The sequence below is a fragment of the Pleurodeles waltl genome, chromosome 2_2, assembly GCF_031143425.1.
Source record: "Pleurodeles waltl isolate 20211129_DDA chromosome 2_2, aPleWal1.hap1.20221129, whole genome shotgun sequence".
NCBI classification, from domain to species: domain Eukaryota; kingdom Metazoa; phylum Chordata; class Amphibia; order Caudata; family Salamandridae; genus Pleurodeles; species Pleurodeles waltl.
This window is the reverse complement of record NC_090439.1, coordinates 1,184,202,492-1,184,346,670: the sequence shown is the minus strand read 5'-3', so window position 1 is coordinate 1,184,346,670 and position 144,179 is coordinate 1,184,202,492.

Here is a 144,179-nt window from a genome sequence, read left to right as displayed (position 1 = left end):
CATTTTCTTTGCATCTGGCATATTAACCATCTGCACTACCTCCAATGAGTCAAATCTGCCAATAGACAAACTCCCATCTCTCCAGCAGGTACATTAATCTCCAGAGTTGACACTTTTATTTTTGTCCGAAAGCTTACACTGAACTTTGCAGTGCTTTTAAAGCTGTCGCACAAATGAATAACCAGATAAAAAAGCACGCACATTTTTCTGCAGAGGGCCCAGCTGGAGAAGTGCCTTTATGCCGGTCCAGGCCCGCGGACCCCCTGGGAATGTGTCACGGACCCCTGGGGGTCCGCGGACCACAGGTTGGGAAATGCTGGCTTAGAATGTTGTGCTGCGCGTCCTGGCGGCGCGGTCAGGTAGCGGCGGGGGCCTTGGTCCATTTTGTGTGCCATGGGGCCCACCGCGCCCCCTTTTTCCGGCCTCAGATCGTCCTTGCCACTGCAGCGGGGACAGGAGCCCGGAATTGGGCTTCTGTTCTCACCGCGCATTTTGCGCAGTATGGGGAAGATAGATGAGGCCCTTGGGCGCCCCCCCCCTCAGCCTCTCACTTACCTGGGGTATCTTCTTGGGCTTCCTTTTTTCTTTCTTCTTCACTTCTTGTGGGAAGCCATCTTGCAGCTATCCCATCATACCTTTCTCTTCTCTGGTTCCCTGCATGCTCGGCCAGAACCAGAACTGCAAGAACCGAGGTAGCACCCCATCTCCCTCTGGTCTGGACGATAAGCCAAAGCCAAAGCTTGACATAGAAGGCATTTCGTGTAGAAATTTTAATCTCACTGACAACGCTAACTATTGAGTGGCCCTGAAGGAATATCATAGACATATTATGGCTACCCACCATGATTTCTACCCTGGTAAAATTGAGGAGGCTCAAACTGTTTTCAGTTGTGTAATCTTTATCTTCCCTCGATCGAGTTTCAGCCTCCACTCTGCTGTCTGAGGAACACTGCAACATTATCACTCAGTTTTTTTTCTGATAAAGTCTCTTCCTCTTATTCAACCTTCCCTGAGACAATGAGAGACACTCTGGGGGTCATTATGACCCTTGCGGGTGGCGATGTGGCCGGTAGTACCGCCACATTATGACTGTGGCGGACCCGTGATGGTAATACCGCCAGGCTACCAACAGCCTGCAGCCTGGCTGTCCCGGTGGTTGTAATCCGCCAGGAATACGAGTCCCCATCTGCCAGCCTGTCTACGAGCAGTGCTCATAAGTATGTGCCCTGTATGTTTTCCCTGTGTGATGCCTAACTGTCTCACTGAGGCTCTGCTAACCAGAACCTCAGTGGTTATGCTCTATCTGCTTTCCAAATTTGTCACTAACAGGCTAGTGACTAAATTTACCAATTCACAGTGACATACTGGTACACCCATATAATTCCCTAGTATATGGTACTGAGGTACTGTAGGAAAGTACCATCTTGCCTGGCATGTTACCCCCATATTTCACTGTATATATGTTGTTTTAGTTGTATGTGTCACTGGGACCCTGCCAGCCAGGGCCCCAGTGCTCATAAGTGTGCCCTGTATGTGTTACCTGTGTGATGACTAACTGTCTCACTGAGGCTCTGCTAACCAGAACCTCAGTGGTTATGCTCTCTCATTTCTTTCCAAATTGTCAGTAACAGGCTAGTGACCAATTTCACCAATTTACATTGGCATACTGGAACACCCTTATAATTCCCTAGTATATGGTACTAAGGTACCCAGGGTATTAGGGTTCCAGCAGATCCCTATGGGCTGCAGCATTTCTTTTGCCACCCATAGGTAGCTCTGACAATTCTTACACAGGCCTGCCACTGCAGCCTGAGTGAAATAACGTCCACGTTATTTCACAGCCATTTACCACTGCACTTAAGTAACTTATAAGTCACCTATATGTCTAACCTTTACCTGGTAAAGTTTGGGTGCTAAGTTACTTAGTGTGTGGGCACCCTGGCACTAGCCAAGGTGCTCCCACATTGTTCAGGGAAAATTCCCCGGACTTTGTGAGTGCGCGGACACCATTACACGCGTGCACTATACATATGTCACGACATATGTATAGCGTCACAATGGTAACTCCGAACATGGCCATGTAACATGTCTAAGATCATGGAATTGTCACCCCAATGCCATTCTGGCATTGGGGAGACAATTCCATGATCCCCGGAGTCTCTAGCACAGACCCGGGTACTGCCAAACTACCTTTCCCGGGGTTTCACTGCAGCTGCTGCTGCTGCCAACCCCTCAGACAGGTTTCTGCCCTCCTGGGGTCCAGCCAGGCTTGGCCCAGGAAGGCCGAACAAAGGACTTCCTCAGAGAGAGGGTGTTACACCCTCTCCCTTTGGAAAAAGGTGTCAGGGCTGGGGAGGAGTAGCCTCCCCCAGCCTCTGGAAATGCTTTGATGGGCACAGATGGTGCCCATCTCTGCATAAGCCAGTCTACACCGGTTCAGGGATCCCCCAGCCCTGCTCTGGCGTGAAACTGGACAAAGGAAAGGGGAGTGACCACTCCCCTGACCTGCACCTCCCCTGGGAGGTGCCCAGAGCTCCTCCAGTGTGCTCCAGACCTCTGCCATCTTGGAAACAGAGGTGCTGCTGGCACACTGGACTGCTCTGAGTGGCCAGTGCCGGCAGGTGACGTCAGAGACTCCTTCTGATAGGCTCCTCCAGGTGTTGCTAGCCTATCCTCCCTACCACCCCCACCAGAGTGTTTTTGTGGGCCTGATGAAGACTCATTTTTAGATTTGTCCCCACCCTGGTCAGAAGACTTACCATCCTTCTTCTTGCCATCCTTGTCACCCCCTGTATGAACATTTCTGTTCACCCTTGTTCTGACCCATTTGTCTGCCTTCTTTCCCAATTCTTGGGGAGAGGTCAGATCAGAGTCTACCAGTTACTGGGGTAACAAATCAGACACACAATTATTAAGACTATGCTCTCTCAGGATTAAGTTATACAGGCTTTCATAGTCAGAAACTTTACTGCCATGTAACCACCCCTCCAAGGCCTTCACTGAATGGTCAACAAATTCTACCCAGTCTTGTGAAGACTCCTTTTTGGTTTCTCTGAACTTGATCCTGTACTGTTCAGTGGTTAAGCCATAACCATCAAGGAGTGCCTTCTTAAGAACTGTAAAATCATTGGCATCACTTTCCTTAACAGTAAGGAGCCTATCCCTACCCTTTCCACTGAAAGATAGCCATAGGATAGCAGCCCACTGCCTTTGAGGGACCCCCTGTACATTACAGGCCCTCTCAAGTGCAGCAAACCACTTGTTAATGTCATCCCCCTCCTTGTAAGGGGGAACTATCTTGTGCAGATTCCTAGAATCATGCTCTTTTACAAGATTACTATCTGTAATACTGCTGCTGCCACCATGGGGTCCAAACCCCAACCTCTGTCTTTCTTTTTCTAAGTCAAATGCTTGTCTATCTAAATCCAGCTGTTGCTTTTTAAGCTTCAGCCTGGACTCTTCCACTCTCAATCTATTGAGTTCCCTTTCTAACACTCTGTCTTCAGGGAGGGTGGGTTGGGCATGCCTTGACACAGAAGAATGGTGAGAATGAACAGAGGGAGACCTGTCTCTAACAGATGGCACTCTAACAACCTGGCCTACAGAAGTCACACTCCTACTGTGATGAGAAGTAACACTCTTACTGTGATGAGAAGTCACATTAGCACCAGCTATGCTAGGTGGCCTGCTAAGGGTCAGGTTGGGAAGGTTCCCTTCTAAATCCTTTACTGGGGGTGCCCCAGAATCAGAGTGGGAACCATCAGCTAATCTCCCACCAGAAGTGCCAACTAAGGTCTTATCTTGTTCAATGAGCATGTTAACTAATAGTTCTCTTGAGGGATTCTTCCCTACCCCTAAACCTCTTTCAACGCAGAGACTCCTTGCTGCTTTCCAGCTAAGGTGGTCATAAGCAGTCTTGGACAGATCCAGAGTTTGACCTGTACCAGACAAAATAAAAAAGGTTTTAAGGGACAGAAAAAGAAAAAATAAGTTTTCAGAACTTTTTAAAGGACAGAAAAAATAAACTTTTTAAACTTTTTAAGAACTTTTTGAAAGTTTTAGAGGCACTTTTCAGCACTTACCAAAGGAGTAAGAGAAGAAAAGCAAACTTTTTGGTCAGGTGTACATACACTGAACTTATTTTGTATATTTTTCTCTTATGAAAAGTACAAAATGACAAAGTGGTAAGTAGTTGAAAGTACTTATCCCACCGCTGCACAACCAATGTAGGAGGCTGGCCTGGCTTGTAGTGGGTACCAAGAGGTACTTACACCTTGCACCAGGTCCAGGTATCCCTTATTAGTGTAGAGGGGTGTCTAGCAGCTTAGGCTGATAGAAAAGGTAGCTTAGCAGAGCAGCTTAGGCTGAACTAGGAGACGAGTGAAGCTCCTACAGTACCACTAGTGTCAAATGCACAATATCATAAGAAAACACAATACACAGATATACTAAAAATAAAGGTACTTTATTTTTATGACAATATGCCAAAAGTATCTCAGTGAGTACCCTCAGTATGAGGATAGCAAATATACACAAGATATATGTACACAATACCAAAATATGCAGTAATAGCAATAGAAAACAGTGCAAACAATGTATAGTCACAATAAAATGCAATGGGGCACATAGGGATAGGGGCAAAACAAACCATATACTCTAGAAGTGGGATGCGAACCACAAATGGACCCCAAACCTATGTGACCTTGTAGAGGGTCGCTGGGACTGTAAGAAAACAGTGAGGGTTAGAAAAATAGCCCACCCCAAGACCCTGAAAAGTGGGGACAAATCTAAAAATGAGTCTTCATCAGGCCCACAAAAACACTCTGGTGGGGGTGGTGGGCCCAAATCCTCTTCAAATCAAAACAAAGAAAAGAAACCATGGTGCTATTTATGTAAAATAAAAGGCCATTGGACAACTGACCCCAGTTGCCCAAAGAAAAGCACCAAGCCTCCTACCACTACAACCCCTGCTGCTACACCTAGTGCCCCTATTAATAGCAGTGGTGGTGGGAGCAAACCTACTAATAGCCAATCCAAGGGAGTAGCTGGGCTCACTTTTGGTAATTTAGTTGGGGTTGGTCTTGTTAGGGAGAGCACAGAGGCTGTGTTAGTCTCTGAGGGGGCCATTGATTTGGCCACCTTGGTTGCTTGTCCCCTTAATATGGATAAGTACAAGCAACTTCCCCTAATAAATGGTGTTGAGGTTCAGGCCTACAGGGACACAGGTGCCAGTGTTACCATGGTAATAGAGAAACTGGTCTACCCTGAACAACACCTACTTGGTCACCAGTACCAAGTGACTGATGCTCATAACAACACTCTTAGCCACCCCATGGCTGTTGTGAATCTCAACTGGGGGGGGTTACTGGTACAAAGAAAGTTGTGGTTGCCTCAGATTTACCTGTAGACTGTCTACTAGGGAACGATTTAGAGACATCAGCTTGGGCAGAAGTGGAGTTGGAGGCTCATGCAGCAATGCTGGGCATTCCAGGGCATATTGTTGCTTTAACCAGGGCTCAGGCTAAAAAGCAAAAAGGACAGGGTGACTTGGATCCTGGAAGAATGGACCAAGTGCTCCCTAAAGCTAGGGTTAGTAAAGGTAAAACACCACCTACTATTCCTCCCTCTACAGTGGATTCTACTTCTGAGGAAGAAGAATGTCGACCCTGTGCAGAACCTACACCAGAGGAGCTAGAAGCAGACACTGCTGAGCTTTCGGGTGAAAGGGAGCCTGCCAGGGAGGAACTGAGTGTGGCATAGCATACCTGTCCCACACTAGAGGGTCTAAGGCAGCAAGCTGTCAAACAAGCAAATGGGGATGTCAGTGACTCTCACAGAGTTTACTGGGAGGACAACCTCTTGTACACTGAGGCAAGGGATCCAAAACCTGGAGCTGCCAGGAGATTGGTGATTCCTCAGCAATACAGAAAGTTCCTCCTAACTCTAGCCCACGACATTCCCTTAGCTGGACATTTAGGGCAAATGAAAACTTGGGACAGGCTTGTCCCCTTGTTTCATTGGCCTAGAATGTCAGAGGACACAAAGGAATTTTGTAAGTCCTGTGAAACCTGTCAAGCCAGTGGCACCACAAAGGCACCCCTTATTCCACTGCCTGTGGTTGGGGTTCCCTTTGAAAGGGTAGGGGTTGACATAGTTGGCCCCCTTGATCCTCCTACTGCTTCAGGCAATAGGTTTATCTTGGTGGTAGTGGACCATGCCACCAGATATCCTGAAGCACTTCCTCTAAGGACCACTACAGCTCCTGCAGTGGCAAAGGCCCTCCTGGGAATCTTTTCCAGGGTGGGCTTCCCAAAAGAGGTGGTATCAGACAGGGGAAGCAATTTCATGTCTGCTTACTTAAAGGCCATGTGGAAGGAATGTGGTGTTACATACAAGTTCACCACACCCTATCACCCACAAACAAATGGACTGGTTGAGATGTTTAACAAAACTCTCAAAGGAATGATAATGGTACTCCCTGAAAAACTCCGCAGGAGATGGGATGTCCTGTTACCGTGCCTCCTTTTTGCTTACAGGGAGGTACCCCAGAAAGGAGTGGGCTTCAGCCCCTTTGAACTCCTATTTGGACACCCTGTAAGAGGTCCTCTAACACTTGTGAAGGAGGGTTGGGAACAACCTTTAAAAGCTCCAAAGCAAGACATAGTGGGCTATGTACTTGGCCTAAGATCTAGGATGGATGACTACATGAAAAAGGCCAGTAAAAACCTTCAGGCCAGCCAAGAGCTCCAAAAGCAATGGCATGACCAGAAGGCTGTTTTGATTCAGTACCAACCAGGGCAGAAAGTGTGTGTCTTGGAGCCTGTGGCCCCAAGAGCACTCCAAGACAAATGGAGTGGACCCCACATTATTGTTGAGAAAAAGGGAGAAATCACCTACTTGGTTAACTTAGGCATTGCCAGGAGTCCCCTTAGGGTGCTCAATGTCAATCGCCTGAAACCCTGCTATGACAGGGATGATCTCACCCTGCTCATAGCAACAGATGAAGGACAGGAAGAAGAGAGTGACCCTCTCCCTGATCTCTTCTCTTCCACAGAACAAGATGCTCTAGTGGAAGGTGTAGTACTGGCAGATTGTCTTACTGCTGAGCAGAAATACCACTGCATAAATCTCCGGGGTCAGCAGGCACCACTTCTTGGTGTGAGCACATTATAGATACTGGAGACAGCTTGCCTGTCTAAAGTAAGATCTATAGGCAGCCTGACCATGTCAGAGACTGCATAAAACAAGAGGTGCAGAAAATGCTTGAACTAGGAGTGGTTGAGCACTCTGAAAGTCCATGGGCCTCTCCTGTGGTACATGTACCAAAACCTCATTCCAAAGATGGTAAAAGGGAAATTAGATTTTGTGTTGACTACAGAGGTCTCAACCAGGTCACTAAAACTGATGCTCACCCTATACCCAGGGCATATGAGCTAATAGATACACTGGCATCTGCCAAGTATCTAAGCACCTTTGATTTGACTGCAGGGTATTGGCAGATCAAGTTATCAGAGGATGCACAAGCAAAAACTGCATTTTCAACCATTGGAGGGCACTACCAATTCACAGTAATGCCTTTTGGATTGAAAAATGCACCTGCCACTTTTCAGAGGTTGGTGAATACAGTCCTGCAAGGGCTGGAAGCTTTTAGTGCAGCATATCTAGATGATATAGCTGTCTTTAGCTCCAGCTGGGATGATCACCTGGTCCACCTATGGAAAGTTTTGGAGGCCCTGCAAAAGGCAGGCCTCACTATTAAGGCTTCAAAGTGCCAGATAGGACAGGGGAAAGTTGTTTATCTAGGACACCTGGTGGGTGGAGAACAGATTGTACCACTTCAGGGGAAAATCCAGACAATTATAGATTGGGTTCCCCCTACAACTCAGACTCAGGTGAGAGCCTTTTTAGGCCTCACTGGGTACTACAGGAGGTTCATAAAGAACTATGGCTCCATTGCAGCCACACTTAATGACCTCAAATCTAAGAAAATGCCTAAAAAGGTATTATGGACAGCAAACTGTCAGAAAGCTTTTGAGGAGCTGAAGCAGGCCATGTGCTCTGCACCTGTCCTGAAAAGCCCCTGTTACTCCAAAAAATTAATTGTCCAAACTGATGCATCTGAATTAGGGGTAGGGGCAGTCTTATCACAACTTAATTCTGAGGGCCAGGATCAACCTGTTGCTTTTATCAGCAGGAGGTTGACCCCTAGAGAAAAGCGTTGGTCTGCCATAGAGAGGGAGGCCTTTGCTGTGGTCTGGGCACTGAAGAAGTTGAGGCCATACCTGTCTGGCACTCACTTCATTGTTCAGACAGACCACAAACCTCTACTTTGGCTAAAACAAATGAAAGGTGAAAACCCTAACTTGTTGAGGTGGTCCATATCTCTACAGGAAATGGACTATACAGTGGAACATAGACCTGGGAGTACCCACTCCAATGCAGATGGACTCTCCAGATATTTCCACTTAGACAATGAAGACTCATCAGGTCATGGCTAGTCTTATTGTCCTACGTTTGGGGGGGGGGGTTGTGTAGGAAAGTACCATCTTGCCTGGCATGTTACCCCCATATTTCACTGTATATATGTTGTTTTAGTTGTATGTGTCACTGGGACCCTGCCAGCCAGGGCCCCAGTGCCCATAAGTGTGCCCTGTATGTGTTACCTGTGTGATGACTAACTGTCTCACTGAGGCTCTGCTAACCAGAACCTCAGTGGTTATGCTCTCTCATTTCTTTCCAAATTGTCACTAACAGGCTAGTGACCAATTTAACCAATTTACATTTGCATACTGGAACACCCTTATATTTCCCTAGTATATGGTACTAAGGTACCTAGGGTATTAGGGTTCCAGGAGATCCCTATGGGCTGCAGCATTTCTTTTGCCACCCATAGGGAGCTCTGACAATTCTTACACAGGCCTGCCACTGCAGCCTGAGTGAAATAACGTCCACGTTATTTCACAGCCATTTACCACTGCACTTAAGTAACTTATAAGTCACCTATATGTCTAACCTTTACCTGGTAAAGGTTGGGTGCTAAGTTACTTAGTGTGTTGGGGAGACAATTGCATGATCCCCTGAGTCTCTAGCACAGACCCGGGTACTGCCAAACTACCTTTCCTGGGGTTTCACTGCAGCTGCTGCTGCTGCTGCCAACCCCTCAGACCGGCTTCTTCCCTCCTGGGGTCTAGCCAGGCTTGGCCCAGGAAGGCAGAACAAAGGACTTCCTCAGAGAGAGGGTGTTACACCCTCTCCCTTTGGAAAAAGGTGTCAGGGCTGGGGAGGAGTAGCCTCCCCCAGCATCTGAAAATGCTTTGATGGGCACAGATGGTGCCTATCTCTGCATAAGCCAGTCTGCACCGGTTCAGGGATCCCCCAGCCCTGCTCTGGCGTGAAACTGGACAAAGGAAAGGGGAGTGACCACTCCCCTGACCTGCACCTCCCCTGGGAGGTGCCCAGAGCTCCTCCAGTGTGCTCCAGACCTCTGCCATCTTGGAAACAGAGGTGCTGCTGGCACACTGGACTGCTCTGAGTGGCCAGTGCCAGCAGGTGACGTCAGAGACTCCTTCTGATAGGCTCTTACCTGTGTTGTTAGCCTATCCTCCTTCCTAAGTAGCCAAACCTCCTTTTCTGGCTATTTAGGGTCTCTGCTTTGGGGAATTCTTTAGATAACGAATGCAAGAGCTCATCAGAGTTCCTCTGCATCTCTCTCTTCACCTTCTGCCAAGGAATCGACCGCTGACTGCTCTGGATGCCTGCAAACCTGCAACAAAGTAGCAAAGACGACTACTGCAACCTTGTATCGCTGATCCGGCCGCCTTCTCGACTGTTTTCCTGGTGGTGCATGCTGTGGGGGTAGTCTGCCTCCTCTCTACACTAGAAGCTCCGAAAAAATCTCCAGTGGGTCGACGGAATCTTCCCCCTGCAACCGCAGGCACCAAAAGACTGCATCACCGGTCCTCTGGGTCTCCTCTCAGCATGACGAGCGTGGTCCCTGGAACTCAGCAACTCTGTCCAAGTGACTCCCACAGTCCAGTGACTCTTCAGTCCAAGTTTGGTGGAGGTAAGTCCTTGCCTCCCCACACTAGACTGCACTGCTGGGTACCGCGTGATTTGCAGCTGCTCCGGCTCCTGTGCACTCTTCCAGGATTTCCTTTGTGCACAGCCAAGCCTGGGTCCCCGACACCCTAACCTGCAGTGCACAACCTCCTGAGTTGTCCTCCGGCGTCGTGGGATCTTCTTTTGTGACTTCGGGTGAGCTCCGGTTCACTCTTCTTCGTAGTGCCTTTTCTGGCACTTCTGCGGGTGCTGCCTGCTTCTGAGAGGGCTCCTTGTCTTGCTGGGCGCCCCCTCTGTCTCCTCACGCAATTGGCGACATCCTGGTCCCTCCTGGGCCACAGCAGCATCCAAAAACCTTAACCGCAACCCTTGCAGCTAGCAAGGCTTGTTTGTGGTCTTTCTGCGTGGGAACACCTCTGCAAGCTTCTTCACGACGTGGGACATCCATCCTCCAAAGGGGAAGTTCCTAGTCCTCTTCGTTCTTGCAGAATCCACAGCTTCTACCATCCGGTGGCAGCTTTTTTACATCCTCAGTTTGCATTTCCTGTGCATCTGCCCACTCTCGACTTTGTCGTGACTCTTGGACTTGGTCCCCTTGTTCCACAGGTACTCTTGTCCGGAAATCCATCGTTGTTGCATTGCTGGTGTTGGTCTTCCTTGCATAATTCCCCTATCACGACTTCTGTGCTCTCTGGGGAACTTAGGTGCAATTTACACCTACTTTTCAGGGTCTTGGGGTGGGCTATTTTTCTAACCCTCACTGTTTTCTACAGTCCCAGCGACCCTTTACAAGCTCACATAGGTTTGGGGTCCATTCGTGGTTCGCATTCCACTTCTAGAGTATATGGTTTGTGTTGCCCCTATACCTATGTGCTCTCATTGCAATCTATTGTGACTGTACATTGCTTGCATTGCTTTCTATTGCTATTACTGCATATTTTTGGTATTGTGTATATATATCTTGTGTATATTTGCTATCCTTATACTGAGGGTACTCACTGAGATACTTTTGGCATATTGTCATAAAAATAAAGTACCTTTATTTTTAGTATACCTGTGTATTGTGTTTTCTTATGATATTGTGCATATGACACTAGTGGTATAGTGGGAGGTTTGCCTGTCTCCTAGTTCAGCCTAAGCTGCTCTGCTAAGCTACCCTTTTCTATCAGCCAAAGCTGCTAGACACCTCTCTTACACTAATAAGGGATACCTGGACCTGGAGCAGAGTGTACGTACCCCTTGGTACTCACTACAAACCAGGCCAGCCTCCGACATTGGTTGTGCAGCGGTGGGATAAGTACTTGCAACTACTTACCACTTTGTCATTTTGTACTTTTCATAAGAGAAAAATATACAAAACAAGTTCAGTGTATGTACACCTAACCAAAAATTTTGCTTTTCTTCTCTTACTCTATTGCTAAGTGCTGAAAAGTACCTCTAAAACTTTCAAAAAGTTCTTAAAAAGTTGAAAAAGTTTTTTCTGTTCCTTAAAAAGTTCAGAAACTTTGTTTTTCTTTCTTTTTCTGTCCCTTAAACCTTTTTCTATCATATGTGGTACAGGTCCTACTCTTGATCTGACCACCACTGCTTATGACAACCTTAGCTGGAAAGGTGCAATGAGTCTCTACATTGATAGAGGTTTAGGCTTAGGGAAGAATCCATCTAGAGAATTGTTGATTAATATGCTCATTGAAAATGATAAGGCCTTAGTGGCACATCAGGTGAGAGATTTACAGATGGTTCACACTCTGATTCTGGGGTAGCCCCAGCAAGAGTGTTAGATGATAACCTTCCCAACCTGCCCCTTAGCAGGCCACCTAGCATCCCTGGTACTAATGTGAGCTCTCATCACAGTAGGGGTTTCACTCCTGCAGGCCAGGTTGTTAGAGTGACAACTATTAGGGGCAGGTCTCCCTCTGTTCATTCTCATCATTCTTCTATGTGAAAGCATTCCCAACCCACCCACCCTGATGACAGAATGTTAGAAAGGGAGCTCAATAGATTGAGAGTGGAAGAGACCAGGCTGAAGCTTAAACAGCAACAGCTGGCTCTAGACAGAGAAACTTTAGACTTAGAAAAAGAAAGGCAGAGGTTGGGGTTAGGACCCCATGGTGGCAGCAGCAGTATTACAGATAGTAATCCTGTAAAAGAGCATGATTCTAGGAATCTGCATAAGATAGTTCCCCCTTATAACGAGGGGGATGACATTAACAAGTGGTTTGCTGCACTTGAGAGGGCCTGTGTTGTACAGGGGGTCCCTCAAAGGCAGTGGGCTGCTATCCTATGGCTATCTTTCATTGGAAAGGGTAGGGATAGGCTCCTTACGGTGAAGGAAAGTGATGCCAATAATTTTACAGTTTTAAAGAATGCACTCCTAGATGGTTATGGCTTAACCACTGAACAGTACAGGATCAAGTTCAGAGAAACCAAAAAGGAGTCTTCACAAGACTGAGTAGACTTTGTTGACCATTCAGTGAAGGCCTTGGAGGGGTGGTTACATGGCAGTAAAGTTTCTGACTATGAAAGCGTGTATAACTTAATCCTGAGAGAGCATATTCTGAATAACTGTGTTTCTGATTTGTTACACCAATATCTAGTGGACTCAGATCTGACCTCTCCCCAAGAATTGGGAAATAAGGCAGACAAATGGGTCAGAACAAGAGTGAACAGAAAAGTTCATACAGGGGTTGACAAGGATGGCAAGAAGAATGGATGGTAAGTCTTCAGACAAGGGTGGGGACAAATCTAAAAATGAGTCTTCATCAGGCCCACAAAAACACTCTGGTGGGGGTGGTGGGTCCAAATCCTCTTCTAATCAAGTAAAGAAACAATGGTGCTATTTATGTAAAGTAAAAGGCCATTGGACAACTGATGCCAGTTGTCCAAAGAAAAGCAACAAGCCTCCCACTACCACAACCCCTACTGCTACACCTAGTGCCCCTAGTAATAGCAGTGGTGGTGGAAGCAAACCTACTAACAGCAAAACCAAGGGAGTAGCTGGTCTCACTTTTGGTAATTTAGTTGGGGTTGGTTTTGTTAGGGAGACCACAGAGGCTGTGTTAGTCTCTGAAGGTGCCATTGATTTGGCCACTTTGGCTGCATGTCCCCTTAATATGGATAAGCACAAGCAAATTCCCCTAATAAATGGTGTTGAGGTTGAGGCCTACAGGGACACAGGTGCCAGTGTTACCATGGTAATAGAGAAACTGGTCCACCCTGAACAACACCTAATTGGTCGCCAGTACCAAGTGACTGATGCTCATAACAACATTCTTAGCCACCCCATGGCTGTTGTGAATCTCAACTGGAGAGGGGGTTACTGGTCCAAAGAAAGTTGTGGTTGCCTCAGATTTACCTGTAGACTGTCTACTAGGGAATGATTTAGAGACATCAGCTTGGGCAGAAGTGGAGTTGGAGGCTCATGCAGCAATGCTGGGCATTCCTGGGCATAGTTTTGCTTTGACCAGGGCTCAGGCCAAAAAGCAAAAAGGACAAGGTGACTTGGATCCTGGAACAATGGACCAAGTGCTCCCTAAAGCTAGGGTTAGTAAAGGTAAATCACTACCTACTATCCCTCCCTCTACAGATGATTCTACTTCTGAGGAAGAAGAATTTCCCCCCTGTGCAGAACCTTCGCCAGAGGATCTGGAAGCAGACACTGCTGAGCTTTTGGGTGGAGGGGGGCCTGCCAGGGAGGAGCTGAGTGTGGCACAGCAGACCTGTCCCACACTAGAGGGTCTAAGACAGCAAGCTGTCAAACAGCAAAATGGGGATGTCAGTGACTCTCACATAGAGTTTACTGGGAGGACAACCTCTTGTATACAGAAGCAAGGGACCCAAAACCTGGAGCTGCCAGGAGATTGGTTATTCCCCTGCAATACAGAGAGTTCCTCCTAACTCTAGCCCACGACATTCCCTTGGCTAGACATTTGGGGCAGATGAAAACATGGGACAGGCTTGTCCCCTTGTTTCATTGGCCTAGAATGTCAGAGGACACAAAGGAATTTTGTAAGTCCTGTGTCACCTGTCAAGCCAGTGGCAAAACATGTGGCACCCCAAAGGCACCCCTTATCCCACTGCCTGTGGTTGGGGGTTCCCTTTGAAAGGGTAGGGGTTGACATAGTTGGCCCCCTTGACCCTCCTACTGCTTCAGGCAATAGGTTTATTTTGGTGGTAGTGGACCATGCCACCAGATATCCTGAAGCGATTCCTCTAAGGACCACTACAGCTCCTGCAGTGGCAAAGGCCCTCCTGGGAATCTTTTCCAGGGTGGGCTTCCCAAAAGAGGTGGTATCAGACAGGGGTAGCAACTTTATGTCTGCTTACTTAAAGGCCATGTGGAAGGAATGTGGTGTTACATACAAATTCACCCCACCCTATCATCCACAAACAAATGGACTGGTTGAGAGGTTTAACAAAACTCTCAAAGGAATGATAATGGGACTCCCTGAAAAACTCAGGAGGAGATGGGATGTCCTATTACCTTGCCTCCTTTTTGCTTACAGGGAGGTACCCCAAAAAGGAGTGGGCTTCAGCCCCTTTGAACTCTTATTTGGGCACCCTGTAAGAGGTCCTCTAACACTTGTAAAGGAGGGTTGGGAACAACCTTTAAAAGCACCTAAGCAAGACATAGTGGACTATGTACTTGGCCTAAGATCCAGAATGGCTGAGTATATGAAAAAGCCCAGCAAAAACATTCAGGCCAGCCAAGAGCTCCAAAAGCAATGGCATGAGCAGAAGGCTGTTCTGATTCAGTACCAACCAGGACAGAAGGTGTGGGTATTGGAGCCTGTGGCCCCAAGAGCACGCCAGGACAAATGGAGTGGTCCCCATCTAATTGTTGAGAAAAAGGATGAGGTTACCTATCTGGTAGACCTGGGTACTGCCAGGAGTCCCCTTAGGGTGATTCATGTCAATCGCCTAAAACCCTACTATGACAGGGCTGATCTCACCCTGCTCATAGCAACAGATGAAGGACAGGAAGAAGAGAGTGACCCTCTCCCTGATCTCTTCTCCTCCACTGAATAGGGTGCTTTAGTGGAAGGAGTAGTTTTAGCAGACTGTCTGACTGCAGAACAGAAAGACAACTGCATAAATGTCCTTGGACAATTTTCTGAACTTTTTTCAACTGTACCAGGCACCACATCTTGGTGTGAACACACAATTGATACTGGAGACAGCTTGCCTGTCAAAAGTAAAATCTATAGGCAGCCTGACCATGTCAAGGACTGTATAAAACAAGATGTTCAGAAAATGCTTGATCTAGGAGTATTTGAACCTTCTGAAAGCACATGGGCGAGTCCTGTGGTGCTTGTACCAAAGCCTTACTCAAAAGATGGAAAAAGTGAGATGAGGTTTTGTGTAGATTACAGAGGTCTCAACCAGGTAACAAAAACTGATGCTCACCCTATACCCAGGGCAGATGAGCTCATAGATACACTGGCATCTGGCAAGTATCTAAGCACCTTTGATTTGACTGCAGGGTACTGGCAGATCAAATTGGCTGAGGATGTTAAACCTAAAACTGCATTTTCAACTATAGGAGGGCACTACCAATTTACAGTAATGCCTTTTGGTTTGAGGAATGCACCTGCCACTTTTCAGAGACTGGTGAACACAGTCCTGCCAGGGTTGGAGGCTTTTAGTGCAGCATATCTAGATGATATAGATGTCTTTAGCTCCACCTGGGATGAGCACCTGGTCCAGATTCGGAAAGTTTTGGAGGCCCTGCAAAAGGCAGGCCTCACTATCAAGGCCTCCAAGTGCCAGATAGGGCAGGGAAAGGTGGTTTATCTTGGACACCTGGTAGGTGGAGAACAGATTGCACCACTTCAGTGGAAAATCCAGACAATCATGGATTGGGTTCCCCCTACAACTCAGACCCAGGTGAGAGCCTTCCAAGGCCTCACTGGGTATTACAGGAGATTCATTAAAAACTATGGCTCCATAGCAGCCCCACTTAATGATCTCACCAGTAAAAAGATGCCTAAAAAGGTATTGTGGACAGCTAGCTGTCAGAAAGCTTTTGAGGAGCTCAAACAGGCCATGTGCACTGCACCTGTCCTAAAAAGCCCCTGTTACTCCTAAAAATTCATTGTCCAAACTGATGCATCTGAATTAGGGGTAGGGGCAGTCTTATCACAACTCAATTCTGAGGGCCAGGATCAACCTGTTGCTTTTATCAGCAGGAGGTTGACCCCTAGAGAAAAGCGTTGGTCTGCCATAGAGAGGGAGGCCTTTGCTGTGGTCTGGGCACTGAAGAAGTTGAGGCCATACCTGTTTGGCACTCACTTCATTGTTCAGACAGACCACAAACCTCTACTTTGGCTAAAACAAATGAAAGGTGAAAACCCTAAATAACGTCCACGTTATTTCACAGCCATTTACCACTGCACATAAGTAACTTAAAAGTCACCTATATGTCTAACCTTCACCTGGTGAAGGTTGGGTGCAAAGTTACTTAGTGTGTGGGCACCCTGGCACTAGCCAAGGTGCCCCCACATCGTTCAGAGCAAATTCCCTGAACTTTGTGAGTGCGGGGACACCATTACACACGTGCACTATACATAGGTCACTACCTATGTATAGGTTCACAATAGTAACTCCGAACATGGCCATTTAACATGTCTAAGATCATGGAATTGTCCCGCCAATACCATTCTGGTATTGGGGGGACAATTCCATGATCTCCCGGGTCTCTAACACAGAACCCGGGTACTGCCAAACTGCCTTTCCGAGGTTTCCACTGCTGCTGCTGCCAACCTCTCAGACAGGTTTCTGCCCTCCTGGGGTCCAGTCAGCCCTGGCCCAAGAAGGCAGAACAAAGGATTTCCTCTGAGAGAGGGTGTTACACCCTCTCCCTTTGGAAATAGGTGTGAAGGGCTGGGGAGGAGTAGCCTCCCCAAGCATCTGGAAATGTTTTGGTGGGCACAGATAGTGCCCATCTCTGCATAAGCCAGTTTACACCGATTCAGGGATCCCCCAGCCCTGCTCTGGCGCGAAACTGGAGAAAGGAAAGGGGAGTTGCCAATCTCCTGACCAGTACCTCCCAGGGGAGGTGCCCAGAGCTCCTCCATTGTGTCCCAGACCTCTGCCATCTTGGAAACAGAGATGTTGGGGGCACACTGGACTGCTCTAAGTGGCCAGTGCCAGCAGGTGACGTCAGAGGCTCCTTCTGATAGGCTCTTACCTCTCTTGGAAGCCAATCCTCCTTCCTTGGTAGCCAAACCTCAGTTTCTGGCTATTTAGGGTCTCTGCTTTGGGGAATTCTTCAGATAACGAATGCAAGAGCTCACCAGAGTTCCTCTGCATCTCCCTCTTCACCTTCTACCAAGGATCGACTGCTGACTGCTCCAGGACGGCTGCAAAACAGCAACAAAGTAGCAAGACGACTACCAGCAACATTATAGCGCCTAATCCTGCCGGCTTTCTCGACTGTTTCCAGGTGGTGCATGCTCTGGGGTAGCCTGCCTTCCCCCTGCACCAGAAACTCCAAAGAAATCTCCTGTGGGTCGACGGAATCTTTCCCCTGCTAACGCAGGCACCAAAAGACTGCATCACTGGTCCTCTGGGTCCCCTCTCATCCCGACGAGCGTGGTCCCTGGAACACAGTAACTCTGTCCAAGTAACTCCCACAGTCCAGTGACTCTTCAGTCCAAGTTTGGTGGAGGTAAGTCTTTGCCTCCCCACGCTAGACTGCAAAGCTGTGTACCGTGTGATTTGCAGCTGCTCCGGCTCCCTGCACTCTTCCAGGATTTTCTTTGTGCACAGCCTAGCCTGGGTCCCCAGCACTCTGTCCTGCAGTGCACAACCCTCTGAGTTGGCCTCCGACGTCGTGGGACCCCTTTTGTAACTTCGCATGGATTCTGGTTCACTATTCTTCTAAGTGCCTGTTGGGGTACTTCTGCGGGTGCTGCCTGCTTCTGTGAGGGCTCTCTGAGTTGCTGAGAGCCCACTCTGTCTCCTCCTCCAAAAGACGACATCCTGGTCCTTCCTGGTCCTCAGAAGCTCCCAAAAACCTCTACTGCGACCCTTGCAGCTAGCAAGGCTTGTTTACGGTATTTCTGTGTGGGAAGACATCTGCAAGCTTCAACGCGACGTGCGACATCTATCTTCCAAAGGAGAAGTTCCTACTCCTCTTCTTTCTTGCAGAATTCCAAGCTTCTTCCAACCAGCGGCAGCTTCCTTGGACCTTCATCCGGGGTTTCCTGGGCTCCTGCCCCCCCTGGACACTGTCGCGACTATTGGACTTGGTCCCCTTGCCTTGCAGGTCCTCAGGTCCGGAAACCCGTTGTCAGTGCACTGCTGGTGTTTGTTGTTCTTGCAGAATCCCCCTATCATGACTATTGTGCTCTCTGGGGGTAGTAGGTGCACTTTACTCCTACTTTTCAGGGTCTTGGGGTGGGGTATCTTGGACACCCTGACTGTTTTCTTACAGTCCCAGCGACCCTCTACAAGCTCACATAGGTCTGGGGTCCAATCGTGATTCGCATTCCACTTTTGGAGTATATGGTTTGTGTCGCCCCTATACCTATGCTTGCCTATTGCAACCTATTGTAATTTACCTAATTTTGGTTTGTGTACATATAACTTGCGTATAGTACTTACCTTCTTACTGAGGGTACTCACTGAGATACTTTTGGCATATTGTCAGTTCCTTTATTTTTAGTAACTCTGTGTATTGTGTTTGCTTATGATATTGTGCATATGATATAAGTGGTATAGTAGGAGCTTTGCATGTCTCCTAGTTCAGCCTAAGCTGCTTTTCCATAGCTACCTTCTATCAGCCTAAGCTGCTAGAAACACCTCTTCTCTACTAATAAGGGATAACTGGACCTGGCACAAGGTGTAAGTACCTCTGGTACCCACTACAAGCCAGGCCAGCCTCCTACAGTCATCTATTACCTTGCATCCCAAGCTCTGGTTATGAATAACTGGCCCGATAGTGGGTGGTTGGATCCAGTCTATAGGTTGGAACTGTCCTCCCTGAGATTTGAGGGGGTGCTGGGGATGCCGTATGGTACCCAGCACCCGCTGGCCTCCCAGAAGTGACCTGAGTAGTCTTTCTGAGCTGGCGTGCCACACTTTGACATACAGTCTGGGACTCCAAGATTACCCAGCAACCTCCATTATGGGAGGGGAGGTGGTTGCACAAGACAGCTGGCCTTGATGGGTTTCAGCAATGGCATACAATAGGTATCTTCCTGTTGGGGGACATCTGGTGTGGTTCCAGGATGCGTTCCTTTCAGGAACTTCAGGCTACATATGCTCTGCATACACACTGTTTGATAAGTACTTCCAGCAGAGGCAGACACGGAATACTGACATTCCACTGGACACAATACTTCCACAATTCCACCCCCTAGAAGATAAACTTCTGATGGGCACATCATTGAAAGGTGGAGTCTCCCAAATTTACTGAACACTGATACATAATACCCCTGATACATTGCTACACCTGCAGGCTTAGTGGGAGGAGTGGGTGGAACGCTGAGGATTGGGGAGTCGCTTTGATAGCCCACAGCACTATTGTGAATTCTTCCAGACTGTGGCTTGTACAGGTATATTATATACATGGTGCTTATTTAGCCCCCAAATTCTTACATAGGGCACACCTACTTCCCACTCCAGTGTGCTTCCGATCGCTGAGTACTCCAGCCGATTTCTATCATATGATCTGGACATGTCCAGTTCTTGTGATGTGCTGGAATGCCATTGCTGTAGAACTGACGGAGGTGATGGGATGGGCAGTGGAGCTGAATTTCTTTCTGCTGGGCATCTTTGAGGTATGGGAGTGTTAGAAATGGGGTTTCTGGTTGACTAGAGTATGAACCGAAGCAAGGCAGAATCCACCAACACTAGTCAGGACGAGGGGATCACACAGCCAGGATAAATCCTGCTCACCCCCTGGGTAGCTTGGCACAACCAGTCAGGCCTAACCCGGTGTTCTGCCTTCCTTCTTATCTCGTATCAGAGCTTACAGAACATCTCTGGAATGCACTTCTGAGTTCAAAGAAGACCTTTATTGTTGTTAATTCTTCCCCACCCACAAGTTCTTGAGAGACGAATTAATAGATTTCAAGCACACGTTCAAATGAGTAAAAGTATTGCAGCAATGAAAAAAAAATATATCACAGTACTTCTCAGTTGCAATGTACACAGCAGGTTATATTTATAAGATATTGAATGCAAAGCGTATAAAATCAAATACTTCACCGTGTGAGAACTTTTTACAGCTTCATCTTTCTGGGGTCTGCAAGTTGATGACTCCGGTCAACTGCGAGAAAGAGATTATCTACCCACACGGGAGACTGGCAACTGGCACCAAGTTCCAGCCCGAAGTCAAGCAGATTCGAATCTAAATCTCTGAAGCCCCGAGTCATCCTTACAAAAGCGTGCCCCCTCCTCTCAGACTTGGGAAAACTACGCAAGCCTTTCGAGACTGGCCAGATCTCCTAGACTCCTCCTCTTCCCAAGCCTGAGCAGAAAGGAAAACACCAAATGTACTCTCTCTTATCAGGTCTAGTCTAGTGTGAAGAAAACATCTTGGTTCATCTTGTGGAAAAACATAGCTTGGAAAAATACAGACATCTGCGATGTTTCAACTGCAGTGTCTAACTCCACGTTAAAGGAAATAGGCAGCTAACCTAAATATCGAATGTAATGTCTAATGTCATGTCAAAGCCAATAGGCAGCTGAGCTGAATACAAAATGTAAGGTCTAATATCATGTCAAAGCCAATAGGCAGCTAAGCTGAATACAGCATGTCAAAGCCAAAAGGCAGAATACAGAATGTAATGGCTAATGCCATGTCAAAGCCAATAGGCAGCTAAACTGAATACAGCATGTCAAAGCCAATAGGCAGAATACAGAATGTAATGGCTAATGCCATGTCAAAGCCAATAGGCGGCTAGGCTGAACAAAACATATTGGCGGTCATTCCAACCGCGGCGGTCAATGACCGCCGGGTTGGAGGACCGCGGGAGCACCGCCGACAGGCCGGCGGTGCTCCCAAAGGCATTCCGACCGCGGCGGTAAAGCCGCGGTCGGACCGGCAACACTGGCGGTCTCCCGCCAGTGTACCGCCACCCATAGGAATCCTTCAAGGCGGCGCAGCTAGCTGCGCCGCCGAGGGGATTCCGACCCCCCCTACCGCCATCCAGTTCCCGGCGGTTCGCCCGCCGGGAACCGGATGGCGGTAGGGGGGGTCGCGGGGCCCCCGTAAGAGGGCCCCTACAAGTATTTCACTGTCTGCTTTGCAGACAGTGAAATACGCGACGGGTGCAACTGCACCCGTCGCACAGCTTCCACTCCGCCGGCTCGATTCCGAGCCTGCTTCATCGTGGAAGCCTCTTTCCCGCTGGGCTGGCGGGCGGCCTGAAGGCGGCCGCCCGCCAGCCCAGCGGGAAAGTCAGAATTACCGCCGCGGTCTTTCGACCGCGGAACGGTATTCTGGCGGCTCCCGCCGGCCGCGCGGTGACCGCGGCGGGCGGGAGTCGGAATGACCCCCATAATGTGCTACTGGTGAACATTGAGCAACTAATATGCGCAGTGGTGAAACACAAAGTCATTGGTCAAACACAATGAATAGCATCACACCCGGAAGCAATGTGTTAAGCGATTGCACAACACACACAAGACATGTGATGCAATAAGTACACCACAAAGGAACCACAACACCAAATTGTATAAAAATAAACTGTATTGTCCACAACATCGTTAGACCAAATACCACATGTCAGTAATACCCTGCTACCCAATCATTTGTCAGAACATTACACAGTAAAAAACCAGCAGTCACATATAACACACAGGTTACTTATTATTCTGCAACATAAGCAGTAGTCAGGAGAGAATTACTAATGTAATGCACGTCATACTACACATAAATTCCCATAGAAGGAACATTAGAACATAATAGCAATCATAAAAAGGAATATGTCATCATAATTGTGCATGGTGCATTGATCACAACTACCCCGGTCACGCTGACCGTCCTACCCTGAATGCTTAGGCAACATTATGAAAGCTCCACGAGAGGAAACATCCATCTGTAGACCTAGTGAAGGAATGCACTTATCATAATGGTGATTACAGAATCAAAACGGCCCCTGCGCTTACTTCCTACGTGGGCCTGTAATTCCAGATTCAGGTGAGGACCCTAGGAGCGATCGATCTCGGGGCAGCTGCATGCGTCCTCACGGCAGTGCTCCGATCGGAAGATATCACCTCCAACCCGTTGCAGCAGATCCAGAGTCTTTCCGGACTGCTGGGTGCAAGGACCAGCCTCTGCTAGCCTCCAGGCGGGTGTCCGGCCTTGCGGAGCAAAGGCTCCTCTTCTGGAGTGGCCCCGGCACATGGGGCTCTTGGGGAGCACTGGGAGAGTTGTTTCCGAGTGGCAGGCTCCTGTGTTTGCCACGCCAGACAAGGGGCCTGGCGGCACGAAGTCCCGGGCAGCTGCGGTAAGGGTCCTGATAAGCAATTCCTGTTGGTGCCCTGGGGGCTCTTCTCAACACACTCCTCTGCCCCGCGGGCCTCGATCAGGGGGCACGCTTTCTCCGGGTGGAAACAAACAAACAAACGAAGTGCGTTTCACGTGCCAATCCTGAACTTTCCCCAGCCCTCAGGGTTTAACGGAAATCACATCCTCTAACGCCAAATCGAAGCGCTCTCCCTGGCGCTTACCTGACTTGAGGGCCACTCGTCCAGTTGTTGAGGACCGAGTAGGAGTAGGAGGGCAGGGGCACAGCACCCAGCCCCTGGAAAGAGAAAGGGGGAGCCCAGGGCTGCAATGCTCAACTACAGGCCAGCACAAGAGTTGCAGATAGTGGAAGATACTCCTAGTGACCCAGCAGGTCACAGTTCAGCACAACAGCAGCAGTCCAAGGCGGTTCCTGGTGAGTCCATTCAGCAGCGTTCTGTGTCCAGTTCAGTGGTCCATCAGTGTCTCAAAATTGTGGGGGAAAGCCTCCTGTACTTATACTCAGTTTTGCAAAGCAATTTCAATGAGGGGGAGAAGAGGTTCCAACCAGTTACACCTGGTTCCAGGAGTGTCCCCGCTCTCCTCCAGCACAGGCCGCAGACATCAGTTTGGGGTAAACAAGATGTTTGTGTGAGGTCAGGGCACAGCCTTTACAAATGCAGGTGTGCCCCACCTCCCCTTGTCTCAGCCCAGGAAGGCCACTCAATATGTAGATGCACCTCTGTGACACCTCCTCCCTTCCTGTGTCCAGGCTGTCTGGAAAGTATGCACAAAGCCCAGCTGTCACTCTGCCCTTACGTGGATTGGAGTCATACTCCCAGAGACATTCTCACTTTCTAGAAGTGGCATTTCTATAAAGGTAATAACAACTCCACCTACAGCATGTCTCACTACCATTACAACCATACCAAACATGCCTATGCTACCCCTCATAGATCAGACAATACCACCCAGATATAAAGTAGGGCATTTCTAATTTAATCCTATGAGAAGGCAGCACTCACAGCTGTGAGTCACCAAGTTAGGCTGTTTGTCACTACCAGGACAGGCCACACAACTAGGCACATGTCCTGCCTTCTACATACGTAGAACCTTGACCATAGGGCTAGCTAGGGCCTACCTTAGGTGTGACTTACATGTAGTAAAAGGGTAGTTCCAGGCCTGGCAAGCAAATGTAGATGCCAGGTCCTAGTGGCATAAAACTGCACCCACATGCCCTGCGCTAGCAGTCCTGAGACAGGTTTGAAATGCATCTTCTGTGGGTGGCGCAAGCAGCGCTGCAGGCCCACCAGTAGCATTTAATTTACAGGCCCTGGGTATAGGGATATCACTGTACAAGTGACTTACAGGTAAATGAAATGTGCCAATCAAGTGTAAGCCAATCATACGAAGTTTACAAGGGAGAGCACATGCATTTTAGCACTGATTAACGGTGATAAAGTGACCAGAATCATAACGTCAGCCAAAAATGGTCAGAACAATTAGGAGGAGAAGGCAAAAAGTTTGGGGAATGTCCCTGTAGAAAAGGCCAGGTCCAACAGGGGGCATGAGGGCTGATTAAGCGCTAATGGGTGTGCCCACCCTGGTGGCAAAAAGGGACTTAGCTGGTAAGTAGAAAATCCTCAAGTCCACCGTCGCTGACTCAGTGACATAAGGGGGGTGGACTGGTTCGGACATGAACACAAACTGCTAAGACCTGGGGCAAGTGGTGGAATTGGCTTGGGTTGGTCACCCTGTAGTGTCTGTAATAATACTGTCCTATTGTTTAGTATCAAAGAGCGATAGCTGGATTTGGTGGATATTGTATTACTATGAAACAATAAAGTTGGTTATAAACAATAAAAAGAAATCTTGAATGCCAAATTACATACCATATCCTTACTGGGCAAACGTGACTATCTAGCAGCTTTACAGGTAAAATATCAAGTTAAACAGGGTCCAAAAACATCTTTCTCCACGATCAACATTCCATGCTTAATGTGATTGTGGCTTTCTCGGGATGGCCAGATTCAATATCACCTTAAATTAGGATTGTTTCCCACAGTAATCAAAATCTAGACAAAAGCTTAGGTTAAAAGAAGTATGCTTAATAAAAGCTTTTAACCTGTGCAGAGATCAGGAGTATAAAAGCTCCTCATTTAAATCAAGCGTACTTAAAGCATAACTAAATATTCTGTAAAATAAAGATTTCTCTTTTCTTAGCTCAAAGATATGTTCACGCATAAGGTTCCTGAGAGAGATCACTTCACTTCTTATTAGCTGATGACCCCATAGAATAACTGCTGCAAGGCATTGTACAAAACCATTCTCCAGTCCAAACTCCAATCTGATTGCAGAAATTGTTGGATGAGTATTAAAACCACAGTTTCCTCAAAGTCCCATTTCCTCACTTCAGTGATTGCAATTGCATAGTAGGGTTGTAGGTATTTTTGCCCTGTATCCGGACAGTAGGTGCACACCCCCGTTTGTAAAAAGCCTTTAGACCATTCACCTGCACTTTGGCCTTACTAATGCTATGTGAAATGTAATCAGCATTGATCAAGATGCTCGACATAATATTTCCCAAAAATATCACTTCACAACTTCAGCCTTATCTTCACAGAGGTGCCAAATATAGTTTGGATATTTCCGAGACTTTGGGCCTTTAAATATCACCACCTTACTTTTGGAAACACTAAGGTGGTCATTCCAACCTTGGCGGTAAAAGCTGCTTACCGCCAGACAAAAGACCGCCATAACACCGCCGTGGTCGCGGTTAACCGCCGCGGTCATTCTGACCCGCAACAGGCAAACCGCCAAAAACCCGACACCAACAAAAGTCCGCCACACCAACGGCCAGCGGGAAAGTGGCGATGACCAAACCTCCACCGTCACGCCAACAGAAATACGCCCATGCCATTACGACCCACGAATCCACGCGGCGGTCTTTCAACCGCAGTATTCCATTGGCGTACACACCGCCGCGCTCAAAATACACACACACTTACAAAACACAACCACATTGGACGATTCGAAATACACACACCTGATACACATACACACACCACACCCACACACCCAACACAATATAAAACACACACCCACATCACCCACAAACCCCTACGACAAAAAGAGAGAAGGCCAGAGAGAGATCACAGAATAGACAACCTCATCACACAGAGGCACACAACACCATCACCCACACAATCTCCAAGCACAAAACAACACACACCACCACACTCATCAACACATACTCCACCCCACACCTCATCCACACCACTCTATGGCACCCCAAAGACACCCCCGGTTCTCAGACGAAGAACTCAGGGTCATGGTGGAGGAAATAGTTCGGGTAGAGCCCCAGCTCTTCAGGACACAGGTGCAGCACACCAGCATTGCCAGGAAGATGGAGCTATGGCAAAGGATAGTCGACAGGGTCAAAGCTATGGGACAGCATCCACGAAATAGGGACGACATCAGGAAGCGCTGGAACGACCTACGGGGGAAGGTGCGTTCCATGGTATCAAGGCACAACATCGCCGTGCAGAAGTCTGGCGGCGGACCCCCACCTCAACCCCCAGAATTGACAGCATGGGAGGAGGAAGTCTTGCACATCCTGCATCCTGACGGCCTCGCAGGAGTTGGCGGAGGAATGGATTCTGGTAAGTCTCATCTTCAATACGTCTTCCCCCCCACCCCACCTGCATGCCAACTCATACCCCCACCCTCATCCTTACCCCATCACAACTACCCCTTGCAAATGTTTCACCATCACAACCCACCCATCCCAACACCTAGCCCAGCATGCGGCCCCAAAGCATGGACACCCATCACCAAGGCATGCCCAATGCACATACCCATCACCCCCACAAGCCACCCTCACAAAAGCCCCCACACAGGAATGCCAGCCCTGGGGTACACGGTAACCCACCCATTGACCGATATGGCACACACTGAAGCAATAACCATACTTCTATACCCCTGTGTGAGAAGGTAGCCTCTTTCTAGCCTTGTTACCCCCACTTTTGGCCTGTTTGTGAGTGTATGTCAGGGTGTTTGTCACTGTTTTCACTGTCTCACTGGGATCCTGATAGCCAGGCCTCAGTGCTCATAGTGAAAACACTATGTTTTCAGTATGGTTGTTATGTGTCACTGGGATCCTGCTGGTCAGGACCCCAGTGCACATAGGTTTGTGGCCTATATGTATGTGTCACTGGGACCCTGTCACACAGGGCCCCAGTGCTCATAGGTGTGCATGTATATGTTCCCTGTGTGGTGCCTAACTGTCTCACTGAGGCTCTGCTAACCAGAACCTCAGTGGTTATGCTCTCTCATTACTTTCAAATTGTCACTAACAGGCTAGTGACCAATTTTACCAATTTACATTGGCTTACTGGAACACCCTTATAATTCCCTAGTATATGGTACTGAGGTACCCAGGGTATTGGGGTTCCAGGAGATCCCTATGGGCTGCAGCATTTCTTTTGCCACCCATAGGGAGCTCTGACAATTCTTACACAGGCCTGCCACTGCAGCCTGAGTGAAATAACGTCCACGTTATTTCACAGCCATTTTACACTGCACTTAAGTAACTTATAAGTCACCTATATGTCTAACCTTTACCTGGTAAAGGTTAGGTGCAAAGTTACTTAGTGTGAGGGCACCCTGGCACTAGCCAAGGTGCCCCCACATTGTTCAGAGCCAATTCACTGAACTTTGTGAGTGCGGGGACACCATTACACGCGTGCACTACATATAGGTCACTACCTATATGTAGCTTCACCATGGTAACTCCGAATATGGCCATGTAACATGTCTATGATCATGGAATTGCCCCCTCTATGCCATCCTGGCATTGTTGGTACAATTCCATGATCCCAGTGGTCTGTAGCACAGATCCTGGTACTGCCAGACTGCCCTTCCTGGGGTTTCTCTGCAGCTGCTGCTGCTGCCAACCCCTCAGACAGGCAGCTGCCCTCCTGGGGTCCAGCCAGGCCTGGCCCAGGATGGCAGAACAAAGAACTTCCTCTGAGAGAGGGTGTGACACCCTCTCCCTTTGGAAAATGGTGTGAAGGCAGGGGAGGAGTAGCCTCCCCCAGCCTCTGGAAATGCTTTGTTGGGCACAGATGTGCCCAATTCTGCATAAGCCAGTCTACACCGGTTCAGGGACCCCTTAGCCCCTGCTCTGGCGCGAAACTGGACAAAGGAAAGGGGAGTGACCACTCCCCTGACCTGCACCTCCCCTGGGAGGTGTCCAGAGCTCCTCCAGTGTGCTCCAGACCTCTGCCATCTTGGAAACAGAGGTGCTGCTGGCACACTGGACTGCTCTGAGTGGCCAGTGCCACCAGGTGACGTCAGAGACTCCTTGTGATAGGCTCCTTCAGGTGTTAGTAGCCTTTCCTCTCTCCTAGGTAGCCAAACCCTCTTTTCTGGCTATTTAGGGTCTCTGTCTCTGGGGAAACTTCAGATAACGAATGCATGAGCTCAGCCGAGTTCCTCTGCATCTCCCTCTTCACCTTCTGATAAGGAATCGACCGCTGACCGCGCTGGAAGCCTGCAAACCTGCAACATAGTAGCAAAGACGACTACTGCAACTCTGTAACGCTGATCCTGCCGCCTTCTCGACTGTTTTCCTGCTTGTGCATGCTGTGGGGGTAGCCTGCCTCCTCTCTGCACCAGAAGCTCCGAAGAAATCTCCCGTGGGTCGACGGAATCTTCCCCCTGCAACCGCAGGCACCAAAAAGCTGCATCTCCGGTCCCTTGGGTCTCCTCTCAGCACGACGAGCGAAGTCCCTCGAATCCAGCGACACCGTCCAAGTGACCCCCACAGTCCAGTGACTCTTCAGCCCAAGTTTGGTGGAGGTAAGTCCTTGCCTCACCTCGCTGGGCTGCATTGCTGGGAACCGCGACTTTGCAAGCTTCTCCGGCCCCTGTGCACTTCCGGCGGAAATCCTTCGTGCACAGCCAAGCCTGGGTCCACGGCACTCTAACCTGCATTGCACGACTTTCTAAGTTGGTCTCCGGCGACGTGGGACTCCTTTGTGCAACTTCGGCGAGCACCGTTTCACGCATCCTCGTAGTGCCTGTTTCTGGCACTTCTCCGGGTGCTACCTGCTTCAGTGAGGGCTCCTTGTCTTGCTCGACGTCCCCTCTCTCTGCAGGTCCAATTTGCGACCTCCTGGTCCCTCCTGGGCCCCAGCAGCGTCCAAAAACGCCAAACGCACGATTTGCGTGTAGCAAGGCTTGTTGGCGTCCATCCGGCGGGAAAACACTTCTGCACGACTCTCCAAGGCGTGGGGGATCCATCCTCCAAAGGGGAAGTCTCTAGCCCTTGTCGTTCCTGCAGTATTCACAGTTCTTCAGCCTAGTAAGAGCTTCTTTGCACCAACCGCTGGCATTTCTTGGGCATCTGCCCATCTCCGAGCTGCTTGTGACTTTTGGACTTGGTCCCCTTGTTCCACAGGTACCTTCAGACAGGAATCCATCGTTGTTGCATTGCTGATTTGTGTTTTCCTTGCATTCTCCCTCTAACACGACTATTTTGTCCTTAGGGGAACTTTGGTGCACTTTGCACTCACTTTTCAGGGTCTTGGGGAGGGTTATTTTTCTAACTCTCACTATTTTCTAATAGTCCCAGCGACCCTCTACAAGGTCACATAGGTTTGGGGTCCATTCGTGGTTCACATTCCACTTTTGGAGTATATGGTTTGTGTTGCCCCTATCCCTATGTTTCCCCATTGCATCCTATTGTAATTATACATTGTTTGCACTGTTTTCTAAGACTATACTGCATATTTTTGCTATTGTGTATATATATCTTGTGTATATTTCCTATCCTCTTACTGAGGGTACATTCTAAGATACTTTGGCATATTGTCATAAAAATAAAGTACCTTTATTTTTAGTATAACTGTGTATTGTGTTTTCTTATGATATTGTGCATATGACACTAAGTGGTACTGTAGTAGCTTCACACGTCTCCTAGTTCAGCCTGAGCTGCTTTGCTAAGCTACCATTATCTATCAGCCTAAGCTGCTAGACACCCTATACACTAATAAGGGATAACTGGGCCTGGTGCAAGGTGCAAGTACCCCTTGGTACTCACTACAAACCAGTCCAGCCTCCTACATTGGTTGTGCAGTGGTGGGATAAGTGCTTTGAGACTACTTACCACTCTTGTCATTGTACTTTTCATAAGAGAAAAATATACAAAACAAGGTCAGTGTATATACACATAGCCAAAAAGTTTTGCATTTCCTCTTTTCACTCTTTTCTAAGTGCTGAAAAGTACTTCTAAACTTTCAAAAAGTTCTTAAAAGTTTAAAAAGTTTTTTCTGTCTTTCCAAAAAGTTCTGAAAACTTTTTTCTCTTTGTCTATCACTTTAACTCTCTCTAAAAATGTCTGGCACAGGCCAAAAAGTTGAACTGTCCAAACTTGCATATGATCACCTTAGCTGGAAAGGAGCAAGGAGTCTCTGCATAGAGAGAGGTTTGAGTGTAGGGAAGAATCCTTCTTTAGAACTGTTAATTAATATGCTTAGAGTACAGGATAAGGCCATAAGTGCCCAATCTGTAGAAAAAGTAGCTAATGGTTCTCAATCTGATCCAGGGACTCCCCCAGGAAAAGGTTCAGGAAAGAAACTTCTCAGCCTGCCCATTACTAGACAGTCTAGCATAGTTGGTACAGAGGTTGAATCACATCATACTGATGATGTGATCTCACATTATGGTGGTAGCCAAGCTGTTAGGGTGCCCTCTGTAAGGGACAGGTCTCCTTCTGTTCATTCCCATCATACCTCTGTATCTAGAAATGTCCCTCCCACCCACCCTGATGACAGATTGTTAGAAAGGGAGCTCAATAGATTGAGAGTGGAACAAACCAGACTGAAGCTCAAGAAGCAACAGCTGGATTTGGATAGACAGTCTTTAGAATTAGAGAAGGAAAGACAGAAGTTGGGTTTAGATACCCATGGTGGCAGCAGCAGTATTCCCCATAGTCATCCTGCAAAAGAGCATGATTCCAGGAATCTGCACAAGATAGTTCCCCCTTATAAGGAGGGGGATGACATTAACAAGTGGTTTGCTGCACTTGAGAGGGCCTGTGTTGTACAGGATGTCCCTCAAAGGCAGTGGGCTGCTATCCTATGGCTATCATTTAGTGGAAAGGGTAGGGATAGACTCCTTACTGTGAAAGAAAGTGATGCCAATAATTTTACAGTTCTTAAGAATGCACTCCTGGATGGTTATGGCTTAACCACTGAACAGTACAGGATAAAGTTCAGAGAGACCAAAAAGGAGTCTTCACAAGACTGGGTTGATTTCATTGACCATTCAGTGAAGTCCTTGGAGGGGTGGTTACATGGCAGTAAAGTTACTGATTATGAAAGCCTGTATAACACAATCCTGAGAGAGCATATACTTAATAATTGTGTGTCTGATTTGTTGCACCAGTACCTGGTAGACTCTGATCTGACCTCTCCCCAAGAATTGGGAAAGAAGGCAGACAAATGGGTCAGAACAAGGGTGAACAGAAAAGTTCATACAGGGGGTGACAAAGATGGCAATAAGAAGAAAGATGGTGAAAAATCTCAAGATAAGCATGGGGATAAGGGTAAAACCAAAGATCCCACTTCAAATCTTAAACACTCTTCAGAGGGTGGGGATAAAACAAATTCTTCCTCTTCTTCCCAACCTGCACACATTAAAAAGCCTTGGTGCTTTGTGTGTAAAAACAGAGGCCATAGGCCAGGGGATAAGTCCTGTCCAGGTAAACCCCCTGAGCCTACCACCACTAATACATCAAGCTCTAGTGCCCCTAGCAGTAGTGGTACTAGTGGTGGGACTGCTGGCAACAGTCAAGCAAAGGGTGTAGTTGGGTTCACTTATGGGTCCATAGTGGAAACTGATGTAATCAGTCCCAAGACAGTTTCTGTCACACCTAGTGGCATTGGCCTTGCCACACTGGCTGCTTGTCCCCTTACAATGGATAAGTACAGGCAGACAGTTTCAATAAATGGTGTTGAGGCCTTGGCCTACAGGGACACAGGTGCCAGTTTCACTTTGGTGACTGAAAACCTAGTGCACCCTGAACAACACATCATTGGACAACAGTATAAGATTATTGATGTCCATAACTCCACTAAGTTTCTTCCCTTAGCTATAATTCAGTTTAGTTGGGGTGGAGTTACTGGCCCTAAGCAGGTGGTGGTATCACCTAGCTTACCTGTAGACTGTCTCTTAGGTAATGACCTAGAGGCCTCAGGTTGGGCTGATGTAGAGTTTTATGCCCATGCAGCCATGCTGGGCATCCCTGAGGAATTGTTCCCTCTCATTTCAAGTGAAATGAAAAAGCAAAGGAGAGAAGGCCTGAAAACTCAGGATTCCTCTCCATCAACAGGTAAAAAGGGTATCACAGTATCCCCTAACCACCCTACCATTCAGGATACCATTCCTGTGGTGGGAGAAACCTCTCCTGGGGTGGCACCTGTTCCAAGGGAATCATCAGCTGGCAAAGCTGGACTCCCTGAGGTGGAAGTACCTCTCTGTGGGATAACTAACATTGGTGAGAAAAACAGCACCATTTTAGTTAACATGGAGCATCCCTCCAACCCTCCCAGAGAAACTTTAGTGCATAAACCCTGCACTACCTCACAACACTTAGGACAGCATCCCTGCCCTAGTGTGGAGCTCATAGGACAGCATCCCTGCCCTGCTCCAACTCAAGAGAAACAGCATCCCTGTTCTCTCTTCCAGCCAAATGGACAAAGTTTTTGCCCAGCTATGGCTTTACTGAGACAGCATCCCTGTCTGGCATTTCCATCATTACAAATAGGTTCAGTGGATAATTCCCACTGCTCTAAACTAAAACTTACTGATAGAAACTCTGAAAATACATCTTCACATTGTTGGTTAGCTAAAAAACTTCAAACAGGGTGGTTTACATCCCCACAGGGAAGTAACCATATAGTGGATGATAAAGGGAGTAACCAGTCTATTGCAGAGCTACTCTCTACTTATCACCACTTAGACAATAAAGTCTCAACTGGCCAAGGTTAGCCTTATTGTCCTTCGTTTGGGGGGGGGTTGTGTGAGAAGGTAGCCTCTTTCTAGCCTTGTTACCCCCACTTTTGGCCTGTTTGTGAGTGTATGTCAGGGTGTTTGTCACTGTTTTCACTGTCTCACTGGGATCCTGATAGCCAGGCCTCAGTGCTCATAGTGAAAACACTATGTTTTCAGTATGGTTGTTATGTGTCACTGGGATCCTGCTGGTCAGGACCCCAGTGCACATAGGTTTGTGGCCTATATGTATGTGTCACTGGGACCCTGTCACACAGGGCCCCAGTGCTCATAGGTGTGCATGTATATGTTCCCTGTGTGGTGCCTAACTGTCTCACTGAGGCTCTGCTAACCAGAACCTCAGTGGTTATGCTCTCTCATTACTTTCAAATTGTCACTAACAGGCTAGTGACCAATTTTACCAATTTACATTGGCTTACTGGAACACCCTTATAATTCCCTAGTATATGGTACTGAGGTACCCAGGGTATTGGGGTTCCAGGAGATCCCTATGGGCTGCAGCATTTCTTTTGCCACCCATAGGGAGCTCTGACAATTCTTACACAGGCCTGCCACTGCAGCCTGAGTGAAATAACGTCCACGTTATTTCACAGCCATTTTACACTGCACTTAAGTAACTTATAAGTCACCTATATGTCTAACCTTTACCTGGTAAAGGTTAGGTGCAAAGTTACTTAGTGTGAGGGCACCCTGGCACTAGCCAAGGTGCCCCCACATTGTTCAGAGCCAATTCACTGAACTTTGTGAGTGCGGGGACACCATTACACGCGTGCACTACATATAGGTCACTACCTATATGTAGCTTCACCATGGTAACTCCGAATATGGCCATGTAACATGTCTATGATCATGGAATTGCCCCCTCTATGCCATCCTGGCATTGTTGGTACAATTCCATGATCCCAGTGGTCTGTAGCACAGATCCTGGTACTGCCAGACTGCCCTTCCTGGGGTTTCTCTGCAGCTGCTGCTGCTGCCAACCCCTCAGACAGGCAGCTGCCCTCCTGGGGTCCAGCCAGGCCTGGCCCAGGATGGCAGAACAAAGAACTTCCTCTGAGAGAGGGTGTGACACCCTCTCCCTTTGGAAAATGGTGTGAAGGCAGGGGAGGAGTAGCCTCCCCCAGCCTCTGGAAATGCTTTGTTGGGCACAGATGTGCCCAATTCTGCATAAGCCAGTCTACACCGGTTCAGGGACCCCTTAGCCCCTGCTCTGGCGCGAAACTGGACAAAGGAAAGGGGAGTGACCACTCCCCTGACCTGCACCTCCCCTGGGAGGTGTCCAGAGCTCCTCCAGTGTGCTCCAGACCTCTGCCATCTTGGAAACAGAGGTGCTGCTGGCACACTGGACTGCTCTGAGTGGCCAGTGCCACCAGGTGACGTCAGAGACTCCTTGTGATAGGCTCCTTCAGGTGTTAGTAGCCTTTCCTCTCTCCTAGGTAGCCAAACCCTCTTTTCTGGCTATTTAGGGTCTCTGTCTCTGGGGAAACTTCAGATAACGAATGCATGAGCTCAGCCGAGTTCCTCTGCATCTCCCTCTTCACCTTCTGATAAGGAATCGACCGCTGACCGCGCTGGAAGCCTGCAAACCTGCAACATAGTAGCAAAGACGACTACTGCAACTCTGTAACGCTGATCCTGCCGCCTTCTCGACTGTTTTCCTGCTTGTGCATGCTGTGGGGGTAGCCTGCCTCCTCTCTGCACCAGAAGCTCCGAAGAAATCTCCCGTGGGTCGACGGAATCTTCCCCCTGCAACCGCAGGCACCAAAAAGCTGCATCTCCGGTCCCTTGGGTCTCCTCTCAGCACGACGAGCGAAGTCCCTCGAATCCAGCGACACCGTCCAAGTGACCCCCACAGTCCAGTGACTCTTCAGCCCAAGTTTGGTGGAGGTAAGTCCTTGCCTCACCTCGCTGGGCTGCATTGCTGGGAACCGCGACTTTGCAAGCTTCTCCGGCCCCTGTGCACTTCCGGCGGAAATCCTTCGTGCACAGCCAAGCCTGGGTCCACGGCACTCTAACCTGCATTGCACGACTTTCTAAGTTGGTCTCCGGCGACGTGGGACTCCTTTGTGCAACTTCGGCGAGCACCGTTTCACGCATCCTCGTAGTGCCTGTTTCTGGCACTTCTCCGGGTGCTACCTGCTTCAGTCAGGGCTCCTTGTCTTGCTCGACGTCCCCTCTCTCTGCAGGTCCAATTTGCGACCTCCTGGTCCCTCCTGGGCCCCAGCAGCGTCCAAAAACGCCAAACGCACGATTTGCGTGTAGCAAGGCTTGTTGGCGTCCATCCGGCGGGAAAACACTTCTGCACGACTCTCCAAGGCGTGGGGGATCCATCCTCCAAAGGGGAAGTCTCTAGCCCTTGTCGTTCCTGCAGTATTCACAGTTCTTCAGCCTAGTAAGAGCTTCTTTGCACCAACCGCTGGCATTTCTTGGGCATCTGCCCATCTCCGAGCTGCTTGTGACTTTTGGACTTGGTCCCCTTGTTCCACAGGTACCTTCAGACAGGAATCCATCGTTGTTGCATTGCTGATTTGTGTTTTCCTTGCATTCTCCCTCTAACACGACTATTTTGTCCTTAGGGGAACTTTGGTGCACTTTGCACTCACTTTTCAGGGTCTTGGGGAGGGTTATTTTTCTAACTCTCACTATTTTCTAATAGTCCCAGCGACCCTCTACAAGGTCACATAGGTTTGGGGTCCATTCGTGGTTCACATTCCACTTTTGGAGTATATGGTTTGTGTTGCCCCTATCCCTATGTTTCCCCATTGCATCCTATTGTAATTATACATTGTTTGCACTGTTTTCTAAGACTATACTGCATATTTTTGCTATTGTGTATATATATCTTGTGTATATTTCCTATCCTCTTACTGAGGGTACATTCTAAGATACTTTGGCATATTGTCATAAAAATAAAGTACCTTTATTTTTAGTATAACTGTGTATTGTGTTTTCTTATGATATTGTGCATATGACACTAAGTGGTACTGTAGTAGCTTCACACGTCTCCTAGTTCAGCCTGAGCTGCTTTGCTAAGCTACCATTATCTATCAGCCTAAGCTGCTAGACACCCTATACACTAATAAGGGATAACTGGGCCTGGTGCAAGGTGCAAGTACCCCTTGGTACTCACTACAAACCAGTCCAGCCTCCTACACCCTGCAGGACCCGAACGCCACCACACCGCCCAGGAGGGTTCAGAAATGTCCATCCCACCCCCCGAAGAGGCCACCAGTGATGACAGCAGCTCTGTCTCCCTGGACCCAGATGACCAGCCCGGACCATCGGGGACCTCGGGACAGTCGGTTCCCCTCACACAGCCACACCAGACCCAACCCCCTCTGGGAACACCAGCACAGCTCCCACCCAGCGGGCCCATGCCTCTGTCTCCAGGACACGTCAATCAGAGGTGTGTCCACCACTACAGGGCACCCAGATTAACCCACCACCCCAACAACAACAACAGGGACCTGGGGGCAGTGGTAGTGGGCACACAGTCCAGGGGACGGAGGCCCAGGGAAACAGGGGAACTGGGAGGGCTGCTGTGCGACAGGGGGGGGGACAGGCCAAGGGAACCCACTCTCCACGAGGCCCTCTCCTCCATCATGGGAGCATACCACCGCTCCCAGGAGACGATGGCCACAGTACTGGCCAGGTTCCAGGAGATCCAGGTACTGCAGGAGGAACAGTTTAGGGGCTTCAGGGAAGAACTCAGAAACATCAGTTCCGCAATGGGCACCATCGTCGTGGCTCTCAACCTGATTGTCACCACATTGCGGGACCATGTGGCACCACAAAGGGCCCCTGTCACTAGCATGGACCAAGAACAGGCAACCACCTCCGCCGGCGCTAGTGGACAGGAGGCCCCCACACAACAACAGGTCACCAGAACCCCACCTCCTGCAGAAGAAGAACCACCCCGCAAGCGGGCCCTGAGATCTCGTAAGAAGACAGAGTAGGATGTCAAGACCCCCGCCAGAAAAGGATACCCCCTGATGTCATCCCACTGTCCCACATTGTCACCCTGTCCAACCTTAAACTGCCCCAGCTCCATCTTTCCACAGGCATATGGACAATGCACCTGTGTGACTGAAAACCTGAACTCTGCCATGGACATTCCTCCACCATCACCCATCACCCATTTTCAAAGATGTCCCAAAATCTAGCACTTTATTAAAAACACTTATTGCACAAAAAAAACCTGGAGTCTGCCTGTATTGTGAACAAATGTATTAAAGCTAATGCAGCAAAATTGTCCAGTTACACAGTGATGAGAACATACCACTGTCACACAGCTGTAGTCCATGGGTAAACAAAGCAGAGGTCACGCAGTGGGGGCCACATCTCTGTAATTGGAAGGTAAAAGCCACAAGTCAGTTAACATACACTGGGGGAATAGGACAGACAGTAGAGAGGCAGGAGAGTATAAGTAATTGTAAAAAGCCGGTGTTGAATTTTACCTGTGTGTCATTGAAAATACTGTTGTATCACTCTGTCCCTGTTGTCTGTGTCGTCCCCGTCGTCTTCCTCCTCTTCACTCTCCACAGGTTCCACCGCTGCCACCACACCACCATCTGAACCATACTCCTGCAGGAAAGGCACCTGGCGTCGCAAAGCCAGGTTGTGAAGCATACAGCAGGCCACGATGATATGACACACCTTCTTTGGTGAGTACATTAGGGATCCACCTGTCATATGCAGGCACCTAAACCTGGCCTTCAGAAGGCCGAAGGTCTGCTCGATCACCCTCCTAGTACGCCCATGGGCCTCATTGTACCGTTCCTCTGCCCTGGTCCTGGGATTCCTTACTGGGGTCAATAGCCACGACAGGTTGGGGTAACCAGAGTCACCTATTAGCCACACACGGTGTCTCTGAAGTAGTTCCATCACGTAAGGGATGCTGCTATTCCACATGATGTACGCGTCATGCACTGACCCAGGGAACTTGGCATTTACATGGGAGATGTACTGGTCCGTCAAACAGACCACCTGGACATTCATCGAATGATAACTTTTCCTGTTCCTGTACACCTGTTCACTTCCTCTGGGGGGAACCAAAGCCACATGGGTCCCATCAATGGCACCAATGATGTTGGGAATATGTCCAAGGGCATAGAAATCACCCTTCACTGTAGCCAAATCGCCCATCTCAGGGAAAACAATGTAGCTCCTCATGTGTTTCAGCAGGGCAGACAACACTCTGGACAACACCTTGGAAAACATAGGCTGAGACATCCCAGATGAAATGGCCACTGTTGTTTGGAAAGAGCCACTTGTCAAAAAATGGAGTACTGACAGAACTTGCACTAGAGGGGGAATCCCTGTGGGTTGGCGGATGGGTGACATCAGGTCTGCCTCCAGCTGGGCACACAGTTCCTGTATGGTGACTCGGTCAAGCCGGTATGTTAAAATGACATGTCTTTCTTCCATTGTCGACAGGTCCACCAGCGGTCTGTACACAGGAACATTCCTCCATCTCCTCGCAAGACCCAGCGGACGGTGCCTAGGAAGGACAACATGGAGCTCACAGTCAAGCAACCCACAGGTACGTTCCCACATCATGCACTGTACACGAATCTCTATGCAGTGAATGGCTTGTATGAGTGGCTATGCAAGGCCTAGGCCTGTGTGACGCAGTAGAAAATAAGCCATGTGGGCCCTCGAAATGGCGGCTGCCTGACCTGTGAAGTGTGACAATGGGATGTGAGGTAAATGCGCTGGCGTGGCACACGGCGGCGGTCGGCGGTCGAAGACCGCGGCGCAAAGCCGCATTGGTTAACATTGAAGCCTATGGGTTTCAGGAGCCAATGACGAAGTGCGCCGGCGGTCGCAGTACGCACCGCCGCAGTACGCACCGCCGCGGTACGCACCGCCGCGGGCGTGACCGACATTTTCTATCTGCTTAATCACTCGAGACCTGATCATCCACAGGAGAGGACCTATACTGCAAGTGCTGCTGTGACCTCGGTCTGGAAGAGACAATGGCTGCTGCGACTGGGGAAAGGGCCCCTGCCTTCACTTCAGAAGAGTTGGACAAACTCGTGGATGGGGTCCTCCCCCAGTATGCGCTACTCTACGGTCCTCCAGACCAACAAGTAAGTACAATTTGAACATGATTTGTGCCCAATGCCTGGGTTGAGTGGGGTGAATGAACGAAAGTGCGGAGGGGAGCGAATGAGGCATGCAACGCACGACAGATGAGAGCATGGGCCACATGGCAGGGGTGGGGATGGGGGGCCACTCGCTTCGAAAATGCAGACAATATTGAACTTTCTTTTTTCTCTCCCTGTACGTGTCACATAGGTCAGCGCCCATCAGAAAATCAGGATTTGGCGTGCCATCGCCAAGGACGTCCGGACCCTGGGGGTCCACCATAGACGGGGCACCCACTGCCGCAAGAGGTGGGAGGACATCCGCCGCGGGAGAAGAAAGACCGCGGAGGCTCTGCTGGGGATGGCCTCCCAACGTAGGCGGGGTGCCAGCCGTCAATTGACCCCCCTGATGTCTCGGATCCTGGAGGTGGCCTACCCAGAATTGGATGGGCGCGTGAGGACATCACAGCAGACACAAGGGGGTGAGTACAAGCACATTCTGCTACCGTAGCGCGCAGTGGAGGTGTCTGGGTGGGGGAGGAGGGCTGTGGGTCCCCCTAGGCCAGGGCGATATCTGTAGGCTAGGCCCCTCCGTAAGGCAAGGCCCTGTGCCCCCGCCCCCCACCTCTGTAGGGTGCCAAGTACAGCTATCCATGGCCCTGTGTCACCTATGTGGGCAGTTGTCGTCTCTAGGCTTGTAGGCCATGTCCCACGGATTGCGTAGTGGACCCCAAGTGTGCGGCGTAGTGCAGGGGGCTTCTGTGTCTGTCTTGTCCGCCAACGGTATCGGTAATCCATGCACTCAACATGTCTTTATTTCTCTCCCCCCACCATTTTTTGTGGTCTTCCTGTTCATGTGTGCCTCAGCATCATCAGGCGGAGGAGAAGTGGCATCGGGGCACGAGGGAGCTGCATCTCACATGGCCCCGGAGGACCATGCCACAGAGTCGGAATGGACCAGTGAGACGGAGGGCGAGGGGGGCTCCACAACGGGGACATGTGGAGACGCCAGCGACACGGACACGTCCTCGGAAGGGAGCTCCCTTGTGGTGGCGGTAACATCCGTGCCCACCGCACCTACAGGTACAGCCGCCACCCAGCGCACCAGCTCCACCCTCCAAGCAGCCCCTCAGCGTGCGCCCCGTGCCCGCTCACACAACAAGGCGGGCATCTCCTTCGCCCCAGGCACCTCAGGCCCTGCCCCAGTTACCCCAGCTGCCCTCAGTGAGGAGGTCATTGACCTCATCCGAACGCTCATTGTTGGGCAGTCTACCCTTTTGAATGCCATCCAGGGTGTGGAGAGGGAGGTGCATCGGAGCAATGCATACCTGGAGGGCATTCATTCGGGTCAGGCTGCCCATCAGCGATCGTTCAACGCTCTGGCCTCAGCACTGACGGCAGCCATTGTCCCTGTCTCCAGCCTCCCTCCTCCAACACCCTCCACCCAGTCCCACTCCCCTGTTCCTCTGCCTATCCCAGCCACACCTACAGACCAGCCTACACACACCTCAACACCCAAGGTCAGCTCATCCAGACATAAGCACCACACATCCCACAAGCATTCACACAAGCAACATCCAGATGCAGACACGCCAACAGCCACTGCCTCCTCTGTGTCCCCCTCCTCCTCGTCTCCCTCCTCCCTCCTGTGACGTCTCCACTCACACATGCATGCACAACATCATCAGCCACAACGTCCATCACAAGCACACCCACCAGAACACTCCGCACACGTGCAGTCACCACCCCCACTACCATTTACACGTCCCCTGTGTCCTCTCCCACTGTGTCTGTCACTCCCTCTTCCAAACCACACAAACGCAGGCAGCCACACACCCAACAGCCATCCACCTCACGACAGCCTCCGTCACAAGCACCTGCACCCAAAGTCAGCACACTTGACTCTCCTACAACCACATCCTCTTCCTCCACTCCCATTACCACTGCACCTACCCGTCACTCTCTTTCTAAACTGCTTTTCCTTTCCAACCTTAACCTCTTTCCAACAACTCCCCCACCCCGTCCAATTTCAAAGACTGCAATCAGCACCGCAGCCACCACCAAACCAGGGCCTACCCGGACTGTTCAGGGACTGTGGAGTCCCCCACCCTCAAGGGCAACTAGTTCGTGTAGGAGCCAAGGGACGGCCAGCCCACCGCCGGGGAAGCACCCCAAAATCACCAGTGCCCGGCGCAAGAGGCCACGGACACCAGGGACCAAAATCACTACCCTGGCACCGTCTGTAAGTGGTGTGCCACCTGGCACACCGCCAAAGGTTTCAAAGGGCCACAGACGACCAGGGAAGGGTGGGAAGGGCAGCACGCCAGACAAGTCCGGCAGCAGGCTAGCTGCCCAGGAGGGCCCCACCAGCCCCATCCCAGCTGCCCAGGAGGGCCCCGCCAGCCACAGCCCAGATGGGCAATGAAGGAGCCCCATCCCAGCTGCCCAGGAGGGCCCCGCCAGCCACAGCCCAGATGGGCAATGAAGGAGCCCCATCCCAGCTGCCCAGGAGGGCCCCACCAGCCACAGCCCAGATGGGGAAAGATGGAGCGCCAAGGCAAGCACCGCTGAACAGGGCAAGGACCGCTGAACTTGGCAGGGCCCGCCAAGGCAAGCACCGCTGAACTTGGCAAGCACCGCTGAACTTGGCAGGGACCGCCAAGGCAAGCACCGCTGAACAGGGCAAGGACCGATGAACTTGGCAGGGACCGCCAAGGCAAGCACCGCTGAACTTGGCAGGGACCGCCAAGGCAAGCACCGCTGAACAGGGCACCGCCGTCTCCAGCACCGCTCCTCTGGGGACCGCCGTCTCAAGAACCGCTGAACAGGGCCCTTCAAGACCAGCACCGCTGAACAGGGCACCGCCGTCTCCAGCACCGCTCCGCTGGGGACCGCCATCTCAAGAACCGCTGAACAGGGCCCTTCAAGACCAGCACCGCTGAACAGGGCACCGCCGTCTCCAGCACCGCTCCGCTGGGGACCGCCGTCTCAAGAACCGCTGAACAGGGCCCTTCAAGACCAGCACCGCTGAACAGGGCACCGCCGTCTCCAGCCCCGCTCCGCTGGGGACCGCCGTCTCAAGCACCTCTCCGCTGGGGCCTCCTTCACAAGCAACTCTCAGCTGGGCACCGCCGTCTCTGCACCACTCTGCTGGGCCCTTCATCTCAAGCACCTCTCCGCTGGGGCCTCCTTCACAAGCAACTCTCAGCTGGGCACTGCCGTCTCCAGCCCCGCTCCGCTGGGGACCGCCGTCTCAAGCACCTCTCCGCTGGGGCCTCCTTCACAAGCAACTCTCAGCTGGGCACTACCGTCTCTGCACCGCTCCGCTGGGCCCTTCATCTCAAGCACCTCTCCGCTGGGGCCTCCTTCACAAGCAACTCTCAGCTGGGCACCGCCGTCTCTGCACCGCTCCGCTGGGCCCTTCATCTCAAGCAACTCTCCGCTGGGGCCTCCTTCACAAGCAATTCTCAGCTGGGCACCGCCATCTCTGCACCGCTCTGCTGGGCCCTTCATCTCAAGCACCTCTCTGCTGGGCTCCGCCGTCTCTGCACCGCTGAACAGGGCCCTTCAAGTCAAGCACAGCTGGCCCATTGGCAGAAGGGGCAGGCCCGGATCTGTATCGGGCAGGGCTGCAGGTTGCACTCTGGCCACCATGCCTCCTCCAGTACCAGTGGAGTCTGTAATCCACTTGTGAGACTGTGGCTTTGCACTCCCCAGGATGGCCCAGTGGGCAGGCCACCCACTGTAGAGACTTGAGAGACTGTGGCTTTGCACTCACCAGGATGGCCCAGTGGGCAGGCCACCCACTGTAGAGACTTGATAGACTGTGGCTTTGCACTCACCAGGATGGGACAGTGGCCATGGAGGCCCCTCGTGGATCTGGCGTCGTGTACTTATGTGGCTGAAGTGCCCCCCCCTCCCTTCCCCCTGAGGTGCCTGTAGTTTTTCGATCTGATGCCCCTGCAGTGTTCTCTCCGTTTTGATCGGGTTTCGAGTGTGGGCCTTGCCCATGTGAATTGGGCCCAGTGGTCCACGGACAATAGCTGGACTACTAAACGAACTTGTAAAAATTTTGTATATACTATTTAAATTATGTGAGATTTTTATTTTCAACTTTCTACAATATATTCGACTGTTTGTGATCTATTCCTTTTGTCTTTGCTTTCTTTCGGGGGGGTTTGGGGGTTGTAACAGTGATGTATTGCTATGCATTGATGTGTGTGTTGTAGTGGGTGGGGGTGGGTGTGTGGCGTATGTGTGTGCCCGTAATTTTTTTCCTCCCCTGTGTCGTAGGTGCAGTACTCACCGGTGTCTTCTGCGCCGGTCGTGCTCCTGGTAGAGGAGCAGGAAGACAATTGCTGGGAGAACGTGGAGTTCTGGTTCCATGCTGTCCAGATTCCACGTGGAGTGTGTTGAGGTGAGCGTTTTCCCGTCTGTGGTCTGTTTCTGCCGTGTTTTTATCGGCGGGGCTACCGCCCCGGAAAAGGTGGCGGATTGGTGGGTTGTGATAGGGTGGGCGGTACATTGTCTGCCACCTGTCTGTTGGCGGTGACCGCCGCGCTGTTTGTTTGTACCGCCGTGGCGGTCGGAGTGTTCGTGTGGCGGTCTCTGTTGGCAGTTACCGCCAGAGTCGGAATTCCATTTTTTTAACCGCCTGCCTGTTGGTGGGTTGGCCGCCGCTTTAACACCGACTGCCAGGGTTAGAATGAGGGCCTAATACTCGAAAAAAGTACTCGCAGATTTCTGAAGAGGCAATAAACGATCATTCAAGCCCTTTGGTGTTAAATCCAAGACCACAATATCATCTGCACATAACAGGCAAAACACTGACTGCTCTACAAATTTTAGGGGAGTCGGTCAAACTATCACCTTTTTTTGTGGGGATTATGGACGATAATCCATTGTCACCCTCCATCAACACTTGACACCGGGTTGTAAAGTGTAATTGAATAATTAGACGTAGCAGAGTCCACAGCAACCCACACATGAAAGATCTTTCTTCAGAACGTGGGATGATGGAGGAATCTATAACAGCGCCTCTGATTTTCATATATTTGTCAGTTAGAAGTTGGAGAGCAGAGATATTATAGGGATACCGTGTGGACTGTGGAGCGCTCTCCATGATCACCTATTCACAATAATTCACTAGGACCTTTGGATTACATGTTGCACATATAAATGTGGCCCTGAGGAAGTCTGTGATGATACCTGTCTAAGAGTCAAAACATGTGTTGGCTTTCTACGAGGATGCTGCTCGTTATTTAGACCTGTGGAAAAATCAAGTGAAATAAATAAGAAACTTACCTGCGTGTAGGATTTACTTTGGTACTTTACCACGACACTAGAGTGGAGTTCTTGAAACTATCTCTTCATGTTTGGCGAGTTTTCCGGCTCCAGAGGAACAACCTTGTTGTCGGCATCTAGGAGAGCAATTTGTCTGTACATACCTATACATATCTGTTAAATTAGAACTCCCCTTTCAATGCAATGGGATTATCACACTCCCCAGCCATGATGGGGGAGACAGCAGTAGAGCGACAATATTCAAAAATAGGAGCCAAAAAGTTTGCCTTAAGTTGAGTCTCTCTTGTTATAACAGAGATGGGGACTTCATCGAGGTTCAATGCTCCCCAGTTTCTCGTTGATTCAATGAGGGCCTCAGTTTGCAGAACTGACAGAGGGCGTTAAGATGCTTTTTCCAAATTTGAGCAAGAAACAGCCTCTTGAATATTTGCAGCCTTCCCCTTGTTAACAGCATATAACTCAGAAATATATCTACTCACTGGCCTTCTTTTATAGGAAGGGGTTGAGGCCTCACGCATTCCACAGTAATTTGAGATAATTTGCGAGTATGTTCTCATATCTTTACGAAAGGCTGCCTCCCCGAATTCTACTCATTTGCCACCATACTCATTTTTTTCATTCTTTTCTTTAATCATTTCGTTCTTCTATTTAGAAATGTATTATAATGTAGCACTGCGGGGAGTGCTAGTTCAAGAAGAAGGATGAGCTACAGCTCTGGAACAGGAACAAGGGGCCACATGTATGAAATTGCAGGTTTGCAATTCCCTAGTAGCGAATTTTAGTAATTCGCTATTAGGAATTAACAAAATGTGATGTACAGTGCAGTGTTTAACACTGTTAGCGATTCGCAGTGGGTCATAAATGAACCTGTGTCATTAATATTCATGAGGCAGGACACAATTTGTGACCCACTGTAAATGGCTACGATCACTGGGATGGGGGCCTGCTGGGGTCAGCAGACCACCATGTCAGTGAGTGCTTTTTCGATAAAACAGCATGTAATGCAGCATCTTTTTCTCAAAAGATAATGGGCTGAAATACAAAAAGAAAACTTTTACTTTTTTTAAAAGCAGGCAGTAGTCCATGGGGCCACTGCCTGCTCTTAAAAAATGTTTTCACCCCCATTCCCAAAGAGAAAGGGGTCCCTTGGGGACTCCTTCCCATTTGTGAATGGATTACCACCAACTCGAAGTTGGTGGTAACTGTAGGAGGCTAGACTGGCTTGTAGTGAGTACCAAGGGGTACTTGCACCTTGCACCAGGCCGAGTTATCCCTTATTAGTGTATAGGGTGTCTAGCAGCTTAGGCTGATAGATAATGGTAGCTTAGCAGAGCAGCTTAGGCTGAACTAGGAGACGTGTGAAGCTACTACAGTACCACCTAGTGTCATATGCACAATATCATAAGAAAACACAATACGCAGTTATACTAAAAATAAAGGTACTTTATTTTTATGACAATATGCCAAAGTATCTTAGAGTGTACCCTCAGGGAGAGGATAGGAAATATACACAAGATATATATACACAATAGCAAAAATATGCAGTATAGTCTTAGAAAACAGTGCAAACAATGTATAGTTACAATAGGATGCAATGGGGAAACATAGGGATAGGGGCAACACAAACCATATACTCCAAAAGTGGAATGCGAACCACGAATGGACCCCAAACCTATGTGACCTTGTAGAGGGTCGCTGGGACTATTAGAAAATAGTGAGAGTTAGAAAAATAACCCTCCCCAAGACCCTGAAAAGTGAGTGCAAAGTGCACTAAAGTTCCCCTAAGGACAAAATAGTCGTGTTAGCAGCAATGCAACAACTGTGGATTTCCAATCTAGGGTACCTGTGGAACAAGGGGACCAAGTCCAAAAGTCACAAGCAAGTCGGAGATGGGCAGATGCCCAGGAAATGCCAGCTGCGGGTGCAAAGAAGCTTCGACTGGACAGAAGAAGCTGAAGTTTCTGCAGGAACGAAAAGGGCTAGAGACTTCCCCTTTGGTGGACAGATCCCACTCGCCTTGGAGAGTCGTGCAGAAGTGTTTTGCTGCCGGAAGGACGCCAACAAGCCTTGCTACACGCAAATTGTGCGTTTGGCGTTTTTGGACGCTGCTGGGGCCCAGGAGGGACCAGGAGGTCGCAAATTGGACCTGCAGAGAGAGGGGACGTCGTGCAAGACAAAGAGCCCTCGCTGAAGCAGGTAGCACCCGGAGAAGTGCCAGAAACAGGCACTACGAGGATGCGTGAAACGATGCTTGCCGAAGTTGCACAAAGGAGTCCCACGTCGCCGGAGACCAACTTAGAAAGTCGTGCAATGCAGGTTAGAGTGCCGTGGACCCAGGCTTGGCTGTGCACAAAGGATTTCCGCCGGAAGTGCACCGGGGCCGGAGTAGCTGCAAAGTCGCGGTTCCCAGCAATGCAGCCCAGCGAGGTGAGGCAAGGACTTACCTCCACCAAACTTGGGCTGAAGAGTCACTGGACTGTGGGGGTCACTTGGACAGCGTCGCTGGATTCGAGGGACCTCGCTCGTCGTGCTGAGAGGAGACCCAAGGGACCGGTAATGCAGCTTTTTGGTGCCTGCGGTTGCAGGGGGACGATTCCGTCGACCCACAGGAGATTTCTTCGGAGCTTCTGGTGCAGAGAGGAGGCAGGCTACCCCCACAGCATGCACAAGCAGGAAAACAGTCGAGAAGGCGGCAGGATCAGCGTTACAGAGTTGCAGTAGTCGTCTTTGCTACTATGTTGCAGGTTTGCAGGCTTCCAGCGCGGTCAGCGGTCGTTTCCTTATCAGAAGGTGAAGAGGGAGATGCAGAGGAACTCGGCTGAGCTCATGCATTCGTTATCTACAGTTTCCCCAGAGACAGAGACCCTAAATAGCCAGAAAAGAGGGTTTGGCTACCTAGGAGAGAGGAAAGGCTACTAACACCTGAAGGAGCCTATCAGCAGGAGTCTCTGACGTCACCTGGTGGCACTGGCCACTCAGAGCAGTCCAGTGTGCCAGCAGCACCTCTGTTTCCAAGATGGCAGAGGTCTGGAGCACACTGGAGGAGCTCTGGACACCTCCCAGGGGAGGTGCAGGTCAGGGGAGTGGTCACTCCCCTTTCCTTTGTCCAGTTTCGCGCCAGAGGGGCTAAGGGGTCCCTGAACCGGTGTAGACTGGCTTATGCAGAATTGGGCACATCTGTGCCCAACAAAGCATTTCCAGAGGCTGGGGGAGGCTACTCCTCCCCTGCCTTCACACCATTTTCCAAAGGGAGAGGGTGTCACACCCTCTCTCAGAGGAAGTTCTTTGTTCTGCCATCCTGGGCCAGGCCTGGCTGGACCCCAGGAGGGCAGCTGCCTGTCTGAGGGGTTGGCAGCAGCAGCAGCTGCAGTGAAACCCCAGGAAGGGCAGTTAGGCAGTACCAGGGTCTGTGCTACAGACCACTGGGATCATGGGATTGTGCCAACTATGCCAGGATGGTATAGAGGGGGCAATTCCATGATCATAGACATGTTACATGGCCATATTCGGAGTTACCATGGTGAAGCTACATATAGGTAGTGACCTATATGTAGTGCACGCGTGTAATGGTGTCCCCGCACTCACAAAGTTCAGGGAATTGGCTCTGAACAATGTGGGGGCACCTTGGCTAGTGCCAGGGTGCCCTCACACTAAGTAACTTTGCACCTAACCTTTACCAGGTAAAGGTTAGACATATAGGTGACTTATAAGTTACTTAAGTGCAGTGTAAAATGGCTGTGAAATAACGTGGACGTTATTTCACTCAGGCTGCAGTGGCAGGCCTGTGTAAGAATTGTCAGAGTTCCCTATGGGTGGCAAAAGAAATGCTGCAGCCCATAGGGATCTCCTGGAACCCCAATACCCTGGGTACCTCAGTACCATATACTAGGGAATTATAAGGGTGTTCCAGTAAGCCAATGTAAATTGGTAAAAATGGTCACTAGCCTGTTAGTGACAATTTGGAAAGAAATGAGAGAGCATAACCACTGAGGTTCTGATTAGCAGAGCCTCAGTGAGACAGTTAGTCACTACACAGGTAACACATTCAGGCACACTTATGAGCACTGGGGCCCTGGGTTACCAGGGTCCCAGTGACACATACAACTAAAACAACATATATACAGTGAAAAATGGGGGTAACATGCCAGGCAAGATGGTACTTTCCTACAGTAACTGCAAATGTTTTGCAACTGCATTCCTGGTCGCAAAACATTCCTACATCCCCCGCTATTAGGAAGGGACGTCCGTGACACACCCCTTCCTAATATCGACTCGGAACCTATTTTGCGATTCAGTAATGGATTACTGAATCGCAAAATAGCATTTGTACATTCCAAAATGCTTTTTTCTATGCGCAAACTGCCTGATTCTGTGAATCGAGCAGTTTGCGCACATAAAATAGCTTAGTACATTTGGCCCAAGGATAGCTACAGCTCAGGAACAAGGAACAAGGAATTACTATGGCTCAGAAGTTTCAGGAAACAAGGGTTGGTCTCACCAGAAAACAACTACAATGACCAATACTAGGTTGAAGGGAGCTGAGGCTTAAAACGGCTCACAGTACTCACATGCATCAGGTGTGAGCAGCCGAGCGTCAGCCAGCCACAAGGTGTGCTGAATTCCTCCACCCATCCTTGGCCTGCAGGGGTGGAAACGAAGCAGCGAGCAGGAATTTCTAGGTAATGGAGTTACAAGCATGAGCAGATTGGCTTCTTCAAGCCCCGGCATGGATTGGGAATGGATGGTAATTTGCACATAGCTTCCAAATGGCTGGAATAGCCCCTTGGCCATATCGCAGTGTGCAAATAGTGACACAGAATTATATACTTTACAATTTAAATCCCTGACTGAAAAAAATTGTTTCTCAACTACCTAGTCTGTCACCTTATGTATGAACAAGAACAGGGCCAGGAGAAAAGGCTGAGAGAAATATATGCATTTACCAATAAAATAGACTCTTCCTCGCTTTTATGCTGTCCTGGGAAAGGTTTTACTGCCTGGAACAAATTTGAGGGATCCGAGAAACTACAATACTTCCAGACAGGATTATTACTCAGAAGAGTAACTACCCCATTGCTAGCATGGCCCCTTCAGGAGGGGCAGCCTTGCAAATGAGCACAAAGTAATCACCCAACACAACATTGGTCACATACCATCTTTCCTGGATGAAGATCACATCAGCCTTTATTATATTTAGGAAATTAATTTTATCACGATAGTTCAGCAAGCCCACAGCATTCTAGGGAACAACTTTTAAGCAATTGTTAACTGAGAATACATCTTACATCCCAACACACAATTACTATTGAGGGTACCAGCCAACCAACTCCATCTTCTCAACTCGTCTTCTTTTTCTGCTGGGGACCACCTTCCGCTAGGGATACTAAAAGGTGGTCAAAATGTTCCAAAAACCACTCCTTCTCCATCATGGGGGATGCCTCTACCAAGGAGAGGATTTACTTTTCATAGGAGGTCCCACTACTACTATTTTCACAAAATACTGGAATTATATCAATCCCTCTACAGTGAAAATAGTTGCTATTTTGCAAAATCAGATTTGACTCCAACCTAGACTGAAATGTCACTCTTGATTTGTTAACCAGGTCAGAATGCATAATATTCACTGAAGATATATCACTGCTTTGCACCATCTTCGAATCCCTAAAACAAGATAGTAAAAAAGACCAATTCATAATTATAAACAAAGCAGTGAAGTCTCATGTGGATGTTAGATTTGGGCCAAATTGCGATAAAGCTTTTCCAATTATCGAATTTCTTTTAATAGTTGTCGTGCCTGCAGTTTCCTTAACTTCAGCTTCTGGGTCACCGGACGCTACGTTTGGGGACTTCGGCAGTTCTTCGTCAGCCTTCTCCTTTGCTTCTTGGCATCCTCGGTATCATGTGTGGCCGTTCCTGCTCAGCTTCCAATATATTCCTGCAGAGACAAAGAAGGAAAACCAGGACATTTACAGAATCCCAAACCTATTGGTAATGCGTGCTGTGCTTACAGATAAATTTACTGCATGAAACTATACTTATCTGATCACAGCACGCAGCCTCAGGAGTCTGCCATTCTGACACATGGGGAGAGAAACCTACGGACAAAAGTGATAGATATAAATATTTGTTTGTGAATGCTAAAGAAATAAGTACAAAGAACTCTTAGCGAGGCTCTATGGGGGCCATTATGACCCCGGTGGTGAGTGGAAATGTGGTAGTAGTACCACCAACACACGGGCAGTACATACTGCCACATTATGAAAATGACGGGTTGGCTGCAGCCAACCCGGCACTTCTCCACTCAAACCGCCATGGCAGTATCAGCCGCCGGGTCGGAGATGTTAAATCTCCAGCCCAGCAGCCAACATAGTACCGCCAGCGGCATTATGAGCCTGCCTACCGCCAGGATTTTCACGACATGAAAACCATAGGAAGGATTCCCTTCCCTGTCACCGGTAGATGGCTCCCCCACCCCTCAAAACACACCTGACGCCTCCCTCCATCCAAACTCCCCTGCCCCCTCTGATCCTCATACTCACCCCCTACGATCATCACACTCACCCCCACCCCCTCCGATCCTCACACTCACCCCTTCCACCACCCTCTCTGATCCTCACACCCCCCACACCCTCCTAACCTCACACAACCCCTACCCCCTCCGATCCTCACACTCACCCCCTCCAATCCTCACACACACACACCCACCCCCTCTGATCCTCAAACCCCCCCACCCCCATACACGCACACACCTGCAGACATGCACCACACATACACACAATCACTCACACTGGCATACAGGCATTCATACACACACTGGCATACATGCATTCATGCAGGCATACACCCACACACACAACACTACACACACAGACGCACACATTCATCCACACAACCAGACACACAGACACACACACAACACCCCCCACCCCACTCCCCTGTTGGAAGCCCAACTTACCTTTGTTGAGGAGGTCTTCTGGCAGTGAACAGGAAGGGGCGCTGCTACCGCCAGCAGCACCTGCCAGAAGAACACTGCCAGGCCATATCACAGGTCATGATACGGCTGGCGGCGTTCAGCTGGCGTGGCGGTGCTGGTGGTAGCAGCACCAGCTTACCACCATCCGCCAGTATGATCACTGGCGAAATTCCGCCCTATTTGTGGCGGAAGTCCGGCAGTGCTCATAATCTGGCAGAAGGATGGTAGCGGTGGTGACATTATTTTGGCGCCCGTTACCACGGCGGTAGGAGATTTTTACCGTCAATGTTATAATGAGGGCCTATATATTTCTGTAGTTTTGTGCCTTCTATTGTCACCCAGAACAGATTACAACGTATGCTTAACCCTTACCCAAGTATTTAGGGTCTGTTGTGTTCTTAATTCCTGTTACCACATGCATTTTTACTATTAATTATATTTCCTTACATTGCATAATACGTCATTATACGCAGCCATTTGCTTACACAATGGAAGAGGGGATTCACTCAGGTATTCTTACACTAGTAATAATCAATATCTACACACGCTGTACAGTTCCTATCTTCCTAGCAGATTCACTGATCCCCAATATCTTTTCTATTTTACTCAGGAAGGCGTACAGAAAAGACCTGTAAATACGTACATCTCTGCCCTGACTACGTGGGACTTATGTTTCATACTCTTCCGTCCCCTCTTCCCCCATTTAACCTAGATCAGCTTTGACTAATATTGGTCTGTCTTGGTGGTGGGGAACTTACCTTGTGCAGAAACTAAGGTGAGATCTGACAGAAGGACAAGCCCATGTCAAACTTCTGCCCGAGCGATATGGAAGTAGGCAATGCCACTTTAGCTGATCTAGCAAACATGATAGGCAATTTACAAAAAGAGACACACGCACTTACCACTAGGGTAGACAAATTACTGTTAGACCAGTCAGCCTTATTGTGGTTGTAGGAAGTTGGCTCTGTATGTGCTATTTCAAAGTAAGGAATAGCATGCACAGAGTCCAAGGGTTCCCCTTAGAGGTAAAATAGTGGTAAAAATAGATAATACTAATGCTCTATTTTGTGGTAGTGTGGTCGAGCAATAGGCTTATCCAAGGAGTAGTGTTAAGCATTTGTTGTACATACACATAGACAATAAATGAGGTACACACACTCAGAGACAAATCCAGCCAATAGGTTTTTGTATAGAAAAATATCTTTTCTTAGTTTATTTTAAGAACCACAGGTTCAAATTCTACATGTAATATCTCATTCGAAAGGTATTGCAGGTAAGTACTTTAGGAACTTCAAATCATCAAAATTGCATGTATACTTTTCAAGTTATTCACAAATAGCTGTTTCAAAAGTGGACACTTAGTGCAATTTTCACAGTTCCTAGGGGAGGTAAGTATTTGTTAGGTTAACCAGGTAAGTAAGACACTTACAGGGCTTAGTTCTGGGTCCAAGGTAGCCCACCGTTGGGGGTTCAGAGCAACCCCAAAGTCACCACACCAGCAGCTCAGGGCCGGTCAGGTGCAGAGTTCAAAGTGGTGCCCAAAACACATAGGCTAGAATGGAGAGAAGGGGGTGCCCCGGTTCCGGTCTGCTTGCAGGTAAGTACCGGCGTCTTCGGAGGGCAGACCAGGGGGGTTTTGTAGGGCACCGGGGGGGACACAAGTCCACACAGAAATTTCACCCTCAGCGGCGCGGGGGCGGCCGGGTGCAGTGTAGAAACAAGCGTCGGGTTCGCAGTGTTAGTCTATGAGAGATCTCGGGATCTCTTCAGCGCTGCAGGCAGGCAAGGGGGGGGTTCCTCGGGGAAACCTCCACTTGATCAAGGGAGAGGGACTCCTGGGGGTCACTCCTCCAGTGAAAGTCCGGTCCTTCAGGTCCTGGGGGCTGCGGGTGCAGGGTCTCTCCCAGGTGTCGGGACTTTAGGTTCAAAGAGTCGCGGTCAGGGGAAGCCTCGGGATTCCCTCTGCAGGCGGCGCTGTGGGGGCTCAGGGGGGACAGGTTTTTGTACTCACAGTCTTAGAGTAGTCCTGGGGTCCCTCCTGAGGTGTTGGATCGCCACCAGCCGAGTCGGGGTCGCCGGGTGCAGTGTTGCAAGTCTCACGCTTCTTGCGGGGAGCTTGCAGGGTTCTTTGGAGCTGCTGGAAACAAAGTTGCAGCTTTTCTTGGAGCAGGTCCGCTGTCCTCGGGAGTTTCTTGTCTTTTCGAAGCAGGGGCAGTCCTCAGAGGATGTCGAGGTCGCTGGTCCCTTTGGAAGGCGTCGCTGGAGCAGGATCTTTGGAAGGCAGGAGACAGGCCGGTGAGTTTCTGGAGCCAAGGCAGTTGTCGTCTTCTGGTCTTCCGCTGCAGGGGTTTTCAGCTAGGCAGTCCTTCTTCTTGTAGTTGCAGGAATCTAATTTTCTAGGGTTCAGGGTAGCCCTTAAATACTAAATTTAAGGGCGTGTTTAGGTCTGGGGGGTTAGTAGCCAATGGCTACTAGCCCTGAGGGTGGGTACACCCTCTTTGTGCCTCCTCCCAAGGGGAGGGGGTCACAATCCTAACCCTATTGGGGGAATCCTCCATCTGCAAGATGGAGGATTTCTAAAAGTTAGAGTCACTTCAGCTCAGGACACCTTAGGGGCTGTCCTGACTGGCCAGTGACTCCTCCTTGTTTTTCTCATTATTTTCTCCGGCCTTGCCGCCAAAAGTGGGGCCTGGCCGGAGGGGGCGGGCAACTCCACTAGCTGGAGTGTCCTGCTGGGTTGGCACAAAGGAGGTGAGCCTTTGAGGCTCACCGCCAGGTGTGACAATTCCTGCCTGGGGGAGGTGTTAGCATCTCCACCCAGTGCAGGCTTTGTTACTGGCCTCAGAGTGACAAAGGCACTCTCCCCATGGGGCCAGCAACATGTCTCGGTTTGTGGCAGGCTGCTAAAACTAGTCAGCCTACACAGATAGTCGGTTAAGTTTCAGGGGGCACCTCTAAGGTGCCCTCTGTGGTGTATTTTACAATAAAATGTACACTGGCATCAGTGTGCATTTATTGTGCTGAGAAGTTTGATACCAAACTTCCCAGTTTTCAGTGTAGCCATTATGGTGCTGTGGAGTTCGTGTAAAACAGACTCCCAGACCATATACTCTTATGGCTACCCTGCACTTACAATGTCTAAGGTTTTGTTTAGACACTGTAGGGGTACCATGCTCATGCACTGGTACCCTCACCTATGGTATAGTGCACCCTGCCTTAGGGCTGTAAGGCCTGCTAGAGGGGTGTCTTACCTATACTGCATAGGCAGTGAGAGGCTGGCATGGCACCCTGAAGGGAGTGCCATGTCGACTTACTCATTTTGTTCTCACTAGCACCCACAGGCTTGTAAGCAGTGTGTCTGTGCTGAGTGAGGGGTCTCTAGGGTGGCATAAGACATGCTGCAGCCCTTAGAGACCTTCCTTGGCATCAGGGCCCTTGGTACTAGAAGTACCAGTTACAAGGGACTTATCTGAATGCCAGGGTGTGCCAATTGTGGATACAATGGTACATTTTAGGTGAAGGAACACTGGTGCTGGGGCCTGGTTAGCAGGGTCCCAGCACTCTTCTCAGTCAAGTCAGCATCAGTATCAGGCAAAAAGTGGGGGGTAACTGCAACAGGGAGCCATTTCTTTACAGTGGTCATCCCTTAACCTTTTGCCTGCCTCCCTCCATCTTTCTGACACTGTTTTTGCGCACCAGAGCTAAAGTGCATATGCTTTCCCCCTTAAATATGGTAGGATTTGTTCATCCCCAGTCAGCATATTTGATTTATTTATAAGTTCCTAGCAAAGTGCACTACATGTGCCCAGGGACTGTAAATTAAATGCTACTAGTGGGCCTGCAGCACTGATTGTGCCACCCACACAAATACCCACTTAACCATGTCTCAGGCTTGCCATTGCAAAGCCTGGGTGTGCAGTTTCACTGCTACTTCGACTTGACATCTAAAATTACTTGCCAAGCCTTAAACCCCCCTTCTTCTACATATAAGTCACACCTAAAGGTAGGCCCTAGGTAAACCATAGGACAGGGTGCTATGTAGGTAAAAGGCAGGACATGTACATATGTGTTTTATATGTCCTGGTAGTGGAAAGCTCCTAAATCAGTTTTTAACTGCTGTGAGGCCTGCACCTTTCATAGACTTGCATTAGGATTGCTCTCATACACTTTTTGAATGGTAGATTCTGATCTGAATGGGATAACCAGGTCATATTTAGTATGGCCAGAATAGTAATAGAAAATCTTGCTTATTGGTGAGGTTGGATTTTATATTACTATTTTAGAAATGCCACTTTTAGAAAGTGAGCATTTCTGTGCACTTAAAACCATCTATGCCTTACAGCCTGTCTCCAATCAACGTCTGGTGTGTGCTGGTTGACAGCTCCATTGTGCATTTCACCCAGACAACCACCATCACAGGAAACTCCATCATATCTGCATTCATCTGCATACTGAATGGGTTTTCCTGGGCTGGAAGGGTGGAGAGACTGACACTTACATTCCAAAGGCCAGTGGCCTACCCTCACACAATAGACTGATAAACCCCACTAGGACCCTGACAGAGAGGACTGGGGTGAAAGGGGAACTTGTGCACTTCAAAACCACCATTTGAAGTCTCCCCCACTTCAAAGGCATTTTTGGGTATATAAACTGGGTCTCTGACCCCACCAACTCAGACACTTCTGGACCTACACATGAACCCTGTCAGAAGAGCTGCCTGGCTGCACAAAGGACTCATCGCACTGCTTTGCTGAGAAGGACTGCTGCCCTGCTGCCATCCTGGCCTCTGACGTTGCTGGAAGGACTCTGCCTTCCCTCAAAAGTGCTCTCCTAGGGCTCAGATTGAAATTGCCTTCTGATTCTGAAGTGTCAGGGTCCACAAAGACTTCACCTCTTCAAGAAATTCCTTGTACGTTGAAAATCGACGCAACACCTGGGGAAATCGACGCAAAGCCTCCATTGCGACCGAGATATCGCCGCACAGATGACCGGAACGATGCAGCCTGACTTCCCAACTGGAAATTCAAAGCAACGCCTACGTGGGACGGAAAAACCAACCGGACAGACAAAGCACCTGTGCCTTCCTCCAGTGCATCAATGGTTTTCACGCATTGTCCCTGGGTGTCAAAATATCCCCACATCACAGTGAGGAACAAAGACTCAGCGCTGAAAAACAATGCAAACCCCTTGCAGCGTATAAAGAAACTACGCATTGTCTGTGCTGTGTCTGAAAATCCGACACAACACCTTATTTTTCCACGCATCCCCTTCTCTGCGGTCTCCGTGCGTCGTTATTTTTGACGCATACCAGTTATTGTGTGTAACAAAGAGATAACTGTTTATTTCTAATAGTTGAGACTCTTTTACATTTTTTAAGAGATAGTTCAACTTGTGCTTATTGGATCTTTGACGTTTTGACCTTATTTTATTCAGATAAGTATTATCTATTTTTCTAAACCTGTGTGGTGTATTCTTTTGGTGTTTTCACTGTGATTCTGTTTGATTTTTGCACAAATACTTTACACATTGCCTTCTAAGTTAAGCCTGACTGCTCAGTGCCAAGCTACCAGAGGGTGGGCATAGGATAATTTGGATTGTGTTGTGACTTACCCTGACTAGGATTGTTGTCCCTACTTGGACGAATGTGTATATCTCTGCCAACTAGGGACCCCATTTCTAACATTGGTGATCAGTGTTGAGTATAGGACTTGTGTTTGTGCAGTGCCATACAATAGCTACATGAACACTACTCACCCACAGTCAAAGATCATTTTCTGAATTGTTTCTTTTTTTGCACATTTTTCTACTGGACATTTTTTAATCTAATCCTATACAACATCTCTGGCTGGGTCCCACGGAGTAGCTGGAGAGTTTGGCCTAACCAAGCTGGAGGCATACACTGTCATCCAGCTGAAAGGGGATGGAAGTACCTACCCACGGAGTCTCCAAGAAGGAGTAGTACCAAAAGGCACTGAGGACCTGGGCATAAGCGCATTCAAAAGAGAATGTTGAGGTGGGAGAGCATGTGGATGACTCTTCCTAGGATTTGCCAGTAGTGGGGGGGTGTGAAACCCTTGAATTTGTGCCCCTGAGAAAGCAGGGAGCAGTGTATCAAATCACAGCCTGACCGCAAAGGAAATGAGAGAGGAGAGAGAATTCAGGCTACAGTTGGCCAGGTTGCAAATGGAGGCAGAGGAAAGGAAGGCTGAGAAGGCGTTGGCAGAAAATAAACTATTGCTAGCTCATGAACTGAGGTTTAAAGAGCTGGACTTTAAGGCTAGGCAGTCTCAGTCCAGCAGTGATGGTGGCAGCATCCATACAGGACCTGCTGGAGACAAGAACATTTGTATACCTGTTGGGAATGGCCTTTCTGCAGGGTCACCCCAAAACTTTTTACCTTCCTCCTTCTATTTGTCTGACCTCATTTTGCTGGCTTTAGGACTCTGCGCACTTGGTGACTTTGGCTCATACCTAATTGGCTTATTTAATTTACTTATAAGTCCCTAGTTAAGAGCACTACATATGCCCTGGGCCTGTAAATGAAATGCTACTAGTGGGCTGCAGCACTGGTTGTGCCACCCACATAAGTAGCCCCCTAACCATGCCTCAGGCCTGCCTCTGCAGTGCCTGTGTGTGCAGTTTCACTGCCACTTCGGCTAGGCATTTAAAAGTACTTGCCAAGCCTTAAACTCCCCTTTTTCTACTTATAGGTCACCCCTAATGTAGGCCCTAGGTAGTCCATAGGGCAGGGTGCTATGTAGGTAAAAGGCAGGACATGAACATGTGTGTTCTATGTGTCCTGGTAGTGTAAAACTCCTAAATTTGTTTATACACTGCTGTGAAGCCTGCTCCTTTCATAGGATAGCATTAGGGCTACCCTCATATACTGTTTGAGTGGTACATCCTGATCTGAAAGGAGTAGCCAGGTCATATTTAGTATGGCCAGAAAGGTGATACAAAATCCTGCTTAATGGGGAAGTTGTATTTTATATTACTATTTTAGAAATGCTACTTTTAGAAAGTGAGCATTTCTCTACACTCAAATCTTTCTGTGCCTTCCAATTCACGCCTGGCTAGGTTTAGTTGACAGCTCCCTTGTGCATTCACTCAGACAACCCCAAACACAGAATGCTCAGTCACACTTGCATACATCTGCATATTGAATGGGTCTTCCTGGGCTGGAAAGGTGGAGGGCTTCACACTTACATGTCAAAGGACAGTGGCCCTGCCCTCAAACAAAGGACTGCCACACCCCCTACTGGGACCCTGGCAGACAGGATGGAACTGAAAGGGGACCTTGTGCACTTCTAAGCCACTCTTTGAAGTCTCCCCCACTTCAAAGGCACATTTGGGTATTTAAACAGGGCCTCTGACCCTACTAACTTAGACACTTCTTGACAAGACACTCTTGTCAAAGACACTTCCTGGAGAAGAGAACCTGAGCCAGAACCTGCAACCTGCCAAGAAGAACTGCCTGGCTGCCCAAAGGACTCACCTGACTGCTTTCTGTGAAGGACTGCTGCCTTGCTGTTGCCCTGCTGCCTTGCTGCTCTCTGGCTGTGCTGAGAAGTGCTCTCCATGGGCTTGGATAGAGCTTGCCTCCCGTTCCCTGAAGTCTCAGGACCAAAAAGACTTGTGTGGCGAAAATCGAGGCACAGCCTGCCAGAAACAACGCACAGCCTGCATCGCAGTGAAAAATTCACTGCACACCAAACCGGAATGACGCAGCCCGACTTTGCAATGAGAAGATCGATGCAGCGCCAGCGTAGCGACCGGAAAGTCAACGCACGGCCCACTGGATCGACGCACAGCCGAGCCGGAGCAACGTAGTGTGACACCCTGAGAGGAATCGACGCAGCGCCTGCCGTGCAGTAGAAACTTCCACGCATCACCCACCGGATCAACGCAGACCCTGTGACTTCGTCCCATCAAAGCCAGATTTCAACGCATCGTCCTACGGCCGTCCGAAAACCCAGCAACCCGAAGAGGATCCAAGACCGAGCACCGGAAATCGACACAAAGCCTTCTCTGTGTGAAAAATAAATGACGCATCGCCGTGTGCGGCCCGAGAAATCGACGCATATCTCCCTGTTTTCCACGCATCTCCTCCTCTGCAGTTCTTTGTGGAGATTTTGAACGCAAACCGGGTACTTTGTGCTTGCAAGAGACATTTATTGCTTTTAAGAGACTAAAAACACTTTATATCATTTTGACAGTGATATTCCAAAAATTTTCCTTTTTGCATTTTAATCGTTTTGACCTGCATCTTATCAGATAAATATTATAAATTTTTCTAAACATTGTGTGGTGTATGTTTGTGGTGTCCTACTGTGTTATTGCATGATTTATTGCACAAATACTTTACACATTGCCTTCTAAGTTAAGCCTGACTGCTCAGTGCCAAGCTACCAGAGGGTGGGCACAGGATAATTTGGATTGTGTGTGAATTACCCTGACTAGAGTGAGGGTCCTTGCTTGGACAGGGGGTAACCTAACTTTCAACTGAAGACCCCATTTCTAACATTGGTGATCAGCGGTGAGGATAGGACTTGTATTTGTGCAGTGACATACAGTAGCTAAGTGTTCATTACCTACCCACAGTTAAAGGTCATTACGAGTTGCTTTTTTCTGCTCCTTTTTTCTCTCCATTTGCCTGTGATACCTTCGTACAGCTTGGAAATGGATTCCAGCTTCACAGAAGACTACGACGTGTCACATATAGTCCCCATTGAATCCCTCACCAAGGCTGAGCTGGGGGAGCTCTGCAGAGAGAGGGGCCTGACTGTGTCAAAGAGATCCACCAAGCAGGAACTGCAGGATTCCTTTGTAGACTTTGAGGAAGCACGCTGGAAAGAGGAACAGGCAGCCAAGGGCCAAAGGTGTGATGGCCCTGAGAAGGATGTTGAGGAGGGGGAGAAAAATTACTTAGCAGTGGCTCCAGAGGAGAAAAGGGAACCCCAGAGAGTGAGTCCCCTTTAGGATCATATGCGGGAAGCAATGTCTGCTCATGTGACCTGCCCCCTGAGGAGCTTAGGGACAGACAGGCTGAGAGGGATCTAAGACTGCAGCTAGCTCAACTGGCTGCAGAGGAGAGAAGAGCTGAGGCTGAGAGGGCTTTAGCAGAAAGAAAAATGTCTCACGAACTGAGTCTGAAGGAACTGGACTTAAAAGCACAGCAAGTGTAGTCCAGTGGTGGCAGCAAAACGACAATGTCCAGTGCTGAGAAAGAGATCAACCTACCCAGAGATTTGGTACCTGACTCCAAAGAGGGTAGGGCATAGCAAGTATTTGGTGCCAAGTTATGTGGCGGGAGATGGCATTGATAAGTGGTTTTCTGCTAATGAAGTTGCAATGAGGGTACATGGGGTTCCTGAAGAGCACTGGGGGAGGGGGGGCGGCCTTGTGGAAACACGTGCCAATACTTGGGAGGGACACATTAGAGGTTGGGGCCCAGAACAAGTACACTCCCATTAAAACCATTTTGATTGCCAAATTTGGTCTGACGCCTGAACAGTATTGCCAAAGATTCTGGGACAGTAGCAAGCTCCCAAACCAAACCTGGGTAGACTCTATTTATTTTTCTAGTAAAGCACTGAATGGCTGGGTGCAGGGCAGTAAAGTCAGTGATTATGTTGAGTTGTACAATTTGATCCTGAGAGAACATATGCTCAGTATTTGCTTAACAGAGTTGCGCCAGCACTTCGTTGGCTAGTGTAGCGCTAGGAGAGGAGGTAGTCACAGCTAGTTTTGAGCAACAGGCAGAGGTAACCCTAGTGTCCCTGAGGGATGCAGAAATGGTGCCAAAAACCCACATGCCTGCCAATACTTCCAAGCATAGGCAGTGGGTCACCGTTAATGGACAACAGGTGGAAGCTCTGCGTGACACTGGAACCAGCGTGAATATCAAGGGTCAGCTGGTGTCAGCAGAGCAAGTCCTACCGAACAGATTCCAACAATTCATAGTCGCTGACAATCGTGAGAGCCTCCTGCCGGTAGCCCTGGTTCCCTTTGAGTTGGGGCGGTCTGAAAGGAGCTGTGAGTCCTGCTATGCCTGTAGATTGTCTGTCAGGCAAGGACCTTGAGCACACTACCTGGAGGGAGGTAGAGCTCAGGTCTCACTTGGAGATGTTTGGATTACCTGAGGGGGTCCGCATGGCCACAAGGTCAAGGGCGTCTGGAGCCTGGAAGAATGGCCCAGACAGCTGCCAAGGAAGTGGGCAAGGGGTGTGGAAAACCAGTCCCAGAAGGTCCCACAGTGGTTGACGGGGTCCCTGAGGAGGAGGCCCCTGAGCCAACCAGGAAGGACATTGCTGCCCTGGGTGACCTACCTGAGCTTGCTGGCTGGCAAGTTGAGGGTGGGCCAAATAGGGAAGAATTCTGCAAGACACAGAAAGAGTGTCCCACTCTTGTGGGCTTGAGGTACCGGGTCTCAGCCCATGCAGCAGGTAAAGCCTATTGGTATCACCTTATATATTGGGAGAATGATCTCCTTTACAGTGAGCCTAAGATACCTGAGGTTGGGGAAGCATGTGTGCTGGTGGCCCCCCAGTGTTATCAAGCCTTCCTACTGGGCATAGCTCACGACATTCCCCAGGCAGGACATTTAGGGCAAGACAAGACCTTTGCCAGGTTTGTCACCCACTTCTATTGGCCTCAAATGCAAACAGTCTCAGATGCATTCTGTAGGTCCTGTCCTACCTCCCAGGCCAGTGGGAAGACAGGGAAAAGGCTCAAGGCCTCCCTGATCCCACTCCTCGTCGTTGGCACCCCCTTTGAAAGGGTTGGTGTCGACATCATTGTTCCATTGGACCCCAAAACTGCCCTAGGCAACGGATATATCCAGGTCATTGATTAGTACATCTCGTTAACATTGGTGGCCATTCTTCATAATCACATTTTCAAATGCGTTCATTATTTTTCTATGTTATTTTATTTTCTACACAAACTTATTTTTCAAAATACATAAACACTCATTAATAATTTGTATTAAAACACATGCGCTAGCAAAGTTCGTGATGACAAACTCCCAGCCCATGTACTCAATATGGCCACACTGCACTTACAATGTCTAAGAATGGATTTAGACACTTTAGGGGCATATTGCTCATGCAGCTATGCCTTCACCTATGGTATAGTGCACCCTGCTTTAGTGCTGTAAGGCGTGCTAGAGGGGTGACTTACCTATGCCATGGACTCAGAGGAAACACCTACCAGTGAAGGAGTGACCAGCAGGCGGCCCTCATCCTAGCCCAGTTGGTGGCTGGCCCGAGAAGCCCCCCTGTGCCTTGCCTGCATTGCCTAAGTGACCCCTGGGACTCCCCATTGCTTTCTATAGCAAACCCAATGCCTACTTTGCCTACTGCACCTGGCTGCCCCTGTGTCGCTGAGGGTGTGTTTTGTGGGCGTATGTGTGCCCCCCCAGTGCTCTACAAACCCCCCTGGCCTGCTCCCAGAGGACGCAGGTACTTACCTGTAAGCAGACTAGGACCGCAGCACCCCTGTTCTTCATAGGCGCCTACTTGTTTTGGGCCCTCCTTTGACCTCTGCACCTGACTGGCCCTGTGTTGCTGGTGCTGTGGCTTTGGGGTTGCCTTGAACCCCAACAGTGGGCTGCCTATGCCCAGGAGACTGACTGTGTAAGTGCTTTACTTACCTGAGAAACCTAATCAAACTTACCTCCCCCAGAAACTGTTGATTTTTGCACTGTGTCCACTTTTAAAATAGCTTATTGCCATTTTAACCAAAACTGTGTGTATTACTGTTTTAAATCAAAGTTTTATACTTACCTGTGTGAAGTAACTTGCATTTTATTTATTTACCTCAAATCTTGAATCTTGTGGTTCTAAAATGAATTAAGAAAATATATTTTTCTATATAAAACCTATTGCCCTGGAGTTACGTCTTTGAGTGTGTGTCCCTCATTTATTGCCAGTGTGTGTACAACAAATGCTTAACACTACCCTCTGATAAGCCTACTGCTCGACCACACTACCACAAAATAGAGCATTAGTATTATCTAATTTTGCCACTATCAACCTCTAAGGGGAACCCTTGGACTTTGTGCACATTTTCTCTCACTTTGAGAAAGTATAGACAGAACCAACTTCCTACAATGGTGGATCAGCGGTGGGGTCTAAGACTTTGCATTTGCTGGACTACTCAGCCAATACCTGATCACACGACTATAATTCCAAAAATTTTCATTAGAAATTGATTTTTGCAACTTGACTAGTTTTCAACATTTTTAAGTCCTGCTAGGGCCTTGTGTAAGTCCCTGTTAGCATTTACTTTAGAGATTAAAAGTTTGTAAAAGTTTGGATTTAAGTTCTAGAAGTAGTTTTTAGATTCTTAAATAGTAATCCCAACTTTTAGAGTCATAAAGAGTCAGACAGATGAGATGTGATGGAACTCAACCTCACCCCTTACCTGCATCTAGAGATGTCAGAGTTAAGGTCTCTCTGTAAAATAAAAAAGCAAAAGACTTAACCCTACCAAGGAAAAGCTCCAGGACCTCTTGGCAGAGTTCACAAGGGACTACCCCTCTGAGCTGGAGGATACTCCTTCAGATGGGGAAATTAGTGAACAGGAGGAAGAACTCACCCCTCCTGTCCTAATTAGGGAGAACAGGGTTCACAGAACCCTTACTCCACAAATCATAGTCAGAGAACCTGGTTCTTCCACAGGGGAGACCAGTGCCTCTGTAAGCATTGAGGACAGCCTCAACGAAGAGGACATCCTGTTAGCCAGGATGGCGAATGCTTGGCTTTGGAGAAGCAGCTCCTAGCCATAGAAAGGGAAAGACAAGAGATGGGTTTAAGACCCATCAATGGTGGCAACATAAAAAGGGTCAGAGAGAATACTGACATCCTAAAACCCCCAAAGGGATTGTAACTAAATATGAAGATGGTGATGACATCACAAAGTGGTTCAAAGCTTTTGAGAGGGCTTGTGCAACCAGAAAAGTAAGCAGATCTCACTGGGGAGCTCTCCTTTGGGAAATGTGCACTTGAAAGTGTAGGGATAGACTCCTCACACTCTCTGGAAAAGATGCAGAAACTTATGACCTCATGAAAGCTACCCTGATTGAGGGATTTGGATTCTCAACTGAGGAGTACAGTATTAGGTTCAGGGGGGCTCAAAAATCCTCGAGCCAGATCTGGCGTGATTTTGTTGACTTCTCAGTCAAAACACTAGATAGTTGCATAACTGGCAATGGTGTAAGTGATTATGATGGGCTGTATAACTTGTTTATGAAAGAACATATGTTAAGTAATTGCTTCAGTGGCAAACTGCATCAACATCTGGCAGACCTAGGTCCAATTTCTCCCCAAGAATTGGGAAGGAAGGCTTACCACTGGGTCAACACTAGGGTGACCAAATCTTCCAGAGGGGGTGACCAAAAGAAAGAGGTCACAAAGACTCCCCAGGGGAAGGGTGGTGAGACATCCAAGGGCAAAAGTAAAAACGTGTTCAAGAGGGTGGGCCCGAGCCTCTTCACAGTCCACAAATGGGTATCAGGGTAAAACTTTGATCCCAAGAAGGCCTGGTGTCAAAACTGTAGACAGCATGGACACCAAACTGGAGATAAGGTCTTTCCAAAGAAAAGTCCCACAACAAATACTACTCCAGTTAGTACTGGGATAGCCAGTCTCCTGGTGGGATCAACAGTGAGCCCAGAGCAGATCAGGGTCCACAATGAAGCTACATTAGTCTCTGAGGGTGGGTTGGATTTAGCCACTCTTGCTGCCTGGCCGCCTAACATGCAAAAATACAGGCAGCAGCTCTTAATCAACGGGACAAGAGTAGAAGCCCCGAGGGATAAAGGTGCCAGTGTCACAATGGTGACAGACAAAATGGTTTCCCCAGGACAGTACCTGGCTGGACAGACATATCCAGTCACTAATGCTGACAATCAAACTAAAGTCCATCGCATGGCAATGGTAACTTTAGAATGGGGAGGGTTCACTGACCTGAAACAGGTGGTAGTCTCCTATGCAATTCCAGTAGAATGTCTGCTAGGGATTGATCTGGAGTCCTCGGCATGGGCTGAGGTAGACCTCAAGACCCATGCAGCCATGCTGGGTATCCCTGAAATGGTGACAGACAAAATGGTTTCCCCAGGACAGTACCTGGCTGGACAGACATATCCAGTCACTAATGCTGACAATCAAACTAAAGTCCATCGCATGGCAATGGTAACTTTAGAATGGGGAGGGTTCACTGACCTGAAACTGGTGGTAGTCTCCTATGCAATTCCAGTAGAATGTCTGCTAGGGATTGATCTGGAGTCCTCGGCATGGGCTGAGGTAGACCTCAAGACCCATGCAGCCATGCTGGGTATCCCTGAACTGGCGTGTGTCAAGACAAGGGCACAGAGCAGGGCTCAGGGTAAAAAAGAAGTGTTGGAGTCTGGAATAATGGCCCAACCTTCCAAGAGAAAAGGAAAGAAGACTGGGGAACCAGCTTCTACGCAGCAACAGAAACAGAACCTCTCTTCCCAGGAAGATGTTCTATCTCCTGATGAAAATGAGTCCATGGAGTTGGAGCCTTATCAGGTTGAGCTCTTGGGCCCAGGGGAACCCTCAAGGGAACGGCTGTGTAAGGGACAAAAGAGTTGTCCCTCTCTTGAAGGCAGCAAGCAGCTCAGCAAGAAAAAGGAACTGTCAGTGGAACCCACTGGGGCTATTGGGAAGATGGGCTCCTTTACACTGAGGAAAGAGATCCAAAAGCAGGTGCCACTAGGAGAGTGATAGTGCCTCAGGACTTTAGCGAGTTCATTCTGACCTTAGCCCATGGCATTCCCCTTGCTGGGCATTTGGGACAAACCAATACTTGGGAGAGACTAGTCAACCATGTCTATTGGCCAAATATGTCCCAGAAGGTTAAGGGGTTTTGCACCTTCTGTGTCACCTGTCAAGCCAGTGGTAAGACATGTGGCCATCCAATTGCCCCCCTCATTCCACTTCCAGTGGTGGGGGTCCCATTTGAGAGAGTGGGAGTGGACATAGTGGGTCCACTTGAACCTCCCACAGCATCGGGAACCAATCAATCAAACAAATTTCTTAAGCGCCCTGCTCATCCGGTAGGGTCTCAAGGCGCTGGGGGCCATGTTTTGAGGTGCTTTCTGAAGGTTAGGAGGTCCTGGGTCTTGCGTAGGTTGGTGGGGAGGGAGTTCCAGGTTTTGGCAGTGTCGCCAGAGGTGGTGCGTTGGATGCAGGGGACTGTAGCGAGGGCGAGGTCGGCGGAGCTGTCGAGTTCGTTTGTGGAAGTTGATTCGTTCGTTGAGGTAGGCCGGTCCGGTGTCATGGAGGGCTTTGTGAGCGTGGACAAGGATTTTGAAAATGATCCTTTTGTTGATGGGCAGCCAGTGTAGGGATCTGAGGTGGGCAGAGATGTGTTCGTGGTGAGGGAGGTTGAGGATGAGAAGTGCGGCTGCGTTCTGGATGCGCTGGAGTTTTCTCTGAATCTTGGCTGTGTAGGAGGCTGGCCTGGCTTGTAGTGGGTACCAGAGGTACTTACACCTTGTGCCAGGTCCAGTTAACCCTTATTAGTGTATAGGGTGTCTAGCAGCTTAGGCTGATAGAAGGTAGCTAAGGCAAAGCAGCTTAGGCTGAACTAGGAGACATGCAAAGCTCCTACTATACCACTGGTGTCATATGCACAATATCATAAGAAAACACTATACAAAGATATACTAAAAATAAAGGTACTTTATTTTTATGACAATATGCCAAAAGTATCTCAGTGAGTACCCTCAGTATGAGGATAAGTTATATAAACAAGTTGTATGTACACAAACCAAAATTAGGTAAGTAATAGCGAGAAAAGTAATGCAAACAGTGTAGAATCACAATAGATTGAAATAGGAGCACATCAGTATAGGGGCAACACAAACCATATACTCCAAAAGTGGAATGTGAACCATGAATGGACCCCAAACCTATGTGAGCTTGTAGAGGGTCGCTGGGACTGTAAGAAAACAGTGAAGGTTAGAAAAATAGCCCACCCCAAGACCCTGTAAGATAGGAGTAAAGTGCACCTACAAACCCCAGAGAGCACAGAAGTCGTGATAGGGGGATTCTGCAAGGAAAACAAACACCAGCAATGCAACAACCATGGATTTCCGGACCTGAGTACCTGTAAGACAATGGGACCAAGTCCAAGAGTCGCGACAGTGTCGAGAGTGGGCAGGAGCCCAGGAAATGCCAGCTGAGAATGCAAGGAAGCTGCCACCCGGAGGAAGAAGCTTGGTGTTCTGCAAGAACGAAGAGAACTAGGCACTTCCACTATGGTGGATGGATGTCCCACATCGTGAAGAAGCTTGCAGAAGTGTTCCCATGCAGAAATACCGCAAACAAGCCTTGCTATCTGCAAGGGTCGCGGTTAGGGTTTTTGGATGCTGCTGTGGCCCAGGAGGGATCAGGATGTCTCCACTTGGATGAGGAGACAGAGGGGGCGCCCAGCAAAGCAGGGAGCCCTCACAGAAGCAGGCCGCACCCGCAGAAGTACCTGAACAGGAACTTGGAAGAAAAGTGAACCGGAGTCCACCCGAAGTCACAAAAGGGAGTCCCACAATGCAGGAGGACAACTCAGAAGGTTGTGCACTGCAGGTTAGAGTGTCGGGGACCCAGGCTTGGCTGTGCACAAAGGAAATCCTGGAAGAGTGCACAGGAGCCGGAGCAGCTGCAAATCACGCGGTACCCAGCAATGCAGTCTAGCGTGGGGAGGCAAGGACTTACCTCCACCAAACTTGGACTGAAGAGTCACTGGACTGTGGGAGTCATTTGGACAGAGTTGCTGAGTTCAAGGGACCTCGCTCGTCGTGCTGAGAGGAGACCCAGAGGACAGGTGAAGCAGTTCTTTGGTGCCTGCGGTTGCAGGGGGAAGATTCCGTCGACCCACGGGAGATTTCTTTGGAGCTTCTAGTGCAGAGAGGAGGCAGACTACCCCCACAGCATGCACCACCAGGAAAACAGTCGAGAAGGCGGCAGGATCAGCGTTACAGAGTTGCAGTAGTCGTCTTTGCTACTTTGTTGCAGTTTTGCAGGCTTCCAGCGCGGTCAGCAGTCGATTCCTTGGCAGAAGGTGAAGAGAGAGATGCAGAGGAACTCTGATGAGCTCTCTCATTCGTTATCTGAGGAATTCCCCAAAGCAGAGACCCTAAATAGCCAGAAAAGAGGGTTTGGCTACTTAGGAGAGAGGATAGGCTAGCAACACCTGAAGGAGGTCTATGTTCCACTGTATAGTTGTGAGAAGGTAGCCTCTTTCTAGCCTTGTTACCCCCACTTTTGGCCTGTTTGTGAGTGTATGTCAGGGTGTTTGTCACTGTTTTCACTGTCTCACTGGGATCCTGATAGCCAGGCCTCAGTGCTCATAGTGAAAACACTATGGTTTCAGTATGTTTGTTATGTGTCACTGGGATCCTGCTGGTCAGGACCCCAGTGCTCATAGGTTTGTGGCCTATATGTATGTGTCACTGGGACCCTGTCACACAGGGCCCCAGTGCTCATAGGTGTGCATGTATATGTTCCCTGTGTGGTGCCTAACTGTCTCACTGAGGCTCTGCTAACCAGAACCTCAGTGGTTATGCTCTCTCATTACTTTCAAATTGTCACTAACAGGCTAGTGACCAATTTTACCAATTTACATTGGCTTACTGGAACACCCTTATAATTCCCTAGTATATGGTACTGAGGTCCCAGGGTATTGGGGTTCCAGGAGATCCCTATGGGCTGCAGCATTTCTTTTGCCACCCATAGGGAGCTCTGACAATTCTTACACAGGTCTGCCACTGCAGCCTGAGTGAAATAACGTCCACGTTATTTCACAGCCATTTTACACTGCACTTAAGTAACTTATAAGTCACCTATATGTCTAACCTTTACCTGGTAAAGGTTAGGTGCAAAGTTACTTAGTGTGAGGGCACCCTGGCACTAGCCAAGGTGCCCCCACATTGTTCAGAGCCAATTCACTGAACTTTGTGAGTGCGGGGAGACCATTACACGCGTGCACTACATATAGGTCACTACCTATATGTGGCTTCACCATGGTAACTCCGAATATGGCCATGTAACATGTCTATGATCATGGAATTGCCCCCTCTATGCCATCCTGGCATTGTTGGTACAATTCCATGATCCCAGTGGTCTGTAGCACAGACCCTGGTACTGCCAGACTGCCCTTCCTGGGGTTTCACTGCAGCTGCTGCTGCTGCCAACCCCTCAGACAGGCAGCTGCCCTCCTGGGGTCCAGCCAGGCCTGGCCCAGGATGGCAGAACAAAGAACTTCCTCTGAGAGAGGGTGTGACACCCTCTCCCTTTGGAAAATGGTGTGAAGGCAGGGGAGGAGTAGCCTCCCCCAGCCTCTGGAAATGCTTTGTTGGGCACAGAGGTGCCCAATTCTGCATAAGCCAGTCTACACCGGTTCAGGGACCCCTTAGCCCCTGCTCTGGCGCGAAACTGGACAAAGGAAAGGGGAGTGACCACTCCCCTGACCTGCACCTCCCCTGGGAGGTGTCCAGAGCTCCTCCAGTGTGCTCCAGACCTCTGCCATCTTGGAAACAGAGGTGCTGCTGGCACACTGGACTGCTCTGAGTGGCCAGTGCCACCAGGTGACGTCAGAGACTCCTTGTGATAGGCTCCTTCAGGTGTTAGTAGCCTTTCCTCTCTCCTAGGTAGCCAAACCCTCTTTTCTGGCTATTTAGGGTCTCTGTCTCTGGGGAAACTTTAGATAACGAATGCATGAGCTCAGCCGAGTTCCTCTGCATCTCCCTCTTCACCTTCTGATAAGGAATCGACCGCTGACCGCGCTGGAAGCCTGCAAACCTGCAACATAGTAGCAAAGACGACTACTGCAACTCTGTAACGCTGATCCTGCCGCCTTCTCGACTGTTTTCCTGCTTGTGCATGCTGTGGGGGTAGTCTGCCTCCTCTCTGCACCAGAAGATCCGAAGAAATCTCCCGTGGGTCGACGGAATCTTCCCCCTGCAACCGCAGGCACCAAAAAGCTGCATCTCCGGTCCCTTGGGTCTCCTCTCAGCACGACGAGCGAGGTCCCTCGAATCCAGCGACACCGTCCAAGTGACCCCCACAGTCCAGTGACTCTTCAGCCCAAGTTTGGTGGAGGTAAGTCCTTGCCTCACCTCGCTGGGCTGCATTGCTGGGAACCGCGACTTTGCAAGCTTCTCCGGCCCCTGTGCACTTCCGGCGGAAATCCTTCGTGCACAGCCAAGCCTGGGTCCACGGCACTCTAACCTGCATTGCACGACTTTCTAAGTTGGTCTCCGGCGACGTGGGACTCCTTTGTGCAACTTCGGCGAGCACCGTTTCACGCATCCTCGTAGTGCCTGTTTCTGGCACTTCTCCGGGTGCTACCTGCTTCAGTGAGGGCTCTTTGTCTTGCTCGACGTCCCCTCTCTCTGCAGGTCCAATTTGCGACCTCCTGGTCCCTCCTGGGCCCCAGCAGCGTCCAAAAACGCCAAACGCACGATTTGCGTGTAGCAAGGCTTGTTGGCGTCCATCCGGCGGAAAAACACTTCTGCACGACTCTCCAAGGCGTGGGGGATCCATCCTCCAAAGGGGAAGTCTCTAGCCCTTGTCGTTCCTGCAGTATTCACAGTTCTTCAGCCTAGTAAGAGCTTCTTTGCACCAACCGCTGGCATTTCTTGGGCATCTGCCCATCTCCGAGCTGCTTGTGACTTTTGGACTTGGTCCCCTTGTTCCACAGGTACCTTCAGACAGGAATCCATCGTTGTTGCATTGCTGATTTGTGTTTTCCTTGCATTCTCCCTCTAACACGACTATTTTGTCCTTAGGGGAACTTTGGTGCACTTTGCACTCACTTTTCAGGGTCTTGGGGTGGGTTATTTTGCTAACTCTCACTATTTTCTAATAGTCCCAGCGACCCTCTACAAGGTCACATAGGTTTGGGGTCCATTCGTGGTTCGCATTCCACTTCTGGAGTATATGGTTTGTGTTGCCCCTATCCCTATGTTTCCCCATTGCATCCTATTGTAACTATTCATTGTTTGCACTGTTTTCTAAGACTATACTGCATATTTTTGCTATTGTGTATATATATCTTGTGTATATTTCCTATCCTCTCACTGAGGGTACACTCTAAGATACTTTGGCATATTGTCATAAAAATAAAGTACCTTTATTTTTAGTATAACTGTGTATTGTGTTTTCTTATGATATTGTGCATATGACACTAAGTGGTACTGTAGTAGCTTCACACGTCTCCTAGTTCAGCCTAAGCTGCTCTGCTAAGCTACCATTATCTATCAGCCTAAGCTGCTAGACACCCTATACACTAATAAGGGATAACTGGGCCTGGTGCAAGGTGCAAGTACCCCTTGGTACTCACTACAAGCCAGTCCAGCCTCCTACATTGGTTGTGCAGTGGTGGGATAAGTGCTTGAGACTACTTACCACTCTTGTCATTGTACTTTTCATAAGAGAAAAATATACAAAACAAGGTCAGTGTATATACACATAGCCAAAAAGTTTTGCATTTCCTCTTTTCACTCTTTTCTAAGTGCTGAAAAGTACTTCTAAACTTTCAAAAAGTTCTTAAAAGTTTAAAAAGTTTTTTTTCTGTCTTTCCAAAAAGTTCTGAAAACTTTTTTCTCTTTGTCTATCACTTTAACTCTCTCTAAAAATGTCTGGCACAGGCCAAAAAGTTGAACTGTCCAAACTTGCATATGATCACCTTAGCTGGAAAGGAGCAAGGAGTCTCTGCATAGAGAGAGGTTTGAGTGTAGGGAAGAATCCTTCCTTAGAACTGTTAATTAATATGCTTAGAGTACAGGATAAGGCCATAAGTGCCCAATCTGTAGAAAAAGTAGCTAATGGTTCTCAATCTGATCCAGGGACTCCCCCAGGAAAAGGTTCAGGAAAGAAACTTCTCAGCCTGCCCATTACTAGACAGTCTAGCATAGTTGGTACAGAGGTTGAATCACATCATACTGATGATGTGCTCTCACATTATACTGGTAGCCAAGCTGTTAGGGTGCCCTCTGTAAGGGACAGGTCTCCTTCTGTTCATTCCCATCATACCTCTGTATCTAGAAATGTCCCTCCCACCCACCCTGATGACAGATTGTTGGAAAGGGAGCTCAATAGATTGAGAGTGGAACAAACCAGACTGAAGCTCAAGAAGCAACAGCTGGATTTGGATAGACAGTCTTTAGAAATAGAGAGGGAAAGACAGAAGTTGGGTTTAGATACCCATGGTGGCAGCAGCAGTATTCCCCATAGTCATCCTGCAAAAGAGCATGATTCCAGGAATCTGCACAAGATAGTTCCCCCTTATAAGGAGGGGGATGACATTAACAAGTGGTTTGCTGCACTTGAGAGGGCCTGTGCTGTACAGGATGTCCCTCAAAGGCAGTGGGCTGCTATCCTATGGCTATCATTTAGTGGAAAGGGTAGGAATAGACTCCTTACTGTGAAAGAAAGTGATGCCAATAATTTTACAGTTCTTAAGAATGCACTCCTGGATGGTTATGGCTTAACCACTGAACAGTACAGGATAAAGTTCAGAGAGACCAAAAAGGAGTCTTCACAAGACTGGGTTGATTTCATTGACCATTCAGTGAAGGCCTTGGAGGGGTGGTTACATGGCAGTAAAGTTACTGATTATGAAAGCCTGTATAACACAATCCTGAGAGAGCATATACTTAATAATTGTGTGTCTGATTTGTTGCACCAGTACCTGGTAGACTCTGATCTGACCTCTCCCCAAGAATTGGGAAAGAAGGCAGACAAATGGGTCAGAACAAGGGTGAACAGAAAAGTTCATACAGGGGGTGACAAAGATGGCAATAAGAAGAAAGATGGTGAAAAATCTCAAGATAAGCATGGGGATAAGGGTAAAACCAAAGATCCCACTTCAAATCTTAAACACTCTTCAGAGGGTGGGGATAAAACAAATTCTTCCTCTTCTTCCCAACCTGCACACATTAAAAAGCCTTGGTGCTTTGTGTGTAAAAACAGAGGCCATAGGCCAGGGGATAAGTCCTGTCCAGGTAAACCCCCTGAGCCTACCACCACTAATACATCAAGCTCTAGTGCCCCTAGCAGTAGTGATACTAGTGGTGGGACTGCTGGCAACAGTCAAGCAAAGGGTGTAGTTGGGTTCACTTATGGGTCCATAGTGGAAACTGATGTAATCAGTCCCAAGACAGTTTCTGTCACACCTAGTGGCATTGGCCTAGCCACACTGGCTGCTTGTCCCCTTACAATGGATAAGTACAGGCAGACAGTTTCAATAAATGGTGTTGAGGCCTTGGCCTACAGGGACACAGGTGCCAGTTTCACTTTGGTGACTGAAAACCTAGTGCCTCCTGAACAACACATCATTGGACAACAGTATAAGATTATTGATGTCCATAACTCCACTAAGTTTCTTCCCTTAGCTATAATTCAGTTTAGTTGGGGTGGAGTTACTGGCCCTAAGCAGGTGGTGGTATCACCTAGCTTACCTGTAGACTGTCTCTTAGGTAATGACCTAGAGGCCTCAGGTTGGGCTGATGTAGAGTTTTATGCCCATGCAGCCATGCTGGGCATCCCTGAGGAATTGTTCCCTCTCATTTCAAGTGAAATGAAAAAGCAAAGGAGAGAAGGCCTGAAAACTCAGGATCCCTCTCCAGCAACAGGTAAAAAGGGTATGACAGTATCCCCTAACCACCCTACCATTCAGGATACTATTCCTGTGGTGGGAGAAACCTCTCCTGGGGTGGCACCTGTTCCAAGGGAATCATCAGCTGGCAAAGCTGGACTCCCTGAGGTGGAAGTACCTCTCTGTGGGATAACTAACATTGGTGAGAAAAAGAGCACCATTTTAGTTAACATGGAGCATCCCTCCAACCCTCCCAGAGAAACTTTAGTGCAGAAACTCTGCACTGCCTCACAACACTTAGGACAGCATCCCTGCCCTAGTGTGGAGCTGATAGGACAGCATCCCTTCCCTGCTCCAACCCAAGAGAAACAGCATCCCTGTTCTCTCTTCCAGCCATATGGACAAAGTTTTTGCCCAGCTATGGCTTTTCTGAGACAGCATCCCTGTCTGGCATTTCCATCACTACAAATAGGTTCAGTGGACAATTCCCACTGCTCTAAACTAAAACTTACTGATAGAAACTCTGAAAATACATCTTCACATTGTTGCTTAGCTAAAAAACTTCAAACAGGGTGGTTTACATCCCCACAGGGAAGTAACCATATAGTGGATGATAAAGGGAGTAACCAGTCTATTGCAGAGCTACTCTCTACTTATCACCACTTAGACAATAAAGTCTCAACTGGCCAAGGTTAGCCTTATTGTCCTTCGTTTGGGGGGGGGTTGTGTGAGAAGGTAGCCTCTTTCTAGCCTTGTTACCCCCACTTTTGGCCTGTTTGTGAGTGTATGTCAGGGTGTTTGTCACTGTTTTCACTGTCTCACTGGGATCCTGATAGCCAGGCCTCAGTGCTCATAGTGAAAACACTATGGTTTCAGTATGTTTGTTATGTGTCACTGGGATCCTGCTGGTCAGGACCCCAGTGCTCATAGGTTTGTGGCCTATATGTATGTGTCACTGGGACCCTGTCACACAGGGCCCCAGTGCTCATAGGTGTGCATGTATATGTTCCCTGTGTGGTGCCTAACTGTCTCACTGAGGCTCTGCTAACCAGAACCTCAGTGGTTATGCTCTCTCATTACTTTCAAATTGTCACTAACAGGCTAGTGACCAATTTTACCAATTTACATTGGCTTACTGGAACACCCTTATAATTCCCTAGTATATGGTACTGAGGTCCCAGGGTATTGGGGTTCCAGGAGATCCCTATGGGCTGCAGCATTTCTTTTGCCACCCATAGGGAGCTCTGACAATTCTTACACAGGTCTGCCACTGCAGCCTGAGTGAAATAACGTCCACGTTATTTCACAGCCATTTTACACTGCACTTAAGTAACTTATAAGTCACCTATATGTCTAACCTTTACCTGGTAAAGGTTAGGTGCAAAGTTACTTAGTGTGAGGGCACCCTGGCACTAGCCAAGGTGCCCCCACATTGTTCAGAGCCAATTCACTGAACTTTGTGAGTGCGGGGAGACCATTACACGCGTGCACTACATATAGGTCACTACCTATATGTGGCTTCACCATGGTAACTCCGAATATGGCCATGTAACATGTCTATGATCATGGAATTGCCCCCTCTATGCCATCCTGGCATTGTTGGTACAATTCCATGATCCCAGTGGTCTGTAGCACAGACCCTGGTACTGCCAGACTGCCCTTCCTGGGGTTTCACTGCAGCTGCTGCTGCTGCCAACCCCTCAGACAGGCAGCTGCCCTCCTGGGGTCCAGCCAGGCCTGGCCCAGGATGGCAGAACAAAGAACTTCCTCTGAGAGAGGGTGTGACACCCTCTCCCTTTGGAAAATGGTGTGAAGGCAGGGGAGGAGTAGCCTCCCCCAGCCTCTGGAAATGCTTTGTTGGGCACAGAGGTGCCCAATTCTGCATAAGCCAGTCTACACCGGTTCAGGGACCCCTTAGCCCCTGCTCTGGCGCGAAACTGGACAAAGGAAAGGGGAGTGACCACTCCCCTGACCTGCACCTCCCCTGGGAGGTGTCCAGAGCTCCTCCAGTGTGCTCCAGACCTCTGCCATCTTGGAAACAGAGGTGCTGCTGGCACACTGGACTGCTCTGAGTGGCCAGTGCCACCAGGTGACGTCAGAGACTCCTTGTGATAGGCTCCTTCAGGTGTTAGTAGCCTTTCCTCTCTCCTAGGTAGCCAAACCCTCTTTTCTGGCTATTTAGGGTCTCTGTCTCTGGGGAAACTTTAGATAACGAATGCATGAGCTCAGCCGAGTTCCTCTGCATCTCCCTCTTCACCTTCTGATAAGGAATCGACCGCTGACCGCGCTGGAAGCCTGCAAACCTGCAACATAGTAGCAAAGACGACTACTGCAACTCTGTAACGCTGATCCTGCCGCCTTCTCGACTGTTTTCCTGCTTGTGCATGCTGTGGGGGTAGTCTGCCTCCTCTCTGCACCAGAAGATCCGAAGAAATCTCCCGTGGGTCGACGGAATCTTCCCCCTGCAACCGCAGGCACCAAAAAGCTGCATCTCCGGTCCCTTGGGTCTCCTCTCAGCACGACGAGCGAGGTCCCTCGAATCCAGCGACACCGTCCAAGTGACCCCCACAGTCCAGTGACTCTTCAGCCCAAGTTTGGTGGAGGTAAGTCCTTGCCTCACCTCGCTGGGCTGCATTGCTGGGAACCGCGACTTTGCAAGCTTCTCCGGCCCCTGTGCACTTCCGGCGGAAATCCTTCGTGCACAGCCAAGCCTGGGTCCACGGCACTCTAACCTGCATTGCACGACTTTCTAAGTTGGTCTCCGGCGACGTGGGACTCCTTTGTGCAACTTCGGCGAGCACCGTTTCACGCATCCTCGTAGTGCCTGTTTCTGGCACTTCTCCGGGTGCTACCTGCTTCAGTGAGGGCTCTTTGTCTTGCTCGACGTCCCCTCTCTCTGCAGGTCCAATTTGCGACCTCCTGGTCCCTCCTGGGCCCCAGCAGCGTCCAAAAACGCCAAACGCACGATTTGCGTGTAGCAAGGCTTGTTGGCGTCCATCCGGCGGAAAAACACTTCTGCACGACTCTCCAAGGCGTGGGGGATCCATCCTCCAAAGGGGAAGTCTCTAGCCCTTGTCGTTCCTGCAGTATTCACAGTTCTTCAGCCTAGTAAGAGCTTCTTTGCACCAACCGCTGGCATTTCTTGGGCATCTGCCCATCTCCGAGCTGCTTGTGACTTTTGGACTTGGTCCCCTTGTTCCACAGGTACCTTCAGACAGGAATCCATCGTTGTTGCATTGCTGATTTGTGTTTTCCTTGCATTCTCCCTCTAACACGACTATTTTGTCCTTAGGGGAACTTTGGTGCACTTTGCACTCACTTTTCAGGGTCTTGGGGTGGGTTATTTTGCTAACTCTCACTATTTTCTAATAGTCCCAGCGACCCTCTACAAGGTCACATAGGTTTGGGGTCCATTCGTGGTTCGCATTCCACTTCTGGAGTATATGGTTTGTGTTGCCCCTATCCCTATGTTTCCCCATTGCATCCTATTGTAACTATTCATTGTTTGCACTGTTTTCTAAGACTATACTGCATATTTTTGCTATTGTGTATATATATCTTGTGTATATTTCCTATCCTCTCACTGAGGGTACACTCTAAGATACTTTGGCATATTGTCATAAAAATAAAGTACCTTTATTTTTAGTATAACTGTGTATTGTGTTTTCTTATGATATTGTGCATATGACACTAAGTGGTACTGTAGTAGCTTCACACGTCTCCTAGTTCAGCCTAAGCTGCTCTGCTAAGCTACCATTATCTATCAGCCTAAGCTGCTAGACACCCTATACACTAATAAGGGATAACTGGGCCTGGTGCAAGGTGCAAGTACCCCTTGGTACTCACTACAAGCCAGTCCAGCCTCCTACAATAGTCCATTCCCTGTAGGCATATGGACCACCTCAACAATTTAGGATTTTTACCTTTCATTTGTTTTAGCCAAAGTAGAGGTTTGTGGTCTGTCTGAAAAATAAAGTGTGTGCCAAACAGGTATGGCCTCAACTTTTTCAGTGCCCAGACCACAGCAAAGGCCTCCCTCTCTGTAGGAAAGTATCATCTTGCCTGGCATGTTACCCCCATTTTTCACTGTATATATGTTGTTTTAGTTGTATGTGTCACTGGGACCCTGACAGCCAGGGCCCCAGTGCTCATAAGTGTGCCCTGAATGTGTTACCTGTGTTATGACTAACTGCCTCACTGAGGCTCTGCTATCCAGAACCTCAGTGGTTATGCTCTCTCATTTCTTTCCAAATTGTCACTAACAGGCTAGTGACCAATTTCACCAATTTACATTGGCATACTGGAACACCCTTATAATTCCCTAGTATATGGTACTGAGGTACCCAGGGTATTGGGGTTCCAGGAGATCCCTATGGGCTGCAGCATTTCTTTTGCCACCCATAGGGAGCTCTGACAATTCTTACACAGGCCTGCCACTGCAGCCTGAGTGAAATAATGCACACATTATTACACAGCCATTTTCACTGCACTTAAGTAACTTATAAGTCACCTATATGTCTAACCTTTACCTGGTAAAGGTTAGTGTGAGAAGGTAGCCTCTTTCTAGCCTTGTTACCCCCACTTTTGGCCTGTTTGTGAGTGTATGTCAGGGTGTTTGTCACTGTTTTCACTGTCTCACTGGGATCCTGATAGCCAGGCCTCAGTGCTCATAGTGAAAACACTATGTTTTCAGTATGGTTGTTATGTGTCACTGGGATCCTGCTGGTCAGGACCCCAGTGCTCATAGGTTTGTGGCCTATAGGTATGTGTCACTGGGACCCTGTCACACAGGGCCCCAGTGCTCATAGGTGTGCATGTGTATGTTCCCTGTGTGGTGCCTAACTGTCTCACTGAGGCTCTGCTAACCAGAACCTCAGTGGTTATGCTCTCTCATTACTTTCAAATTGTCACTAACAGGCTAGTGACCAATTTTACCAATTTACATTGGCTTACTGGAACACCCTTATAATTCCCTAGTATATGGTACTGAGGTACCCAGGGTATTGGGGTTCCAGGAGATCCCTATGGGCTGCAGCATTTCTTTTGCCACCCATAGGGAGCTCTGACAATTCTTACACAGGCCTGCCACTGCAGCCTGAGTGAAATAATGTCCACGTTATTTCACAGCCATTTTACACTGCACTTAAGTAACTTATAAGTCACCTATATGTCTAACCTTTACCTGGTAAAGGTTAGGTGCAAAGTTACTTAGTGTGAGGGCACCCTGGCACTAGCCAAGGTGCCCCCACATTGTTCAGAGCCAATTCACTGAACTTTGTGAGTGCGGGGACACCATTACACGTGTGCACTACATATAGGTCACTACCTATATGTAGCTTCACCATGGTAACTCCGAATATGGCCATGTAACATGTCTATGATCATGGAATTGCCCCCTCTATGCCATCCTGGCATTGTTGGTACAATTCCATGATCCCAGTGGTCTGTAGCACAGACCCTGGTACTGCCAGACTGCCCTTCCTGGGGTTTCACTGCAGCTGCTGCTGCTGCCAACCCCTCAGAAAGGCAGCTGCCCTCCTGGGGTCCAGCCAGGCCTGGCCCAGGATGGCAGAACAAAGAACTTCCTCTGAGAGAGGGTGTGACACCCTCTCCCTTTGGAAAATGGTGTGAAGGCAGGGGAGGAGTAGCCTCCCCCAGCCTCTGGAAATGCTTTGTTGGGCACAGATGTGCCCAATTCTGCATAAGCCAGTCTACACCGGTTCAGGGACCCCTTAGCCCCTGCTCTGGCGCGAAACTGGACAAAGGAAAGGGGAGTGACCACTCCCCTGACCTGCACCTCCCGTGGGAGGTGTCCAGAGCTCCTCCAGTGTGCTCCAGACCTCTGCCATCTCGGAAACAGAGGTGCTGCTGGCACACTGGACTGCTCTGAGTGGCCAGTGCCACCAGGTGACGTCAGAGACTCCTTGTGATAGGCTCCTTCAGGTGTTAGTAGCCTTTCCTCTCTCCTAGGTAGCCAAACCCTCTTTTCTGGCTATTTAGGGTCTCTGTCTCTGGGGAAACTTTAGATAACGAATGCATGAGCTCAGCCGAGTTCCTCTGCATCTCCCTCTTCACCTTCTGATAAGGAATCGACCGCTGACCGCGCTGGAAGCCTGCAAACCTGCAACATAGTAGCAAAGACGACTACTGCAACTCTGTAACGCTGATCCTGCCGCCTTCTCGACTGTTTTCCTGCTTGTGCATGCTGTGGGGGTAGTCTGCCTCCTCTCTGCACCAGAAGCTCCGAAGAAATCTCCCGTGGGTCGACGGAATCTTCCCCCTGCAACCGCAGGCACCAAAAAGCTGCATTACCGGTCCCTTGGGTCTTCTCTCAGCACGACGAGCGAGGTCCCTCGAATCCAGCGACACCGTCCAAGTGACCCCCACAGTCCAGTGACTCTTCAGCCCAAGTTTGGTGGAGGTAAGTCCTTGCCTCACCTCGCTGGGCTGCATTGCTGGGAACCGCGACTTTGCAAGCTTCTCCGGCCCCTGTGCAATTCCGGCGGAAATCCTTCGTGCACAGCCAAGCCTGGGTCCACGGCACTCTAACCTGCATTGCACGACTTTCTAAGTTGGTCTCCGGCGACGTGGGACTCCTTTGTGCAACTTCGGCGAGCACCGTTTCACGCATCCTCGTAGTGCCTGTTTCTGGCACTTCTCCGGGTGCTACCTGCTTCAGTGAGGGCTCTTTGTCTTGCTCGACGTCCCCTCTCTCTGCAGGTCCAATTTGCGACCTCCTGGTCCCTCCTGGGCCCCAGCAGCGTCCAAAAACGCCAAACGCACGATTTGCGTGTAGCAAGGCTTGTTGGCGTCCATCCGGCGGGAAAACACGTCTGCACGACTCTCCAAGGCGTGGGGGATCCATCCTCCAAAGGGGAAGTCTCTAGCCCTTGTCGTTCCTGCAGTATTCACAGTTCTTCAGCCTAGTAAGAGCTTCTTTGCACCAACCGCTGGCATTTCTTGGGCATCTGCCCATCTCCGAGCTGCTTGTGACTTTTGGACTTGGTCCCCTTGTTCCACAGGTACCCTCAGTCAGGAATCCATCGTTGTTGCATTGCTGATTTGTGTTTTCCTTGCATTTTCCCTCTAACACGACTATTTTGTCCTTAGGGGAACTTTAGTGCACTTTGCACTCACTTTTCAGGGTCTTGGGGAGGGTTATTTTTCTAACTCTCACTATTTTCTAATAGTCTCAGCGACCCTCTACAAGGTCACATAGGTTTGGGGTCCATTCGTGGTTCGCATTCCACTTCTGGAGTATATGGTTTGTGTTGCCCCTATCCCTATGTTTCCCCATTGCATCCTATTGTAACTATACATTGTTTGCACTGTTTTCTAAGACTATACTGCATATTTTTGCTATTGTGTATATATATCTTGTGTATATTTCCTATCCTCTCACTGAGGGTACACTCTAAGATACTTTGGCATATTGTCATAAAAATAAAGTACCTTTATTTTTAGTATAACTGTGTATTGTGTTTTCTTATGATATTGTGCATATGACACTAGGTGGTACTGTAGTAGCTTCACACGTCTCCTAGTTCAGCCTAAGCTGCTCTGCTAAGCTACCATTATCTATCAGCCTAAGCTGCTAGACACCCTATACACTAATAAGGGATAACTGGGCCTGGTGCAAGGTGCAAGTACCCCTTGGTACTCACTACAAGCCAGTCCAGCCTCCTACATTGGTTGTGCAGCGGTGGGATAAGTGCTTGAGACTACTTACCACTCTTGTCATTGTACTTTTCATAGGAGAAAAATATACAAAACAAGGTCAGTGTATATACACATAGCCAAAAAGTTTTGCATTTCCTCTTTTCACTCTTTTCTAAGTGCTGAAAAGTACTTCTAAACTTTCAAAAAGTTCTTAAAAGTTTAAAAAGTTTTTTTTTCTGTCTTTCCAAAAAGTTCTGAAAACTTTTTTCTCTTTTTCTATCACTTTAACTCTCTCTAAAAATGTCTGGCACAGGCCAAAATGTTGAACTGTCCAAACTTGCATATGATCACCTTAGCTGGAAAGGAGCAAGGAGTCTCTGCATAGAGAGAGGTTTGAGTGTAGGGAAGAATCCTTCCTTAGAACTGTTAATTAACATGCTTAGAGTACAGGATAAGGCCATAAGTGCCCAATCTGGTGAAAAAGCAGCTAATGGTTCTCAATCTGATCCAGGGACTCCCCCAGGAAAAGGTTCAGGAAAGAAACTTCTCAGCCTGCCCATTACTAGACAGTCTAGCATAGTTGGTACAGAGGTTGAATCACACCATACTGATGGTGTGCTCTCACATTATGCTGGTAGCCAAGCTGTTAGGGTGCCCTCTGTAAGGGACAGGTCTCCTTCTGTTCATTCCCATCATACCTCTGTATCTAGAAATGTCCCTCCCACCCACCCTGATGACAGATTGTTAGAAAGGGAGCTCAATAGATTGAGAGTGGAACAAACCAGACTGAAGCTCAAGAAGCAACAGCTGGATTTGGATAGACAGTCTTTAGAATTAGAGAAGGAAAGACAGAAGTTGGGTTTAGATACCCATGGTGGCAGCAGCAGTATTCCCCATAGTCATCCTGCAAAAGAGCATGATTCCAGGAATCTGCACAAGATAGTTCCCCCTTATAAGGAGGGGGATGACATTAACAAGTGGTTTGCTGCACTTGAGAGGGCCTGTGTTGTACAGGATGTCCCTCAAAAGCAGTGGGCTGCTATCCTATGGCTATCATTTAGTGGATAGGGTAGGGATAGACTCCTTACTGTGAAAGAAAATGATGCCAATAATTTTACAGTTCTTAAGAATGCACTCCTGGATGGTTATGGCTTAACCACTGAACAGTACAGGATAAAGTTCAGAGAGACCAAAAAGGAGTCTTCACAAGACTGGGTTGATTTCATTGACCATTCAGTGAAGGCCTTGGAGGGGTGGTTACATGGCAGTAAAGTTACTGATTATGAAAGCCTGTATAACACAATCCTGAGAGAGCATATACTTAATAATTGTGTGTCTGATTTGTTGCACCAGTACCTGGTAGACTCTGATCTGACCTCTCCCCAAGAATTGGGAAAGAAGGCAGACAAATGGGTCAGAACAAGGGTGAACAGAAAAGTTCATACAGGGGGTGACAAAGATGGCAATAAGAAGAAAGATGGTGAAAAATCTCAAGATAAGCATGGGGATAAGGGTAAAACCAAAGATCCCACTTCAAATCTTAAACACTCTTCAGAGGGTGGGGATAAAACAAATTCTTCCTCTTCTTCCCAACCTGCACACATTAAAAAGCCTTGGTGCTTTGTGTGTAAAAACAGAGGCCATAGGCCAGGGGATAAGTCCTGTCCAGGTAAACCCCCTGAGCCTACCACCACTAATACATCAAGCTCTAGTGCCCCTAGCAGTAGTGGTACTAGTGGTGGGACTGCTGGCAACAGTCAAGCAAAGGGTGTAGTTGGGTTCACTTATGGGTCCATAGTGGAAACTGATGTCATCAGTCCCAAGACAGTTTCTGTCACACCTAGTGGCATTGGCCTTGCCACACTGGCTGCTTGTCCCCTTACAATGGATAAGTACAGGCAGACAGTTTCAATAAATGGTGTTGAGGCCTTGGCCTACAGGGACACAGGTGCCAGTTTCACTTTGGTGACTGAAAACCTAGTGCCTCCTGAACAACACATCATTGGACAACAGTATAAGATTATTGATGTCCATAACTCCACTAAGTTTCTTCCCTTAGCTATAATTCAGTTTAGTTGGGGTGGAGTTACTGGCCCTAAGCAGGTGGTGGTATCACCTAGCTTACCTGTAGACTGTCTCTTAGGTAATGACCTAGAGGCCTCAGGTTGGGCTGATGTAGAGTTTTATGCCCATGCAGCCATGCTTGGCATCCCTGAGGAATTGTTCCCTCTCATTTCAAGTGAAATGAAAAAGCAAAGGAGAGAAGGCCTGAAAACTCAGGATCCCTCTCCATCAACAGGTAAAAAGGGTATCACAGTATCCCCTAACCACCCTACCATTCAGGATACTATTCCTGTGGTGGGAGAAACCTCTCCTGGGGTGGCACCTGTTCCAAGGGAATCATCAGCTGGCAAAGCTGGACTCCCTGAGGTGGAAGTACCTCTCTGTGGGATAACTAACATTGGTGAGAAAAAGAGCACCATTTTAGTTAACATGGAGCATCCCTCCAACCCTCCCAGAGAAACTTTAGTGCAGAAACTCTGCACTGCCTCACAACACTTAGGACAGCATCCCTGCCCTAGTGTGGAGCTGATAGGACAGCATCCCTGCCCTGCTCCAACTCAAGAGAAACAGCATCCCTGTTCTCTCTTCCAGCCAGATGGACAAAGTTTTTGCCCAGCTATGGCTTTTCTGAGACAGCATCCCTGTCTGGCATTTCCATCACTACAAATAGGTTCAGTGGACAATTCCCACTGCTCTAAACTAAAACTTACTGATAGAAACTCTGAAAATACATCTTCACATTGTTGCTTAGCTAAAAAACTTCAAACAGGGTGGTTTACATCCCCACAGGGAAGTAACCATATAGTGGATGATAAAGGGAGTAACCAGTCTATTGCAGAGCTACTCTCTACTTATCACCACTTAGACAATAAAGTCTCAACTGGCCAAGGTTAGCCTTATTGTCCTTCGTTTGGGGGGGGGGTTGTGTGAGAAGGTAGCCTCTTTCTAGCCTTGTTAGCCCCACTTTTGGCCTGTTTGTGAGTGTATGTCAGGGTGTTTGTCACTGTTTTCACTGTCTCACTGGGATCCTGATAGCCAGGCCTCAGTGCTCATAGTGAAAACACTATGTTTTCAGTATGGTTGTTATGTGTCACTGGGATCCTGCTGGTCAGGACCCCAGTGCTCATAGGTTTGTGGCCTATAGGTATGTGTCACTGGGACCCTGTCACACAGGGCCCCAGTGCTCATAGGTGTGCATGTGTATGTTCCCTGTGTGGTGCCTAACTGTCTCACTGAGGCTCTGCTAACCAGAACCTCAGTGGTTATGCTCTCTCATTACTTTCAAATTGTCACTAACAGGCTAGTGACCAATTTTACCAATTTACATTGGCTTACTGGAACACCCTTATAATTCCCTAGTATATGGTACTGAGGTACCCAGGGTATTGGGGTTCCAGGAGATCCCTATGGGCTGCAGCATTTCTTTTGCCACCCATAGGGAGCTCTGACAATTCTTACACAGGCCTGCCACTGCAGCCTGAGTGAAATAATGTCCACGTTATTTCACAGCCATTTTACACTGCACTTAAGTAACTTATAAGTCACCTATATGTCTAACCTTTACCTGGTAAAGGTTAGGTGCAAAGTTACTTAGTGTGAGGGCACCCTGGCACTAGCCAAGGTGCCCCCACATTGTTCAGAGCCAATTCACTGAACTTTGTGAGTGCGGGGACACCATTACACGCGTGCACTACATATTGGTCACTACCTATATGTAGCTTCACCATGGTAACTCCGAATATGGCCATGTAACATGTCTATGATCATGGAATTGCCCCCTCTATGCCATCCTGGCATTGTTGGTACAATTCCATGATCCCAGTGGTCTGTAGCACAGACCCTGGTACTGCCAGACTGCCCTTCCTGGGGTTTCACTCCAGCTGCTGCTGCTGCCAACCCCTCAGACAGGCAGCTGCCCTCCTGGGGTCCAGCCAGGCTTGGCCCAGGAATGCAGAACAAAGGACTTCCGCTGAGAGAGGGTGTTACACCCTCTCCCTTTGGAAAAAGGTGTGAAGGCAGGGGAGGAGTAGCCTCCCCCAGCCTCTCGAAATGCTTTCATGGGCACAGATGGTGCCCATTTCTGCATAAGCCAGTTTACACCGGTTCAGGGACCCCTCAGCCCTGCTCTGGCGCGAAACTGGACAAAGGAAAGGGGAGTGACCACTCCCCTGACCTGCCCCTCCCTTGGGAAGTGCCCAGAGCTCCTCCAGTGTGCTCCAGACCTCTGCCATCTTGGAAACAGAGGTGCTGCTGGCACACTGGACTGCTCTGAGTGGCCAGGGCCAGCAGGTGACGTCAGAGACTCCTTCTGATAGGCTCCTTCAGGTGTTGCTAGCCTATCCTCTCTCCTGAGTAGCCAAACCCTCTTTTCTGGCTATTTAGGGTCTCTGCTTTGGGGAATTCCTTAGATAACGAATGCAAGAGCTCATCAGAGTTCCTCTGCATCTCTCTCTTCACCTTCTGCCAAGGAATCGACTGCTGACTGCGCTGGAAGCCTGCAAAACTGCAACAAAGTAGGAAAGACGACTACTGCAACTCTGGGCACTTCACTGCTAACCAGTGCTGAAGTGCACATAGTGCAGAATTAAACTGCCATTTTGACCTGGAAAAATAAACATTTTGCCAGACCTAAACTTTAATTTTTAGTACATATAAACCACCCTATGGTAGGCCCTCCGGGCTCACAGAGCAGGGTGCGCTGTAGTTAAAAAGTAGGACACGTGTTCTTATGTTTTACATGTCATGGTAGTGGAAAACACCTAAAGTCATTTTTTACTGCTGCAAGGGCTAACAATCCCACTGACTAACACTGAGTTACCGTATTTCATTTAATAAGTGATCATTGGAGTCAGAAGCAGAAAGAAATATGCTGCTTAGACTCAAACGGATTGTAATTTAAAATCTGTTTAATGGTAAAGTCGAATTTTAAATGACAATTCTGAATATGTCACTTTTAAAAGGTTGGCATTTTCTTGCTAAAAAACGTTTGATACCTTCTGCAAGTGCTCTGGGTCACATGACTATGAATGGTTCTGCTGTTGATCTTTGTATATTCCTCTCAGACAGTGATACTAAAGGGATTAGGCATGAGCAGGTTGGGTCATCCTGCCAAGATGTCTGGGTCAGGGCTGTTTCCTGCCCCAATAACACTTAAAAGTGATGACCTTCAGTGTACAGAATGGACCCTAACACTAACTGTTTTCACCTCTGTCCTCTTGCAGCTTTGGCAGGGAAGGGGAAGATCTTTCCAGAACCCAGATGTAGAGGCAGTGTAAGGAATCCCGACTTCAAAGACTAACACTCAGGGACACATATTCCACCTTCAGAGCAACTCTTCATTACAGTCCTGGACAAGTGGACGTTACAGAAGACTGACTACCATATCCTGAAATGACTCAGTTTTTCATTCTTCACAGGGCTTATCTCTTTTCTGCTGCCATTAACAAATGCTTCCTGCAGGTGAACGCAGTCTGCCAATGATGCTCTGTAGACCCAGTGGATTTTCTACACATGTCCAGGGACTGCCCAGCACTTGGCTCATTCTGGTGCCAAATAACTGACACGATTACCAGAATCTCAAACAAACCTACCCCTCATGATTTGACATCCATAGCCCGGGACACCTACAAACAATTCAAGAAAGACAGAGTGGCCTTACACACATGCCATCCTCAGGGTGAAATGTACAATCACTTTACATTGAAAGGACAAGGCACCTACCTCCCCTCTGGCATGGGACCGTGCCCTACTTCTGTGGGCTGAGGCTGAAAGCAAGGTATTGCGTATGGAGGACACCCAATAGCTGTGTCATGGGACACACACTTGGAATCTTTGACAGAAGCTCTATACTAAACAACTCCATACCAATATCCCAAAGCATTGTTTCTTTTTTGCTGTTGGTGTGATACGGGACATTGTTCGCACACTCAAGGAGATGGACAGCCGCTTACAATGATGAAACAATGCTGTGGGATATTACACCACGGGCTTCAGGACACATTCAGCCCTGAGGAAGACCATGGCTGGTGGATGAAATGCGTTGGCTAGGTCTTTGTGTGGCTTGCTTTATAACCCCAGAACATGAAGAACACTCACAGCAAAATATCTTTGTGGCATCTACCTTCATTTTGAATTAATCTCCAAAAATGGACTTATATTATGACAAGTTCAATTTGCTCTCCCATGGAATTGTTGATTGATATTATCTAAATACAGTCTGCCTCTCACTGGGGGTTGCTCTGGTGACAACTACTCTGTCAAGCCAGACCTAAAAACATCTGGTCAGACCTGTGGATACACAAAGCACATTATGCTGCCACCACCAAAGGAGGGAATGAGTGTGAGCTTGGGAATGTATGATGGAACAACTAAAGCGAGAACCTCGCATGCCTGAACAACGTGGTCGGAACAACGACCGCGTTGTTACCACGAATGCCTTTCCCACTCATGTCTTTACAACGATTTTACATTGTAAAAGCATGCCTAGTAAAGGCACGTGTGGAATGGCATGCGGGGTTCTAGCATGCCACCTCCACCCGCCCTAAGGCCCAAAAGTACACCATCCCTAATACTAAAACTACCAGATCCCCCCACCCTCACCCCTAAAAACAAAAGTACCCCAACACCCCCAACCAACCCTGAGCCCTCAAACCTTACCCGACGCCTCCACCTGCCCTAAAAACAACCAACCCCCAACCCGACCTAGAAATCAAACTACTCCGACCCCCCACCCTACCCCTAAAAATAAAACTACATCGACCCCACAACCCCTGCCCCTATAAACAAAACTACCCTGATCACCATACCCCCCAATACCGCCCCTAAAAAGAAAACTACCCCAATCCCCCACCCTGTCCCTAAAAAAAAAACTACCACAACCCCTCCCACACCTGCCCCTAAAAACAAATCTACCCCGATCCCACCACCCCTGCCGCAAAAAAAAAATCCACCCCAACACCCCCACCCAACCTGAGCCATAAAACCTAAAATGACCCCCACCCTAAAAGCAACCGACCCGCCCCTAAAAACAAAACTACCCCGATTCCCCACCCTGCCCCTAAATACCAAACTACCCTAATCCCCCAATCCCCGCCCCTAGAAAAAAAACTACCCTGATCCCCCACCACTAAAAACCAAACTACCCCAACCCAAAAAACAAAACTACCCCGATACCCCCCACCCACTCTGAGCCCTAAAACCTTCCTCGACCCCCCCACCCACCCTAAAAACAACCGACCGCCAACCCCGCACCTAAAAACCAAACTACCTCGACCCTCCCCACCCTTAAAAACCAAACTACCCGACCCCCCCAACCCTGCCCCTAAAAAACAAAACTACCCGACCACCTCACCCCAAGCCCTTAATCCAACCCCCACCCCTAAAAACTACCCGAACCCGGCCCTAACCTCACCCACCTGACCAAACTACTCCGATACCCCCAACCCTAAAAACCAAACTACCCTGACCCCCACACCTCTAAAAACAAAACTACCCTGATACCCCCACCCCTGTTGAGCCCCAAAACCTTCCTCCCTAAAAAGAATCGACCCCACGCCTGCACCTAAAAACCAAAGTACTCTGAACCCCCTGCACCTAAAAACCAAACTACCCTTACCCCCCTCCCCGCCTCTAAAAACAAAACTACCCTAAACCCCACACCCCAAGGCCTTAATCCACCCCACCCCTAAAAACTGCCCCAACCCCACTTACTTGACCAAACTACTCCGATCTCCCCACCCCTGCCCCTAAAAACAAAACTACCCCGACCCCGCCTCTAAGAAAAAAAAACTACCACAACCTCACCACCCGTAAAAACAAAACTACCCAACCCCCTACCCCAAGCCCTTAATCCAACCCCCACCCCTAAAAACTACCCCGAACCCTGCCTCAACCCCACTTACCTGACCAAACTACCCCATTCCCCCCACCCCTGCCCCTAAAACAAAACTACCCCATCCCCGCCCCCTAAAAACCAAACTACCTCGACCCCTGCCCTTAATCTACCCCTACCCCTAAAACTACCTCCAACCCCACTTACCTGACCAAACTACCCCGATACCCCCCACCCACCTTGAGCCCTAAAACCTTCCCCGACCCCCACCCGCCCTAAAAAGAACCAACCCCAAACCCCTGCATCTAAAAACCAAACTACTCCGACCACCCACCCCAAAAAAACTACCCCAACCCTGCCCTAACCCTCTTACCTGACCAAACAACCCCGCTCTAGCCTACCCACCCATAAAAAAAACTACCCCGACCCCTGCCTCTAAGAAAAAAAAAAACAGCCACGACTCCCCCACCCCTAAAAATAATCCCCCCAACCCTGCCCCAAGCCCTTAATCAGCCCCACCCCTAAAAACTACCCCACAACCATGCCGCAACCCCACTTACCTGACCAGACTACCCCAACTCTCCCATCCATGCCCCTAAAAACCAAACTACCCCACCCGCCCCTAAAATCCAAACTACCCTGACCCCCGCCCCCTGCCCATAATCCACCTCACCCCTAAAAACTACCCCCAACCTTGCCCCAATCCCACTTACCTGACCAAACTACCCCGATCCTCCCATCCCCACCCCTAAAATCCACACTACCTGACCCCGCCTCTAAAAAAAAACCTACCCCGACCCCCCACCCCTAAAAACAAAACTACCCCGACTCCCTCACCCACGCCCCAAGCCCTTAATCCACCCCACCCCTAAAATCTACCCCCAACCCTGCCCCAACCCCACTTACCTGAGCGCCCTCTCCCAATCCACTCTGCCTTTTTCTCTACCTTAACCACGCATGTGCGTTGTTCAGCACATGCATGGTTAAAGCAGAAAAAAGGCAGTCGTTGTTCGGGCTTTCATTGCTGACAACTTTGTTGTTCCGGAGTCGTGGTTCAGGACGTTTCCCTGCGCTTGGTGCTCCCCTCCAGGTCACAGGACAAGTCCAGGGCCTACTCCTGGCAAAGGCAGGTATTGGCTTCTGCTCACACCCTGGATTAGAGGGATGCCAGGGCCAAATATCAAAGTTCACCAGATACACCCAGTTGGGGACTCGGGCAGATGTTCTCAACTGTACACGATTCCAGTCGGAATATCATCACAAAGATATTTGGTGAAGTAGAGAAGCTGGAACCCGAATCCAGGTTTCCTTGTCACACTGTGCACAAACAAAGGAAAGATCTCTCCTTCTTTCTCCAGAATAAAATCAAAGGCCAATGCTTTTCATCTCTTTCAAGAGAGAAATTAGAAACTGTTCAGCTGTAGTGAAGTACAAACTGCATGCATCAGGTTAAACTTCTGAGGGTAGGTGATTTAGGCCTATTTTAGAGTTAGATGTGTGAAATACTCCACCACAGACCCCCGTCTGCTGTATGACAAGAGCATTATATCCAATGGCACTTATAATGAGCCCAAGGGGCTATCTGCACATCTGCCGACCCTACACCTTAGTCTCCAACGTGGAAAAGCAAATATGAGGGGCCTATAAAGAATTCAGAAAACCATATTGATTCAAAGTAAGCACTTCATGAGTGATGTCACCCCCAATTAAGGACACTCAAATACCACACCACAGGGGGCACGTGCCGGGAGCTCGCGACTGTGCTTAAAGACAGATGTCTCAGTGGAGCAGAGTGTCTCGGTGTGGAAGTATGCATCATAGTAACGCCAAGGAACCAATCTACCTAAAGGCACTCTCGTGTTGATCTTTCAAAATGAGGGCGCACTCAACACTATATCACCAGGGTTCAAGCGGACATGCTATAAAGTACCAATATATAGAAAAATGAAGCTCCCTGCTGAAGGTAAGACAGTGAAAAATACAATGAGACTAAGGGACTCATTTACAGGAATCTGACGCATCGGCACCGATTAGTCAGATTTCTTGTGCTGCCCTATGATTCCCTAATAATGCCATGAATGCACTGTATTTACAATACAGAGCTCCTTGGCGCATGTTTTCACAGATGTGTTAGAAATTCTGACGCATCTGTGGTGTAAAACTCATGCATTGCTGGACTAGTGTCAAAAAATTGATGCTACTTAAGCAATGTGAGGAGACCCTCATAGGAAAAAGCCCTGCATCAATTTTACGCCTGCTCTGAGCAGGAGTTAAGATTCTGAAGCAGTGACCTTGCAGAATGATACGGTGAAATGTTATACATTTCACTACGTTAGCTGTGCGTGGCTTTTTCCTTGGGAACACCTACCCTGCATACATTATACCTGACGCAGGTATAATGTGACACAAGGGTTTACAAACTTACGCATTGGGCCCAGTGCATCAGTTTGCAAATCAAGAGCAATGCAGTGCGTTCCCAGTGCCACCTCTGCGTAAAAAAAAAAAGACGCAGCCGTGGCGCAAAGGTGTTGTAATTGAGGGCCTAAGGGGAATATTTTCAAGAAAGTGAGGCAATAGCTATGATGCTATGATCCTGTGCCTCCTAACGTCACCATGGTAGCGGTGTATTTACAATACGGCGCACCATGACACTCGTTAGCACAAAAGCATCAACATTTTCGGCGCTGTTGTTGCATATTGGTTGACTATCTAAAAATGTTGGCGCTAATCCAACAATGCATAGGGAAGTCCATTGCATTCCATGGGCAGGCGTTAAAAATGGCGCAGTGAAATCTCATAAATTTCCTTACGCCTTTTTTCTAGGCCTCCTAATGGGGAGAAGACCCCTTGCATAAATTATGACTGGCGCAGGCATAATGTAGCGTAATGGGTTACAAAGTAGCGCAATGCATGCATTACAGCACTTTGTAAATACGGAGGGGAAAGCCTCCTTAACGCCTCATTTGGTTTAAAAAAAACAAGCATTTGCAATGCAATGGGTCTCGCGTTTGCTCCAGTTAGAGCTATTAGCCTTGTAAATCTCTAACTGGAACTTTCTTGCCACACAAACTGAAAGTAAAAGTAAAACATCCGACATAAGCGAGCCGATTCAAAGTTGACGTGCATTTACCAACCAAAACCAAGGATTTCTGAAGGGCAAGCCCACGAACGAGTGATCGTGATGGACGTGCGCGGTCAAAAGCCCAGATGCAGCCCAACACGTCGGAGAAGCAGCGCACACTCGACCTGAAAATGAGGCTAGAGCGGCGCATCGAGGCGCTAGGGGTTGTCACTATGGAACCTCCGAAGTCTCCAATGACCTGGGAAAGTGGAGGAGAATCTTCCCTCGTGGAGGTCGCCAACTTATTTCAAACTAGAGAGCGCGTTACAGCTGTGCAAGAAGGGGTCACACAGAGGTGCTGACAGGTAGCGCTGGAAAGTCAGTGGATGCAGCGCACTGAGTACAGCCGCGCAGTGAACACGAAGCTCAGTGTAACTAACGTCCGCAAAAGCGCTAATTACCCTGAGTAGAGCGACTCCCATGACGCGGTGACCTGTGAAAGTGACCCCCACAAATTGTGCAGACTGTGCCCGGTGTCTTACGGGGACCCCGCAGCCAAAACATACCCGGTGACCGGGCAAAGTATCAGTGAAAATACCATGAAAATAGAGGAAATACCCCGATGGTATCTCACAGAACGTGCCGAGTGAAACTGGAGCTTCGGTGGTTTGGGCATATATATACTATATTATATATATTATGTTACATATAGTCATATCTAAAAGGAGCGGTAAACCCATATACACCGAGACATAATCACAGGCGCTATTGCATTTATATAGCGCCTACTGCCTCGGACGAGGCGTCCAAGCGCTTTAATCACAGGCGCTATTGCATTTATATAGCGCCTACTGCCCCGGACGAGGCGTCGAAGCGCTTTAATCACAGGCGGTATTGCATTTATATAGCGCTTACTGCCCCGGATGAGGAATCGAGGCACTTCCCGGCGAGTACCACGCTACTTCGGACCCCAAAAGTTACTGATACCTCCCACAAATAAACTGATACTGTGGTCGAACGTGAATACTAGAAGTCAATGATCATGCCTGACACTACTAAATCAACAAATGCACGACCTTCAAAGCACAATATTGTAAAATATAAAAACATTGTGTCACGCAAGGTAAGTAGATGTACACTAACATTAAACTATTTACAAAGAGCAGAACCTTTCTATGTTGACATTTAACCCATTAGGTTGTGATGTGTCTAATTTTGTAAGCCAGAAAGTTTCTCTTTGAGCCAGAATTTTGCCAATGTCTATTTCCGAATTAGCTTGAATGACACAAGATTTGAAATCTGATTTGCGGACGCTGTGATTTTGTTCAAGACAGTGTACTGCTAAAATAGTATTTTTGTTTTTGTGCTCTTGTGTTTAGTTATTCAAATCTTGATTTCTCTTTAGGGTTTTCCTACATACAGTAAGCCACATGGGTATTTTATGCTGTAAATGACATTTTAGTATTGCAATCTTCAGAGTGTCTTAATTTACAGGTGAACTTTTTGTGGATAAAGGACTTCACAGCCTGTGATCAAATTATTCCAATTAATACAATTGTAACCCTTTTTAGTGCTTGTTCAGCGTTAGCTCTTCGGTCGCTTGAGACTTGGCAAATAATTTAGAAACAAACACTGCCTGCGTCAGAACCAAAGTATAGGAAGGAACCTGAGCAAGACCCCCCTCGGGGTGAGACCCCTTCACGGATAAAGATAATTACTTGCATCCGAGATCATTGTCGTGATAATGGAAGGAGCCAGGGCGGCGGGGTGTGCCTCCGCCCCTGCACCGCCCCCCCACCCCACCTCTGCATCCTGTTCCTACAGACCAGCCCGTTTCAGAGAAACCACGTGACCTGAGGGCTGCTGGGCGGAGGCCAGTCCCGCCCGGCCTTGAGGCTTCAGTGCGCCTGCGCGGGTCCAGCCCATGCCCACCCTGGGTAGGACGGGGGCCACTCTGGGAGGAATGGGGTACCTGACACCCTGGGAGGAATGGGGTACCTGACACCCTGGGTAAGATGGGCCCCCTGCCACCCTGGGAGGAATGAGGCCCCTGAGGAATGAGCACCTGCCACCCTGGGGAGAATGGTGCCGCTGCGACCCTGGAAGGACGGGTGCCACCCTGGGAGGAATGGGACCCCAGAGAAATGGGGTACCTGCCACCTGGGAGGAATGAGGCCCCTGGGGAATGGGGCCCCTGCCACCCTAGGAGGAATGAGCACCCTGCCACCCTGGGGAGAATGGTGCCGCTGCCGCCCTGGAAGGACGGGGGCCACCCTGGAGGACAGGGGCCATCCTGGGAGGAATGGGGCCCTTGCCTCCCTGGGTATGAGGGGGGCACCCTGGCAGGCATCCGACTTACAGTTAGGAGCTGCAGAGAGCTGTTGACGGGGGCAGTGGGGTGCATACACTGGCCATCAGAGACCCCCCCTTCCCCGACTTCTGACCAGCGCTTTGAATGGAAATATAGAAGTGCAGGTACTCTCCTTTCCAAAGTAAACAAGTGCAGGTACTCATACCGGACAGTACCTGCCCATTTAAAGCACTGTTTCTGACGCAAGAACTGCCCCCACTTTATGAAACTGTCCTTGTCCGATAGAATACAGCACCGGAGGTCTGGGGGGGGGCAGTTGGAGGGGGGAGCGACAGGGATGGGGGTGTTATAACTTGGGGGAGGGGCTCTATTTTTTATTTTATTTTTTTAAAGAACAATATATGCGCCTCAGAACACAGTAGCTGCAGGGCTGGCTGTGCCTGTGAATCTGCTGTAGATTCTCCCCCGCCACTGCCGGGGGAGGTTAACGCGCAGCCGCGGAGGGTCCGCGGGACTCACAAGTTTCTCCCACCCTAGAACACGCGCTGTGCAGAGACCTGCTTCTTGGATAGTGATGAAGCAGAAAAAGAAAGACTAACAAACATTCATATATCATGTAACAAAATCATATAAGACAATGTGATTTTAGCAAAGAAAAATAATGTATGTACAAAATGTGCCCACGAAGTAGATCGCCATTAGTATAAACAAGCCTAATTGATCATGAAAACCGATAAATGTATTAAAAATGTCATAATTGCAGCTATATTCGATGATTTTCTTGTTAAACTGTTATATGCTTAGCTTAAATTTAGCAGAGGCTTTGGCCTAGTTGCCTGGTCTCAATTTTATCTGCACGGTTTTCACTTATATTAACAAAGACGTGTTTTAAACCTTTAAAGCTGTATTTTTTCAGTAGAAGGTTGCGTGTTAGGCAACTTTCATCCCCTTTGAAGCAAGGTCAGTTTCTGCAGGTGCAGACAATAAAGACACAGATGCAGAATTAATTGGCAACTTTGTTGCTACTTGTGTTCCAAACCTCCAAGGACACCTTATGCGTAGATGAGTATTAAGAGAAAAGACACTATTCATTGGTCAAAGAGAAATCACCCCATGGACCCTCCAATGGAAGAACCTGAAGAATTTGGAACTTTTCCTACTTAATCCCATCAGACGGAGAGAAATCAGCCATTTTACTTGATGCCATTTTGAAGCCAGATTCGAGAATCCATTTTGATAACACTTTGATGCTTTTTCTCTATCCCAGAGAGAGAGACTTTAAAGAATTCTCACCCTAGAGACTTTAACTTTAACTTTATTTTGCCTTGCCCATTCAATAACTTTTGTTCCCCCATTTTCCTTGCTGTCGAAAGGAAAACTTGCCTTAAACTTTGCCCCCTTGAAGTTTGCCCCATGCTGATCGAACCAGTACCTGAAGGACGAAGACTTTCCTTGAATGCTGATTGTATTTGGTAAATATAAAAGGATAAATGTATTATTCGTTGTATTTTCCTTCTTAGGTACCAACTGCTTATTTTGACAGAGCCTAAGCTAGAAGGTTTCTAAATTTATGTTGATTAAATTCATTTTTGCATGAAGCCCCACATGCCAGTGCTAATCAGAGGTTAGTTGAGGTATTCATTTGATGCACCATGTTGAACTGAAATCTTGTTATGCTGACCGATGTATGCAATTAGTCAAATTCAGTTACTTTTATTAGTGATTTGCATTGCTATAGCCGATTGCATTATAATCCAAGTTTTGCGCAGATTGCGTTTCTTCCGTCGTTATGGACAGCCAGTAATGTTTGTATATGTGTATCATTTGATTTTGAGACTTACTTATATTGTGTTAGCTTCGTTAATATAGGGAAATAAACTCATTAACTTTTAATAAACAGGTGTGGTTATTCATGACTGAAAGGTCATGGTGTGTCTAATTACTGATTTTCTGTTTAACTAATTTGTTGATTGATGACTAATCGAGTATTGGTTATTGATTATAAATGATTATTGATTATTGATTTGAGGGATCCGAAGATTCTTTGGATGAGGAGAACTCAACCCGGTCAAAAGGTTCACCGACCTCCGGCATGTCCAAGTATAAGTAATTTATAAGGACTGGACACGCTATCAATAGCTCCGTGGGTCACTGCTCCTGCGGCTGAGCTCCAGTAACACCTGTCCGAACCGACAGCTCACTGAGGTGAGAACTGGCACCAGGGCCAGCGGGCAAACTGTGGCCGCAGGTTTAGGACTTTACTGTCTGCTCTCTCAATCTTAACTTATTCTAAGGTTGGTTAAAACCCACCTTCCTGTAATAAACAATGAGTGGAATAAGCACACGCCCTCTTTAGAGTGTTTTACAACTAGTGACACTTGTGGCTACCCTGCACATAAATAACTGCAGCTGGTGCATTAACCAGCAGAGTTATCTTACAGCTGTTTTACCAGACACAGATCTCTCCAGCAAGTGCATTAATCAGCAGAGCTATCTGACAGCTGTATTACCACACAAATCTCTCCAACAGGTGCGTTAACCAGCAGAGTTATATAACTTACTGTTTCACCCTACTGAGGGATCTCCCCAGCAGGTGCATTAACCAGCAGAGCTATCTTACTGCTGTTTTACCCTACTCAGGGATCTCTCCAGCAGCTGCATTAACCAGAAAAGGTATCTTACTGCTGTTTTACCCCGTACACGGATCTCTCCAGCAGCTGCATTAACCAGCAGAGTTATCTAACTGCTGTTTTACCCTACTGAGGGATCACCTCAGCAGGTGCATTAACCAGCAGAGCTATCTTACTGCCGTTTTACCCTGCACACGAATCTCTCCAGCAGCTGCATTAACCAGCAGAGTTATTGCTGCTGTTTTACCATACACACAAATCTCTCCAGCAGGTGCATTAACCAGCAGAGTTATCTTACTGCTGATTTAACATACTCAGGGATCTCTCCAGCAGGTGCATAAACCAGCAGAGTTACCTCACTAGTGTTAGCTCTTGCACAGTACTGTCCACACATAACCCCATTGAATATTTCAAAATGCAGCGCTAGTGACTGCTTGAGTGACCCAGAGTAGCCTTATGATCACATCCCTTCCTGTGGCCATTTTTTTTTCTGTGTGTGGGGGTTGGGGGTTTGTTTTAAAAAATAATTGTAACATTGCCAGCCCTCTGGTGATTCAGCTGCCTTTTATTGCCCCCACCCCATCACCACCACACTTTACTCCGGGATCGCACAAATGTGTGTTTTTTTTTTTTTTTTTTTTAGCAGAGGGCACCTGCAGCAGTGCCCCCTGTTAGATATGGGGTCTTTAGTTGGCAGTCAGGTTACCCCCTGTCCAAGCAAGGACCCTCACTCTAGTCAGGGTAAAGGAGAATCACCCTCCGTTAACCCCCTTGGTAGCTTACCACAAGCAACCAGGCTTAACTTCAGAGTCTAGGTATAAAGTATTTGTACCAACACAAACAGTAACTCAGTGAAAACACTACAAAATGACACAACACAGGTTTAGAAAAATAGGATATATTTATCTAAACAAAACAAGACCTAAATGACAAAAATCCAACATACACAAGTCAAGTTATAAGTTTTAAAAGCGAAAGAATCTTAAATCCTTTAGTAAAGGGTAAAAACACTGTTAGCGTTTAAAAGTACCTGGGTAGCGTCAAAATAACATGCACAGGCGAGTGTGTGTCAAAAAAGGTTAGTGATGCGTCGATTTCTCACCCGCAAGCGAGACTGTGCGTTGTTTCTCCTTCTTCTGTCGGTTCAACGTGTGTCGTTTTCCTCTCCGCAGGAGAGCGGTGTGTCGATCCGGGCAGGCAAGTGGGTCCAGGCAGGCATTGCGTAATTTTTCTGCGCCCAGCATGGTTTGTGTTGAAAATCTTCCTGCACAGTATCAGCAAAACCGCGCAATGTGGGTTGCGACGTTATCAGCCTCTGTCAACGGGTGTTGCACGTCATTTCTCCAGCTGTGTGCGTCGATTTCCCAGCCTCGATGTCGGTGGAGCGTCGATTTCTGCCGGAAAGCCGGCGGCACGTAATTTTTCAGTCGCATCTCGGAAGGTGTGTCGATATTTTCCCCGCACGGCAGTCTGTGCCGGGATTTTCAGTCTTGGTCTGCCAGGTTCACCTTCCAAGGCCCCAGGATCTGGATAGGGCACCACTTGGCAGGGCAGGAGTCTCAGCAGAGACTCGAGGTGCTGGCAGGAGAAGTCTTTGATGGCCCTGAGACTTCAATAGTAGTAGGAAAGCTCAGGACAAGTCCTTGGATATTTCTTCACAAGCAGTAATTGTAGGAGGCTGGCCTGGCTTGTACCAAGGGGTACTTACACTCTGTACCAGGTCCAGTTATCCCTTATTAGTGTAGAAGAGGTGTTTCTAGCAGCTTAGGCTGATAGAAGGTAGCTATAGCTGAGACATGCAAAGCTCCTACTATACCACTGGTGTCATATGCAGAATATCATAAGAAAACACAATACACAGATATACTAAAAATAAAGGTACTTTACTATTGTGACAATATGCCAAAAGTATCTCAGTGAGTACCCTCAGTATGAGGATAGCAAATATACACAAGATATATGTACACAATACCAAAAATATGCAGTAATAGCAAAAGGAAGTAATACAAGCAATGTATAGTCACAATAGATTGCAATGAGAGCACATAGGTATAGGGGCAACACAAACCATATACTCCAAAAGTGGAATGCGAACCACGAATGGACCCCAAACCTATGTGAGCTTGTAGAGGGTTGCTGCGACTGTAAGAAAACAATGAGGGTTAGAAAAATAGCCCACCCCAAGACCCTGAAAAGTAGGTGTAAAGTGCACCTATATTCCCCAGAGAGCACAGAAGTCATGATAGGGGAATTCTGCAAGGAAGACCAACACCAGCAATGCAACAAAGGTGGATTTCCGGAAGAGAATACCTGTGGAACAAGCGGACCAAGTCCAAGAGTCGCGACAAAGTCGAGATTGGGCAGATGCCCAGGAAATGCCAGCTGAGGATGCAAAGAAGCTGCCACCGGATGGTAGAAGCTGTGGATTCTGCAAGAACGAAGAGGGCTAGAAACTTCCCCTTTGGACGATAGATGTCGCACGTCGTGAAGAAGCTTGCAGAGGTGTTCCCACGCAGAAAGACCGCAAACAAGCCTTGCTAGCTGCAAGGGTCGCGGTTAGGGTTTTTGGATGCTGCTGTGGCCCAGGAGGGACCAGGATATCACCAATTGCGTGAGGAGACCGAGGGGGCGCCCTGCAAGACAGGGAGTCCTCACAGAAGCAGGCAGCACCCGCAGAAGTGCCAGAACAGGCACTATGAAGAAGAGTGAACCGGAGCTCACCCAAAGTCACAAAAGGAGATCCCACGACGCCGGAGGACAACTCAGGAGGTTGTGCACTGCAGGTTAGCGTGTCGGGGACCCAGGCTTGGCTGTGCACAAAGGAAATCCTGGAAGAGTGCACAGGAGCCGGAGCAGCTGCAAATCACGCGGTACCCAGCAATGCAGTCTAGCGTGGGGAGGCAAGGACTTTCCTCCACCAAACTTGGACTGAAGAGTCACTGGACTGTTGGAGTCACTTGGACAGAGTTGCTGAGTTCCAGGGACCACGCTCGTCGTGCTGAGAGGGGACCCAGAGGACCGGTGATGCAGTTCTTTTGGTGCCTGTGGTTGCAGGGGGAGGATTCTGTCGTCCCACAGGAGATTTCTTCGGAACTTCTAGTGCAGAGAGGAGGCAGACTACCCCCACAGCATGCACCACAAGGAAAACAGTCGAGAAGGTGGCAGGATCAGTGATACAAGGTTGCAGTAGTCGTCTTTGCTACTTTGTTGCAGTTTTGCAGGCGTCCTGAACAGTCAGCGGTCGATTCCTTGGCAGAAGGTGAAGAGAGAGATGCAGAAGAACTCTGATGAGCTCTTGCATTCGTTATCTAAAGAATTCCCCAAAGCAGAGACCCTAAATAGCCAGAAAAGGAGGTTTGGCTAACTAGGAAGGAGGATAGGCTAGCAACACAGGTAAGAGCCTATCAGGAGGAGTCTCTGACGTCACCTGCTGGCACTGGCCACTCAGAGCAGTCCAGTATGCCAGCAGCACCTCTGTTTCCAAGATGGCAGAGGTCTGGAGCACACTGGAGGAGCTCTGGGCACCTCCCAGGGGAGGTGCAGTTCAGGGGAGTGGTCACTCCCCTTTCCTTTGTCCAGTTTCACGCCAGAGCAGGGCTGGGGGATCCCTGAACCGGTGTAGACTGGCTTATGCAGAGATGGGCACCATCTGTGCCCATCAAAGCATTTCCAGAGGCTGGGGGAGGCTACTCCTCCCCAGCCCTGACACCTTTTTCCAACGGGAGAGGGTGTAACACCCTCTCTCTGAGGAAGTCCTTTGTTCTGCCTTCCTGGGCCAGGCCTGGCTGGACCCGAGGAGGGCAGAACCCTGTCTGAGGGGTTGGCAGCAGCAGCAGCTGCAGTGGAACCCCGGGAAAGGTAGTTTGGCAGTACCCGGGTCTGTGCTAGAGACTCGGGCGATCATGGAATTGTTTCCCCAATGCCAGGATGGCATTGGGGTGACAATTCCATGATCTTAGACATGTTACATGGCCATGTTTGGAGTTACCATTGTGACGCTGTACATAGGTAGTGACTTATGTACAGTGCACGTGTGTAATGGTGTCCCCGCACTCACAAAGTCCGGGGAATCTGCCCTGAACGATGTGGGGGCACCTTGGCTAGTGCCAGGGTGCCCACACACTAAGTAACTTAGCACCCAACCTTTACCAGGTAAAGGTTAGACATATAGGTGACATGAGTTACATAAGTGCAGTGGTAAATGGCTGTGAAATAACGTGGACGTTATTTCACTCACGCTGCAGTGGCAGGCCTGTGTAAGAATTGTCAGAGCTCCCTATGGGTGGCAAAAGAAATGCTGCAGCCCATAGGGATCTCCTGGAACCCCAATACCCTGGGTACCTCAGTACCATATACTAGGGAATTATAAGGGTGTTCCAGTATGCCAATGTGAATTGGTGAAATTGGTCACTAGCCTGTTAGTGACAATTTGGAAAGCAAAGAGAGAGCATAACCACTGAGGTTCTGGTTAGCAGAGCCAAAGTGAGACAGTTAGTCATCAAACAGGGAACACATACAGGGCACACGTATGAGCACTGAGGCCCTGGCTGGCAGGGTCCCAGTGACACATACAACTAAAACAACATATATACAGTGAAATATGGGGGTAACATGCCAGGCAAGATGATACTTTCCTGCACAACCCCCCCCCCAAACGAAGGACAATAAGACTAGCCATGACCTGATGAGTCTTCATTGTCTAAGTGGAAATATCTGGAGAGTCCATCTGCATTGGAGTGGGTACTCCCAGGTCTATGTTCCACTGTATAGTCCATTCCCTGTAGAGATATGGACCACCTCAACAATTTAGGGTTTTCACCTTTCATTTGTTTTAGCCAAAGTAGAGGTTTGTGGTCTGTCTGAACAATGAAGTGAGTGCCAAACAGGTAAGGCCTCAACTTCTTCAGTGCCCAGACCACAGCAAAGGCCTCCCTCTCTATGGCAGACCAATGCTTTTCTCTAGGGGTCAACCTCCTGCTGATAATACAACAGGTTAATCCTGGCCCTCAGAATTGAGTTGTGATAAGACTGCCCCTACCCCAAATTCAGATGCATCAGTTTGAACAATGAATTTCTTGGAGTAACATGGGCTTTTTAGGACAGGTGGAGAGCACATGGCCTGTTTCAGCTCCTCAAAAGCTTTCTGACAGCTAGCTGTCCATAATTCCTTTTTAGGCATTTTCTTAGACGTGAGGTCATTAAGAGGGGCTGCTATGGAGCCATAGTTCTTTATGAAACTCCTGTAAGTTTTAGTTACCTGGTTGAGACCACTGTAATCTACACAAAACCTCATTTCCTTTTTTCCATCTGTAGAGTGAGGCTTTGGTACAAGTACCACAGGAGAGGCCCATGGACTTTCAGAGTGCTCAACCACTCCCAGTTCAAGCATTTTCTGAACCTCTTGTTTTATGCAGTCCCTGACATGGTCAGGCTGCCTATAGATCTTACTTTTGACAGGCATGCTGTCTCCAGTATCTATAGTGTGCTCACACCAAGAAGTGGTGCCTGGCACAGTAGAAAAGAGTTCAGAAAACTGACCCAGGAGATTAATGCAGTGGTCTTTCTGCTCAGCAGTAAGACAATCTGCCAAAACTACACCTTCCACTAGAGCATCTTGTTCTGTGGAAGAGAAGAGATCAGGGAGAGGGTCACTCTCTTCTTCCTGTCCATCATCTGTTGCCATCAGCAGGGTGAGATCAGCCCTGTCATAGTAGGGTTTTAGGCGATTGACATGGAGAACCCTAAGGGGACTCCTGGCAGTGCCCAAGTCAGCCAAGTAAGTGACTTCTCCCTTCTTTTCAACAATGATGTAGGGTCCACTCCATTTGTCTTGGAGTGCTCTTGGGGCCACAGGCTCCAAGACCCACACTTTCTGCCCTGGTTGGTACTGAATCAGAACAGCCTCCTGGTCATGCCATTGCTTTTGGAGCTCTTGGCTGGCCTGAAGGTTTTTACTGGCCTTTTTCATATACTCAGCCATTCTGGATCTTAGGCCAAGTACATAGTCCACTATGTCTTGCTTAGGAGCTTTTAAAGGTTGTTCCCAACCCTCCTTTACAAGTGTTAGAGGACCTCTTACAGGGTGTCCAAATAGGAGTTCAAAGGGGCTGAAGCCCACTCCTTTCTGGGGTACCTCCCTGTAAGCAAAAAGGAGGCAAGGTAACAGGACATCCCATGTCCTCCTGAGTTTTTCAGGGAGTCCCATTATCATTCCTTTGAGAGTTTTGTTAAACATCTCAACCAGTCCATTTGTTTGTGGATGATAAGGTGTGGTGAATTTGTATGTTACACCACATTCCTTCCACATGGCCTTTAAGTATGCAGACATAAAGTTGCTACCCCTGTCTGATACCCCCTCTTTTGGGAAACCCACCCTGGAAAAGATTCCTAGGAGGGCCTTTGCCACTGCAGGTGCTGTAGTGGTCCTAAGAGGAATTGCTTCAGGATATCTTGTGGCATGGTCCACTACCACCAAGATAAACCTATTGCCTGAAGCAGTAGGAGGGTCAAGGGGGCCAACTATGTCAACCCCTACCCTTTCAAAGGGAACCCCAACCACAGGCAGTGGAATAAGGGGAGCCTTTGGGGTGCCACCAGTCTTGCCACTGGCTTGACAGGTGACACAAGACTTACAAAAATCTTTTGTGTCCTCTGACATCCTAGGCCAATGAAACAGGGGGACAAGCCTTTCCCATGTTTTAATTTGCCCAAGATGTCCAGCCAAGGGAATGTCGTGAGCTAGAGTTAGGAGGAACTCTCTGTATTGCAGGGGAATTACCAATCTCCTGGCTGCTCCAGGTATTGCCTCTGTATACAAGAGGTTGTCCTCCCAGTAAACTCTGTGTGAGTCACTGACATCCCCATTTTGCTGTTTGACAGCTTGCTGTCTTAGACCCTCTAGTGTGGGACAGGTCTGCAGTGCCACACTCAGCTCCTCCCTGGCAGGCCCCCCTCCACCCAAAGGCTCAGCAGTGTCTGCTTCCAGCTCCTCTGGGGAAGGTTCTGCACAGGTGGGAAATTATTCTTCCTCAGAAGTTGAATCATCTGTAGAGGGAGGGATAGTAGGTAGGGATTTACCTTTACTAACCCTAGCTTTAGGGAGCACTTGGTCCATTGTTCCAGGATCCAAGTCACCCTGTCCTTTTTGCTTTTTGGCCTGAGCCCTGGTTAAAGCAAAAATATGCCCAGGAATGCCCAGCATTGCTACATGAGCCTCCAACTCCACTTCTGCCCAAGCTGATGTCTCTAAATCGTTTCCTAGTAGACAGTCCACAGGTAAATCTGAGACAACCACAACTTTCTTTGGACCAGTAAACCACCCCCCCCCCCCAGTTGAGATTTACAACAGCCATGGGGTGGCTAAGAGTGTTGTTATGAGCATCAGTCACTTGGTACTGGTGACCAAGTAGGTGTTGTTCAGGGTGGACCAGTTTCTCTATTACCATGGTAACACTGGCACCTGTGTCCCTGTAGGCCTGAACCTCAACACCATTTATTAGGGGAAGTTGCTTGTACTTATCCATATTAAGGGGACAAGCAACCAAGGTAGCCAAATCAATGGCACCTTCAGAGACTAGCACAGCCTCTGTGGTCTCCCTAACAAGACCAACCCCAACTAAATTACCAAAAGTGAGCCCAGCTACTCCCTTGGATTGGCTATTAGTAGGTTTGCTCCCACCACCACTGCTATTACTAGGGGCACTAGGTGTAGCAGTAGGGGTTGTAGTGGTGGGAGTCTTGGTGCTCTTTTTTGGACAAATGGCATCAGTTGTCCAATGGCCTTTTACTTTACATAAATAGCACCATGGTTTCTTTACTTGATTAGAAGAGGATTTGGACCCACCACCCCCACCAGAGTGTTTTTGTGGGCCTGATGAAGACTCATTTTTAGATTTGCCCCCACCCTTGTCTGAAGACTTACCATCCTTCTTCTTGCCATCCTTGTCACCCCCTGTATGAACTTTTCTGTTCACTCTTGTTCTGACCCATTTGTCTGCCTTCTTTCCCAATTCTTGGGGAGAGGTCAGATCTGAGTCCACTAGATATTGGTGTAACAAATCAGACGTACAGTTATTCAGAATATGCTCTCTCAGGATCAGATTATACAGGCTTTCAGAGTCAGAAACTTTACTGCCATGTAACCACCTCTCCAATGCCTTCACTGCATAGTCAACAAAGTCTACCCAGTCTTGTGAGGACTCTTTTCTGGTTTCTCTGAACTTAATCCTGTATTGTTCAGTGGTTAAGCCAAATCCATCCAAGTGTTAGGGTTTGTACACAGCAAAGAGCATGTCCCCTCTCACTGCACTAGTGGGTTCTGTAATAGCTCCCTTTTAAACTTACTATTGAAAGCCTTTCTTGTTATCTCACCTTCCCCCCCCAGGCTTCTGTGTATGTTGTTTAATGTGCTGTTTTGTTTACACATTGGGCCTTGTTTTCACCAAGGCTTCTTTAAAATACTCCTCCCTAGGCCATGTGTTAATCCAACTCATTTGTATAATAACTGAAACTCTGCACACCTTTCAAGAACATGTGCAGCATGTGAGGACCACACCCAGCTCTTCAAACCACACCCAGCTCTGCACACCTTCCAAGAACATGTGCAGCATGTGAGGACCACACCCAGCCCTTCAAACCACACCCAGCCCTGTCTATAAAAGGCATCCCCCCGAGCCTCACCCAGTGCTTGTGCTCGTCTACCTCCCGCTTACCTGAGAACAGATCCCTCGGCGCTCGCACTCCTGCTCTTTACAGACTTTCATTGACTTCAATGGGCGCAGCTTCTGGCTCTTCCTTCTTCCGGTTTCCGGTTCCTCCTTGCTTCAGCCTCTCTCCTATGAGTAACCTGCAAAAGAGAAAGAAGACAAGGTTAGACTGATCAGTATCTCTTGCCAGCAACAAGTAAGTGCAAAACCTTTTATTACCTGAAAGAACTTTGACAACAATTTCTGGATTCGTGTATAGACAATTTGAAACGAAATACCTTCCACGAACATTGTGATTCAAACTCTTTGTTACAAGAATATTTTGCAGAACTTTGTGAAGCAAACATTGTTTTTTCTCATAGAACTTTTAAGAATCGAACAGTGGAAACCATTAACAGCAAGGCAAACAGTCAATCAAGGACTTGCACAAATTACATGCTGTATTTTGATGTAAAAGTACAGTATTTGTTTTATAAAAGATTCTGGAAATATGGGAAAAAAGCTTTACAGTAATAGAAAACACATCCCAGAGCAGTAACACATTCCAAACCTGGAAACTAGAGACCAGGATCCAAGAGGTACTTTTAGAAGAGAATTTCTAATAAATAAAGGGATAGTCAGGAACCCATTTAGGAATAGGTTGTACTTATCTGTTCTTTGTTTATGTTTCATTAGGCACCAGTTTCTACAGAAGTCAGAAAGGGCCGCAGATTTGTGCAGCACTTCAACAGTGGAAACGCAAGAACGGTGTTGTCTCTCTTTTTTATTTTATCCACTTCCCCCCTTCCCTTGAGCTTCTGTTCTTAGTGCACTGTTTTAAAAACTAGTGTGCTGGAACAAGCAGTTTCAGGGTGGGGTCGGATTGTCTTCAACCTCCATCAGAACTGAACAAGAACTCAGGTGAGCTGGGCTTTGACAGAAGCACAAGCCTTAAAAAAAATTCAGTTCTGGTGGACGATGAATACCGGGGAAGAAATAGAGGGCATTGACGTCACGGATATGGCGCAGGCCCTAAATGAGGACTTGGCTCATAATGAATCAGTGTCTGGCATCTTGCAACATATGCAAGAGGAAATAGAGAGATTAAAGATGGAGAATACCTCTTTAAAACAGGATTTAAGCAGGTATAAATTTAGGGGATCTCAGTGGAACACAGCTTCTACGCCTTTGTTTAAAACCTCCTCAGAGACAGGGGCGCCATCAAAACATACAACTTTGCCTTCCCCAGTTGAGGTTACTGTTAATGTTCCTAATGTTGTGACCTTAGCAGCACCTGAACGTTTTCATGGAGATAGTAACAAATTCCATGTTTTTATCAATCAATGTCAATTACACTTCTTTTGTAAGCCACAACAGTTCCCTACTGATGATACGAAAGTGGCATTCGTCTTGTCTTATTTGGGTGGCACAGCAGCCAATTGGTCAATTCCTTTCGTGGATAGAGATGATCCCATCCTCCATAATTGGAATCAATTTAAACGTACCATGACCAGCCTTTTTGCAAAACACACTTTCATGCAGGCAAGTGATAATGAGCTTTTAAATCTTAAACAAGGCAACAAGGATTTATTGACCTATCTCACTAGTTTTAATCGTTTACTCACCGAGAAACAGTGGCCAGAAAAAAAGCGTGTCTCCCTTTTTTATAAAGGTTTGAGAGACGAGTTAAAAGACGCGCTGGCTCATATCTTTGATTTGCCAAAAGACTATTCGGACTTTGTAGATTTAGTTGTGAAATTAGAACATAGACTAGGAGAAAGAAAGGGAGATAAATACAAACTGGAATCACGGTTAACTTTTATTAGACACGAGAAGAAAGACACAGATAATAAACTCCCTGAACCAGAGCCTATGCAAATAGGGACACTCAGAGGTCCACTCACATCAGAGGAAAAAGAAAGAAGGAGAAAATTTCAATTATGTTTATATTGTGGCAGGGCAGGTCACTTTGCCAGAGAATGTCCAGTAAAGCCTAAAACTCCACGAAAGGGTGCTGTTTCCTCCACCTCCTCAACTGAATCGGGAAACGATTAAGCTCGACAAGGGGAGAGGTTACTTGTTCGAGAAAACATCTTAATCAAACCTCTAATGCTGCAGCCTTCAGGGTACCGCACATACCTAGACATTTCATAATTCAGGTCGTTTTAATTGTTACTACCCAAGTGAGGCATTCTCTCCCTGTCCTACTGGACTCAGGCACGACAGGAAATTTTGTGGATAATAAATTAGCTGAAATCTTAGGACTTCCTATGTGCCTAAAGCCTTGTCCAGAAGCAGTATGTGCAGTGGATGGGTCAGAATTGACCTCTGGATTAATCACAAAACAAACAAGTCCACTTGTTATGGTCTGTCAGAACGGGCACACAGAGGTGATTAGCTTTGATCTGATAGATACTCCTAATTTTGGTTTGATTCTCGGGGTACCCTGGTTAACAACTCATAACCCAAAAATTGATTGGGTGAATAGAACTGTTACTTTGGATTCCTCTTTCTGTAGAACCAATTGCTATCAAGAAGCAGGTACAGAACAGAGCACAGTATTACACTGTGCTAGTGTTACACAAGATGAACCAAGTCTCCCTCCTGAATATTCTGACTTTAACGACGTCTTTGATCCAGTAAAGGCTAGTGTGCTGCCCCCACATCGGTCTTATGACTGCCGTATAGATCTTATCCCAGGGGCCCCTTTACCTAATAACAGAGTATATGCTTTGACTGACGAGGAAACCAAATACTTAAGAACCTACCTACTGTAGATGACCTACTACAGTCTGGGTTCATCCGTCATTCCACATCTCCGGTGTCATCTCCACTCTTTTTTATCCCGAAGCCGGATAAATCCCTGCGCGCGTGTATCGATTATAGAGGACTAAATAAGGCTACAATAAAGAATAAATATCCTCTTCCTCTAATACCTGTGTTGTTGGATCAATTAAGACATTCTACTGTATACACTAAACTAGATCTGCGGGGAGCTTACCACCTGGTCCGAGTAAAAGAGGGGGATGAGTGGAAGACAGCTTTCAAGACAAAGTTTGGTTTATTTGAGTACACAGTAATGCCCTTTGGGTTATGTAATGCCCCTGCGGCCTTTCAGTTCTTTATAAATGAGGTCCTACACGAATTCCTGGACGTTTGTGTCATAGTATACATAGACGACATCCTCATTTACTCTAAGAACTCAGAAGAACATACCCAACATGTTCGTGCAGTATTATCAAAGTTAAAAGAAAATCATCTTTTTGCTAAGTTAGAAAAGTGTACTTTTAATGTCAACAAGGTGGACTTTTTAGGATACTGCCTGTCACCTCAAGGAATAACTATGGATGTAAAGAAAATCAGTGCTATTGCTGATTGGCCAGAACCATCCTCTGTAAAAGATATTCAGAAATTTCTGGGTTTCGCCAATTTTTATAGGAGGTTTATTGCACATTTTGCAGACATTGCGGCCCCAATAACTACCTTGTTGCGGAAAGGGCAACGATTTCTTTGGACTGATGAGGCGGCACACGCCTTTCAACTCCTAAAACAAAAGTTCACTTCAGCCCCAATTCTGAAACATCCTGATCCTGACTTGCCCTTTTTTGTTGAAGCCGATGCTGCACAAGTAGCTTTAGGAGGAGTTCTCTCTCAACGAGATGCAGTAGATGGCCAGTTACATCCTATAGCCTTCTATTCTAAAAAGTTATTGCCAGTTGAACAAAATTACACTGTGGCTGAAAGGGAACTACTAGCTATCAAAGAAGCCTTTTCAGAATGGAGGCACCATTTAATGGGAGCCAAGTACCCAGTTACAATCTTTTCTGACCATAAGAACCTACAGTTTTTTGGATCACTTAAAGCACTAACACCACGTCAGATGCGCTGGTTAATTTTTTTTAGCACATTTGACTTTGTTATAACCTTTAGACCAGGTGCACAACAAATTCAATCTGATGTGTTATCTAGATGCGGACATACCTCAGACATGAAACAAGATAAAATAGGAGAACCCATTATTCCTCCCCAAAAGTTGTTGGCACCAGTACAACAGAAGGATTTCATCACAGATCTATATAATGCACACATGCAAATAGCACCTCAGGATTGGTTAAAGGATTCCCATAACACAATACAACGAGGTTTATTGTATCACGACAACATGCTGTTAGTGCCCACCTCTGAATTACAAACACAGGTGATAATTTGGCATCACGCCTCACCGTTGGCAGGTCATCCTGGTTGGGTAAAAACCCTGGAAAATGTGCAAAAACACTTTTGGTGGGACAGTATAAGAAAGGACATTAAGCAAGTTGTCACTACCTGTCCAATTTGTGCAAGACATAAATCTTCTCATAAGGCTCCTGACGGCTTGTTAATACCAATGCCAACACCCAAACAACCTTGGCACACTGTGAGCGTAGACTTTATTGTAGGTTTACCACCTGTAAAATCCTTCACAACAGTGTTGGTTATAGTGGATTTTTTATCTAAAATGGCACATTTTGTACCATTACGGAAATTACCCACGGCGGCAGAAGTTGCCGATATTTTTATAAGGGAAATTGTGCGTTTACATGGTTTGCCAAGCAAAGTGGTGTCAGACCGAGGGAGCCAGTTCAACTCCAGATTTTGGAAAAAATTATGTGAAAAACTGAAAATAGATGTGGCCTTATCCACTGCTTTCCACCCAGAGACAGATGGACAGACTGAACGACTGAACCAAACCTTACTTCAAACGCTACGTTGTTTATTGGCTGATTATTCTAGTGAATGGTTGGAAGCTCTCCCTGTAGCAGAGTTTGTTTATAATAATACTGAGCATTCAGCTCTACTTTGCTCACCATTCTATTTCTTGCAGGGGTATCATCCAAGAGCTATACCCATTTTGTTAGAAGATTCCCTGTTGCCTACAGTAACGGATAGACTAACGAGGTTAGGTGACATACAAGACAAAGCCAGGAAACATTTATTAAAGTACAAGGAAAGCATGAAAAGACAAGCAGACAAACACAGGTCTGAGGCCCCAATGTATAAAATTGGTGACAAGGTATGGCTCTCCACAAAGAACCTAAACATAGAGGGATCCCGAAAGCTGCAACCACGTTTCATTGGACCCTTTAGTATAACTGCCATAGTAAACCCGGTAACAGTAAAATTAGATTTACCAAAAGAATATCCAGTACATACTACATTCCATGTGTCCTTGCTTAAGCCGTACAACTCAAAAACTCGACCTGAACCACCACCTCCACCCATACCAATTAAGGGAAATCTGGAATATGAAGTGAAAAGCATAAAAGACTCAAAAAGAATTAGTGGACGTCTGTTTTATTTAGTAGAATGGAAAGGATATGATGAATCTGAGAATTCATGGGAACCAGCATCATATGTACATGCCCCACAGCTGATTAGACGGTTTTATTTAAAAAATCCAGGAAAACCCCGTCCTGTAGGAGGGCCTTTGAGGGGGGCAACTGTTAGGGTTTGTACACAGCAAAGAGCATGTCCCCTCTCACTGCACTAGTGGGTTCTGTAATAGCTCCCTTTTAAACTTACTATTGAAAGCCTTTCTTGTTATCTCACCTCCCCCCCCCCTAGGCTTCTGTGTATGTTGTTTACTGTGCTGTTTTGTTTACACATTGGGCCTTGCTTTTACCAAGGCTTCTTTAAAATACTCCTCCCTAGGCCATGTGTTAATCCAACTCATTTGTATAATAACTGAAACTCTGCACACCTTTCAAGAACATGTGCAGGATGTGAGGACCACACCCAGCTCTTCAAACCACACCCAGCTCTGCACACCTTCCAAGAACATGTGCAGCATGTGAGGACCACACCCAGCCCTTCAAACCACACCCAGCCCTGTCTATAAAAGGCATCCCCCGAGCCTCACCCAGTGCTTGTGCTCGTCTACCTCCCGCTTACCTGAGAACAGATCCCTCGGCGCTGGCACTCCTGCTCTTTACAGACTTTCATTGACTTCAATGGGCGCAGCTTCTGGCTCTTCCTTCTTCCGGTTTCCGGTTCCTCCTTGCTTCAGCCTCTCTCCTATGAGTAACCTGCAAAAGAGAAAGAAGACAAGGTTAGACTGATCAGTATCTCTTGCCAGCAACAAGTAAGTGCAAAACCTTTTATTACCTGAAAGAACTTTGACAACAATTTCTGGATTCGTGTATAGACAATTTGAAACGAAATACCTTCCACGAACATTGTGATTCAAACTCTTTGTTACAAGAATATTTTGCAGAACTTTGTGAAGCAAACATTGTTTTTTCTCATGGAACTTTTAAGAATCGAACAGTGGAAACCATTAACAGCAAGGCAAACAGTAAATCAAGGACTTGCACAAATTACATGCTGTATTTTGATGTAAAAGTACAGTATTTGTTTTATAAAAGATTCTGGAAATATGGGAAAAAAGCTTTACAGTAATAGAAAACACATCCCAGAGCAGTAACACATTCCAAACCTGGAAACTAGAGACCAGGATCCAAGAGGTACTTTTAGAAGATAATTTCTAATAAATAAAGGGATAGTCAGGAACCCATTTAGGAATAGGTTGTACTTATCTGTTCTTTGTTTATGTTTCATTAGGCACCAGTTTCTACAGAAGTCAGAAAGGGCCGCAGATTTGTGCAGCACTTCAACAGTGGAAACGCAAGAACGGTGTTGTCTCTCTTTTTTATTTTATCCACTTCCCCCCTTCCCTTGAGCTTCTGTTCTTAGTGCACTGTTTTAAAAACTAGTGTGCTGGAACAAGCAGTTTCAGGGTGGGGTCGGATTGTCTTCAACCTCCATCAGAACTGAACAAGAACTCAGGTGAGCTGGGCTTTGACACCAAGAGTGCATTCCTTAAAACTGTAAAATTATTGGCATCGCTTTCCTTAATAGTAAGGAGCCTATCCCTACCTTTTCCACTGAAAGATAGCAATAGGATAGCAGCCCACTGCCTTTGAGGGACCCCCTGTACAACACAGGCCTTTCAAGTGCAGCAAACCACTTGTTAATGTCATCCCCCTCCTTGTAAGGGGGAACTATCTTATGCAGATTCTTAGAATCATGCTCTTTTACAGGATTACTATCTGGAATACTGCTGCTGCCACCATGGGGTCCAAACCCCAACTTCTGTCTTTCTTTTTCTAAGTCTAAAGATTCCCTGTCTAGAGCCAGCTGTTGCTGTTTAAGCTTCAGCCTGGACTCTTCCACTGTCAATCTATTGAGCTCCCTTTCTAACATTCTGTCATCAGGGTGGATGGGTTGTCTCTAACAGTTGGCACCCTAACACCCTGGCCTAAAGGAATGCCATCCCTACTGTGATGAGAGCTCACATTAGTACCAGTTATGCTAGGGGGTCTGCTAAGGGGCAGGTTGGCAAGAATACTATTGGACTTTTGCTTATGCAGGGTCATCCCGAATCTTTTTGCCTCCTGCCTCCTTTTTTTTCTGACCTGTCACTGTCGGCTTTTGAGCTCTGAGCACTTTCCCACTGCTAGCCAGTGCTAAAGTGCATATGCTCTCCGTGTAAATTGTATGTAATTGGTTTATCCATGATTGGCCTATTTGATTTACTAGTAAGTCCCTAGTAAGGTGCACTAGAGGTGCCAGGGCAAGTAAATCAAATGCTACTAGTGGGCCTGCAACACTGGTTGTGCCACCCACATACGTAGCTCTGTAATCATGTCTCAGACCTGCCACTGCAGTGTCTGTGTGTGTATTTTTACACTGTAAATTCGACTTGGCAAGTGTACCCACTTGCCAGGCCTAAACCTTCCCTTTTCTTACATGTAAGGCACCCCTAAGGTAGGCCCTAGGTAGCCCCAAGGGCAGGGTGCAGTGTATGGATAAGGTAGGACATATAGTAATGTGGTTTAAATGTCCTGACAGTGAAATACTGCCAATTTCGTTATTCACTGTTGCAAGGCCTGTCTCTCTCATAGGATAATATGGGGGCTACCTTTAAATATGATTAAAGTGTAGATTCCCCTAGAGAGTAGATGGACATGTGGAGTTTAGGGTCCCTGAATTCACAATTGAAAAATACATCTTTTAGTAAATTGATTTTAAGATTGTGCGTTTGAAAATGCCACTTTTAGAAAGTGAGCATTTTCTTGCTTAAACCATTCTGTGACTCTGCCTTGTTTGTGGATTCCTTGTCTGGGTCAGTTTGACAGTTGGGTTGTTTTTCACCTCGCACTAGACAGTGACATAAAGGGGGCTGGGGTGTAACCTGCATTTCCTGATTAGCCATCTCTGCTAGGAGGGAGGGGTGGAGTGGTCACTCTCATCTGAAAGGACTGTGCCTGCCTCTGACAATGCCGGCTCCAACCCCCTGCTGTGTGGCTGAGGCCTTGCCTGGGCCAGGCAGGATTTCTGAAGTAGGTGTGAGTCCACTTTGAAGAAAGGTGACTTCAAAGACTAAAATGGGTATAAGAAGGGCACCCAAATCTACAGACTTCAGAAACACTTCTGGAACCAAGAGGAACCTCTGCCTGGAGAAGAGCTGATAGCTGAGGGAGAAGTGCTGCCCTGCCTGTGACTGTGCTTTGTGGAGCTTTCCTGCAGTGCTGCTTCTGCCAGAGTAAGAGGGCAAAGACTGGACTTTGTGTGCCTTCCATCTTGTGAAGAAATCTCCAAGGGCTTGAGTTAGAGCTTGCCTCCTGTTGTTTGAAGTCTCAGGGACAGCAAAGACTTCTCTCTGCCAGCACCTGGAGTCTCTGGAGAGACTCCTGCTCTGACAAGTGGTGCCCTATCCAGTTCCTGGGCCCTTGAAAGGAAAGCTGGTGGAAATCCAAGGAAATCGACTTCGGACGACTCCGGACCGAAGCCGCTGCTGAATCCGGTAAAGCCGCCTGCACCGACTCCGTGACCTTCGCTGGAACGCGACGCTCTTCGCAGGCCCGACGCCGCTGCGGCCCCGCTGAAGTCTGCGACTCCGTGGAAGTCGCCGCACCACGTCGTGACCGACGCCGCTCGAAGTGCACGGATTCAACGTTTCGCACAGATGCTGCGATCCCCGACTTCGTGCATCGGCTTGTTTTCACTCTTCACCAAAGGTACTGTACTTGGGGGTCTAAACGACTCCGTGTCCGGCGCCGCTGGTGTCGGCTTGTTGGGAACGACTCCGTCACGACGCAGTGTTAACATCTCATTGAAGCATTTTTGTTTCTAAGTGCTATTTTTGAGTTTAACCTCTAAAAATTCATAACTTGACTTGTGTATGTTGGATTTTTGTTGTTTTGGTCTTGTTTTGTTTAGATAAATATTTCCTATTTTTCTAAACCGGTGTTGTGTCATTTTGTAGTGTCTTCATTAAGTTACTGTGTGTGTTGGTACAAATACTTTACACCTAGCGCTCTGAAGTTAAGCCTACTGCTCTGCCAAGCTACCAAGGGGGTAAGCAGGGGTTAGCTGAGGGTGATTCTCTTTTACCCTGACTAGAGTGAGGGTCCTTGCTTGAACAGGGGGTAACCTGACTGTCAACCAAAGGCCCCATTTCTAAAAAATACCATCTAACATTCTTGATGGTGCTGCCCCAGAATCAGAATGTGAACCATCTCCTAACTTCTCAACAGATGTACCAGCTAAATGTAGGAGCCTGACCTGGCTTGTAGTGGGTACCAAGGGGTACTTACACTCTGTACCAGGTCCAGTTATCCCTTATTAGTGTAGAAGAGGTGTTTCTAGCAGCTTAGGCTGATAGAAGGTAGCTATAGCTGAGCAGCTTAGGCTGAACTAGGAGACATGCAAAGCTCCTACTATACCACTGGTGTCATATGCACAATATCATAAGAAAACACAATACACAGATATACTAAAAATAAAGGTACTTTATTTTTATGACAATATTGTAGGAGGCTGGACTGGCTTGTAGTGAGTACCAAGGGGTACTTGCACCTTGCACCAGGCCCAGTTATCCCTTATTAGTGTATAGGGTGTCTAGCAGCTTAGGCTGATAGATAATGGTAGCTTAGCAAAGCAGCTCAGGCTGAACTAGGAGACGTGTGAAGCTACTACAGTACCACTTAGTGTCATATGCACAATATCATAAGAAAACACAATACACAGTTATACTAAAAATAAAGGTACTTTATTTTTATGACAATATGCCAAAGTATCTTAGAGTGTACCCTCAGTGAGAGGATAGGAAATATACACAAGATATATATACACAATAGCAAAAAATATGCAGTATAGTCTTAGAAAACAGTGCAAACAATGTATAGTTACAATAGGATGCAATGGGGAAACATAGGGATAGGGGCAACACAAACCATATACTCCAGAAGTGGAATGCGAACCACGAATGGACCCCAAACCTATGTGACCTTGTAGAGGGTCGCTGGGACTATTAGAAAATACTGAGAGTTAGCAAAATAACCCTCCCCAAGACCCTGAAAAGTGAGTGCAAAGTGCACCAAAGTTCCCCTAAGGACAAAATAGTCGTGTTAGAGGGAAAATGCAAGGAAAACACAAATCAGCAATGCAACAACGGTGGATTCCTGACTGAGGGTACCTGTGGAACAAGGGGACCAAGTCCAAAAGTCACAAGCAGCTCGGAGATGGGCAGATGCCCAAGAAATGCCAGCGGTTGGTGCAAAGAAGCTCTTACTAGGCTGAAGAACTGTGAATACTGCAGGAACGACAAGGGATAGAGACTTCCCCTTTGGAGGATGGATCCCCCACGCCTTGGAGAGTCGTGCAGAAGTGTTTTCCCGCCGGATGGACGCCAACAAGCCTTGCTACACGCAAATCGTGCGTTTGTGGATGCAGCTGGGGCCAAGGAGGGACCAGAAGGTCGCAAATTGGACCTGCAGAGAGAGGGGACGTCGAGCAAGACAAAGAGCCCTCACTGAAGCAGGTAGCACCCGGAGAAGTGCCAGAAACAGGCACTACGAGGATGCGTGAAACGGTGCTCGCCGAAGTTGCACAAAGGAGTCCCACGTCGCCGGAGACCAACTTAGAAAGTCGTGCAATGCAGGTTAGAGTGCCGTGGACCCAGGCTTGGCTGTGCACGAAGGATTTCCGCCGGAAGTGCACAGGGGCCGGAGTAGCTTGCAAAGTCGCGGTTCCCAGCAATGCAGCCCAGCGAGGTGAGGCAAGGACTTACCTCCACCAAACTTGGGCTGAAGAGTCACTGGACTGTGGGGGTCACTTGGACGGTATCGCTGGATTCGAGGGACCTCGCTCGTTGTGCTGAGAGGAGACCCAAGGGACCGGTAATGCAGCTTTTTGGTGCCTGCGGTTGCAGGGGGAAGATTCCGTCGACCCACGGGAGATTTCTTCGGAGCTTCTGGTGCAGAGAGGAGGCAGACTACCCCCACAGCATGCACAAGCAGGAAAACAGTCGAGAAGGCGGCAGGATCAGCATTACAGAGTTGCAGTAGTCGTCTTTGCTACTATGTTGCAGGTTTGCAGGCTTCCAGCGCGGTCAGCGGTCGATTCCTTATCAGAAGGTGAAGAGGGAGATGCAGAGGAACTCGGCTGAGCTCATGCATTCGTTATCTAAAGTTTCCCCAGAGACAGAGACCCTAAATAGCCAGAAAAGAGGGTTTGGCTACCTAGGAGAGAGGAAAGGCTACTAACACCTGAAGGAGCCTATCAGCAGGAGTCTCTGACGTCACCTGGTGGCACTGGCCACTCAGAGCAGTCCAGTGTGCCAGCAGCACTTCTGTTTCCAAGATGGCAGAGGTCTGGAGCACACTGGAGGAGCTCTGGACACCTCCCAGGGGAGGTGCAGGTCAGGGGAGTGGTCACTCCCCTTTCCTTTGTCCAGTTTCGCGCCAGAGCAGGGGCTAAGGGGTCCCTGAACCGGTGTAGACTGGCTTATGCAGAATTGGGCACATCTGTGCCCAACAAAGCATTTCCAGAGGCTGGGGGAGGCTACTCCTCCCCTGCCTTCACACCATTTTCCAAAGGGAGAGGGTGTTACACCCTCTCTCAGAGGAAGTTCTTTGTTCTGCCATCCTGGGCCAGGCCTGGCTGGACCCCAGGAGGGCAGCTGCCTGTCTGAGGGGTTGGCAGCAGCAGCAGCTGCAGAGAAACCCCAGAAAGGGCAGTCTGGCAGTACCAGGGTCTGTGCTACAGACCACTGGGATCATGGAATTGTACCAACAATGCCAGGATGGCATAGAGGGGGCAATTCCATGATCATAGACATGTTACATGGCCATATTCGGAGTTACCATGGTGAAGCTACATATAGGTAGTGACCTATATGTAGTGCACGCGTGTAATGGTGTCCCCGCACTCACAAAGTTCAGTGAATTGGCTCTGAACAATGTGGGGGCACCTTGGCTAGTGCCAGGGTGCCCTCACACTAAGTAACTTTGCACCTAACCTTTACCAGGTAAAGGTTAGACATATAGGTGACTTATAAGTTACTTAAGTGCAGTGTAAAATGGCTGTGAAATAACGTGGACGTTATTTCACTCAGGCTGCAGTGGCAGGCCTGTGTAAGAATTGTCAGAGCTCCCTATGGGTGGCAAAAGAAATGCTGCAGCCCATAGGGATCTCCTGGAACCCTAATACCCTGGGTACCTCAGTTCCATATACTAGGGAATTATAAGGGTGTTCCAGTAAGCCAATGTAAATTGGTAAAAATGGTCACTAGCCTGTCAGTGACAATTTGGAAAGAAATGAGAGAGCATAACCACTGAGGTTCTGATTAGCAGATCCTCAGTGAGACAGTTAGTCACTACACAGGTAACACATTCAGGCACACTTATGAGCACTGGGGCCCTGGGTTACCAGGGTCCCAGTGACACATACAACTAAAACAACATATATACAGTGAAAAATGGGGGTAACATGCCAGGCAAGATGGTACTTTCCTACACAACCCCCCCCCAAACGAAGGACAATAAGACTAGCCATTACCTGATGAGTCTTCATTGTCTAAGTGGAAATATCTGGAGAGTCCATCTGCATTGGAGTGGCTACTCCCAGGTCTATGTTCCACTGTATAGTCCATTCCCTGTAGGGATATGGACCACCTCAACAATTTAGGATTTTCACCTTTCATTTGTTTTAGCCAAAGTAGAGGTTTGTGGTCTGTCTGAACAATGAAGTGAGTGCCAAACAGGTATGGCCTCAACTTCTTCAGAGCCCAGACCACAGCAAAGGCCTCCCTCTCAATGGCAGACCAACGCTTTTCTCTAGGGGTCAACCTTCTACTAATAAAAGCAACAGGTTGATCCTGGCCCTCAGAATTAAGTTGTGATAGGACTGCCCCTACTCCTAATTCAGATGCATCAGTTTGGACATAGAATTTTTTAGAGTAACAAGGGCTTTTCAGGACAGGTGCAGAGCACATGGCCTGCTTCAGCTCCTCAAAAGCTTTCTGACAGTTTGCTGTCCATAATACCTTTTTAGGCATTTTCTTGGATGTGAGGTCATTAAGAGGGGCTGCAATGGAGCCATAGTTCTTAATGAACCTCCTGTAATACCCAGTGAGGCCTAGGAAGGCTCTCACCTGAGTCTGAGTGGTAGGGGGAACCTAATCAATAATAGTTTGGATTTTCCCCTGAAGTGGTGCAATCTGTTCCCCACCAACAAGGTGTCCCAGATAAACCACCTTACCCTGCCCTATCTGGCACTTTGAAGCCTTGATAGTGAGGCCTGCCTTTTGCAGAGCCTCCAAAACTTTCCATAGGTGGACCAGGTGATCATCCCAGCTGGAGCTAAAGACAGCTATATCATCCAAATATGCTGCACTGAAAGCTTCCAGCCCTTGCAGGACTGTGTTCACCAACCTCTGAAAAGTGGCAGGTGCATTTTTCAAACCAAAAGGCATTACAGTAAACTGGTAATGTCCTCCAATGGTAGAAAATGCAGTCTTAGGTTTAGCATCTTCTGACAATTTGATCTGCCAATACCCTGCAGTCAAATCAAAAGTGCTTAGATACTTGGCAGATGCCAGTGTATCTATGAGCTCATCTGCCCTGGGTATAGGGTGAGCATCAGTTTTGGTTACCAAGTTGAGACCTCTATAGTCTACACAAAACCTCATTTCCTTCTTTCCATCTTTGGAATTGGGTTTTGGTACCAGTACCACAGGAGAAGCCCATGGACTGTCAGAGTGCTCAACCACTCCTAGTTCCAACATTTTCTGAACTTCTAGCTTTATGCAGTCCCTGACATGGTCAGGCTGCCTATAGATCTTACTTTTGACAGGTAAACTGTCTCCAGTATCTATAGTGTGCTCACACCAAGAAGTGGTGCCTGGCACAATGGAGAAGAGTTCTGAAAATTGTCCTAGGAGGTTTATGCAATTATCTTTCTGCTCAGCAGTAAGACAATCAGCCAAAACTACACCTTCCACAAGAGCATCTTGTTCTGTGGAAGAGAAGAGATCAGGTAGAGGATCACTGTCTTCTTCCTGTCCCTCATCTGTTGCCATGAGCAGGGTGAGATCAGCCCTGTCATAGTAGGGTTTCAGGCGGTTGACATGGAGCACCCTAAGGGGACTCCTGGCAGTGCCTAAGTCAACCAAGTAGGTGACTTCACCCTTTTTTTCAACAATTGTGTGGGGTCCACTCCATTTATCTTGGAGTGCTCTTGGGGCCACAGGCTCCAAGACCCACACTTTCTGCCCTGGTTGGTACTGAACCAAAACAGCCTTCTGATCATGCCATTGCTTCTGGAGCTCTTGGCTGGCCTGAAGGTTTTTACTGCCCTTTTTCATGTACTCAGCCATCCTTGATCTGAGGCCAAGTACATAATCCACAATATCCTGCTTAGGAGCTTTTAAAGGTTGTTCCCAACCCTCCTTTACAAGTGTGAGTGGACCCCTAACAGGGTGTCCAAAAAGAAAATCAAAGGGGCTGAAGCCCACTCCTTTCTGGGGTACCTCCCTGTAGGCAAAAAGGAGGCATGGTAGAAGGATATCCCATCTCCTGCGGAGTTTTTCAGGGAGACCCATAATCATGCCTTTGAGAGTTTTATTAAATCTCTCCACCAGTCCATTTGTTTGTGGATGATAGGGTGTTGTGAACTTGTAAGTTACACCACACTCCTTCCACATGGCCTTTAAGTATGCAGACATGAAATTGCTTCCTCTGTCTGATACTACTTCCTTTGGGAAGCCCACCCTGGAAAATATTCCCAGGAGGGCCTTTGCCACTGCAGGAGCTGTAGTGGTCCTTATAGGAATAGCTTCAGGATATCTTGTGGCATGGTCCACTACCACCAAGATAAACCTATTGCCTGAAGCAGTAGGAGGGTCAAGGGGGCCAACTATGTCAACCCCTACCCTTTCAAAGGGAACCCCAACCACAGGCAGTGGGATAAGGGGTGCCTTTGGAGTGCCACCTGTCTTGCCACTGGCTTGACAGGTTTCACAGGACTTACAAAATTCTTTTGTGTCCTCAGACATCCTAGGCCAATGAAATAATGGTACCAATCTGTCCCAAGTTTTCATTTGACCCAGGTGCCCAGCTAAGGGAATGTCATGTGCCAGTGTTAGGAGGAACTTTCTGTACTCCTGAGGAATCACTAATCTCCTGGCAGCTCCAGGTTTAGGATCCCTATGCTCAGTGTACAAGAGGTTGTCCTCCCAGTAAACTCTGTGTGAGTCACTGACATCCCCATTAGCCTGTTTGACAGCTTGCTGTCTGAGACCCTCTAATGTGGGACAGGTTTGCTGTGCCACACTCAGCTCCTCTCTGGCAGGCCCCCCTTCACCCAAAAGCTCAGCAGTGTCTGCTTCCAGCTCCTCTGGTGTAGGTTCTGCACAGGGAGGGAATTCTTCTTCCTCAGAAGTAGAATCCACTGTAGAGGGAGGGATAGTAGGAAGTGGTTTGCTTCTACTAGCCCTAGCTTTAGGGAGCACTTGGTCCATTGTTCCAGGATCCAAGCTTCCCTGTCCTGTTTGCTTTTTGGCCTGAGCCCTTGTCAAAGCAAAAATATGCCCTGGGATGCCCAGCATTGCTGCATGGGCCTCCAACTCCACATCTGACCAAGCTGATGTCTCCAAATCGTTCCCTAATAGACAGTCTACAGGTAAATCTGAAGCTACCACAACTTTCTTTGGACCAGATACCCCCCCCAGTTGAGATTTACAACAGCCATGGGGTGGCTTTGTGTTATGTTGTGAGCATCGGTTACTTGGTACTGGTGTCCAAGTATGTGTTGTTCAGGGTGCACCAGTTTCTCAATCACCATTGTGACACTGGCACCTGTGTCCCTGTAGGCCTGGACCTCAACACCATTTATTAGGGTTAGTTGCTTGTACTTCTCCAAGTTATGGGGGCAAGCAACCAAAGTGGCTAAGTCAATAGCCCCTTCAGAGACTAAAGTAGCCTCTGTGGTCTCCCTAATCAGACCAACCCCAACTAAATTACCAAAAGTGAGCCCAGCTACTCCCTTGGATTGGCTATTAGTAGGTTTGCTCCCACCACCACTGCTATTAGTAGGGACACTAGGTGTAGCAGTAGGGGTTGTAGTGGTAGGAGCTGTGGTGCCTTTCTTTGGACAACTGGGATCTGTTGTCCAATGGCCTTTTATTTTACATAAATAGCACCATGGTTTCTTTTCCTTGTTCTGATTAAAGGAGGATTTGGGCCCACCACCCCCACCAGAGTGTTTTTGTGGGCCTGATGAAGACTCATTTTTAGATTTGTCCCCACCCTTGTCAGAAGACTTACCATCCTTCTTTTTGTTGCCATCTTTGTCACCCCCTGTATGAACTTTTCTGTTCACTCTTGTTCTGACCCATTTGTCTGCCTTCTTTCCCAATTCTTGGGGAGAGGTCAGATCAGAGTCCACCAAGTACTGGTGCAACAAATCAGACACACAATTATTAAGAATATGCTCTCTCAGGATCAAGTTATACAGGCTGTCATAATCAGTAACTTTACTGCCATGTAACCACCCCTCCAAGGCCTTCACTGCCTGGTCAATGAAATCAACCCAGTCTTGTGAAGACTCCTTTTTGGTATCTCTGAACTTTATCCTGTACTGTTCAGTGGTTAAGCCATAACCATCCAGGAGTGCATTCTTAAGAACTTGGAAATTATTAGCATCATTTTCTTTTACAGTAAGGAGCCTATCCCTACCTTTTCCAGTGAATGATAGCCATAGGATAGCAGCCCACTGCTTTTGAGGGACATCCTGTACAACACAGGCCCTCTCAAGTGCAGCAAACCACTTGTTAATGTCATCCCCCTCCTTGTAAGGGGGAACTATCTTGTGCAGATTCCTGGAATCATGCTCTTTTGCAGGATGACTATGGGGAATACTGCTGCTGCCACCATGGGTATCTAAACCCATCTTCTGTCTTTCCCTCTCTATTTCTAAAGACTGTCTATCCAAATCCAGCTGTTGCTTCTTGAGCTTCAGTCTGGTTTGCTCCACTCTCAATCTATTGAGCTCCCTTTCTAACAATCTGTCATCAGGGTGGGTGGGAGGGACATTTCTAGATACAGAGGTATGATGGGAATGAACAGAAGGAGACCTGTCCCTTACCAAGGGCACCCTAACAGCTTGGCTACCAGCATAATGTGAGAGCACATCATCAGTATGATGTGATTCAACCTCTGTACCAACTATGCTAGACTGTCTAGTAATGGGCAGGCTGAGAAGTTTCTTTCCTGAACCTTTTCCTGGGGGAGTCCCTGGATCAGATTGAGAACCATTAGCTACTTTTTCTACAGATTGGGCACTTATGGCCTTATCCTGTACTCTAAGCATATTAATTAACAGTTCTAAGGAAGGATTCTTCCCTACACTCAAACCTCTCTCTATGCAGAGACTCCTTGCTCCTTTCCAGCTAAGGTGATCATATGCAAGTTTGGACAGTTCAACTTTTTGGCCTGTGCCAGACATTTTTAGAGAGAGTTAAAGTGATAGACAAAGAGAAAAAAGTTTTCAGAACTTTTTGGAAAGACAGAAAAAACTTTTTAAACTTTTAAGAACTTTTTGAAAGTTTAGAAGTACTTTTCAGCACTTAGAAAAGAGTGAAAAGAGGAAATGCAAAACTTTTTGGCTATGTGTATATACACTGACCTTGTTTTGTATATTTTTCTCTTATGAAAAGTACAATGACAAGAGTGGTAAGTAGTCTCAAAGCACTTATCCCACCGCTGCACAACCAATGTAGGAGGCTGGACTGGCTTGTAGTGAGTACCAAGGGGTACTTGCACCTTGCACCAGGCCCAGTTATCCCTTATTAGTGTATAGGGTGTCTAGCAGCTTAGGCTGATAGATAATGGTAGCTTAGCAAAGCAGCTCAGGCTGAACTAGGAGACGTGTGAAGCTACTACAGTACCACTTAGTGTCATATGCACAATATCATAAGAAAACACAATACACAGTTATACTAAAAATAAAGGTACTTTATTTTTATGACAATATGCCAAAGTATCTTAGAGTGTACCCTCAGTGAGAGGATAGGAAATATACACAAGATATATATACACAATAGCAAAAAATATGCAGTATAGTCTTAGAAAACAGTGCAAACAATGTATAGTTACAATAGGATGCAATGGGGAAACATAGGGATAGGGGCAACACAAACCATATACTCCAGAAGTGGAATGCGAACCACGAATGGACCCCAAACCTATGTGACCTTGTAGAGGGTCGCTGGGACTATTAGAAAATAGTGAGAGTTAGCAAAATAACCCTCCCCAAGACCCTGAAAAGTGAGTGCAAAGTGCACCAAAGTTCCCCTAAGGACAAAATAGTCGTGTTAGAGGGAAAATGCAAGGAAAACACAAATCAGCAATGCAACAACGGTGGATTCCTGACTGAGGGTACCTGTGGAACAAGGGGACCAAGTCCAAAAGTCACAAGCAGCTCGGAGATGGGCAGATGCCCAAGAAATGCCAGCGGTTGGTGCAAAGAAGCTCTTACTAGGCTGAAGAACTGTGAATACTGCAGGAACGACAAGGGCTAGAGACTTCCCCTTTGGAGGATGGATCCCCCACGCCTTGGAGAGTCGTGCAGAAGTGTTTTCCCGCCGGATGGACGCCAACAAGCCTTGCTACACGCAAATCGTGCGTTTGGCGTTTTTGGACGCAGCTGGGGCCCAGGAGGGACCAGAAGGTCGCAAATTGGACCTGCAGAGAGAGGGGACGTCGAGCAAGACAAAGAGCCCTCACTGAAGCAGGTAGCACCCGGAGAAGTGCCAGAAACAGGCACTACGAGGATGCGTGAAACGGTGCTTGCCGAAGTTGCACAAAGGAGTCCCACGTCGCCGGAGACCAACTTAGAAAGTCGTGCAATGCAGGTTAGAGTGCCGTGGACCCAGGCTTGGCTGTGCACGAAGGATTTCCGCCGGAAGTGCACAGGGGCCGGAGTAGCTTGCAAAGTCGCGGTTCACAGCAATGCAGCCCAGCGAGGTGAGGCAAGGACTTACCTCCACCAAACTTGGGCTGAAGAGTCACTGGACTGTGGGGGTCACTTGGACGGTATCGCTGGATTCGAGGGACCTCGCTCGTCGTGCTGAGAGGAGACCCAAGGGACCGGTAATGCAGCTTTTTGGTGCCTGCGGTTGCAGGGGGAAGATTCCGTCGACCCACGGGAGATTTCTTCGGAGCTTCTGGTGCAGAGAGGAGGCAGACTACCCCCACAGCATGCACAAGCAGGAAAACAGTCGAGAAGGCGGCAGGATCAGCGTTACAGAGTTGCAGTAGTCGTCTTTGCTACTATGTTGCAGGTTTGCAGGCTTCCAGCGCGGTCAGCGGTCGATTCCTTATCAGAAGGTGAAGAGGGAGATGCAGAGGAACTCGGCTGAGCTCATGCATTCATTATCTAAAGTTTCCCCAGAGACAGAGACCCTAAATAGCCAGAAAAGAGGGTTTGGCTACCTAGGAGAGAGGAAAGGCTACTAACACCTGAAGGAGCCTATCAGCAGGAGTCTCTGACGTCACCTGGTGGCACTGGCCACTCAGAGCAGTCCAGTGTGCCAGCAGCACTTCTGTTTCCAAGATGGCAGAGGTCTGGAGCACACTGGAGGAGCTCTGGACACCTCCCAGGGGAGGTGCAGGTCAGGGGAGTGGTCACTCCCCTTTCCTTTGTCCAGTTTCGCGCCAGAGCAGGGGCTAAGGGGTCCCTGAACCGGTGTACACTGGCTTATGCAGAATTGGGCACATCTGTGCCCAACAAAGCATTTCCAGAGGCTGGGGGAGGCTACTCCTCCCCTGCCTTCACACCATTTTCCAAAGGGAGAGGGTGTTACACCCTCTCTCAGAGGAAGTTCTTTGTTCTGCCATCCTGGGCCAGGCCTGGCTGGACCCCAGGAGGGCAGCTGCCTGTCTGAGGGGTTGGCAGCAGCAGCAGCTGCAGAGAAACCCCAGAAAGGGCAGTCTGGCAGTACCAGGGTCTGTGCTACAGACCACTGGGATCATGGAATTGTACCAACAATGCCAGGATGGCATAGAGGGGGCAATTCCATGATCATAGACATGTTACATGGCCATATTCGGAGTTACCATGGTGAAGCTACATATAGGTAGTGACCTATATGTAGTGCACGCGTGTAATGGTGTCCCCGCACTCACAAAGTTCAGTGAATTGGCTCTGAACAATGTGGGGGCACCTTGGCTAGTGCCAGGGTGCCCTCACACTAAGTAACTTTGCACCTAACCTTTACCAGGTAAAGGTTAGACATATAGGTGACTTATAAGTTACTTAAGTGCAGTGTAAAATGGCTGTGAAATAACGTGGACGTTATTTCACTCAGGCTGCAGTGGCAGGCCTGTGTAAGAATTGTCAGAGCTCCCTATGGGTGGCAAAAGAAATGCTGTAGCCCATAGGGATCTCCTGGAACCCCAATACCCTGGGTACCTCAGTACCATATACTAGGGAATTATAAGGGTGTTCCAGTAAGCCAATGTAAATTGGTAAAAATGGTCACTAGCCTGTCAGTGACAATTTGGAAAGAAATGAGAGAGCATAACCACTGAGGTTCTGATTAGCAGATCCTCAGTGAGACAGTTAGTCACTACACAGGTAACACATTCAGGCACACTTATGAGCACTGGGGCCCTGGGTTACCAGGGTCCCAGTGACACATACAACTAAAACAACATATATACAGTGAAAAATGGGGGTAACATGCCAGGCAAGATGGTACTTTCCTACAAATATGCCAAAAGTATCTCAGTGAGTACCCTCAGTATGAGGATAGCAAATATACACAAGATATATGTACACAATACCAAAAATATGCAGTAATAGCAAAAGGAGGTATTACAAGCAATGTATAGTCACAATAGATTGCAATGAGAGCACAGAGGTATAGGGGCAACACAAACCATATACTCCAAAAGTGGAATGCGAACCACAAATGGACCCCAAACCTATGTGAGCTTGTAGAGGGTCAGTGGGACTGTAAGAAAACAGGGAGGGTTAGAAAAATAGCCCACCCCAAGACCCTGAAAAGTAGGTGTAAAGTGCACCTATATTCCCCAGAGAGCACAGAAGTCGTGATAGGGGAATTCTGCAAGGAAGACCAACACCAGCAATGCAACAAAGGTGGATTTCCAGACGAGGGTACCTGTGGAACAAGGGGACCAAGTCCAAGAGTCGCGACAAAGACGAGATTGGGCAGATGCCCAGGAAATGCCAGCTGAGGATGCAAAGAAGCTGCCACCGGATGGTAGAAGCTGTTGATTCTGCAAGAAAGAAGAGGGCTAGAGACAGAGGGGGCTCCCAGCAAGACAGGGAGATCTCACAGAAGCAGACAGCACCAGTAGAAGTGCCGGAACAGGCACTACGAAGAAGAGTGAACCGGAGCTCGCCCGAAGTCACAAAAGGAGATCCCACGACGCCAAAGGGCAACTCAGGAGGTTGTGCACTGCAGGTTAGAGTGTTGGGGACCCAGGCTTGGCTGTCCACAAAGGAAATCCTAGAAGAGTGCACAGGAGCCGGAGCAGCTGCAAATCACGCGGTACCCAGCAATGCAGTCTAGCGTGGGGAGGCAAGGACTTACCTACACCAAACTTGGACTGAAGAGTCACTGGACTGTGGGAGTCACTTGGACAGAGTTGCTGAGTTCCAGGGACCACTCTCCTGAGAGGGGACCCAGAGGACCGGAGATGCAGTTTTGATTGGTGCCTGCGGTTGCAGGGGGAGGATTCCGTCGTCCCACGGGAGATTTCTTCGGAGCTTCTAGTGCAGAGAGGAGGCAGACTACCCCCACAGCATGCACCACCAGGAAAACAGTCGAGAAGGCGGCAGGATCAGCGATACAAGGTTGCAGTAGTCGTCTTTGATACTTTGTTGCGGTTTTGCATGCATCCTGAGCAGTCAGCGGTCGATTCCTTGGCAGAAGGTGAAGAGAGAGATGCAGAGGAACTCTGATGAGCTCTTGCATTCGTTATCTAAAGAATTCCCCAAAGCAGAGACCCTACATGTAGGAGGCTGGACTGGCTTGTAGTGAGTACCAAGGGGTACTTACACCTTGCACCAGGCCCAGGTATCCCTTATTAGTGTATAGGGTGTCTAGCAGCTTAGGCTGATAGATAATGGTAGCTTAGCAGAGCAGCTTAGGCTGAACTAGGAGACGTGTGAAGCTACTACAGTACCACAAGTGTCACTTGCACAATACCATAAGAAAACACAATATACAGTTATACTAAAAATAAAGGTACTTTATTTTTATGACAATATGTCACAGTATCTCAGAGTGTACCCTCAGAGTGAGGATAGCAAATATACACAAGTTATATGTACACAGTACTAAAAATATGCAGTATAGTCTTAGAAAACAGCGCAAACAATGTATAGTTACAATAGGATGCAATGGAGACACATAGGGATAGGGGCAACACAAACCAAATACTCCAAAAGTGGAATGCGAACCACGAATGGACCCCAAACCTATGTGAACTTGTAGAGGGTCGCTGGGACTATTAGAAAATAGTGAGAGTTAGAAAATTAGCCCTCCCCAAGACCCTGAAAAGTGAGTGCAAAGTGCACTAAAGTTCCCCAAAAGACAAAGAAGTCGTAATAGAGGAATAATGCAGGAAAGACACAAACCAACAATGCAACAACTGTGGATTTCCAATCTAGGGTACCTGTGTAACAAGGGGACCAAGTCCAAAAGTCACAAGCAAGTCGGAGATGGGCAGATGCCCAGGAAATGCGAGCTGCGGGTGCAAAGAAGCTTCGACTGGACAGAAGAAGCTGTGGTTTCTGCAGGAACGAAAAGGGCTAGAGACTTCCCCTTTGGTGGACGGATCCCACTTGCCTTCGAAAGTTGTGCAGAAGTGTTTTCCCGCCGAAAGGACGCCAACAAGCCTTGCTAGCTGCAAATCGTGCGTTTGGCGTTTTTGGACGCTGCTGAGGCCCAGGAGGGACCAGGAGGTCGCAAATTAGACCAGGAGAGAGAGGGGACGTCGAGCAAGACAAGGAGCCCTCTCTGAAGCAGGTAGCACCCGGAGAAGTGCCAGAAACAGGCACTACAAGGATGCGTGAAACAGTGCTCGCCGAAGTTGCACAAAGGAGTCCCACGTCGCCGGAGACCAACTTAGAAAGTCGTGCAATGCAGGTTAGAGTGCCGTGGACCGAGGCTTGGCTGTGCACAAAGGATTTCCGCCGGAAGTGCACAGGGGCCGGAGAAGTTGCAAAAGTCGCGGTTACCAACAATGCAGTCTGGAGTGGGGAGGCAAGGACTTACCTCCACCAAACTTGGACTGAAGAGTCACTGGACTGTGGGAGTCACTGGGACAGAGTTGCTGGATTCAAGGGACCTCGCTCGTCGTGCTGAGAGGAGAACCAAGAGACCGGTAATGCAGCTTTTTGGTGCCTGCGGTTGCAAGGGGAAGATTCCGTCGACTCACGGGAGATTTCTTCGGAGCTTCTGGTGCAGAGAGGAGGCAGACTACCCCCACAGCATGCACAAGCAGGAAAACAGTCGAGAAGGCGGCAGGATCAGCGTTACAGAGTTGCAGTAGTCGTCTTTGCTACTATGTTGCAGGTTTGCAGGCTTCCAGCGCGGTCAGCAGTCGATTCCTTATCAGAAGGTGAAGAGAGAGATGCAGAGGAACTCGGATGAGCTCTTGCATTCGTTATCTAAAGTTTCCCCAGAGACAGAGACCCTAAATAGCCAGAAAAGAGGGTTTGGCTACCTAGGAGAGAGGATAGGCTAGCAACACCTGAAGGAGCCTATCAGAAGGAGTCTCTGACGTCACCTGGTGGCACTGGCCACTCAGAGCAGTCCAGTGTGCCAGCAGCACCTCTGTTTCCAAGATGGCAGAGGTGTGGAGCACACTGGAGGAGCTCTGGACACCTCCCAGGGGAGGTGCAGGTCAGGGGAGTGGTCACTCCCCTTTCCTTTGTCCAGTTTCGCGCCAGAGCAGGGCTAAGGGGTCCCTGAACCGGTGCAGACTGGCTTATGCAGAATGGGGCACATCTGTGCCCAAGAAAGCATTTCCAGAGGCTGGGGGAGGCTACTCCTCCCCTGCCTTCACACCATTTTCCAAAGGGAGAGGGTGTAACACCCTCTCTCAGAGGAAGTCCTTTGTTCTGCCATCCTGGGACAAGCCTGGCTTGACCCCAGGAGGGCAGAAACCTGTCTGAGGGGTTGGCAGCAGCAGCAGCTGCAGTGAAACCCCAGGAAAGGCAGTTTGGCAGTACCAGGGTCTGTGCTACAGACCACTGGGATCATGGAATTGTCCCAATAATGCCAGGATGGCATAGAGGGGGCCATTCCATGATCTTAGACATGTTACATGGCCATATTCGGAGTTACCATTGTGAAGCTACATATAGGTAGTGACCTATATGTAGTGCACGCGTGTAATGGTGTCCCCGCACTCACAAAGTTCAGGGAATTGGCTCTGAACAATGTGGGGGCACCTTGGCTAGTGCCAGGGTGCCCTTACACTTAGTAACTTTGCACCTAACCTTTACCAGGTAAAGGTTAGACATATAGGTGACTTATAAGTTACCTAAGTGCAGTGTAAAATGGCTGTGAAATAACGTGGACGTTATTTCACTCAGGCTGCAGTGGCAGGCCTGTGTAAGAATTGTCAAAGCTCCCTATGGGTGGCAAAATAAATGCTGCAGCCCATAGGGATCTCCTGGAACCCCAATACCCTGGGTACCTCAGTACCATATACTAGGGAATTATAAGGGTGTTCCAGAAAGCCAATGTAAATTGGTAAAATTGGTCACTAGCCTGTCAGTGACAATTTGAAAGAAATGAGAGAGCATAACCACTGAGGTTCTGATTAGCAGAGCCTCAGTGAGACAGTTAGTCACTACACAGGTAACACATTCAGGCACACTTATGAGCACTGGGGCCCTGGAGAACAGGGTCCCAGTGACACATACAACTAAAACAACATATATACAGTGAAAAATGGGGGTAACATGCCAGGCAAGATGGTACTTTCCTACACTACATAGGCAGAAAAGGAGGTTTGGCTACCTAGGAAGGAGGATAGGCTAGCAACACAGGTAAGAGCCTATCAGAAGGAGTCTCTGACGTCACCTGCTGGCACTGGTCACGCAGAGCAGTCCAGTGTGCCAGCAGCACCTCTGTTTCCAAGATTGCAGAGGTCTGGAGCACACTGGAGGAGCTCTGGGCACCTCCCAGGGGAGGTGCAGGTGAGGGGAGTGGTCACTCCCCTTTCCTTTGTCCAGTTTCACGCCAGAGCAGGGCTGGGGGATCCCTGAACTGGTGTATACTGGCTTATGCAGAGATGGGCACCATCTGTGCCCATCAAAGCATTTCCAGAGGCTGGGGGAGGCTACTCCTCCCCAGCCCTGGCACCTTTTTCCAAAGGGAGAGGGTGTAACACCCTCTCTCTGAGGAAGTCCTTTGTTCTGCCTTCCTGGGCCAGGCCTGGGTGGACCCCAGGAGGACAGAACCCTGTCTGAGGGGTTGGCAGCAGCAGCAGCTGCAGTGAAACCCCGGGAAAGGTAGTTTGGCAGTACCCGGGTCTGTGCTAGAGACTCGGGGGATCATGGAATTGTCTCCCCAATGCCAGGATGGCATTGGGGTGACAATTCCATGATCTTAGACATGTTACATGGCCATGTTCGGAGTTACCAGTGTGACGCTGTACATAGGTAGTGACCTATGTACAGTGCAAGCGTGTAATGGTGTCCCCGCACTCACAAAGTCCGGGGAATTTGCCCTGAACGATGTGGGGGCACCTTGGCTAGTGCCAGGGTGCCCACACACTAAGTAACTTAGCACCCAACTTTACCAGGTAAAGGTTAGACATATTGGTGACCAGAACCTCAGTGGTTATGCTCTCTCATTTCTTTCCAAATTGTCACTAACAAGCTAGTGACCAATTTCACCAAATTACATTGGCATACTGGAACACCCTTATAATTCCCTAGTATATGGTACTGAGGTACCCAGGGTATTGGGGTTCCAGGAAATCCCTATGGGCTGCAGCATTTCTTTTGCCACCCATAGGGAGCTCAAACAATTCTTACACAGGACTGCCACTGCAGCCTTAGTGAAATAACGTCCATTTTATTTCACAGCGATTTTCACTACACTCAAGTAACTTATAAGTCACCTATATGTCTAACCTTCCCTTGCTGAAGGTTAGGTGCAAAGTTGCTAAGTGTTAGGGCACCCTGGCACTAGCCAAGATGCCCCCACATAGTTCAGGGCCATTTCCCCGGACTTTGTGAGTGCGGAGACGCCATTACACACGTGCACTACATATAGGTCAATACTTATATGCAGCTTCACAACGGTAATTCCGAATATGGCCATGTAACATGTCTAAAATCATGGAATTGTCCCCCCATGCCAAATCTGGTATTGTGGTGCCAATCCCTTGCATCCCCGGAGCTCCACTATGGACCCCGTGTACTGCCAAACCAGCTCTCTGGGGTTTTCTCTGCAGCTGCTGCCAACCCTCAGACAGGATTCTGCCCTCCTGGGATCTGGGCAGCCCAGTCGCAGGAAGGCACAACAAAGGATTTCCTCTGAGAGAGGGTGTTATACCCTCGCCCTTTGGAAATAGGTGTTAAGGGCTGGGGAGGAGTAGCCTCCCCCAGCCTCTGGAAATGCTTTGAAGGGAACAGATGGTGGCCTCCTTGCATAAGCCAGTCTACACAGGTTCAGGGATCCCCCAGCCCTGCTCTGGCGCGAAACTGGACAAATGAAATGGGAGTAACCACTCCCCTGTCCATCACCACCCCAGGGGTGGTGCCCAGAGCTCCTCCAGTGTGTCCCAGACCTCTGCCATCTTGGATCCAGAGGTGTGAGGGCACTCTGGAGGCCTCTGAGTGGCCATTGCCAGCAGGTGACATCAGAGACCCTCCCTGATAGGTGCATACCTGACTAGGTGGCCAATCCTCCTCTGAGGGCTATTTAAGGTCTCTCCAGTGGGCTTTTCCTCAGATAACGACTTGCAAGAATTAACCAGAGTTCCTCTGCACCTCTTTCTTCGACTTCTGCCAAGGATCGACCGCTGACTGCTCCAGGACACCTGCAAAACTGCAACAAAGTAGCAAGAAGACTACCAGCGACATTGTAGCACCTAATCCTGAAGGCTTTCTCGACTGTTTCCTGGTGGTGCATGCTTTGGGGGCTGCCTTCATCCTGCACTAGAAGCCATGAAGAAATCTCCCATCGGTTGACGGAATTTTCCCCCTGCTCCAGCAGGCACCAAACTTCAGTGTCACCAGTACTCTGAGACCCCTCTCATCCTGACAAGCGTGGCCCCTGGAACACAGGTGGTGGTCCCGAGTGACCCAGACTGTCCAGTGGTCCAACTGTCCAAATTTGGAGGAGGTAAGCCCTTGCCTCCCCTCTCCAGACAGTAATCCTGTGTACCGCGTGAACTGCAGCTGCTAGGGCTTCTGTGCACTTTTCCAAGGAATCCTTCATGCACAGCCAAGCCCAGGTCCCCAGCACTCCGCCCTGCATTTCTCAACTCCCTGAGTTGAACTCCGGCTTCGTGGGACCCTCTTTTGTAGTGTTGAGACAACTGCTGTGTTCAGTCTTCTTGAACCTGTGTTCAAGGACTTCTGCGGGTGCTACCTTTTAGTGCATGGGCTCTCTACATTGCTGAGGGCACCCTCTGTCTCCTCTCCCAAGTGGCAACATCCTGGTCCTTCCTGGGCCCGGGCAGCATCCGTTTTCTTCATTCGGGACTCTTGTGGCTAGCAAAGCTTGTTTGTGGTCTTTTGCCAAAGAAACAAATCTGCATCCTCCGGCACTCCGTAGGACATCTTCTAGACGAAGAAGAAGTTCCTAACACCTTTCGTTGTTGCAGAATCTTCAGCTTCTTCCATCTGGAGGTAGCCATTTTGCACCCTCATCCAGGGTTTAGTGGGCTCCTGCCCCCCCGGACATGTTCGCGACTCTTGAACTTGGTCCCCTTCCTTTGCAGGTCTTCAGGTCCAAGAATCTGTCGTCAGTGCTTTGCAGTCAGTTGTGGTCTTTGTAAAATCCTCTATCATGACTTTAGTGTGTTTCTGGGGAAATAGTAATACTTTACTCCTACTTTCCAGGGTCTTGGGGTGGGGTATCTTGGACACCCTTAGTGTTTTCTTACACTCCCAGCGACTCTCTACACACTACACTAGCCTAGGGGTCCACCCGTGGTTCGCATTCCACTTTCTTAGTATATGGTTTGTGTTGCCCCTAGGCCTTTTGCATCCTATTGTATTCTACAGTGTTTGCACTACTTTCTGACTGTTGTACTTACCTTATTTTGGTTTGTGTGTATATTTTGTGTGTTTTACTTACCTCATAAGGGAGTATATCCTCTGAGATATTTTAGCACATTGTCACTAAAATAAAGTACCTTTATTTTTAGTAACTCTGAGTATTGTGTTTTCTTATGATATAAGTGGTATAGTAGGAGCTTTGCATGTCTCCTAGTTCAGCCTAAGCTGCTCTGCTATAGCTACCTCTATCAGCCTAAGCTGCTAGAACACTACTACACTCTACTAATAAGGGATAACTGAACCTGTCACAAGGTGTAAACACCATCAGGTACCCACTATAAGCCAGGCCAGCCTCCTACATCCCTCCATTATTCTGACACTGTTTTTGCTGGCTTTAGGACTCTGTGCACTTTACCACTGCTATCCAGTGCTAAAGTGCATATGCTCTCTCCCTTAAACCATGGAAACATTGGTTCTTACCCAATTGGCATATTTGATTTACCTGTAAGTCCCTAGGAAAGTGCACCACAGGTGACTAGGGTATGTAAATTCAATGCTGCTAGTGGGCCTGTAGCACTGGGTGTGCCATCCATATAAGTAGCCCCTTAACAATGTCTCAGGCCTGCCATTGCAAGGCCCGTGTGTACAGTTTCACTGCCACTTTGACTTGGCATTTAAACTCTCCTTTTTCTACATAAAAGTCACCCCTAAGGTAGGCCCTAGGTAACCCACAGGGCAGGGTGCTATGTAGGTAAAAGGCATGATATGTACTTAGGTGTTTTATATGTCCTGGTTGAGAAAAACCCATAATTTTGTTTCCCACTACTGTGAGGCCTGCTCCTCTCATAAACTAGCATAAGGCGTACCCTCATACACTTTTGAGTGGCAGATTCTGATATGGAAGGAGAAGCCCTGTCATGTTTGGTATGGCCAGAATGGTAATAGAGAATCCTGCTTACTGATGAAGTTGGATTTAATATTACTATTTTAGAAATGCCACTTTTAGAAAGTGGGGATTTCTCTGCACTTACTGCCATCTGTGCTTTACAGCCCGTCTCCAATCCACATCTGTTCTGTACTGGCTGACAGCTCCCTCGTGCATTCAACCCAGACAGCCATAAACACAGGACGCTCAGTCACATCTGCATTCATCTACATACTGAAAGGGTCTTCCTGGGCAGGAAAGGTGGAGGAGCTCTCACTTACATTTTAAAGGCCAGTGGCCTGCCATCACACAAAGGAGTGTTAACCCCCACAGGGATCCTGGCAGACAGAACTGGGCTGAAAGGGAAACTTGTGCACTTCAAACCACACTTAAGTTTCCCTCACTTCAAAGGCATTCTTGTGTATATAAACTGGGTATATGACCCCACCAAATCAGACACATCTGGACCTACACCTGCGCTCTGTCAGAGGAACTGCCTGGCTGCCCAAAGGACTCATCTGGACTGCTTTGCAGAAAACGACTGCTGCCCTGCTTGTTGCCCTGCTGGCCTTTGACTCTGCTGGAAGGACTCTGCCTTCCTCTTGAACTGCTCTCCAATGGCTTGGATTGAGCTTGCTTCCTGTTTCTCAAGCCTCAGGGCCAACAAACACTACACCTCTTCAAGAAACTCCTTTTTTGTGGAACATCGACGCAACGCCTGCAGGAATCGATGCAAAGCCTGCATCGCGGGTGAGAAATGGCCGCACAGCTGACTGGAATGATGCAGCACCGACTTCCTGACTGGAAATTTGATGCAGCGCCTGCCTTGCAATGTAAAATGTGACACAACCCCTACCGGATCGATGTAGCGTCTGCTTTTTCTTCCAGTGCACCAAGTATTTTCAACGCATCGCCCCTGGGTGTCAAACTATCCCTGCATCGTAGTGAGGAACTAAGACTGTGTGCAGAAAAACAACATAAACCCTTGCAACGTGGAAAGAAATGATACATCATCTGTGCCCCGCCGGAAAGTCCGACGCAACACCTTATTTTTGCCTGCATCTCCTCCTCTTTGGTCCCAATGCGTTGTTGTTTTTGACACATCCTAGCTACTGTGTGTAACAAAGAAACAACTGTTAATTTCTACGGATTAAGACTCTTAAATCTTTTTAAAGTGATATTTCAACTTGTGCTCATTGGATCTTTGTCGTTATGACCTTATTTTATTCAGATAAATACTATCTATTTTTCTAAATCTGTGTGGTGTATTTTGTGGTGTTTTCACTGTGTTACTGTATGATTTATTGGACACATACTTTACACATTGCCTTCTAAATTAAGCCTGACTGCTCAGTGCCACGCTACCATTTGTATTGTGTGTGACTTACCCTGACTAGGATTGTGGTCCCTACTTGGAAAAGGGTGTATACCTCTGCCAACTAGAGGCCCCTTTTCTAAATCCCAGTCACTGCTGCACCAGATCTCATGGTGGGATGGGGGGGGTTCTTGTGGTGTTACCAGGCTGTCCTTTGAGGGTCTGGTTCAGGGTTTATACCCGGTCACTGCTGCACCAGAGCTCCTGGTCGGATGGGGGAGAGCTGGGGGTGTTACCAGGCTGCCCTTAGAGGGTCTGGTTCAGGGCTTATACCTGGTCACTGCTGCACCAGAGCTCCTGGTCGGATGGTGGTGTGGTTAGCCGGGGTTGTTACCAACCTGTCCTTAGAGGGTCTGGTTCAGAGTTTATACCCGGTCAATGCTGCACCAGAGCTCCTGGTGGGATGGGGGGAGGGGGGCGAGCTGGTGGTGTTTCCAGGCTGGTCCTTTGAGGGTCTGGTCAGGGCTTACACCCGGTCACTGCTGCACCAGAGCTCCTGGTGGGATGGTGGGGAAGTTGGGGGTGTTACCAGGCTGGTCCTTTGAGGGTCTGGTCCAGGGGTTATACCCGGTCACTGCTGCACCAGCTCCAATAACCAACTCCTGCTAACTGGCTGTCCGGGGTGCAGGGGGCGTGAGGCCGGTGGCTGCCACGTGAGCGGGGGCCCCATCGTACACAGGGTGAGCGGGGGCCCCATCCCACACGGGATGAGTAGAGGCCCCTATCTACACTGGGGACCATCCTACAAACGGTGAGCAGTGGCCCCACCCTACACAGGGTGAGCAGGGGCCCCATCGTACACAGGGTAAGCAGGGGCCTTATGCCACACGGGGTGAGCAGAGACCCCCATCCCTACACAGGGGACCATCCCACACAAGGTGAGCAGGGGACCAATCCTACACCGGTTGACCAGGGGCCCAATCCCTACACAAGGTGAGCAGGGGCCCCATCATTCACAGGGTAAGCAGGGGCCCCATCCCACACGGGGTAAGTAGACGCCCCATATTTACACAGGGGACCATCCTAAAAGGGTGAGCAGGGGCCCCGCACGAGGGCACATCCTGGGTCCAGATGGGGTCATGGGACCCCTGGCCGGGTCGGTCCAGCAATTCACTTTCAGCTCTGGCCATCAGTCCATGTGTTGAAGGGCTGGAGCTGCGCAGGCGCACAGGAGTGTGAAGGGCGCACCCCCGGAGCCCCTGGTGGGGGCCACCTCTCTGCCCCCCTCCCTCAAGGCAGCAGATCCTGTGATTTCCTGGAAATGGCCTGGTTTGTAGGAGCCGACACTCCCCCCGCCCGGCAGCCTCGGTGCATCCCGTGCTTTCCTGTTGGGGGGCGGCATTAAAAAGATTGCGAACCACTTGAGTAGCGGTTTGAAGCCGCGGTGTATTTAAGCCAGTAAGAGAAGAGACCCACCCCCACTGCTGAAAATTGAAACAACTGTCCGAGTTATGGGGTCTCAGAATAAGACAACGGCCACATCTGACACACAATTTATACGTTTATTGGTTAAAAGAAAGCTCTGCCCCGAACAAATCGGCTACACGGACAGATGTCATGTAAATATTCTGAATTACTTATTTGGGCAGAACGCGCTGCATCCAGGCACATGATGTGGGGGTTGGGGATGCGGCTGGGATGTGTGGGTGCTCATGGAGCCCAGGGCTCAGCAGCAAGGTAACTCTGCTGGTTCGTGCACCTGCTGCAGAGGTATGTGCAGTGTTGTCACAAGGCCCCCTAGAGGGGTTGTGTCCCAGCTGCAAGGCACAGTGTGTAACACGCAGGACGGACACTTCTGCCTCCCGCAGCTAGCTCAGTGGGATGCAGCTCCTGTTGCTGAGATCCTTGCGTTTGCTGCAAGTCCCACGTTACTCCTGAGGTTGTGCTGGTTTGAACTGAGGTATGAGCCGCGTGAGCCGGCGGTTGCAGGTGGGGCTCACCAGAGGCTCATGTTTGGAGAGCCGCACTCACTTTTCCTCATCGGAGTTTGACCCAGAGCAAGAGAGAGAACCACAAACCGAGGAAAGGAGGAGTCAGTTTGACAAAGGGAGGGGCAGGGATAGAAGAGAAGCTGCAGGAGTGAGATAAAGTGAGGGAGTGTCCGGGGGTGGAAGAAAGAGGCAGGAAGTGGACTGAAGACCCTGCAGCCTCAGTGTCCGCAGAGCCAGTGGAGGCTTCTAGGGAAGACTTTGGGCTCCAGCCCTTCTTATCATAAAAATACAAGCACTGGTTTCACTCACACCAAGGAGCTTCATTCAAACCGCAAAACAAACGTGTATGACCTGGAGGTGATAGTAACTTAGGGGTGAATTGTTTTCTGTAGCGCTCTCTACAACCGCAGCTGCTTCCAGGCGCTGGAGCGGACAGCACTGGGCTCCAAGTATGCAGAGGAAAGCAGGAGATAGACAGTCTTCCCGCTGGCAGGAAGGGTGTGGTGGAGGGTGAGTGACTTCCTGTGAAGGATGGGGGCGGGGGATATTAGTGTCAGCAACAAATACCCTCACTTGCAACTTGGGGCCCAGTCCATGGCATACTGAGACCAAAGGCATTGACGCACAGCGCCCCCCTGGCTTGGGTGAAACCTCTGTGTGCCACTTGGTTTTTAGCCAACAGCAGCGTGCATGCTGGGACTTGTAGTTTCACCCTTTCCAAGATAAGTAGGGTCACTTATGTCCCCGGAAGATGAGCTGTGGTCGCTTTGGGGTGCTGTCAGAGTGGTAATGACATTCATACCTACTGGTAATCTTCATTACCCCGATTAGGGCCCTTCTCGTCTCACTCCTCTGCTCTACTTTTTTTCCTTTGATTTTCCGGTCGCTGCAGAGTTTCCGACTTCAGCGCCCTTCTATTCGGAAGGCGCTGCCTTCTTGGGACATGCCTGTAGTTCTCAGGGGTTTGCAGGGGCTCCCTTCTGAACCTTTGGAGACTGCTAACTTGGTGTGGCTTTCAGCAAAGGTGGTTGTTTTGGTGGCCATTACTTCTGTGAGGCTCTTGGAGAGATCTGGGCTCTCATGGCAGTTTTACCTGGCCTGGGCAAGGCAGGATTTCACATTCAGAAGAGACTATACTTTAAAGTAGGCCTACTTCAAAGGAGAAATTGGGTATAAGAAGAGCACCGAAAACCACAGACTTTAGAACACTTCTGGAAACAAGAGGAACCTCAGTCTGTGTGCCTTCCATCTTGTGAAGAAATATCCAAGGGCTTGATTTAGAGCTTGCCTCCTGTTGTTTGAAGTCTCAGGGACAGCAAATACTTCTCTCTGCCAGCACCTGGGGTCTCTGGAGAGACTCCTGCTCTGACAAGTTGTGCCCTATCCAGAACCTGGGCCCTTGAAAGGAAAGCTGGTGGAAATCCAAGGAAATCGACTTCGGACGACTTCGGACCGAAGCCGCTTCTGAATCTGGTGACGCCACCTGCAACCGACTCTGTGATCTTTGCTGGAACGAGACGACCTTCACAGGCCCGACATCGCTGCAGCCCCGCTGAAGTCCGCGACTCGATGGAAGACGCCACACGATGTTGTGACCAACGCCGCTCGAAGTGTGCGGATTCAGCATTTTGCACAGATGCTGCGATCCCCGACTTCGCGCCTCGGCTCGTTTTCATTTCTTCACCAAGGTACTGTACCTGGGGGTGTACGCGACTCCGTGTCCGGCGCCGCTGGTGTCAGATTGTTGGGAACGACTCCATTACGACGCCGTGTTAACACCTCATTAAAGCATTTTTGTTTCTAAGCGCTATTTTAGTGTTTAATCTTTAAAAATTCATAGCTTTACTTGTGTGTGGCGGTTTTTGTCGTTATGGTCTTGTTTTGTTTAGATAAATATTTCCTATTGTTCTAAACTGGTGTTGTGTCATTTTGTAGTGTTTTCATTAAGTTGCTGTGTGTGTTGGTACAGATACTTTACACCTAGCACTCTGAAGTTAAGCCTACTGCTCTGCCAAGCTACCAAGGGGGTAAGCAGGGGTTAGCTGAGGGTGATTCTCTTTTACCCTGACTAGGTTGAGGGTCCCCTGCTTGAACAGGGGGTAACCTGACCGTCAACCAAAGACCCCATTTCTAACAGGCCCTCATACCTTTTTGTCCACGTAAGCTATCCATGCCAAATTTGTGTCCTTTTTTCCAACATCCTCAACATCCTAGGGATCCTAAAGGTACCCAACGTTTGTGGGTTCCCCTGGAAGAGACCAAGAAATTAGCCAAAATACAGCTAAAATTTTGTTTTTAAAAAAAGAATGGGAAAAAGGGCTGCAGAATAAAATATGTGTTTTATCCCTTGAAAATATCATTGTAGGAGGCTGGCCTGGCTTGTAGTGGGTACCAAGGGGTACTTACACTCTGCACCAGGTCCAGGTATCCCTTATTAGTGGAGAAGAGGTGTTTCTAGCAGCTTAGGCTGATAGTCAGTCAGTCACAAAACTTTATTCGGCAAATGCCATAAAAGTACAGACAAAAACACAAATACCACACAATAATTACGTTACAGTAAATAGATAGAAGAATAAAATAGTACCATATCTAAAACATTACGTAAACATCCGGTCTAAAATCTCATAAAAGAAACAAATAAAACTCATAACATAAGAAAAATCACAATAACAGAATACAAAGATTAACTTACAATATTAAACTATACATACATATACATTTAAAATGAAATGAGCCTTTTCCTAATGCTTAAAGAAGCTGTAACAAAATCTAATACAAAATGACAAATTTGTCTATCTGGCAATCTCTGAAAATATATTAAAGCTTCCTTGTAATGGATGGGTCTAACAGAACGTAAAGTGGGTAAAATGCAAACCCCTCTAGGAGCAGCATAAAAAGGGCAAAAGAGAAAAAAGTGCAAAGTACTCTGGGTTGATCTAGAATCACAGGGACAAAGAGGTAAATCCCTTTTCCAAAAACATGGTTCAGGAAACGCTACTTTAAAATGAATTAAATTAAGTCTAAAAAGTGTTAAAAAAGAAAGTATCTTAAAACTGGAAAACCAGGTCAGATAAGGTTCAAGGCATGGGGCTGTCACAACCTGAGAATAGGAATCAAAGGATTTTAATTTCAGAGAACTGTAAAATCTCAGGTCTGATATGTACTCGGAGTAAGTAGCCTTCAGAACGGACCTAGAATTTATAGTTAATAGGTGAGGTTCATCAAACATATATCTAAGACCTAAATTCTCAAAAGAGTTTCGTAGAAACATAAGCCAGGGGATCCTATTTGAATTTTCCAATTGTAAGCATTCGGAAATACAATCTTGGACCAATTTTGCCATTGGGTTTAGCCAACATCTAATCCAAAGCAATAATGGCGCCAAAAAAACCCTATCCTCCAAAAAACACTGACCAAGTTCTTCGTGGCAGATGATATTTGCAGTACATTTTGGAACCAACAGTAATCTTCGCAAAAATTTATTTTCGACCCTCTGGAGAGATGGTACCTTTACACAGCCCCAGACGCCTGCTCCGTAGAGCACAGCTGCGGTACACTTAGAATTATACAGAGTTTTCATATGTGCGGGGGGTCTATGGCCTAGTTTATTAGAGAAGCGAAAGATCGCTTCGGTGTTCCTTATCAGCTGTTGGAGCTTAAAATTAATATGAGTCTTCCAGGACAGAGAGGAACTCAAATGCATGCCTAGGTAACAAAAATCTTTGACCTTAATAAGAGAATGCCCTCCCATAGTAAATTGTTTGGATTTTGTGTTACGTGGGCCACAGGTCATGACAAAAGTCTTGGAGTAATTGACCTTCAAATCGAGGCTCGACATAAACTCATAAAACATGTCCAATAAGCCCTGTAAGCCATTTGCAGTACGAGCAATTAAAACTGCATCATCCGCATATAATAAAACTGGAAGTAATCTTTGGCCCATCTTCGGTACATCCTTTGCTTGTTTAACCAAAAAATCATAGAGCCCATTTATATAAATCAAGAAAAGAAAAGGGGCTAAAATACATCCTTGCCTTACGCCCCTGGTTGACGGAATAGGAGGGGTTCTCTGCCCAGATGAGCCGACCTGAACAGAGACCGTTAGGTCTGTATGTAGACGTTTAATAAGCTCCAATAGAGCCGGGTCACACCCTAGAACTTCTAGGATTTGCCATAACTTGGATCTGTTAACCAAATCAAAGGCACTGGTTAGATCGATAAAAGCCATGTGGATGGACTCTTTCTTAACAGACACATATTTATTAAGTATCAATTGTAAGTTTAAAACTTGCTCAACTGTGCCCACACCGGGTCTAAAACCAAATTGGATGGGAGATAAAATCTGGGCATCTGTTACCCAATCTTCTAAACGGGACAAGATCACACTACCTAAAATCTTTGCCGTTGAATCAATAAGGGAGATTGGTCTGTAACAAGAGGGGTCTTGTCTATTACCTTTTTTAAAGATGGGAACAATAATAGCCGATTTCCATGAAGAGGGCACATTACTAGTTACCACGTTGTTCAACACATTTGTAACCAAAGGGCCCCAGAGCTCAATTTCTGATTTAAAAAGGTCGACAGGAACCCCATCGGGTCCAGGGGCCTTTCCCTGCCTTGATCTATCAATGGCATCTTTGACCTCATGGAGATCAAAAATAATATTTAGGGCCTTAAAGTTAAAATCTGGAGTAAAATGTGTAGCAGGAGTAACTGCCACATGCGAATTCTCATAAGTTTCAGAGCAGAAAACTTTCCTAAAATGATTTATCCAGACATCCTCAGTAATAAAACATTCATTGGCCAAAGAGTTCTTATCAGAAAAGTAAGGGTGATTTATCACTTTCCAGAATTTGGAAGTGTCCTTAAATTCAGATGCGGCCAAAAGATCGCTCCAAGCCCTGGACCTAATTTCGGATTTCCGTTTATCAAGGGCAACCTTATAGTCAGTCCTCGCTGCTTTTACTAATTGACGTGCGGGAGGAACTGCTTTAAGAGCTTCTTTAAGTTTTTTATGGGCTAAAGAACACGCAGAATCAAACCATCTATGGACCACCGGCCCCTTCCCGGGCCTGTCCATCACCAGGGCGCGTGAAATATCACTACTTAAGGATTCGAATTCTCGCACAATACAGTCAGAGTCTGATTGCTGAGACAAACACGTATAAATCGTATCAGACCTACTTCTTACAATTTCTTGGTTAAACTTTTTAGGGTCAATTTTATCCCATTTTAAACGAATGCCACTATTTAAATTATAAACTGTAGCAGCACACAAATTTTTGTTCAAGGGTGCCTGATTTACTTTTAGGTCCAGTGTAATACTAAGAGGGTTGTGATCACTTGCACAATGAGGCGTAATCTTAAAATTTCTAATTAGATAAAAATCAGAAGAGCTGATAAGTATAAAATCAATGGTACTCCCCTTCAAATTCCCAGTGTAAGTGGGCGTATTACGGGCATCAGGGGCCAATTTCTCTGTAACGTGAACCAGATCAAATTTACAAATAAAAGAATTTAAG